The sequence below is a fragment of the Hirundo rustica genome, chromosome 2 (assembly GCF_015227805.2).
Source record: "Hirundo rustica isolate bHirRus1 chromosome 2, bHirRus1.pri.v3, whole genome shotgun sequence".
Classification (NCBI taxonomy): Eukaryota; Metazoa; Chordata; class Aves; order Passeriformes; family Hirundinidae; genus Hirundo; species Hirundo rustica.
Window position 1 is genome coordinate 41,267,284 of NC_053451.1, and position 131,446 is coordinate 41,398,729.

The 131,446-nt window shown below is 38.9% G+C and overlaps 2 protein-coding genes across 5 annotated transcripts; both read left to right on the top strand.

Annotated features, from left to right (window-relative positions):
• The first annotated feature begins 2,929 nt into the window (after window positions 1-2,929).
• On the top strand, window positions 2,930-22,430 carry CFAP300 (cilia and flagella associated protein 300). Its single transcript, XM_040055598.1, has 7 exons — window positions 2,930-3,073; window positions 3,562-3,643; window positions 5,297-5,369; window positions 10,639-10,805; window positions 13,000-13,172; window positions 16,995-17,061; window positions 22,052-22,430. Exons 1-7 carry the CDS (start codon window positions 2,964-2,966, stop codon window positions 22,181-22,183), a joined length of 804 nt encoding a protein of 267 aa, XP_039911532.1. The 5' UTR covers window positions 2,930-2,963; the 3' UTR covers window positions 22,184-22,430.
• Window positions 22,431-22,886: 456 nt separating this feature from the next.
• Window positions 22,887-117,712, top strand: YAP1 (Yes1 associated transcriptional regulator). Of its 4 annotated transcripts, none has more exons than XM_040054849.2 (9): window positions 22,888-23,513; window positions 26,437-26,684; window positions 78,674-78,789; window positions 87,134-87,247; window positions 99,428-99,621; window positions 101,138-101,185; window positions 108,321-108,451; window positions 112,434-112,546; window positions 113,165-117,712. In XM_040054849.2, exons 1-9 carry the CDS (start codon window positions 23,193-23,195, stop codon window positions 113,401-113,403), a joined length of 1,524 nt encoding a protein of 507 aa, XP_039910783.1. In that variant the 5' UTR covers window positions 22,888-23,192; the 3' UTR covers window positions 113,404-117,712. The 4 variants fall into 4 exon arrangements, with proteins under 4 accessions (XP_058275225.1, XP_039910783.1, XP_039910784.1 ...); XM_040054850.2 differs by having other exon boundaries at window positions 22,889-23,513; window positions 99,428-99,609; XM_040054853.1 differs by lacking the exon at window positions 101,138-101,185 and having other exon boundaries at window positions 22,890-23,513; window positions 99,428-99,609.
• Window positions 117,713-131,446: the final 13,734 nt, after the last annotated feature.

Here is a 131,446-nt window from a genome sequence, read left to right on the forward strand (position 1 = left end):
GTAGTTGTGACACTTGAGATGTAAAAGCTTTGAGCTTGGACTTCCTCAGGCTGAAGGATGGTAAAATCCTGATATTCCTCCTCCTGGGTGAGGCCTCCAGTCGATTGTCTTTTAAAAGAAAAAAGATGTCTGCAAGCAGAGTTGTTAATTTCTGCCCTCACCTGAGGATCCAGAGCCAGAATCTGGAGCAGACAATGACTCTTGCCTTACAATCTTGAATTACTGAAGAGTAACACTTGGGGGGTGGTGGTGGAGAAAGGGGGAAATTCAGATATACCACAGATTTCTATTCACTGATTTAGACATATTTTTATTTGGCTTCTAATTGGCCTCTGTCTCTCACAGACTTGATCCTGGAATCTTTTATCAGTGTGAGTAATTCTGTAGAATTGGACATTGATACGCCATAAATCTTCTGCAGAAGCTGAATTTCACTGTGATGTACAGTGTTTTCTATGCTGCGTGGTTCAAGTCCTCATTACAGGCTGGATGCAGGATCTAGAGTTTAATTCACTCTCCATCAGACTTATTCTACAGTATTTTAACAGTGGAAAGACTAATTTTTTCACAGATTAATATACAGACTGATAATTACCCCTTTCCTCCTCCATTTGGCTAATTCACATGGCTTAACTATCCCTCAGCGATGCTGAAGACTCCTGCAGGAGGGAGGGAGGTGCTGCCCTTCAGGTTCTTCACTACCACCCCAACTGGAACAGGCTGCTCCTCTGTCACCAGCTGACCTTTGCCTTAAAGACTGATGCATTTCACAGAGTTACAACAGGGCTGGTCCTCTGTAATTTGATTTTTGTTTGCCATGGAAAGGCTGGTTTGTTTGCTTTGCACTTAAGGCCCTCAGTTTATTTAGGACTGTAAAACTCTTCAAAATCACACATAAGTAAATAAGTGGAAAACAAACAATGCTGAAAATTTGTCTGCTTAAAAGGGAGTGACTACTATTGCTTAACAGTATATACTTACCAGACTTCATTTTACAGGAGAAAAATACATTTTTCACCCTCCAAATGTCTTCTGTGAGATCATAAAACCCTCAACATTTAAAAAAAACAAGTTCAGTGTCCGTGTTTAAAAGAGTACTGTGACTGACTTTCTTCTTCAGGCTGTTGTTCATGACATCAGAGGATACTGAGGTCAGTGTTTAAACTGAAAGTCCCAATTTAACTTTTATTATTGTACACTGCTTAAACTGGAACTACTGAATCATAAACTATGATAGGTAAATGGCACAACATTAAAGAAATTAATTCCACAGTTTAGAGTTTCCTGTCCTGATCCCCCTGGGCCAGTCCTGATGTCCTTGCTCATTTCCTTACTCCTGATTCATCAAAGTGTTTAAACACTCTAGATTTCTGTTGGGTTTTGAGCATATACTAGTTGATTCAACACTTTATTTAATCAGATAAAATCCTCACTAAAGTCAGTAGGATTTTTTTTTTCCCTAAAGACGTAAATTTTCAGTCTTTTGTTTGGTTGGGTTTTAAGTCCTGCATTTGAGTCCACACAACTTGAAATTAAGAATTTATGCATTTGGTAGCTGTTGCTATGCATCACTCCCTGCCCAAACCAGTTCTTTCACTTTGGCTATTTAATCACTGGCTAGTAATATTAGTGGAAAGAGGTATTTAACAGACGGGGTAGTGCTGGAGTAGGTGGAGACTTGTTGAGAAGAAGGTTATAATAATTTGTATCACATACTACCACTTTACACTGCATTTAAACACTGAGTAGAAAGGCACACTTTTTCTTTATCCCCTCTTGAACAACCATTAAAAATCTTTAACCATTTAAACACCTTGAAGTATACTGTAGCTTTATTTTCCCTCATTGCTTAGGTGTGAGCAAAATTTATTGGGGAAAAAAAAAATGGAAGTGTTTTACAAAATGCTTCGAGAAAACAGAATGGAGAAAACATAAGGGAATGGCTCCTTAAATCTCACATACATAGCTGCTACATAGCAACTTGGTCTGCAGAATTGAAGCCCACTGCAGAGTTAGAAAATTTAATGAGTATGTAGTGAGCAATGAATTCTACTGAAACTATGTTAACACAGGGCTTCTTAACAGGCTTATGATATCAGTTTCTTCTGAATTCCATTGGTACCAGCCTGTTTGATGTACGACTCACAAGTTAAATCTTTGGGAGCCTTTTAGAGGCCAATGAGGCCACGGGACGTGTGCCAACAGTTTTGACCTATAATCAAAGATGTGGATCAGATTAATCTTTAATTTTTTAATTAATTTTTAAAATTATTTTATTTTTTCATTAGAAACCAACAAAAGTAGCGCCGAACTTCTTGGACATGGGAATGCTATTAAGCCTGAGCAATAAATTAATGGGAAAATTACAGTTTTGGAAATTTGTGGCTAAGCAAGCACAGGCTTTGGAGGAGGTGGGCTGCTGAAGGATGTAGCACGAGATGTGCAGCAGCCTTAAATTCTCACTGCCTTCCCTGCAAAGGGCAGGAAATTCCTCAACCTGTGCAAGGTGTCCCTTGCTTTAGTAGACTTGAAGAAATAATTTCCTGAAGTAACAATGGTCTTTCCTTGAATTCCAACTAGGAAGAGTTAGAAAGCACAGCTTTGATATTCCCAAATGGCTCCGCATCCTGGGAAGCAAGCAGCGGCCCTGATTCACTAGAGAAGTTCATAATTCATAAGTTCGGCCTTTTCCTAGTTAGTTTTGGTGTTATGTCCGTGAGGTGGCCTTGGCAAAGGCAGCCCCTGCCTCAGCCTGCTGGGCAAGCCTCCGTTTTCCTGGTGCAAAGACCGGAAGGGAGGGGAGAGGGGAGAGGGTTGAATTCAGGGATTTCTTAGGCGAACAGTAAAGAAAAGGGACACAGCCGAGGCTGCCGGCCCTCACGGGCGGCGGAACGCTCATGAGCGGGGCCGGGCTCCGCGCCGGAGCGGCGCCGTCTCCACGGCAACCGCCGGGCCGCAGGAAGATGTCCGCCGAGGGCGGGCGAGGCGCGGCCCGCGTCGTGTTCCGAGCCCTGCCGCAGAAAACCTTCTCCTGCCTGAAGGACAGGGACATCGCGGACCGCCTCCTCAAATGGTGTGGGTGGGGGGACGCTCGCTGCGGGATGCGTCTGTCTAGGGGCGGCGGGGAAACAGGCGGGCGGGGCTGAGCGCTGGAGCCCTTACCGCGCCCGCAGGACGCCCGCTCCGGTGGCAGCGGGTCCGGATCTCTTTCCGTCTCCGTCTCCGCCCCCCCCCCCCCCCTTTTTTTTTTTTTAATAATAAATTTAATTTATTTTATTTTATTCCCCTCAAGCCCTTAATTTCAAGTCTCCTTGATTTTTGCAGGCAGGCCGTCCGCGCCTTGTGAGGTGTAAGGCGTGAGGCGTCGCTCGTCGCCTCCCACAGCGAGCCGAGATCTATTTCAGCTTCGCAGCGGGGCTCCAGCGCAGCTCGAGCCCTCCAACGAAGGGTTGGAGGCGCTTATAACTGAGAATGGGCGGGAGGGAAATAAAGTATTGTTGGTCAGAATAGGGCTTTATGTATGTCTTCAGAATATTTAATCCCATATTTTTTTCATTTCAGGTCCATGCAAGGCAGGATCACAGCACAAGCGTTCAGTTTTGACCAGCAGTTTAAGCCCTATCAAAAGGATGAGTTTCTTATGGTAGTTCTAAATCCTTTGTATTTCAAGTTGACTTCTTCCCCCCCCTCCATGCAACTAAAGCTACGGGAAAACTGCGTAACAGTGAACAGTGTAGCAGTGTTGAATGCTATTGGCCTGCTCGCGCTCTCCTTGAAAGGAGGTGATTTAGGTGTGGTGCTCAAGTCTCTGACTTTGTGGGTTAACTCTATTGTCCAGTAAAAATATTTTAGTTTTCACTAATGTTACTCTGCTTTAAGAGGGAACAATTTAGTCTTTCAGGATTCCCAAGAATGGAAATCTGAACTGGATGCTGATCTTGGCCACAGCATTTCGTGTTGGGAAGTCCACCTAGTGTGAGACTACAAACAGGGTCCACGCTCACGGCTATCAGTAAATTTCTCACAGTAAATTCACAGTGCAATTAGATGTGAATGTGCACCACATATCTGAAATTCTAGCTTTTGAAGTTTGTTGGATACCGCTGCTTTATACTAGAATTTTGAACTCCCAGCTTTTTGAGACTCAGATCTCTTGCTGATTTTGTGTCCTTCATTTCTGTCATCTGCAAAGTCAAATCTCTTCTGTCTGCAAGCAGAAAAAAACCGCAAACCTGTGGTTTTAAAAACAATGCGAATTTTACATCTCTTGTTTTAAAAACAACTCTTTAATATTCTGTATGCTTACTTTATATTGTTATTCTGGATAAAGAATTCAGCCTCTTTATATCTTAAAGAAATTCACACAGAAATGCACCAATATGTATTTAATCTTCCACTGATAAACATTTCAAATTATTGAAGTTTACAGAATACCAATTAACCCTCTCAATGCTTGTATCTTTTGAATTAAAAATGTAAAGGTATCGCTATGAAGTTATGAAATCTGAAGAGCTGTGAAGTAATTGGGGAAAAAAAAAGGACCATTACATGTAATGTCTGATCTCTGTATCCCAGAGGGGTGATAAAGAAATTTAGTGATGCAGAAATTGAAAGAGCCATCATTTAATTTTTTTAGCAGTTTCTTCTGTGATTATTCACTCTGTATGCATGTACATAAGTGTGGGTTTTCTTAGTTAGCTTATGCATCATGGAAATTTGCCAGCATAGTAGTGTTGGCCACTAATGCCAACATTACTATGCATGTCTCCTTCTTTTAATTGATAAATCAGTAAGACTGAATTCTTCAAATCTTACTGTGGAATATATCCTCCATCCCTTCAATAACTTATGAATCTCTTCTGTATCTGTTTAATAATTTTTGTATATCTCTACACTTCTCCAAGCTTCAAAATTTTTTAAAGAGTAAATTTTAAAATCTTATTTGGCATTTCATTTTTAACTTCAACAACATTGTATGCAGAGGTAGACCTGTTTCATCTCTTCCTCAGTTTTCTGTACCTCTATGAATTTCATACATTTTTGTGTGTTCTTGGACTAAAACTTTAATACTACATATATAAATATGCGCCTGCAGATATCTTCCATGTAGAAAAGACATTGAGTTACAAACTAATGGATTTTGTGGTGTGATATTTAGTATACAAACTGAAAGATCACATGGAATCTACTTACTAACTGGAGCCTTATAATTTGGATTGAAAGTATCCAAGGCACTATAATTGATGATTTTATGTTTTACATAATTAATTTATTTTCTCTTATTTGAATATTACAGGCATTTTTTAATGATCAAAGTGTGAACTCCAGTTTAAAGTTGCTGTCAGCTTCAGGACAATGGACTACATTGGGTAAATTTAGAATAAATGAATCCTAAATAAAAAAAATTGTGTTTTAACTATTTTGCTCTAATTTACCGTTTTCTAATAATCACAGTTCATATATGTGTGTTTTCGGCTAGCTGAAATATCTTAAAGAATTACTAATTTTACTGTGTAATAGGAAGATATTCTACGTCTAGAATAAGATAACTAAATTGTCACCTTTTATGCTTTTTTTTTTCTTTTGACCCTTGCATAATTCCATAAATCAAGCAGCTGAAGCTTTTTATAAATGGTTTGTGGCATCCAGTTGACCTGATCATGTATCCAGACATAAACAACTGCATTATTTGAGGAATTATAGTAGTACCTTATTCAGATAACATTTGGAGAAGGGCTTTCTTCTGTAGATGCACTGACCTGCCTTGGGACAGATGTGAGATATTTGCTTTATTACAGATTGAAGTTGGGAGCAGAGGATTGGTAGAGCACAACCTGAGCTGGTGTAAATCTGCTGTCTGTACAGCCGTGGTGATGGAGGCCCAGAAGAGCCCCATGGGACGGGTTGCTCCACTTGTAGCCCTGCCATGAGGGACACATCAACTCTGTTGCCATATCAGAAACTTCTTAACACTCTCCATTAGGTCTGGAGATGCAGATGAGACGCTAAAGCAGGAAGGCCAAAAGCAAACAGCAAATTTATGGCACCACTTTGAAACTGCGTTTTTTGTTATGTAAATGGCGCACAAAAATTCACGGCAATCGCATGTGATCATGTAATGGTGTTTTATGCGTAATGTGAACTCTGATTCTGCCAAAGTGATTTTCCATAAGAGGTATATCCTAAAAGAGGGTAGTGGAAATCCCTCGTTTCTTTTGGTTTGTCTGCAAATATTGCTATGTGTAAATATTTAATGGAGCTTTGGGAATTTTCTAACTTTTCCATTTCAGCTCTTTGGAATTGGCATAGGTTTTTCCCACTATATACAATGACACTAGACATTGCCACTTTTTTTGTCGGCAAAAATCCATTTTCCAAACACTTCACCCAACTGTTAAAACAATTGAAATGTATAAAATGCAGAAAATATCTCAAGTACCTCTTCAGGTGCTTCTTTCTCTGGCAAACAGAAAGAAAATAGATGTATTTTAAGCCAATAGTAAACCTTTTCTTGCTTTAGACAGGATTTTTTTTAGCCTATCTGTCTAGTCTACAACTTGACAGTCCCTGTAGTGGAGGTCAGTAGGTTACATACCTTGTGTTAAGACTGGAGGGTCTCTTGCCAAGTAACCCAGCTTAACTCTTGGTTCTGCTCAATCTTCTTCCGCACAGAAGTGAAGCATTTTGTCCCAAGGACTGGAAGGGTTCCCTTTCTAAATCCTGAACAGCTGGTATACCCTGTTTGCTCTTAAAATTTCATCTTCCCATTCTTTGCCTATTTTTGGTGAGGAATGTTAGCACATTTTTCTATACTTAGTCTTCATGTGTATTTTTTGAAAATATAGGAAGAATTACCTGTGAGTGGGAGGAGGTAAAAATCATCTTGTATTTTCTTCTTCAGGCGTGCTGATACATTAATCCAGATATACCATTTGCTTATCACTGTGGAGTAACTTTAAAACAACATTCCTGTTGTTAAAAAAATACTGGAAACCTGCTTATTTTGGTTTTTAGAAAATCTGAAGAAAATACATAGTCTATGTCGATTCAAATACCACATTTATTCTGTTGCAAACAAAAATATTAGTAATTTTTTTTTTTTTTTTATGGGGGAGATAGTTTGAATGCATAATATAGGTGGGGTTTAGATAGATCCATAGAAACCTCCCTTCTCCTGCCCTCCATAAGCTTGGGCAGAAAATATCTATGGACCCACAGAAAGATATTATCATTATAAAGGAAATTAATAAAACATTGCAGTAGTGTTTGTTTTCATAATATATATATATTTTAAGCCTGTGGTCGCCCCTCACCTTTTCACTTACGTTTTTTGTCCTGGTTGAATTCCACAATAATACATTATTTCAAGGACTCCAGCTTTAATACTGCTAGAGGTAAAACATTTTAGGTAAATGATACACAAGGATATTCTCTAGTCTCCTTGCTCTGATCAGAAAGATGCTTAATGACCTAGTCTCACACCAAACTTTTTGCCTGTTGTAGTAGGGATAGTTTTTTCTTTCCTTCTGGCTGCATGGCAGAATATCTGATATTTCTGTTGTGCTTTAATCCACCTATTCATCTGTTACTCTGATATTTCAAAAACAGAAGCAGCAAAAGGAACCAATTTGATGCATAGCCATTTATGCATTGAGTCTTGTGTTTTTTAAATAGCTGCAATGAGAACTAAATAGTCATTTTTCCCTGGATACATTGCTGGCCTTGCACCTGTCAGCAGTCTTAGGGAGGCAGGACTGTATCTGCTTAAGCTCAATTAACACTTGAAAATTTATCTTCAAAGGGGTAAAGTTACCATCTGTTTGTGTAAATAAAAAATTAGGATTTGCCTAAGAAAGGATTCTTGAGTTGCCACACGTGCTTGAAGCTTCAACAACTTCTGTCTTTAGAATGGGGTTTTAAAACTTGGAAGGTAATCTGAAATCACCAAGTTTTAAACTACTGTTATCATTTGCGAAGAATTTTAGATGTCATATGAACCCACAAATCATCAACCTACATCTTTTACTTTTGAAATACTTTACTTTTTTAATACTGAGCGCTGAACTTGCCTTATATATAAACTGTTTTGTAAATAGTAAGTTAGAAGATATTTTTCTGACATAAAACCTCCCTTAGATTTTGGAGGAATTCTAAATATACCTAATCCAGGGTTTATCTGCCCCCCACACTAGATATGCAATGTGTTAATTTTAAAGTATACTGGCAGCACTTTATAGATAGATATTCCAAAGTTGGCTGTTATAATAAGCTTAAACTCTTTCAGGATTTTTCAGCTATTTGTTTTCCACTTGTAGAGTTGTCAAGGCATTTCTTCTCCCTCTTTTACTGGTTACTTTTATAGTGCTATTAAAACACTATATAAAACACTAATTCAGGAAATTCTGAATTTCAAATCTCACCTCTCAAATTGAGAGTAGGACCTTCCAGTGTATTTAAACTTTTCCATGTGTATTTGGTTTTCTGAACTACTGAATAGATTACAAAGCTCTTGATATTTTTTTCATTATTAAAGTTTTCATGAAACATTTTTTCAGAGCAGAAGTCTCCTTCCCTTCCACCAATAAAATCCTTATAATTTAAGGCCTATAAATAGCTCAATTTCCTATACTTTTAGTTCAGTAACTGGATCTTTCAGTTTTCTCAAGTCATTTAGCATCTGATGTTTGTTAATTGAGTCAGGTTTTTATGTTAATTTTAAAATAATTTTTGTGATAAAAGCTGATTTGATTCATACTAAATCTCTTATAAAATAAAAATTCAATCTCTGTGAAAGGGAGCTGGAGAATTAGAAGTTAGAGGAAAATGGAAGTGAGGGGTTGGGAGGAAGTGCAAATAAATAAATATAAATCAGTTTGGGGTTTTTTCATAGGCTGAAATTCATGATTTTTCTGACTTGTTTTTGGTTATGTAATATGATTATTTTTATAGTCACTGTGTATGCCGGGAGAAGAATGTACTAAATCTTTTATTCTTTAATAAAAGGTACCCTTTTTCATAACCATTATCTGTAGACAGGCAGCCAAGCAATTAAATGTCGTGCTTTTCTTTTTAACAGATTTTCTTGACATCAAAATGGTCCAATAAATTAATTTTAAAATTTCCTGTCAGTATTTTAGCTTAAGTAGACATATTTTCAAGCTATCAACTTATAACTTTTTATTTTTTTCCCGGTATTGATTGGTTGGGTGGTACAGTTTACCCAGGTTTAGGTATTAAAATGCCGGCCCTACTTAACCTATGAATAAATAATCTCTATGTAAGAGTATATGGCAGAAATCCCAAGGCTCTCTGCAGGTGTGGGGGCAAGAGAAAATTCAGGTTAAGCTATGCTTACAAAGATTAGGATTGGAGGGAAATGATGGGTGCTCTTGGAAGTATCATGGTTCATGCATCCCTTTATGGTATGTTTCTGCTCCTGAAATACTGTTATATTTGGACATTTTCTAAATAGTAATGCGTAGTGATCCTTTAGGTCAGTTTGTCAGGACAGCACTGAATTTTATCTTTAATTGTATGGTAAAAAAGCCTTTAGATGCTGTGAGTGTCTCACTGGCCAGCCTCCCATCAAGGGAACCTACAGAGGAGAAGAGATATGAGTAAACTCATGGACAGCAGGAATGTTGGAATATTCTCCCTGCTGAGACACACTGCCCTTGTGCTGAATGCTCTCCTCCCCTCTCCTGTTCAGAAGCACTTTGATGGGTTTTCAGGCAGACCTGGAGATGGGTAGACAACATGTTGTAACACTTGGACTGCAGAGAGCAGACAGAACTGGGCTGAGTCCAAAGCTTCTTAAACATGGGGCTTAATGCTATTTGAGATGCCTTAAGTTATCCAACACCATGCAGACAGATTTGTAGATGTAACACTGTATATAGAGAAGAGATGTGCCCTTATGGACTGATATCTCTTTAAGGAAAATACTATAGGGCATCTCAAATGGCAGTGAGCAACAGGATACAGCCTTGGATAATTTGCCAGCAGAGGGGAAAAGAAATTACAGAAAAATATATTCTGTGTTTAATGCTTACAGAGCTAACTCTCCAGATTCATACAGGAAGTGCTGATAGTACCTTCTTCATCTTCTGAAATAGCTGGTTAATAAAGCTTACAGTGGCTACAAACGAACTTTTGTAAAAGTTCAATATAATACTTAACAAATCAAAAGTTCTTCGAGGCTCTGTTCATTTTGGGTTTTGCTTTGTGGGGTGCTATTAGCAGCTACTGAGCTTCCATACTTCATCATGCCAAATTTGGCATATGTCCTCAGATGCTTTAAAGCTGAAGCTGCGGAATACGATTTTCTAAGGGTGTGATCTAATGTGATGCTGGGTTCACACGGTCTTCGATCTATCCCTAGTTTCGGTTGATGGTGTTTACCAACAGGGGGAGCAGACACATGGGTCTGAATGGAAAGTAGGATTCAGATGAATTTAATGTTTTCTTTACACCTGCTTCCTTCTTAGCTTTCTTTGGAGCATTTTTGGTTCTTTGTGTGTGTGTGTGTGTGTGGTTGTTGTTGTTGTTTTTTAAAGGACTCTTTGATTGACTCATATTTACATGATGTGTTTTTTTCAAAAAACATGAAACATGCAACCAGCTTCCTATATCTTCTAGGTTCCAAAGTGACAAAAGTTGAAGCTACAGTGGTACCTTGTACACAGATTTCCATGTCATTTTTTGATCGGCTGTACTCTGAAGGAATTGTTAGAGAAACTGGAACTATTGTGAAATGTTATGATGACTATTATGATGATATTCTTATCTCTGATGAATTAAGGAAGGTCAGTATAGTCATGAAAAATTTATTATCATGTTTCCTACTCTATTAGGTACTATGAGGACACATTTTTCAGGTTGTTTTTTTTCTGACAGCGGTAAAAATGGGCATCAGTAGCCATGGTCTACAAACAACTGAGGCCCTGCAGTGCCTGAATATGTAAAAGCAATTACTTGTTTTCCAGGTGAGCCCTCTTTCGTTTTTAGGTGAGAGAAAAAGGTAGAGCTGCCTTCTACCCACCTGTGTCTCAGGCAGTCAGTGCTGGAGGGTGTGTGGGGAAATGCAGCTGCTTGTTTGCTTAGGAGGGGGAAACAACGGGTGCCAAAGAGAAGGTGCTGTGATACTCAGAGCTGTAGGTTCACCCAGCCTTCCAGGTAGTGGATGGAACTGAATGTATTCAATAGCTACATCCTGAAGCATTCCTGGGCAGGAATGCTGATCAAATCATATGTGAAGGCATTTAAAGAAAACCATCTAAATACATTTTCTTGAAAGCAAGAGGAAGTATGGAAGAGGAAATTATTTTTCAGTGTAATACTGGAAAATGACTAAATACAATTCCTGAACAGGTCTTCAATGTAAAACTGTTTGTTATTCTCTCATGTAGGTGTCAGAAAGCAGATTATCTGAAAAAGAATCACTAACAGTGGTATTCTTTTAATCAATGTATGTTTTTACTGTGTTTCGTTTGACTTCATAAGCTAAAACCATTTTTTTTTTTAACTTATGTTTGTGTAGCATTAGCAAAGCATAGTGTGGGAGAACTGGATTCTCTCTTCCTTGTATATATAATCAACATAAGTACTAAATAATTATAGAGTTGCACTCATTTGCACTTGGCAAATCCTTTGAAGGCAATGTATTTGAACCAGTGACACTGGTTACAGGATGTGGCCTGAAATACTGGTTTGTCTTGTAAAGTTCTGGGAAAAGGTGAGAACTCAAGCTCATGTTTGAATTTCAGATGTAGTTTGTAGCCTAGCAGTTCAAAATACTATGTATTTATTTATAAGTTGGGTACATGTGAATGTTTTCTGAAAATTAAATATATTGTGCGTAGGAAGGTCAGAGGCAACATTTAAAATTAGAAATTACTGGGGTTTCAGTGTCTTCCCAGTTTTCTTCCCATGGAAGTTATGTGTGTGTCAGCATTTGCAAGTTGAGGGTTTAACGTTGGTTTGAAACATAGGCGATTCCTACTTCTAAGACTTAGGAGAGCAGAAAGAATAAGTCAAAATCCAGGAATTACACCAAAACTTCAAATTAATTAGTCAGGGACTGTAGGGGGCACCAAACTGTTTCCTGGTGTCAGAGGGTGGCCCTTGGCTTCAAGGCTCCATGCTTCTTTCCCACTTCCCATGTCTTCTCTTGTTTCAGCCAAGGAGGTTGGGATATGTATGAGGTGGCCCTCCAGAACAGTTGCTGCCCTGACCCCTTTTTACTCAGGTTGTGTAGTTTTGTTATAAAGAGGGCCAGAGAGCCGTGGGCTCATGTCTAACTTTGTCCAGTTTGCCTGGGCTGGCATCTGCAGTTTAGCTGACATAACTCAAATGTCTTGTAGCCATTGTGAGTTACAATTCCTGTCCACATTTACACGAACCAGTGTTGACACTAATCTAGCAACTCCTCTGTGTTCACATAATATCTCAGCAAAAGGCATGGAGGCAGCTGGATGCATGTCTGGCTAATCCAGGCTACAGATCGGGGCTCACTGGAGTCTGCAAAAAAGAATGATGGGAGTTTGAGTGATCTCCTCTCGGAGATCCTCAGGATTCCTTTACAAATGTGAAATAACTGTTTCAATCTAAAAGAGAAAAAGCAAATATTACCAAAAACAGTTACAAAATTGATTAACAGCAATTGACATATCAAATATGAGTAGATTATTTTCAGATTGATTTTGTCATTAGCACTACAGATAACTGACCAGTGAAATAACAAGACTTGAAAAATATTCCTGTATGTCTTTTGGGCACAAATCTGACAGTGATTCTGCTTTATATGTAAGAATTTTGTACCTAATTGCATCATTGGAAGAAGGATTTTGAACGTAGGATGTATTTCTGTCCCTCCTCCATATATTTTATATGGACATAATTTCTGTGTACCATACAGCATATTAGTTGCATAATTTATAAACTGAATCTTAAATAATTTTTTATCAATTTGACTTCCTTGTTCTTTCCTTGTTCCACAAGGTCTTGCTTCTGGAGGATTCCGAACATTATGACTTATTCACTCAATTGGATCGTGAGGAATTTCTGTTCTGTCTTTTTAAGCATTTTTGCATTGGAGGAACTCTTTGCCAGTTTGAAGATGTAGTTGACCCGTACTTAGAAACTACAAAAGCTTTTTATAAAGACTTGGTGAGGTAAGTCTATCCTCTTTCTATCCTCCCAAGTTTTGAAGTGATGTAACTGATCTTCAGTATTTGTCTACCATGTGTCTCTGTGTTTCTGTGCCTGTAAATGTCTGCTGGTTTCTCACTGCCAGAGGAGCTGGTGTTAGCACTGGTTACCAGTTGAAAACAAAACTTACCATTTCACTGAAACTTTTAGCTTTCTCCTTTGGTGTTGAGTTCTTTGTCAGTCCCACGAGAAATGCTTTTGATCTTGGCATTTCAGACCTTTCCCCCCCTTTCAGAATCACGGTTATTTTGTTCTTGGTCTCATTTCCCCCTGCTCCCAGTTTATCCAAAATTATGCTTCTGTTTTATTTCCACTGTGTTAAGAGAGAAAAAGACAGTGACAGGCTCTGAATAGGGACACTAATGACAGTCTTGACTTAATTTCTAATTTTTGATCCATGCTGTGCAGTGTGTTACTTCATTCTTGCAAAAATTACACCAGAAAATAAAGCAAGTAAAATTATTTTCTTATAGCCTCTCATTTTCAGTAAAAGATTGCTAATGATAGTAGTAATCTCTTAAATTCTGTTTATCAAAAAGTTCACCCTCAAATTCCTATTGAACGCTAAGTTTTGATTAAATTCTTTTTTTGACTGCTATCCTCTGGCTGGTTTCATTGTATCTTGGAGTAAAGTTGCATTGGACACTTTCTACTTTTTGTAAAGTGATATTAAAAGCTTTTCATGGTATTAAACATTCTGTAAACTGTACTGTCCTTAAGGTTTAATTTTTATGTTTGAGGATCAGAAGGTTTGTTAAAGAACAAACGGATACTGCAATAATTATTAGCTGCTGGCTGATGATGTGCGTTGAAAAATTAGCTGCCCCAGATTAAGTCAGTTTAAAAACAGTGAATTAATGGATGTATAAACTACCACACTTTAGTCCTGTTACAGTATTCCTTATGGGCAAGAACCTTGACATGAAGAGTTCCACAGAAATGTCTTTACTGCTGGGAGCAGCAGACCTGTTAATGAGCTTTTCCCTACTTATCTTTATTACAGCTTTTTTTTCTGGTCATACCTGAGTTCTAACTCCAAGGCACTAGCATTCAAAATAGTGTCAAAAGTTTTGAGGTTTCATTTTATTAAAGCATTTCTATGTACATTTCTTTATTTGAGAGAATGCAATAATCTTTTTGAAATTAACAACTCAATATATTTTACAAGCTAGGGACTTCCAAATACAGCTACTAAATGGCAGACATTATTTTTCTTTACAAAAAGTGTGATATAGTCTTATTAAAAAATTAATGCACAACTTGTAGTCTGCTACTAACCCATTGGTAATTAGTGTGATCAGTTGAATCCATCCAAAATTCTAGCATTTAGTGTTGTATCCTGTGTAACCTAAATAATTTCAAATCCCTTGTAGTATTTCAATTTAAAGAATATATTTACATGACAAAAGCTTGTTAATTAAAATATAATCTATGAATCTCTGTTGATAAATCTCATCCTCTGTACTTAACCCCTGATTTTTCTGACAGTATCTCTCCATGGTGACAGCTGCCATAGCATCTTGTAGTGATTGTTTTCTTCTCCTTTCTTAATCTCCATCTCCATGCCCTTTCCCTCATAATGAATGAATGTATGTGAAAGTATTAAGCTGTTATTTTATTGTTTGAAAAGCTTAGTAAAATATTGCCAGCAAGGTCAGGATATAAATAAAGCCCAAAGTGAATAAAGAGACCATGAGGATGTTTTCTCTTCATAAAAAGAGAATAAATGCACATTAAAATGATGAACTACTATATCCAAAGAATAGTTTAGAATTTAACAATTTGAAAGAAGATGGGGCTATTAACATTATTTTTAAGGAAATACTATCCTCTTCAAAAGGACAAGATCGTTTTTTCCTAAAACCTTTTAGTGAAAAAAAAAAAAGAAATAGAGCAAATGAGCTTGTCAAAGGCAACCTCTTGGTTTTCTTTCAAGTCAGCAAAGGAAGAATCTCATCTGATTTTAAGAGACACAATTTTTTGCCTTAAAAAATAACTAAAGTACTGAAAATAAACATCTGAAAAATGACTTACAGGAAGCCAACCACAAGGGGAAAATTTCCCAATGTCATGGAATAAGTAGGAAGACTAATTCTTTGTCAACTCTTACTTTGGTATTCTAGATCTATATATAACATGAAAATTAAGAAACCAGAAATTGATAGCATAGTTTTCTGACAGAAGAATCTGAAACCAGAGTAACTTAAATACAATTGTTGCTTTTGCGAGTGGTGATATCTGGTAGAAGGCAATAATGCCACTAATCCTCTCTGTCTTGTTCTGAAAGTTGTCACTCTTTTTCCCCAGAGACGGCTGAAGAGTTTCTGAACTGCTGCAGTTACAGCCTGGCGTGTCAGCATGAAGTGACATCTGTGTTAGATTGGCTTAATGTGCCGGTCCATAAACTGCAGCGGTTCAGAAGCTGAGTCATGAGGTAGCTGAGCTGTCCTGCTGGGAAGACAATCATCTCTGGAGGGCTGGGAAGGCACACAACTGGGGTCAACACCGATTTCAGCAGTGCTCTCTTCATCCACTGTTGAGTATGTCAACATGTCAGATGTAACAAAAGTTCTGAGAAAGTCTCATTACTGACTGACCACAGGGAAGATCAGCTTCACAGTATAGGTTCAAACATGACCGTGTCATTACTCTACAGATGAAATCAGTTAATTGGAGAGTCAATCTCTTTTATTGGCTGCAGAGATTGAATCAACAAAGGTGCTTTTGGTTGATTTGGAGTTTGTTTGTTCTTATAAAAGTAAGCTTTGCCAAAGCACTGGTAACAAGGGACTGCTGTCACAGCTTGGACCTGGTGTGGTGTTCAACTGGGCTGTGTTTCACACATCCTCTTGTGACTTGTCTATACTCGGACCTTTCTTGGGAATGGAACCTATTTGTGACAAGGCAGGTTTTGAGCTATGCATTTCTAGGAAATGTGAAAGTATTGAAGTTTTAAGCTTCAGCTGTTCCACGGTGAGTTAATGTAAATAGGAATCTGCAAAATTAGATAAATTAATAGCAGCTGCATGACCTAATTTCTGAAGATATGTAAGCATCACTTAAAGCAGACTTGAGGAAAAATGATATATTAAAATACTTTAAATAGGTCAACGAGCGTGGGTTCTTTGCAATAATATTCAGTGTTATTAGTAAATGTGATGAAAGAAATGGCAATATTCACAACAAACACTCTAGAAATATAAAAGCTCAGAACTAATCCCATCCCAAGTTGCACAGCTGACTATCTATATAAAATTGCAAAGGAGAAAAAAAAAACCCCAACCTAAACTATAATTATATACTAATTAAAAATGAGATAAAGAATGTATGTCTTCACCAGTACTGCTGCTACTTCTTGTAGCCTGTATTAAGCTGCATTTCACTTTGCAGATTCTTTCTCAAAGAATATGTGAAAAGATTTTTATGAAATGTTTAGCTGCATATTTTTTCATATCCATCAAAATGAAAACTCTATTTTTGGAATCATCTAGGTCTGGGTAATATTGCTGTGATTTAGTAGCTGAGAACAGTGAAACCAAGTCAGATGACTAAATATATTCAATTTTTTTTCAGTAAAATGTCATAATAACTGTGTTACCTAACAATGGCCATATAGCTTTTCATGTTCAAGATGACATAAGTTGAATTTTAGCTATAAATTTGATCTTCATAAAATTTGAGCAAGGACACAGTATATATGTTTAAAATGTATTTAATTAATTAAAGAGTCTAATGATCAGTCTTTATGATATATATTAAGTATTAATTATACCACTGTATTTCAGTGTTCAAAAGAGCCCTGGAACAAAAGAAATACGTATTATTTCTACAGTCTTCAGAGTGTCTGCATATGTAAGTATTAATAATTTTTATATGGGATTTTACTGGCAGTAATATACATAGCATGAAAATAATGAATTGACTTTTACACAAAGAAAATATAAAATTCCATTGTAATGGGTTATTTTCCCATAGTTGTAATTTTTTTATTCATGAACTTTCCCTGATCTCATCCTGTTTCTCATTCTCTTTACTAACTCTTCATTAGTAAAGATCAACTGAAGTTTTATTTGGTAGCTCACTAAAAATAGTGATTACAGTGGATTACAGTGGAAGTCATACTAGTCATCCAGGAACTAGTTAATGAATAAAAAAGAGAAAAAAATCTGAGTAATTCTGGGTTTAGATAATAATAAAACTTGAGTTAACAGTAAGGATCAAGGATGCATTCTTGACTTCCTAGAGTTCTTTTTTTTGAAATGTTGCTAGAGCTTTGTGAATAGCTTGTATTGCATCTGTTTCTGTAAAGACTGCAAGGAAGTTTAGTATACAAAAAGGCTGGGGTGGTGAGATGACTGCTAACCTCTTTTCCCCTCCCTTGTCACTCTCATTCCTATGTTTCCCTTGCAAAATCATACATTTACCATCAAGATAAGTTTGAGAACTGGCTGCATGTTTACTAGATTCAGCATATCTGTCATTTAAGTGGTTACAGTAGGATGAACTACTCCAAATTCTTCTTGAGTAACCAGAATATGTGATAATTAAATGTCAGATAATGTACCCACTTTCAACAGCAGTAGCTGATGTCATTTCAGACTGCACAAACTTCCCTGTAGGTTGCCAATAGCCCAGTTGTTCATCTGTTGGTCATCATCTTTTAAGTACTATGTGTGATTCATAAAAGGCTTTTGAAAATAAACACTTTATGGGTGTATCAAAATTTATCTTTCTGCTAGGTTGCAGACTGTAATAAAAATAAAAAAGCAAAACCCTGGTAACTGGATGTTCTTCTGTTATTACTGTTCCTTTCCCACCTCTGAATCAAATGCATTGATGTAAACTTTGCAGATTTCTATATCTAGGTAGATGGATATTGAAGAGCTCCCCTAACTGTGTTGGCCATACATTAAATATCATCAGTACTACAAAGAAAAACAAACAAACAAAACCCCAACCAAACTTTAGCAACTTTTTGTAAACAAAATAGATGGCCAAAAGAAGATGCAGTGTTAATGCAGAGCAGGCTTTCCTCCTTGTAGCCTTGGAGGAAAATTGGGCATTACTGCACATTCTGAAAATTTGTGAGGTGAAGAAGGATTCTGAAATTACGGTTTCTATTAAAGAACATCCTGAAGAATTTTCTGTCAGAAAATGAAAAGGCTTAAACTGTATGTCTAGACTGTTTGATGGTTATGTGGATCAAAACTGTTCCACTCCACTTGGCATTTACAGGAAGGACACTTACTGGAGCACAAATGTCTTGTGTTTGTGATGAAAAGTTTCTCTCAAGGAGATAACTACATTTCTGCAGTGGATTTAGTTTTGGAGTTCACTTGATAAATAACTGTAGAGTGTTATTCTAGCCCTTATGTTGAGCTGACAATTTTTAAGCCAAGTTTTCTTGGTTTGTATCTAGAAAAAAAGAACATACCCTCCTAGCCTGATGTAAATAGATAAATAATTTTTTAAATAAATAAATTTTAACAAGCTCATCTCATATAAGTGACTTGTGCAGCTGAACACAATTTAAAAATGGTATCTAAAAAAGCACGCTATTAGAGATGTAAATATCTCAAGGTTTTAAGTTATAGTTCACAGAATCACAGAATATGCTGAGTTAAAAGGGACTCACAAAGATGCTCAAGTCCAACTCCGGGCCCTGCACAGCACCATCCCCGAGAGACACACCATGTGCCAGAGAGTGTTGTACAAACACTTGAACTCTTTCAGGCTGATGCTGTGACCACTTCCCTGGGGAGGCTTTTCAAGTGCTCAAACACCCTCTGGGTGAAGAACCTTTTCTTACAGCCTAACCTAAACCTCTCCTGACTCAGCTTCGTGCTATTGCCTCAGGTCCTGTCACTGGTCACCACAGAGCAGAGATCAGTGCCTGTCCCTTCTCTTCCCCTCACCAGGAAGCTGTAACTGCAGTGAGGTCTCCCCTCAGTCTCCTCCAGGCTGAACAGAGCAAGTGACCTCAGCTGTTCCTCATACGACTTCTGCTCAAGGCCCTTTACCATCATCACTGCTCTCCTTTGGACACTCTCCAGTAGTTCAATGTCTTTCTTACCTTGTGGCACCCAGAACTGCCCCCAGCACTGGAGGTGAGGCTGCCCCAGCTCAGAGCCGAGCAGGACAATCCCCTCCCTTGCCCGGCTGGCCATGCTGTGCCTGATGTCCCCAGGACAGGGCTGGCTCTCCTGGCTGCCAGGGCACTGCTGCCTCATGTTCAACTTGCTACAGGCCAGGACCCCCAGGACCCTTTGTGCAGCGCTGCTCTGCAGCACCTCATTCCCCAGTCTGTCTGTACATCCAGGGTTGCACCATCCCAGGTGCAGAATCCAGCAGTTTCTCCTGTTGCACTCCATATGGTTGGTGATTGTCCAGCCCTCTAATTTGTTGAGGTCTCTCTTACAAATGTCTGCAGAGCTCTTTAGCATCAAAACCTGATAGACCTGGACATCACAAGAGAAATAATTTTAGATCTTGGGACAAAGTACTGTGTTGAACTCCAAATAGCCTTGAGAGCTTTGGACCTTTGCATATAGTGAAACACTTTAACAGCTTACGTATTGGAATGCTCACTGATATTTTAGAACGTTCTTTACCTGAATCCAAACTGTGGCAGTGTTAGAAATCAGAATAATGCAAGGTTTATTCAAGAAGTATTTTTAAAAATTGCCAATTACATTATGCAGTTTTGCGAATGTTCAGCAGTATTTTTATTTCTGTTTTAAGTAATCAGCTGTGTTGCTACAAAGAAAAAATAAAATGATCCTACTCTAACATCAGTAAATCAATCATTACACCCCCTGCATGTGTGAACCAAAATCCACACTGCAGATGGAATTGGTATGATTCTTAACTTTTGTACATGCAAGAATGTAAATATCAGAGCTTTTATGTTCAAGCATTTTAGGGATTTTATGACCTCTTTTGCAAATTAAAATAAATTTAAGAACCCTTTTCATTTAATTGGGTTGAATTATTTTCCTGATACTAAGTTTGGTAGATTGTTTGAAATGCCTCATCACCAGAACTTACATTGTTTTTGTTCTTGAGTTGTTGAACAAATTTTTAGTGAGCTCACACTGCCTCTAAACAGTCAAAACCTCGACTGCCATCCATCAATTCCACAAAGACTACAAGAGTGGGATCCTCGACAGCAATGGGAAGGGAGTTTAACAAGCAATCACATCTTGATATTGATCTTGTCTTACTTATTTTTTTTCAGTTACATGCTTGAGCTTAGGTTATTTTTGGATCAGATTCCAAAGGCTTGTTGATGCTGAGCACTATGAAATCCTAAAATTTGCTCTCCTTACTGCGATTGAGAATCCAGTTTTTGTTACATATGTATCCTTAAAAAGCACCTGAAGAGAGCTAGGTATCCTACAACTGAGGTTACAGAGCTTGTATGCTGTGCCACTTAAAAATAGAATCCTATTTCTAGCTTGTGGCATTTGACTACCATTGGAAAATTCTGGGAATAAACATTGTCAAATCTCTACCTGTCTAAAACACTACTTTTATAGGTATTTAGCTTAATTTAAGATTTAGGGGTTTAAATAATTCCCCAAAGGAAGACAGCAGAACATCTAATAATGGATTAATTCTCTTTGAAATAGCAGGAGAAAATAGGGTGCCAGTAAGAGCTAAAGGATAAAATTAACAAATGGTCCTTGCTGCAGAAATGGGGGACCCAGCTCTTCTCCTTCTCAGCTGACTGACTTAACCATTGAGACAGGTTACAGTTTTCATGTTTCTTTGGTCCAAAAAAAAGACCGATTATTTTATGCAAAGGAAGGCAGCTTCCACAAAAGAATGTGAGAGATGTGGAATCCAGAATAGTCTGTAGTCAGTGAGTTTAAAATTTTCCTGGAGAAAATGAACAGTATATGCAATACAGCAATTTCCCTCAAGCACAAAAAGTATAAGAGAACCTGCATCTCTTCAACTGTTGTACAAAGGTGTTGTGGGGCAGGAGGAAACTGTTAGATGTTTTAAAAGAAAGGAGGTGTCAGCTACATATTTATTGATCATGTTCAATTACCACACTGACTAAATAAAAAATCCTCAACCTTTTAAAAATCCCTCCATCTAGTTTCTGGATCCCTACTGGATTTGAAGTGTGTCCAGCTGTGCTGCTCTGTCAACACTGAAGCTTTTATTGACACATGCATATGTAGGATGTTAACGTGAAGAGCCCAGTTCCCATGCTGAGTGTCAGCTGAATGTGTTTTTTCAGAACCAGGATTTTGCAGCTAGGTGTCTGTAACCCCTTCAAGCCCTTTCTGAGGACTGACACAAAAATGTTTTCAATAACAGTCCAAAGTTGTTAATGTGATCTGTAATGAGCGTTTTGCTTAAATGCAAATATTGGAACCCGAACAAATGCATTAGCAAATGTTAAGTGAAAAACAATTATGGATGGAACAGCTTTATGTATTAATATACATAAATACATAATATACAGTATGTGATTATTTTTTTTCCTCTTTCAAAGGAAACATGATGGGCTGTCGTATATTTAATCATTTGTATTTTTGGCTCTAATTGTGTAAACACATGCTTACATGTTTAACTTTACATTTTATATGAAAATTACATTTACCTCAAGGTTATTTGATACATCCAACCAGAATTACTGTGCATTTTGTAGTGTTGGGTTCCTCATGGGGACATGTTTAATTAAACTATGGCATATTTGTTCTATGTTGCTGTGCAATGAACAGTTAAAACTGAAACAAAGTTATTAACTTCAGCTTTTATTAACTCTCTTACAGATATCCCTATTCCGTTTCATTTTTGTTTGTTTGTTTGTTTTTCTTCCTGTCAGGATGCTAATGGCCTGTGTTACCCTTCAAGCAAAAGCCACCAACAGACCTTTGCCTACTTGATTGTAGATCCCTGCAAGCGACACGTGAATATTCTGTATCACTGTTTCGGTGGAAGCCTGTTTACAAACTAGTTATAAAGCTGGAGGTCCCCAGTTTTTTAATGGAGATTGCCTTCTTTCTATTGGGTTCAGGTAGACATTGCATAGTTTTCTGACGAGGAAAGCTCTACTCCTTGACGACACGCTCGGAAGTGCTTCCCGTTCTCACTATGTAGTTAGTGACAAAAGTTTTCCGGTATTTATAATTCTTGAAGCTGTTTCCTGGGCCGTTGCCCCCCTTCCCTCATCCGTTTTTTCTAATAAAAAGTACTTCTCTAGAGGTCTCGTCATTTTTATGAGCCAGATTTACAGACCGGCGACGCATAACTGCACGGGAGGCTCCGCAGTCGGTGAAAGCTCTGCGGAACCGGGAGAAAGCGCGGGAGGGGACCGGCGGGAGGGGTCCCGGGCCGACGGCCCCTCCGGGCAGGGGGGGGAAGCGCGGCCGCCCCTCCCCACGCCCTCGCGGAGCGGCCTCCTGGAAGTTGGGATAGAAGTTAAGGAGAAAAAAAAGTTCTGTTTGGCGGCAGCGCTCCGCGGCGGCCGCGGGCGGGCGGGCGCGAAGCGAGGGGAGGCGCCGGGCCGGGCCGGGCCGGGGCGCGGGCGGAGCGGGGTGCGGGGGCCGCAGCGCCCCCGGCGCTCCGGGCGGGAGGCGGTGCGGGCGGGCGCGCGCAGGAGCGCGGCGAGCACGGGCTCCCTCGGTCGGATACGGTGCGGGCGGGCTCAGGAGGGGCGGAGCCGGCGGCGGAGAGTGATTCGGGCGGGCGTAACTGCGAACTTTTGTTTGGTGTGTTGTGTGAGTTAGTTTCCGCCGCCGGGACAGAGGCGCCGGCCGGGCTGGGCCGGGCTCGGGGAAGCGCCGCACGGCCGGAGTTGTTTTGCCAGTTGCCGCGGCCGGGTCGGCTTTCCGACCGAGGGGCGAGAAGCACCGGCGACAGCAAGACGAGCCCGCGGCCCGGGGAGCGGGGCATGCGGGACTGGGAATCCGGGCTCTGAGCCGCCGAGCCCCGCCAGGGAAGCGCCGGGGGGTCCCGACGGAGCCATGGATCCTGGGCAGCCTCAAACGCAGCAGCCGCCGCAGGCAGCGCAGCCCCCGGCCTCGCAGCAGCAGCCGCCGCCGCAGCCCCCGGGCGCGGTGTCGGGGGCCCCGGCCGGCGCGGCGCAGCCCCCGGGTGCGGGGCCCCCTCCGGCGGGGCACCAAATCGTCCATGTGCGGGGCGACTCGGAGACCGACTTGGAGGCGCTGTTCAACGCCGTGATGAACCCCAAGGGCGCCAACGTGCCACACACGCTGCCCATGCGACTGCGGAAACTGCCCGACTCCTTCTTCAAGCCGCCCGAGCCCAAGGCCCACTCCCGCCAGGTGAGGGGGAGGGAAGGAAGGGGCCCGCGCCGCGGGCGGGCGGGGGGCGGCCCGGCCGGGCCGTGTTCCCCCTCCCCGCCGCCGAGCTCCTCCCGGGGGAGGCGTGTGGGGGAGGGGGCCGGGGCGGGAATCCGCGGGGCCGAGCGGGGCGGGGGGCGCCCGGCCGGGGCTGTCGGGGCGCTCTCTGCCGCCCCCACACCCCTTTATTTGTTCTTCCCCTGGGGCAGGGCCGCCTCCCGGCTCGCCGACGGGGCCGGGGCCGCGGCGGGAGGGCGGGCGAACGCTGGCCCCGTCCCGGTCTCCAGCGGGGCCTCGAATCTACATCCGCTCCTTGGCTATCTCGGCCTCACCGGGAGGGCGACAGTGGGGGCGAGCCCCTAAAACTTGGGTGAAAACGCCTCGCTCGGAATTTCGCTTTGCCTCCAATTCCCTGCCTTCAGTGGAAGGGGTCGATGAAGTGCTGCCAAACCTACACCCCCTCGCCCCGTCAGACAGTAAATATGGATGTGACTTCTCCACCATTTCAGCACGGCGCTGGGCTGAATAGGATTAACCCCCCACATACACACGCAGGCACATCCGAAGTTAATTCCCGAGACAGACGCCAGGTCTGACGGCGCCCAGGCTCTGCCGGGCGCAGCGCCCGCATCCAGGGCAGCGGCGGCAGCCTGGGACCGGGGCTCGGAGCCGTGGGGCCTCGGCCGTGCGGGCCCGGGGGAGGGAGGGATGCGGGGCAGGGCCGCGCAGGGAGCGGGGGAGGGATGCGGGGCAGGGCTGGAAGGGGCGGGGCAGGGCCGGGGGGAAGGGGCGATGCGTGTGGGCAGGGCTGGGGAGGAGCGGGGCGGGGGATGCGGGGCAGGGTCGTCACTCAGCCTCCGGGAGCGTTTGGTGTTTAAAGCAGAGGGACTTTTGTACCAAGGTCTTAAGTGCTGGTGTGAATACGAGTGAAAGCTAATGCTGTTACCAACTTTTTGGAAGGAGGCTGTGCCTACCTAGTCGAGTGTTTTTAAGTCATGAACTTTGTTGCTAAGCCATAAAATGGGTTTTATTATTGGCTGTTGTCACTTTATGTGTGTCGCCAGTAAGAGTGAAACTTTCGTTGTATGCTGGTGCTTGGTACCCGTGTTGTTAAGGGTCTGTCAACATTTCCATTATTAAACTTCTGTTTTGAACGATTCATAACTTGACTTCAGAAGTTCATTCCAGGCTGAACCTTGGCACGTACTCTCCCAGCCCAGGAGTTAATTCATTTTCCAAATACTCGAAAAAGTAGTCTGGCCTTCATATTGGAAGACTGAAAAGAAAATTGGAAGGGGTGGAGCTGATCTGCTTCTGTAGTTTTGCTAGCTTTTGAGTCGGAGGCCTTTAATAATGTACTGAAATCCAGCAAGGAATAAGGGGTTTATGTATAGTGTTCTCCCAACTTGTGCAGATCTCATTGCAGTTCCATTGTGTGCAGTTCCATTGCAGTTCCAAATCCGAATGGGTAGACCAACACTTGGTGCTGTTAAATACAGTAACTGCAGTTAAATAGCTGTCGTGTTTGAAATGGCGCTTACGGTGTGTGGTGGTCATACAACTTTTGGTTGTACTTCTAGGCTTAGCCTTATATTCCTTGTGAATGTTAATCATTGTCGGTAAAGTGTATTTAATTGGATCACTGTTCCTTGTACCACTCAGTGGTTCGTGAAACATAAGCTTGAAATCCAGCTAAAGCAAGAGAGAATAATTTGCTTCATTGTGGACTGTTTTCATTTTTCCTTTTTGTTTGGTTGTGTCACGTAAACATTCTGCTTAAAGAAAAGGTTTCTTTTCTGTAATTCTGTGATTCTCAGGAATTAAAATACTGCAAATCCACTTGATTTACTACTTTCTAATTTTGTCTGAACGTAAATGCAAATTGATTCATTTCCAGTTGAACACATGGAACTTGATGTGTGCATGGAGATGGAGTGAAGCAGAACTCTTAAGAGTGTGTAAGTGGGGCCTCATATGGTGCAATACTTTGTGTGGAGAGGTGTGACAGGGACTGCTACGTGTGTCTCATTATATGTGTCAATGTTGTTCTGGTCCATCTGTAAAACCAGTTAATTGGTAAATACATTTTTAAAAGCCATTTTTACTTAATCAAGTTTTCAGAGCTGCCTTTTCTGTTCTGTGTTGGACATGTATTTCCTGCTAGCAGGGACGTTCTGTGTAGTTACGAGTGGTGGCTCGGGTGAATGGGTTTGTGAGTCATTTCTGATTGACTGGCTCAGCCTTTTGCTGAAGCTTTGCTTTGTATAAAGCATGGACAGACTCTTTATACCATACAAAGTTTGAGTTATTAGGAAATGTTATGTTCAGTCTTCTTGTATAGGTTTTTTTTTATGGTTGAATTTGTGAGTCTTCTTCCATTGGAACCCACTGCTGCCATTTCACTATTGCTTTTCTCTTTGTGTGATCTTTTAAACCTCTGTAGGGGATGGTGATGTGTGCATGTACTTGAATCCTCACACTCCCACTTGAAAAGCAGAGTGGGAAATTAACTTCTCCAGCAGAAACTGGGTATGATGGTAATGAGTGGGTGCAGTCCAGTCACAAACCACTCAATGCACTGGATGAGATCTGCTGACTGCAGGCAGGTTTGTCCTTAACCCTGTGCTGAGGAGTAAGAACTCTGGTTTTCAAAATAAAACTAAGGGCTCTGTACATACAGAGTTAATATTTCTTGACTTGCACAAGGGCTTTTGTGATGCTAATTAACCAAACTACATGGAGGCTTGCTTGAACAGTAACAACTGGAAAATTAGCAGAACTTAAGAACAACTAAGCTATGATTTTTTTTTTTCCTGAAATGTTCATTTAAAGTGAAATGTCTTCTGACAACTGCATTTCTACTGAAATACAGGAATCTTAATGAAAATAATTTCACTCCTGGCAGGCCAGCACTGATGCCGGGACAGCAGGAGCCCTGACCCCGCAGCATGTCCGAGCTCATTCCTCTCCAGCATCACTGCAGCTGGGAGCTGTTTCTCCAGGGACGCTTACACCCTCTGGGGTAGTGACTGGACCTGGAGCTCCATCTTCTCAACACCTCCGCCAGTCTTCTTTTGAGATCCCTGATGATGTACCTTTGCCACCAGGTTGGGAGATGGCTAAGACACCATCTGGACAGAGATACTTTCTTAAGTAAGTAAAATTTCTTTACAATTAGCTGTATCTCTGTTTTGTTTTGTTGGTTTTTTTTGTTTTGGTTTGGTTTTTTCCCCTTGAGTTATACATTTTGTTTTTACAGTCTTAGAATTTCAGTAAATTTCATTTTGTTTAAGAGATGTATTTTTAGAAACATGCTCCTGATTTTAAGTTTGGCACACTACCACTTCAGTATTTCTCTCATATCAACGCTGCTGTTTCTGAAAACTCTGTGAATATTTGCCCTATCTTAATCTTAGCTAAAGAATGTTATCCATTATATTGTGTACTAAAAATCAGTGAAATGAGCATTGTAATTCTTGAAAAATGAGAATTCTGGATTTGCTAGATATTGTCAGAGTTGTTATGCAGGTCAAGATACATTTTATCTCATTTTATTAATACAGATGTAAAAATGCAGAGTTAACTTTAGGGACTGTTGTAGTGACAATATGTCAGGACTTCTTATGTTTTGATTAAGGACAATTGTTTAAGTACACAGCCAAAGTGTTTTTTGCCTACTCTCTCTTCCTGCGGTAATTAACATATGTGTTTGCGCTATTTATGTTTGTAACTTAACTCATCTACTTTCCTGGCAGTGAAAAGGAATTTCAGAATTTCTAACATTGTTTCATGTTCCTAGAGCTGTAACTTTTTCACCCAGTGAAATAAGTATCATCTTTTCTATAACTGAAGAAAAGTTACACATACAATCCATCTGACACCCAATCCATTGGGAAGCATTTTGTTTTATTCTGTGCAGTTTTCTGAAACAGCAGGGACTTGTCCTTCCTTCTGAAAGTGTGCCCACCAAGACCATAACTTGCCCTCATATTTCGACTATAATTTGAACTTTTTATTTAATAACAAGTCTCTAAATAATCCATTATGTCATTTGCAGGGTGGGGAGAGGTAACACCGTGTTATTTATGTAAAACTTATTTCACCCAAGAAGAATATATTTGTCCCTACATTCCTCACTCAAACATTGTGAATAGTATGTGCATCTGATTGAAGTAGTTGAGCTTGTGGCTTCAAAAACAAAACCAATTTTTTTCTGCAATGAAAATTGAACTTGCAGAACTTCTTAAAAATGTTTCTTGTTCATGTAGCTGTGGTATTTCCATACAGAGAATTAGCTTTTTTTTTTTTTTCCCCCAACTGGTAAGAGGTTGTAGTAGTTGTCTGAAGTTATTTTAACCTGAAGGTTCCCTTTTGCACATAATCATTCTCTATCAGAAATGTGAAAATAAGCATTATCTGTAGATCTTGAAGATGTGATATTTTCTTTGGTGAAGTTTAACATATCAGTGTGTTCTAGAATATGAGCTCTTCACTAGGCACAAATAGAAGGTTTTTTTTGAACTGTGTAAGTTTTTGCCATTTGAGAACTGTAGCTCATTGAATCTTGAGGAAAGAGCAGAATGAATTTTGAAATGAAAGGCAAACTTTTGTTTTGACTGTGTTAGTGAGAGCTCTTAAAGAGCAGCTTATGAAGCATGAAAAATAGATACTTGATTTTAAAGTTTCACTGCCAGAAGTGTTAGTTCTTGATAGCACCATCAATTTTACAGAAGATTAAACAGTTTAAGAGATGAAAAACGTTTTCCTGCTCTTCTAGTGGATTTTTTTAATTGTGGTCATTTGGGTGAAATCAGAACGAAAGATTTATTCTTGGAAAGCTTTTTCTGCAGTTTGATTATTACCACAAAAATCTTTCCTTTTTCTTCTGCAAGTTTTTTTGTCCTTTCTTGGTGTCCTAGTATCCATTTCAAAGGGTCATGTTTCAGCAAGAACAATAAAGAGCCTGAGACTGGAAAGTACACACAAGTCTGGCAAACTCATCTGCATGAGCAAGATCGTTTGTTCTCAAGCAGACATCCAAAGTAAATGATTGAAAGAGCTGCTAGCTGTGAAGGATGTGTCTTGAAGGGGAAAGGAGTGGAAACAAACCAGGTTGTTAGGAAAAAAAAATAAAGGCTGTACTTTCTGAACCTCTCCCTGCTGGGTCACATACTGACCTTGGGAGATTTTAAACAGTGTAATGGGCTGTTTCCTTTTTGCTTTCCTTGGGTGATGCTGTGGTATGGGAGAATCTAATGAGGACAGCTCTGTTCACACTTGAAGAACATTTGTTCATAAAATGTTGCTTAATACTATCTACAGGTGAGATCCACCAACTTCATTGGAGTTCATTAAGATTTATAAAAAGCATTTAAAGTACTAGTACATTGTTTGCTCAGTATGTGTAGGAAACCCAAAGAGATTTAAGACTAGTTTTGAGTAGCAAATTTGTATACTAAATGTTTTTAACAGTGATGAGGGGTAAGTTCTATCTCACACCTACAAGCCTGCTAAAACTCACATCTTGCCTGGTTATACCTTAAACATTTGCTTGAAGTGTGAGTACTAAGATTTCTGGTTCTAAATAGAACTAATGTGTTTCCTTCTACCATATATGCAGATTTTTGGTGTCTCTTCCAAGTATTCAGCTTTTTTTCTTGATTGGCTGCATTGTTCTTTGTTTCCACTTGCTCTGTTCTGTAACTGCTCCTTGAGCAGTCTGATAATCAGGCTCTAGAAAGATCTTTGCAGAATAGGTAACAATATTAGATTTTTTCCAGATGTCAGTAAGCCTTATGGTTATAGTTATCATAATATGCTACAGTGCAAAGAGAATAATACAAAATTGAGTACCACACTTAATATACTCTGGAATTACAGTCACTTTCACTAATGAGTGGGTCAAGCACTGCAAACATTGTAATTTGTGCAAATAAGTGAAAATACTGTACATGGGTGAGAAAATACTTAGTCATCTCTGTGTGTATGTATGTACAGAGATAGATGCACAGGATTATTTGGCCAGATATTTAATATACACACCCCATGTATCCACACATATTAAAAAAAGGTGAGAGCAGTACTTCAGGGTTTGAACCAGAACTACTCCTCTATATTAGCCTGTCATCTGAATAAATAAGACCCCCTTATGTCTGAATGCCCAACATATGATTTGCCAGAATTCCACTCATTAACATTCATCTCACTGCTATGAGTAGTACTGCTGAGTTTAATTTTCCCTTAGCGATGATTTTGAGCAGTGGGTTAAGGCCTGCTTACTGTACAGCTGGTAAAACTAGTTTTTACTGATACTGCTCCTTCAGTGGAGCTCATAAGCTAAGACTTGCCTGGTTAGTCAGTGGTCACATCTGAGTCATCTCTCGCTGGTGTGCGGTAGCTTTGGCCCATTCTAAACATACAGTGAGAGAGCGGAGCTTGGTTTGTGTGGTGATGTCAATTGCATTGCTTTTTAACCGCTTCCTGTTAGCCAGCTGCTGCTTGACATTTCGGTGAACTGTGCAGAAAGATAGGGGATCGCTCTTGAGGCAGAAGATAACGTGCAATGGGAGTAGCAGACTACAGCTTGCAGAAAGAAAAAACAAATTTTGCTCGGTTTTAGAACTACTCTTGTATCCCTTTAAATTAGAGTTACGCTTTTAATTCTTTCAGAGCTCGTGTAATACCTCGTCTCTTGTTGTAGTGTGAGGGAAAGTTAACTGATTGTCCAGCAAACAAGTCTTGTAATTATTTTTTCAACAGGAAGTAGTTCTTGCAAGCAGTTTATCAACAACTTCCTATTTTTTCTGTGAAGTATTGAATGACTTCCTGAAGGAGGCCAAGGTGGTTTTCATTAGTGTTTGTGGGTGTGTTTGAGGTGTTTATCCATCTGGCAGAAAAAAAGATTGCTGTTACACATTTCTCATGTACTCCATACGGAGGCATGGCTTTGGATGTTAAGAAACCAACTAGTTTTAAGACAACAGGGAAGTTTGTTGCTATGATTTTTGGTTTGGGGTTTTTTTTTAATTTCCTCATGTCACATAGGAAAAATATCCAGTGATGCTGTTAAATTTCTCTTGCATCCTGTTTTTGCCCCTGAGTGGTACTACCCACTGTGCCAGTATCCTCTACTCCCCTCAATCTCCCTACCCCACCAAAGCAGTCTTAGTTTTCAAGGACAAAAGATGTTCATTGGGAAAATGGCAGCCACAGCCACATATTTTATTGAAGACCTTAATTTAGTGTGGAAGTGCATATGTGGAGTCATCAATATGACTTCTTGTGTTTTTAATTTTATAGATCAGGCAAGCTGGTCAGTAAAATAGCAGTATTATTGGAAGCCAAAACTGTAGCCACTGCTTTTGATGTGCTCCTCCACTTTGGAAGACCTTTGGTTGCTGAGTTCTGTTTGTAATATGTCAAGCTAGTTGTTTTTTTATATTAATGATTTGACTGTTCAAGAAAATACTCAAAAGACCAAAGATCTCCCTAAAAAAAGCCATGAAAAAAATGGCACTGTGGACCCTGTCAGTTTCGGAACATAGCTGAAGGAAAAACATTAGCTAAAAAAACTTTGAAAGGAAAACTTGCTGTGGTGTGTCTTCGACAATTTAAGGGAAGACAGTCACAGTACTACTAAGTGCATATTTTTCCTTCTACCTCTTACTTTGAAGAGTCCTATGAAAGAACAATAACACAAGTTGTTTCGAATTTGCAATTCTACTGAAGATTTCAACATCTTTGAAAGGGCCGATGAGGAATAAGGGCAAGCATGCCTCATTTGTGTTAGCACTGAGACTGGGCAGCAGTGGAAGCAGTGGCACACGTTTTTCTGTGTTTGGTCAAACAACGATACCCATGCATTCAGTATTCTGCTGTACAAGTTGATTTTATAAGACTATTCCAAAAAGCAGTTTATATATGATTTCAGGTGAACCAAAAACATACCTCATGGTTTTCACTAATGTATTTTTTTTTATTTATGAGCATATTGACATTGATTATCTTCAGAAGAAAATAGAACTGGGGAAAATACAGCATCCATGGCACCTAGTTGGAAGTTAATAATTAAACTCTCTCTGGGGATTTTTTTAATTAGGTGTTGGTCTGAACCCTTCTTCTTCCCACGGTTTATGTCTTTCACATATCTCTCATTAAAAAAGTCTTTGTGCTTTATAGTGTCGGATTTTGGGTTTATGTGCTTTAGGTATCTCATACTGCTTTGTAGCACTGCTTTCTTATCTCCTGAACAAATTTGAGATCAGTTTTATCTTACTGGTGATCTGAAACTTTATTATGTTGAAAGTTGTAATTGTGACCAAGTCTTAACCAGTCTTATATAATTAAAAATACTGAAGTATCTCTGATTAGTAATAAGAAGGGTATTTGAATACGGGTTTTATCAGAATTTCATGTTTGAAAAAAGATGCTTCTGCAATTCTACTTATTAAGTATTTCATCTGGTAATATTTGAGTTAGAGTTGTAGCATTATGCTCTATGGGTGTAATTACGCTGCTGTGGAATTACTTCTGTTTTCTGAGGTCTTGACTTCTAAAGACAAACAAGAATTTGATATAAATCAAGATGAGTGTCTTCTCGATTTTTATCCTTTTTTTTTTTTTTCCCCCCTCTATGTGGAACATGGCAAGGAATTACAGTAGTGGGGGTTTTAGTAGTCATCTGGTTTGTACCATAGAGTAGTATTAACCCCTCAGTCACATGATGAAAATTCCTGCTTGGTAGAAAGTAGTAAAATAATAAAAAACTGTTAATTTGAAAATTCCCATGAACATAAGACTGAGCACTACTACATCATATTTTTGCAAGAAGCTTCTAATGGGTAAATGCTGTTGAAAACTAATCTGTGGCATGTTTGAGGAAAATCATACCAACTTTTACAAGATTCATCTCTTACTCTCGTATCTTTCTCCTTCTGGAAAGGAAAAAAAACAGTAGCTTTAAAATTCTAAATGTAAAGCCACCATTTATACTTTGCTCAATTTCCCTCTGCAGTTGTGGCACAACAGCTGCAAATTTTTAAAAGCTGACACAGCAAGCAAATTGGATTTTTCACTCTGTCTGGTTTTAGACTAAACCTTCAGGGAAAGTAACTTATTAGCGCTGGGAGTGCTGAAATGTTTAATGTCAGGACCTAAATTAAGTCACGTGTAAAATTAAAGCAGAGTTCCTGTTGCTCTCAAAGACACTTTTTCCCATATCGGACGTAAGCACTGGACGTAAGCGCTTAGGGGGTGATGCCCAGGAGGGCAAGAGGTGTTGCTCAGGGCTGAAGCAGAAGATTAACTGTTAAAACTAGTCTCAGTTACAAGCAGTCTTGATTAAGACTAGACACCTCTCCTCTGCAACCAACCAAAGGAAAAAAAAAAAACCAAAAATGAGGTAAACAGCAACAGAGATATGTCATCCAAAACTAGGGATGTTTGTCTTCTTTTTATATGTGGCCAGAGCACTGTATGTGTTTATCTTCATAGCTGGGAACAAATTCAGATGATGTAACTAGATTTAGTTTAACCTTCTAAAACTGATAGCTGCTCAGTTCTCGTATTAATTTGTGTTCTTGCATTTTTATACATTCCAACATACTTGCATTTATTGTTTGTATAGTTCTCATATACCTGTGCAGTAAAGATAATGGTGGATGGAACTTACTGTCTTTTGCTGTTTGAGTAAATGTTCCTTTTTATAAGGAGTGGTTTTTTCTTTTCTTTTTTTCTCTCCCTCTTGGCAGGGGAGAGTGATTATGTAAACACTGAAATTTACCTTACTCAGTTTCTCATGTAAATTCTAAAGAAAATTTCACTTGGTTGAGTGCAGGAAATTTACAGGAGATTTCTGTGAGTAGCAGTCCTCTGGTAGATGCCTCTAAGATATGGGCTAGGTACCAGGCCTAAGAGAACAACAGAATTGTGTGACCTGGGGAAATTTAGCAGTGTGGGGGTTAGCATGATGGGAAACAAATTCTTGGGGGGGATGTTGTATTGGAATGTTGAGATACAGATGCCATGTGCTGGCTGGACACTGTCCCCCAAGCAGTCTGCTAAACCTGATTTTGATGTCAGGCTCTGTTGGGAAATTTACCAGATGAACTGTATTTTTTGTTAAGCTTTTGAATAGGAATATACAATGTGGGGGAAATTGGTTTAAGTACGAAAACGGTATCTCATAGATGCTTTTTGCTAAATAAAACTGGAGTTTTATTTGGAGAACAAAAGTTTTTGTAAGGCGTGACTAAGCCGTGTTGCTGTTTCATGGCCTCCTAAAGTCCTTCTTGGAGTCTGTTTTCTGGGATTCACTCTGTTGCTGTTTTATTTGGCTTTTAACTAAGTTACTTCAGGCTGTGTTTCAGGCAAGCTTTCTAAATTGCTGGTTAAGTCAAAGTAATAATACAAAGCTGCCTTGTAAAGTAAGACTTTTACCAGTATACTGCCTGTCAATCATGTCAAGTTGCTAAGGAGACAAAGCTGTCTTGAAAACAGTCTTGGACTTTGCTTTAATTTTGCTAACGAGCATTTGCTTCCTCACAGTGAAAGACCAGAGCTCTTTTGTTGAGTCTCTGACATGCTATTTGGTAACTTAGATCAGTGTTAGACATTCAGTGTAGTTACTGATTATTACACTGAGGTTGTGAAGCCAGGTTTTTTCTGCTGAATTGTTTCATAGGAAAGTCAAATAAAGGTCATTTGCTATTGCTAGTTTATCTCCAGTGAGTTCTGATTTATTGAGAACTACGTTAGAAGTCTGTCCACTCTAGGCAGATTTGTTTAAGCAGTGTTACAACCTCAAGAATGGGTTTCCCTTTCTGATTCCCTTGTTGCAAGTAAAGTTTTTGTCTTTGCTGGATATGTTATCAAGTTAGATATCTATGGCTGAATAAAGCATCTGAAAGCAAAGAAGCGTAGGTTTATAGGCAAGATGGAATTCTTTGAATAAAGGAAACAAATGCAACTCACAGGTATATTCAGGATCTCACTGCTCAGTTATTTTTTCTAATTTGTTGTACTTATTTGAAAAGCTTGGTTGGCAAGGCCTCTGCATTTACTTTGGTTGCAACGTTTCATGTGTTCTCTTTAGAATGGTGAAAAATAGAGTAAAAGAGAAATGTCTTCGTGTGTTTGCTGACAATACTGGTGCTATAGTTAATATGGTTAATAGACCTAAATATCGAGTGAACACGTAATTCAGTAGCAATTTTTGTTTACAAGACTTCTGTCACTCTCAGAGCAGCCAGCTTTGCGTGAGTTGTATATATAATATATATGCTTAAAAGGTGTAATCTGATATATAAAAGGCTTTGACGAAGTCGCTTTGAAGTGTGTTCTATGCCATCTTTAGAGGCTGTTTTTGTTATATAAGAAAAAAAATAATACTGTGCTGTAACTGGAGTTTAGGTGTCCATTGACTTCAGTGATGGTCTGTGGGTCATGATGAATTGTACTCATTTAACAGTGAAATATTTTAAGTACTTACCAGTTTGCAGTGAAAACAATTAATAGCACATTGTGTGGTTACAGGGTTTTGTACACAAGAGCCTGAGTAAGCTAAAATTGCCTGTGTTTAAGTTCATGTATGGATAAATTTTTGAAAGCTTTTTGTTATGCTGCTGTTGACAGAGTTATGTTATCATCAGTGTGGACCTGTGTTTCATTTTTATACCTTTGGTCTCTAAACATATGTAGACTTAATTTCTGTCCATGTATATCACTTCTGGCCAGTGAATATAATATTTGACCTGAAGTAAGCATTCTGTTTCATAACTTGGATTTCAGATTTTCACTTTTTATGAGATTTTAATTCTAAAACTGAGCAGACCTAAGATTTTGTAACCAAATAATTAGCAGGTAACAGAGGGTAGGAACTTTCAGATTTGTAGTGTTATAACTGTTAATCTTTATGCTTGTGAGGGTTTGGCTTTGTCTTTTCATTCTTCCTGTAATGACTAATAACAGGAAAAAAAATCTATTGGATATTGGATATCCTAGTAATTTAGACATTGGTCAGGCATAAGGAAGAGAAAATGTGAAACTGACCTTAGCATAAACAGTTAAGAATTAACATTTTGGCATCCATGTTAGTAAGGTCAAAGGAAGTCTTAATTACATGCTTCTAAAAATTGTTTGCAAACTCAAAATTGTCCCCATTTTTTGTTGTGTTTTCAGATGGGTCCTGACATGATCAGCTTTGTGTTATGCAGATTTGTTGAGGAACTTGGGCAGTTCATTGTTTTCTTAATGAATTAAATTTCAGTTTCATGTGGTAATGTATCCAGGAAAAAAGAATCAGTCAATCACCTTCATCATTGTGGTACCCGTTTTCCAATTTTGTTTTAGTGTTGCGTTGGAGTGGGGAGTGTGGAAGCAAAAGGGGGGATGCTTTTATTTTTTTTTTCCTGGTGCAACTATTTGTGTTGCTAGTGCTGACAGCTACAGTTTGAATCCTGCTACAGTTTGAATCCTGTTTATGCTGTGATAGTGGGCAATTCAGAGATTGTGGATGAACTTTAACTGATTCCTTTGCTCTGCAGTCTTGTTGGAGTAGAATTGTAGGCTCCTGTTGGTGCCAAACTTTACCTTTCTAAAATGGCCTCAAATGCTTGCCCTCTGAAACCTAAGGGGGATGATTTTAAGTGTTTTCCAAACTAAGGTAACAACTGACTTATCAAATAGTTGAGGGAGTGGCAATAAAGTGAAAATTGCTGGCTTTTGTATTGGATAAAATTTATGTAAAACAGTTTATGGGAAGAAGTCCTTTATATTTGCAAGAAACAGCTGAGCTCTTGTTTTGTGCTCACAAACGTGCATGCATGTGTGTATGGAATTTATTTGAAATAGAGAAGATCCTGGTGTTGATGCTTTTTATATTGCCAAGATTTTTGCATAATTTGCCCATAACTTTGTAAAATTCTTTATGTGAAAGGTATAAGCAAACCTACAATTTTGCTAATGCATGGTGCTTTTACTTTTTAACTAGCTTATATAACTTCTTTCTGATTCCTCCTGATATATACATTTGATCATTATTGCTGTTACCTGCAGCTGGGACATGAACTTACCAGACCTTAGAATACTCTACTGGAGTATATAAAAACTGAATGTAACCATTCAGTTATGCACCCACCATTGATTAAAATTTTCTGGCCTCAGTTACCTTATGCAGGCATTTATGCACATGCTCTGTCTCTTCATCTAGTCAAACTAGAGAAATACACTTTAGATAAAAGATGTTCTTCCATTGTGTAGGATGCAGCTCAGTTCTTGACTTCCAGCTAAAAATCTTGTCTGTTCTGCAAGTTGCAGAAGGATAAAGAAGATGCAAATTCTTGTAAGCAAACTCTTAAAAAGTTATGTGAAATAAATATATACAGACTGCAGCGCAGTAGCAACTGCTGCTGTCATACTGTGCTTTTATATTGTACCAGAGTCTTTTAATTTGCACTTCATTAGGCCTAGTAGGTTTTCATTTAGGTTAGTATAAATCTTGCATACCATTTGAGGTAATATTTCTGTGGAAGAAAAAAACATTAAAAACATTTATTTGTCAAAGCTATTAGGCTGTTTGTCTCATGTTGATGCTCAGCATTTTGGATTAGTACTGGTGGATCCTACAGCAAGACTGAACTGCAGAATCAGACGATAGTGTTGTTTATCATTAAGGTATCTTTCTGAGTAACACATCTAAAGTATACTTAAAATCATCAGGTGAAGGAAAAAAATCAGCAGATGATATGTGATAGAAGTAGAGATAAAAACCAGCAATACTGACCGTAGGGATGCAGTAGAAGTAGCTATGCTGTTCTCCCTAAGTCTCTTCCTGCTGTTCTTGAGGTGTTTGAGATGTCCAAGATGTGCAGTTTTAAAACCTAGCAACTGCTGGGCCCTGCCAGCATTGCTTTTGTGAAAGAGCTTGTTAACAGCATCACTTGGAACTGCCCCCATTTATACAAACCGAGTCCGGGTGCCTGTCTAGGTAGCTGTCTTCTTGCTGGTAGTGGTCATGAGCAAATTTCTTGCAAAGACTAAGCACAGTAAGCATATACTCTTCAAGCAAATACTCTTCTCTGAGAACTCTGCTGCCTTCCAACTGTTCTCCAAGATTTGTGTTGTCTCTGCCTGAGGCCTCTTTCAGCACGGGCTGCATGCTTTGGCAAGGAGTCTGTCTCACTGGTTGTCTGTCCACTGCATGAAGAAACACCTTCCATCTCTGCTAAGCTTGGCTCCCATCAGCTGCATTCAGTGGTGTCCAGTTGTTACTTTAAATGTGACAATGAGCAGTCAGTACATTATTTGTTCTGTTCAAGACTGCTGTCTTTTCCTCTGGAAACTACTTCTTTTGAAATTTGAAGAGGATCTTCCTGGAATAGAAGCTTTTTTCAGTTATCCCTGGAGTCCATCTTTTTCATATCCTTAACTCATGTGTTTTCCAATTTTTGTTGTTTCTCAAGTGAAAAGTTAGGAATATTTTGCAGCATTCATCATTCTGAACCTTCCATCTAAAAAGTATTCAATTTATTCTTACTACCACTTGCCCTTTTATGCTATATATCATTTTTTTTCTTCCCAATTCTTTGCAGTTAGCAGTTGACCAAAAGGAAATTTGTGTCATTGGGGGATCTATGGTACTGCTGCTTTCTCTTGCATACGTTCCAGTGTATAGGCCCCTGTGGAAGTTTGCACGAGTCCCACCTCTGGTGCAAGAGCTGCTGATTCCTCCTTCTAGTGCTGCGTTTTTGCTTTATAGTTTCTTACTGGTAACTGTTTCTTTGTGTCGTATCAGGACATCCAGTAGCTGCCTTTTTGTTTGTTTTAATAAAAACCAACAATACTTGCTAGTTTTAGTTAGATCTTGCAGTCACCGGTTTCTGAAGCTTAATGCCTACTGTGATTGCTGGGTCTTCCGTATAAACATGGGATGCAAATACTTCTGTTGGTACGTTCACCTTGAAGGAGAAAGGTCATCTTCACTTGTGTCTGGTTTGTATTTGGGAGCTGCTTCAACCAAATGGAAGTATGCTGGTGTGATAAAATGATGTGTATGTGCTTTAAAATACCCAAGCAAGATTAATTTCTAGAACAAAATATTTTCTGGATGATGATACACATGTACGAAATGATCTACCAGATGTACTGAACCTACTCAATGTATGTAGGTCTTGAATTGAATGGAAATGTGATTAAAGTGAAGAGCGGCAGTGTGTTTGGAAGATGGTTTATGTTTCTTCATGTACTCAGTTTTAGTGATATTGAAATAATGTCCGTCTCAGCCATGCTTTGGAACTGTCATTTGATATTCTACTAATTTTTGCTGCAGAACTGCTTCTGTTTATACCATGCTTTACTTTGTAGTATCTGAATACCAGATGCTTACACCCTATTTTTCTGTGTCGTGCAGTATGTCTGCATAGCATGGCAGTTCAGTAATCAAAAGAGAAGCATTTGCCAGAGTTGTAATTTTTTTAAAGATTGTCAAGCATCTATAACTGATTTTGTGCTATTGAATATGTTGTTTCAAATGTAGCAATTAGTAAATAGATAATAAGGGACAGTTGTCTTGAGCCTGAAAAACACCTGAACAATTAGCTCAGTGGAAGCTTTCTTCTCACGCCAGTAAAGGTTGATTGATTCTGCACAGACAGTTCAGCATTGTTCGGGTCTTAAGTTGACGGGAAGTACAAAGAACAATGAATCAACAAGTGATCTAGACGTGATTTGGGTTTTTTTTCTCTGTTTTATCCCTGAAGTTCACAACCATAGTCATTAGTGTCATTAGTATTATCTATCCAACCTACTACTCAGTGGAGGTTGGTCATCCATCCAGCCTTCTGCTGAGAGCATACAAATGTTGCTAAAGCTTAATCAGGTCAGAAATGACCTGTTGAGCCAAGTCTGGAAAACATCCAAGGCTGGAGATACCACATCCTCCCTTCCTCCTCTTAAAGTGATCCTTCATAAGAAGATTTCTCTGCAGCACAGCAAAATATCTAATGTAGCTCCTGATGGACTACAGAGATTTTGTAAAGGGGCTGAAGTTTCTCTACTAGCCAAAAAATCCACCAAAATTATTCTTTAGGTGGTGTTTCCTTACCATTAAAAAAAAGAAGGCAGTTAAAGAAGTTGCTGTATTGGGTTTGTGTAGCAGGATTTTGGTAACGGGGGCCTATAGGGATGATTTCTTTGAGAAGTTACTAGAAGCTTCCTCCATGTCTCACAAAGCCAATGCCATCGGGCTCTAATAAGCTGGCAAAGACCGAGCCCATCAGTGACAGAAGTAGGTCTTCTGGAATAATGTATTTAAGAAGAAGGGGAAAAAGCTGCTGCAGAACAGCAGTAGCTGAAGAGAACAGTGAGAGTATGTGAGAGAAACAGCCCTGTAAGACCCTAAGGTCAGCACAGAGGGAGGGCAGGAGGTGCTCCAGCTGAGATTTCCGTGCAGCTCCTGCTGCAGCCCATGGTGAGGCAGCTGAGCCCCTCATGGGGCATGGAGGTCCATGGGGATGCAGAGATTCACCTGGGCCACCAGGGTCAGCCTACTACATTTCCACGGTCTGTTTCATGTATTTAAATTAGTCCTGTGTTGTGATATTCCATGACCATCTTACATTGAGTTCTCCCAGTGACGGTGCTGTACTCTACAGTGTAGTGTGACTTCAGTAATTCATCCAGGGATCTGCCTTACTGGATACCTGGTTAACGTATATCAGTTTTCTTGGTTGTTGCTTACAGTTGTGATCATATTTATGCCTTTTTTTTTTTTTTTTTTTTAAATTTCATGAAGCTCTAACAGGTTTCTAGATGTGTAATACAGTAATTGCATTTCAGTCAGCATATGACATGGTTTCTTAAATGTATATGTTGAGTGCTAAGTCATAATAGCAGGGAATCCTATTCAAAATAGAAGAAATTGCTCCTTGTCTATGAAATCATCCTCTATATTTGTACTCTCAGTATACTATAATTATGGGTTTCTGAACAGGCTAGAACGGAGAAGAGGAAACTAGACAGAACAGAGAGAAGCCTAATTCCATTGGGAAAGCATGTCTTAAAATGTAGTTTGATTTTTGGAAAGAAGTCTTACAGCGCTGACTTCTCATCTGATTGCAGAGTGTGGCTGTAATGTGAGCTCATCACACTGGTGCATGGGGATGGTCTTTTGTCAGCAGTGGTACTGTACTCCCTGATTCCTGGTGCTACAGTCAGTCTTAATTTTTCTCTTTTGGTTGCTGAACTTGTCATGGCAGATGGGCTGTGAACACGTAAAGTCATGGGAAGACAGCAGAGCCTAACGAGATCGAAGATGTTAGAAGAGGTTGAGTTTGAAGAGCCAAAGCAAGCTTTGTTTATAGATTGTGTTTGAGGCAGCCTCTCTGGGTTTTGTAGCTGAAGCTGTGCATAGTTATCATGTAGTTGTTATGAGCCAGATATCAGCTTTTTCTATGATTATATTTTTTCAAATAAACTCATTCTCTGATCCAGCTCAGAGGAGGGAAGTAAGGTAGATGCTTCCTGAGAGTTAATTAAGCCTCAAATCAGTGATGGTACTAAAGAGAGATGCATGTGGAATCATTCCATCTGACATGAAAATCTAGTTTTACTTTTTTTCTCAAGCCTCTATTCCATAAAGTATTTCATTTGCACTTGGGATGTACTGAATGGAATTGGGGGTTTAGAGGAGGAGCTTGTTGGTGGTGTGGTGAATTACGGATTTTGGTTTGGGGTTTTTGAGGCGTTTTCTTGTTTTATAGTTTGCTTATTTTTTACATTCGCTGTCAATACTATTCTCTGCAATTCAGAATCACATGCTTACCATTTCCTGTGGACAAATTAGTGAATTCTATATTGTCTTGTTCTGGGCAGCTTTAGTGGGTATTTGATCCATATGTTTTGTCTGCAATAAATATATTTTAGGTTTAACTGATGCTGGTTTTACTCTCTTACTCTGTGATGCAGTCTAACAATATTTTAATGAACTTCATAGTGACTGAACATAAACCTATATCTACAGGAGAAACAACAATTTTTTTAAGGCTTTATTGAAATGTTACATCTGAATTCTTGACTAAAGCTTCTAAGCAATGTTCTTTTAATACTCTTCTTTCACTGTGGATATTAAACACAGTCATTGCAAGAGTTATTGAGTAATAAGACATGATGTTTATACTTGTCTGTCTTGAATCCAGATTCTGTTATGAACATCCAGAAAAGGAGCCCTTTGGGTTTTTCTGTTAATCTTTATGCACATCAAATCGGCTATGCTAATGCTCAACAAATATAACAATCCTTAATATAAAATTCAGAGAGTTGATTGACTGCAGTCCTGAAGTTAGTTTAAAAAGTGTTCAAAATTTCACTTCTTAAATTGTATTTTGAGATATTTGGTTCAAAACACACTCACACACAAAAAGCAACCCCCCTTGTGTAGGCTTCTGTAAGTATGTGATCATAAGCTCCTGTTTGTGGAATTTGCATTCTTGTGCTGTTTTTAGAAGCACAGGTCCCACTGAATGGAGTAGCGTGAAACATGGTGTAAGATGGTCTGCTTTGGTGTGTAACTGAAAATGTAAGTCTTCTGGTCCACATATGTGGTTCATCAGTGGGGGATGAAGAAAATAGTATGGAAAAATTTAATAATTCTTTAGGTTAGATGGGGGTTTGGGGCGGTCATTCTTGGTGGTTTTGATTTCTTTTTAGTAAATAAACCCATGCATTAATTTGTAGCTTAATATGAACATCACAAACAGAAAAAAATTAAAGAAAAGGAGTTTTTAGTGAGCCATATGGAGGAAAAAAAAATCAAAAAGCAGTCATACTTGTCTAGTTTGTAAACTACTTCAAGTTTTATTGCAGCCATCTGTGTGGAGTTACCACCTTTGTTCTTCACAGAAACTAGATTAGGGTGAGACAATGATTCTTCCAATCTCATCAATATTTAAGTTACTTAGGCCAGGCAAGGAAAAATAAAAGGACAATCCAGAAAAAAAGGGATACTTAAATGCTTGATAAGTAGTATACTTTGCTGTGATCCTGTATGTGTTCTGTAGCTAATTCACTGAGGTCTGAGCTTTGCTATATTCTAACAATATGCACGAACTTGGCTTTGCTGCAGTTAGAGATTTGATGGGTGAACTAAATTCAGCTGAAATCAGCAAGGGGTATGTGGTAGTTTTGTGGTTGGAATTTTTTTTTTTGTTGTTGTTGTTGTTGTTGTTGTTGTTGTTGTTGTTGTTGTTGTTGTTGTTTTGAGGATTTTGGTACTTTTTAAAAAATTTAGTTAAAAAACTTGAATATTGAATTGAGCTGTTAGCTCACATGATGTGTGCTATCAAAGATGATGTGCTTGTAAAGCAGAAATAAAATTGTGTTGCCACTGTATAGAATCCTTTGTTTCCTTGTAATTTATCAGAGTCCAAAACTTCTAGCTTAACTGGAAGATCTGAAATAACGTGGGTTTTTGGAGGAGTGATGGGAGGAAGGCAACTTGGATTTTTGTCACTGTCTGTAAGTGTTGATTTTTGAGCCTACAAATGCTCAACAGAACTTCATCCTGTTCAAGCCAATAACAGGATCTAAAATCTGCACAAAATGAATAATGTTACTGTAGTTAACTTTTATTGAGGGAACAGAATAATAATTTTAACTTTTCAACAGTGTAAATTTTGTGCACCTGGTATTAGAAAGTTACTGTAGAAAGAAACTTATTGAATAATGACTGATCTACAAGTGTCTTTTAATCCTGGAATCATTTAAGTTGGAAAGGACTTCTTTGGGTCCTTGGAACCCAGCTGCTAACCTGACACCACTGTGTTCACCATCCCAAAGTGCCATGTGTACATGTCTTTTAAGTATTTCCAGGGATGGTGACTCCACCACTTCCCTGGACAGCCTGTTCAAATGTTTGACAACCCTTTCAGGGAATAATTTTTTTCCTGATACTTAACAGAAACCTCCCTAGACCAACTTGAGGCCATTTCATCTTGTCCTGTCACTTGTTACCTGGGAGAAGAGACTCACCTCCCCTGGCTACACCCTGCTTTCAGGCAGCTGTAGAGAGTGATAAGCTCCTCCCTGAGCTGCCTTTTCTCCCTCTTCCCTCAGCTACTCCTCACAGGATTGCTGTTAAGGATCCTTCTCCAGCTCCGCTGCTCTTCTCTGGACACGCTCCAGCCCCTCAATGTCTTTCTTGCAGTGAGGGGCCCAGAACTGAGCACAGGATTTGAGGTGTGGCCTCAGCAGTGCCCAGGGCAGGGGGACGGTCACTGCCCTGCTCCTGCTGGCCACACCACGGCTGATCCAGGCCAGGATGGCATCGGCCTTCTTGGCCACCTGGGCACAGCTGGATCATGTTCAGCTGCTGCTGACCAGCACCCCGAGGTCATTTTCCACCAGGCAGTTTTCCAGCCACTGCCACCAGTCTGCCACCATTTCTGGGGGTTGCTGTGAGCCAGGTGCAGGACCCAGCACTGGGCCTTGTTGAACCTCTTACACTTGGCCTTGACCAACTGTATCATTGATCCAGCCTTTCCAGATTGCCCTGAGGAGCTACCAGCAGATCAACACTCCCACTCAGCTTGGTGTCACCTGCTAACTTGCTGAGTGGACACTTGATCTTCTAATCCACGTCTTCAGAAAAGACATTAAACAGGACTGGCCCAAATACTGAGCCCTTAGGAGCCCCACTTGTGACTGAGTGCCAGCTGTATGTGACTCCATTCACAACTCCTGTCTGGACTCAGACATCCCGACAGTTTTTAATCCAGTGAATGATGTGTCCCTGCAAGCCACGAGCAGCCAGCTTCTCCAGGAGAATGCTGTGGGAAATGGTGCCAAAAGCTTTGCTGAAGTCCAGGTAGATGAAATCCACAGCCTTTCTGTCATCCCCTGAGGGGTTCACCTGGTCACATAAAGAGACCAGGTTGGACAAGCAGGATATGCTTTTCATAAACCTGTGCTGGCTGGGCCTGATCCCCTGGTTGTCCTGCATGTGCTGAGTGCTGGCATTCAAGATGATCTGTTCCATGACCTTCCCAGCACTGAGATTAGCCTGACACAGGCCTGTACTCCCACAGCTCTTCTGTCTCTGCTCATAAATGGGAATCACATTTGCTGACCTTTTCATCAACTAGAACTTCACTAGTTCCCAGGGCTGCTGGTAAATGATGGAAAGTGGCTTGGTGGGTGTTGCCACCACCTCCCTCAGGACTCTTGATTGGATCCCATTTGACCGCATGGATATGTGTCTCTGTGGTGTAGCAGCTCGCTGACTGTTTCTTCTTGAATTATGGGAGTTTCATTCTGCTTCCCGTCTCAGTCTTCTACCTTAGGGGGTTGAGTGCTCTGAGAACAACTGGTCTTACTGTTAAGAGGAGCTGAAGCAATGAAGGCATTAAGTACCTCAGCCTTTTTATCATCCTTTGTCACTATACTTCTCCCTGTTTCCAGTAAAGGATGGAGATTCTCCTTAGCTCTCCTTTTGTTGCTAATGCATTCATAGAAACATTTTTTTAATTGTCTTTAGCAGCAGTAATCAATTTAAGTTCTAGCTGTGCTTTGGTCGTAATTTTCTCCTTGCATAACCTGTGACATCTTTATAGTCCTCATGAGTTGCCTGCCACTTCTCCCAAAGATCACAAACTCTTCTTTTTATCGTTACTCCTGGCCAGATCTGTCTATTCAGCCAGGCCAGTCTTCCTCAACAGCTTGTCTTTTTGCCACATGGAGATGGCCTGTACCCATAGCTTTCATTTTTTCTTCCTGAAGAACGTCCAGCCTTCCTGCATTGCTTTACCCTTTAGGATGGCCTCCCAAGTGACTTTCTCAGTCAGGCTCCTAAACAGGCCAGAATTTGCCTTCTGTAAGTCCATGGTGGCAGTTCTGCTGATGTCCCTTGTTATTTTGAGAATTGAAAACTGTAATTTTGTGAGTGCTGTGACCAAGCAGGACTCTGATCACCCACCAGTCCTTCTCTGCTCACAAACAGCTGGTCGAGGGGGCACCTTCCCTAGCTGGCTCCCTCACCAGTTCTGTAAGGGAAGTCTCTTGCGCAGACTCCAGGAATATCCTGGACTGTTTCCTCTCTGCTGTGCTGTACTTCCAGCAGACGTCTACTAAATCAAAGTTCCTCATAAGAATAAGGGCCGGAGATGGTGAGACTTCTCCCAGCTGCTTACAGAATATTTAATCTGCATCTTCATCCTGGTTGGGTGGTCTATGACAGACTCCCACCAGAATATCTGCCATGTTGGCACAAAACTACTCAGTAATAATTTGATCAAAGCATGCTAAAAAAAAATGGAGGGAAGGGAAAAAAAGACCCAAAAGCCAAGTGGTTGAGATCTAAAATGAGTTATTGATAAATACTGTGAGTTGTACTAGATCTAAGTGGGATATTTAACACTGTAACTATTGTACTTAGCAGCATAACTTTTAAGTAGATCTGTTGCAACTCTGGCTGCTCCTGGTCCAGGTAAAATCAGAACAAGTACTTTCTGTTCTCAAAAGCTTTTTGTTGTAAATACACCTGTGCAAGCAAAAGTCTCAGATGTTCTGAAGGTCTGTGTCAGTGGAATAAATCACAGAAAGAAAGCTTTATTAAGAAGGTAACTGCATAAATTTGTTCATAAGTGTACCCACACCGCAATCTTGTTTCTTGGTTGGATTTTTTGTTGCTGAACATGTTGGGGGTTTTTTTGTTGCTTGAACATGTTGCAAGTTCTTGAAGCATACTTACCAGCAAAATTGAAATGTTGAGCAAGGTTCAAATTCATAATGTGAGGGAGGGTTTAGAGGAAGACTGAAATAGAAAGGAACTGAAAAATAATGCAGTATTGGCATTTCTTCTTCTGTTTTCTTGTTTTAAAGAAATGTTGTTGAACAGGAGCTATAAAAGAGGCAATGATTTAGCTCACTTCTAAGTAGTAATGACAGTTTGAAATTACAATTGCATGCTTATACAGTTCAATCTGTTATGCTTTTTAGTGACAAAATTAGCATGCTACTGCTTTATGTCCTATAGTAAAAATAGGCTTGATATGGAAGTCTAAGAGGAGGGCTGGGCTTGGGTTTTTGCTGCAGTTTTTTTTAGCAGAAAATACATGTGGCTGTTTTGTTCACCACAGGCTAAACAGGGTGATGAAGAACACTGAGTGTCAGACCAACAGGAATTTATATGGGGAAACAAGAAAACAAACATGTACATACGGGTCTGCTACTAAAGGAATTTGTCATGGTTTGTTCTTGGAAGAACTGATGCTAGCAAAGAATTCAAGCCTGTACCATTGTCTTCAGATATTTTACTAAACATTTAAAAGTGTAAACAGTAGTAAGAGTAAACAGTAGTATTTTATAAATTTTCTAAAGTTCAATGCTTTTCTAAAATCTTTTGTTCCTTATGTAAATAGTTACTGCAGTTGCAGTTCATCTCAAACAACAGAATAAAAAATTACCTTGTTCCTTGCTACACATGGCTCCTTTTTGATTTATGACTTGTTCTTCCAGTTGACCAGCTTGGTTTAACTGCTGTGCCATGTAAAAGTAAAGTAAACTTGGAATGCTTTAATTAACTGTCGTACTATATGAGGATAGAGCAAATAGTTTCAGTGTATGTTTCATTACAGAAAGATGTATTCACCTGTGAACCTTTTATTCTCCCATATGTGTATAATCAGATACACAGATCAAAATGCATACAATTTGATTTTAGGCAGAAGTCAGACTTGTAACACAAAAGCATGTTTTAAGAAGTGCCATTGAAATTCTCAGTGCTTGGTACAGAACTTCAATGGCTGATGCATCCTTGGAACAAAAAAGCACAGCACTGTTAAATCTTTTGTGTAAATTCAGTCAAGGACTTTGTATAGCATGAATTTTCTCTCAAAGCAGAAATTATCAGATGTGCCTGAGATTAAAAATGATCATTCTGATTCTGGAAATTTTCGTATTTGAAGTAATTTCGTGTGGTTTTTAATAGTCTTTGCACAGTAACTATACAACTTAGCTAGTGTGACAAAATCAGAAAGAAAGAAATCTCAGTTCTTAGTTATGCACTCTTTTTACACTTTGGTTGTAAGCTATTTTTTGTTTCTAGTAGCACTAGATATGCCATTGATGGTAATGTCACCCAGTAATTACAGGAGAGAGACGGTAATTACTTTGATTTCCTTTTTTAATATTTCTCTGTTTCATAATACAAGCTTTTCAATTGTAGGGTTCATTGAAGCCGATCTTCAGGTTTCTAGAGGTTGGATACTGCCTTCTTTAGTGAATGATTTGGTATTAATAGTATTAAGATTGATTACCAGAAGTCTAATATTTCAGCTCTTTATTCAATCTGCTTCTGTTTGGTGAATCCATTTTAATTCCAAGATTTTGTTTTGCTTTATTATGAGAAAGGTTGGGAACGGAGTAATGCAGTACAACTTCCTCTGAAGGAAAAGGGGAAGGGTCAAAAGGATAATTTCTTAAATCGATGCTTATAGCCTGCTGTTCAGAGGCAACCAGCGGATCTCTACTGATTGGGGCAATTCAGCCATTTATAAAGAAAGCCTCTGTTTATTATTGGTTTGGATATGACCTCTGATTGAGTCCATCAGTAGCTACTTTCTGGGCAAATATATCAGCAGTGTAAGAGAAATTGGCAGTTAAGATTGCAAAAGCTCAACATTGTGGTAGGTTTGAGTTTAAAAATAGCTATGTAATCACAATTCCATTTTTTTGTTTCTGTGTGTGAGTGGTTTTGTGTCTGTTGAATAGAGTTCATACAAATAACTTCATTTTTTGTTGCATTGAAAGCCTTGGAACTCTTACTGGTTGCTTTTGCAAATCACAATCACAAAACTTGTTGGTTTGACTAGTTCATCAGATTTTAGACTATACACACAAATCCAACCTGACAAAAATTCAAGTGATGCCCTTCTAGATAGACGCACTTTCCAGCTAGAGCCAGGGAATTTGGAAACACTAGAGACATCTGTCACCTAGTTTGACCTTCTTGATAAAGGTCATATGATGTAATCCATCAGCTTTGCTGTTGACAATATGTACATTTATTCTTAACAAATAGTGGTCTATTTAAATGTTGACTTCCAGTGAAGTCATGTGAAGACCAGGCAGGGTAAACTGTTTTTGCCTGAAATGGGAACAGGACTCTGAAATTAATTTCGGTTTTGAGAGATCAGGCAGGATATTGGATTTGTTTTATTAGAGAAATAAAAAAGTAAGGGAAAATAATTGGAAATAATCTTTGTAATTCTGTTTGTAATTGTAACACTAATTCTTCCCTCTGCTGAAGGTATAAATGTACTATTGCTTTTAGTGCTTGAACTTGGGAGAAGTGACCCTACTAAAATACAGAGACGGCTTTAATTAAGGAAAGAAAAGGCACAAAGTTTGAATATTTCAATGGAAGTGAGATTTAATATTTTAATTTATTTTCTTGAAAATGGTCAGAGAACATGTGAAAGATAAAAATGAGTCCCTGCAGTATGTTTATTGACTTTACAAGTTAATGTAATCTATCAAAACACCTTGTAAAGCAAACTTTAATTGGCGTATAGGAATTTGTTTGAAACTTCCCACCTTCTTGTGAATTGTAGTCATGTTTTATTAATTAGTAACATTTAAATCAAAACCAAGTTAGTTACTTCACAGCTGTTTATGGTAGAAAGAGGCAGTGAGTGGATTAAATCTGAGGCCTAGTTTTCTTGACAGGGATTTCATGATATTTCCCACCCATTACTGTACTTATCTCAAGCTTCAGAGAAATGTGTGTCTGTAGTTCCACGGCTTCAGTAATGGCCTGTTTGCTGAAACTCTGGTTTGGAATAACTTCACAAATTCGAGAGGTGGGTTATACATTGGATTGTAAGAAGAAAAGCTGTGCTTGTACTGTTTTACCCAGGTTTAGTGATTAGTAAATGGAGTTGAAGATCAGCATCTTATGACACTTTGGCAATGGTTGCAATTCTTTAAAATGTACGTTAAAAGCAGGAATCAACTACTTGAAAAGAAGAAAGATGTGTATGCTGTTTCCTGTAAGTGAGACTGGGACTGATGTTTATAAGGAAATTTGGTTCTCTTGTGGTTGTGCCAGTCAGATAGGCATGTAATGTTTCTTCCGGAGGGAAACAGAGGAAAACAATTGTGCGAAGACATGTTTTAGCAGTGTCTAGCTCAGCATGGCAGTGGTTAGCCATGTTTTGAAGCCTTCTGGGAAGCAAGGGCCTGGGCATTATCCATGAGGCCAAATGATGAGAAATTTTGAGTAAATGGTGTGGGGAAATACATACTACATACTGAAATTATTATAAAAGTTATTACTGCCTGAGGGAACGCTTCACAACAAAGGCATTAATTAAAAGCAGTATTATCCTGGCAAGACATGGAGAACAAGGTCTGTTCTTATAACAGAAACATAATTGCAGTCTTGTCAAAATACCATTAGATCCTGTGGCGATTTAAAGAGCGTCTTTGCGACATGGTTTGACTTCTTGGAGTCCATTTTTATGCTTTAAGTAATTTAGCAGTTTTCTATCTACACCTTTTTCTTTCAATTTTTACAGTCGGGTTGCATAATGGTATTTTTGTGACGATAAGAAAAAAATGAAACAAGTGGGATCAGATGTCCTTCAGCCTAAAAACCCCTTCAGATTAAAGGGAATCGTACATTGTTTTTGCAAAGCCGTTTTATCCTTCTACACTATAAACCTGATGGCTTGTTGGTCTGGGAAAATTAGGAGATGCATTGTAGAGGAAAGCCATGATGGTTGTTAGTTTAACCCTCCAAAGGTTTAGAAGGCTGTTTTCAGCTTGAGTCAAGGAAACATGAAATATGGGAGATTATCTAAAACAGATTTTATCAGCAGTGCTCAGCATGTCATTCCTGCTGTCATGTTATTCGAAAAACATTGCATGTATGTAAATATATCCTTTTGGAGGCTGTCTTTATGGTGAAGCATTGTTGTTTAAAGAAGATGATTGTTTTGGTTGTATTGTGTATTGTATCGTGTTGAGACACTAGCAAAAAAAGAGGGAGTTCAAATACAAATCTTCATTATATTAGCTATAAAAATTACAAAGGTAAACTCATTAAACAGCAAGTCTGTACAGAAAAATATAAGTACATCTGTAAACTGAAGCCTTTTAATGTTTATCTTATAGTCTCTGTATTTTGGTAACTGTTAGGTGTGTGTAGTTGTGGTTTATAGGCATTTAGAGCAGCCAGTCACAATTGACTTAACTCAAGTGCTCTTGTCAGAGTTGCTTGGTGATGTTATGAAGACTTCAGTTCTGCTTATCGCTTGCATCTGGCAGTAGTTTGAGAAGACATAGTTTAATTATTTTTCGTCTTTATTTGTTATTTTTTCCTAAAGCTACTCTAGAAATTTTGAGTATTATTCATGAAGTTGTTTCTTTTCATCTGTTTCAGGCTGGAGTGGAGTCAGAAGGAATATTTTAAAATTAAAATAACTTGATGGATCCTAAGATATCAAAATTCAGCTTTCTGAGGCTGGTTATAAAAGTGATTGAACCAATTTGCTGTTTCAAATTAATAGTAATTGAATCACTTAAATTCCTAAAATTCAGCAATTATTTTGATAGTTGGTATGCAGATGTTTAAAAACTTGAGTTTCTTTTCATGGCTGAATTACTTCATGAAACTTGTTTACTGTGCAAGACTAAGGTAGTCTGCAATCCAGTCTGTCTGCAGCATTCAGGATAGTTTTTGTTTAAATTGGTTTTTAATTGTGAACTTGTCAGACTTTAAATTAATTTGAAGTTCCCAAAAACTTACTCTTGGGAAGTAACTTGAAACAAATATTTTATAAGGTGATGTAGTCAAAATCTAGTGTGACGTGAGAGCTGCTGCTCCATGCTGACATGAACACACTCCCAGGCTTTTTCTTCCTTAGTCTCTTTCATCTTGGATGTCTAAAATAGCAACTTTAAGAACCCCCTGGCTGGCTCCTGTGTTCTTTAAAATACTTGGACTTTCTGATTTCTCAGCTTGCATATGGATATGTGAATTTTAGTGGTAGTCAGTATCACACTGTGTGTGTCTGTATGTGCATGTGTATTTTGAAGTTTTCTGATTTCAGAACTGCTGAAAAAATTAAATGTGTGAAAGCTTTCATGGTTTGGAAACTGTAGCCTGTAGGAAGAGATTAGTCTTAACAATGCACCATTGTCTATTGAGTCAATTAAGCATGTAGGTTTAGCTAGCTTGGGAACAAGTTTCAGCATGTGACATTATAAATAGCACTCTCTCATAACAAATGGAAGCTTAGTAAGTGGGCCATAATTTCCCCTGCCACTTTATTAGGGTTTTTTAGGCAACTGTACTCACAGAGAATTTCAGCCTTTCTGGTGACTGTCTTGGGGTGCTGATACTGTGTGCCATGGGAATGTTGGATCAACATAAGGCTGATTTTCTCAAAGTGTTGTCTGTCTTCCTGACTTTCCTGGGCACATGATTTTTATTTGTTTTTTTTGTTTGTTTGGGTTTTTTTGTTTTGTTTTGTTTTTGTTTTGTTGTTTTGTTTTTTTTTTCTCCTGTTTATCCATATATAGAAATGGAACTTTGTGGCCCAGTGGCTCAGAAATCACTAAGAGTATTGCTAAACCTGTCCCTTTTCTCAATAGCTTGAATACGCCACGTAATTGTTTGATCTAGCAAAAAGTAATAGCATTTAGAAGAAATAAGTATTTCTGTAAATTATCATAGCTGTTTTCTTAATAGAATTTCATCCGTCAAGCTAAAATCGGAGACCTCTGAAGTAATAGGTTTTGGGAGGTGATCAGTCACTCTCTGGTCACCTTTAGATGTTGAATTGATGTTAAAATAATGAAATAAAGGGTTTCTTGTATGCAGCAAGCAGCAAACAGAGGAACTGTTGTCTTTGTAGTGGATGATACCTTCTGCATCAGGTCTGGTTTCATTGCAGCATTTGATTTTGTTTTGTCTTCTGGATTTGGACTCTGCTTTGTACTAGAATCTTTCTTTCCTTCTTTCACTCTCCCAATCCTGTTGTTTTTGGTGGAGAATTAATTCAGAGTGAATCTCCTTCAGCATGTACCTCAGATCAGATTTCTCTTTGCATTTATGAGAACAGGCAACAGAAATAGCAGTAGCTTTCAGTGTAGACTTTTAATTTCAGGTAATATTTGTTATGTGCCTAAATGGGTTCCCCAGTTGGAAAGGTGGAGCGATGTAACCTCTTACGAAATAGTATTTTGCACTGTTCAATGCTGCCAACGTTGTCTTGTCTTCTCCCTACACTTCTAGAAGTCTCAAAAACCTTTGGTAGAATGTAACAAAATTGATCCCTGTTAAAAATAGAAGCCTGGTACAGTCAAAACATGTATGATTTTAGCCTTGATTTAAAGTATAGCTCTCATCAGCCTTTCCAATAGTTGTTCAGCTCACATTTAAAAGACCAAGTTCTGAAACCGAGTGCATTTCAGAAGGAAGACGTTCATCTTTTGGACAGTATAAGCTGGCGGTCTCTAACATGGGGTATGTATAACCCAAGTGCTGTGAAAGAAAGTCCAGTAGGGTGAGGAAAATGTATTTTATACATTAATAAATAAAAATTAAGAAGTAAAATACTGCTTACTTCATCTTTAGCACATCCTTTTTTCTTCCTGTATCTGTATATGTTTTATAACGTACGTCATGTATTACATGCATATTATTTATAAATGTATGTATATTGTGGATGCATGCTCAAAATTTGTTTTACAGATAAGGGTTTGTGATAAACGAGTTCGGAGGCCGCTGGTCTAAGCTACCTTGTAGCAAATATTTTGGCATGTGTATTTTTGTTGTGTTTTTTGTCCTGCTTCCCTTTGCTATTGGAAAACCTCTTCATTCTTTTATAACTTTGTATTTAAAATATCAGGAACCAAAGGGGTTTTCATTTTTTAGTAGATCAGATTTACCTCTGTGGGTATATGTGAAGTTGTCTGGAATTGTAGTAAAGATTGCTTTGGTTCAGTTGCTGTATTATGAAAGTCTTGGAAGTTGCACTTTTGTATTATGTCATAATTTACATTTCCAAGAAATACTGCAGACTTTTAACAAAGTAGTATTGGGTTTACTGGTGTTTATAGGCTAAATCAAAAAATAAGGCCTGTCACAGTTTAACCTAAAAAGCTAACTTTGGAGTTGCATGTCATACTGATGAGTTGAGACATCCATATTACTCAAGTGGAAAGCGTAAAACTGAATTATTTTGATCTTCATCCCAATTTTCATCTTTATTCTTTTCCTTTCATGTTTTATGTCAATTTATGGGGGATTTTTTGTTAATTTGGAAGTTATTAACTTATTGACCTCTTGGTTGTATCATAAGTCATAAAATTAAATGAAACTGAGGTGCAATAAGACATTGTGCTGGCTTGAAGGCAAAACCAGCGAGAGACTCCAAGTCAGAAAAAAACAATTTAATAGGAGAGGAAAAAAAAAAAAAAAAAAAAAGTAAAATAAAAACACATGCAATGGTACAAAAGATCACTGACAGAGTCAGAATACAACCTGAAACCGTGGTGGTGGCAGTCCAGATGAAGTGGTCTTGTTGAAGCAGTGTTCTTGCAGAAAGGTCTGGTAGCTCTTGTCCTCTGGGAGTCCAGTGGGTAAGGCTGCCTGTGCTGTCCCAAGGCCCCGATTATATCCAGGTGGGAATGCTTGGCTCCTCCCCCTGGGTGGAGCATCTCACAATGGACTGATATCATTTTATCAGTTTTGCAATGGGTCCTTGATTGCCTATTAAACAGAGATAGCTCCTGGGGAGAGTTATCTATGAGTCATGCAGGACGGTATTGATGGGCCATTAACAGAAGATAGTCTGGAGGGAGGGGGCACGGGAAACAGTGGTGCACAACAACATTTCATGTAGATGGTGATAGAATACATACTTTGGGCACATTTTACATTGTAACCTAGGACATAATCCACCCCTTATTCTATGACCATCTACATTATACCTAAATTAATACATTCTTACAGCTAGATAGATAAATATACACATATACAGAATGAAACCCTACACTCAGTTCTCACTTAAAATTAGGTCTCCCTGTGGTACACAACGGGTTTCCCCATCTTTCTGCATTACCCACCAAGTGGAACCAGGTCCTTGAGCAAAAACAATCCCACGGATGGGTCTGCCTTTGCTTGATGTGGGATTAATCCAAACAGTTTTTCCTAAGATGCCTTTCATGTGTACCACAGGGACTTTATCTCCATCCACTGTGTGCAAGGGTTCAGACTGGGCAGGACCAGCTCGATTGATTGACCCTCGAGTGTTGACCATCCAGGTGGCCTTTGCTAAGTTCAGTTCCCAATTTTTGAAAGTCCCCCCACCGAGCGCCTTCAGGGTAGTCTTAAGTAACCCATTGCACCGTTCAACTTTCCCGGCAGCTGGTGCATGATAAGGGATGTGATATATCCATTCAATGCCATGTTCTCTAGCCCAGGTGTTTATAAGGCCGTTCTTGAAATGGGTCCCATTGTCTGATTCGATTCTCTCAGGAGTGCCATGTCTCCACAAGACCTGCTTTTCAAGGCCTAAGATAGTATTCCGAGCAGTAGCATGAGGTACAGGGTAGGTCTCTAACCATCCAGTGGTGGCTTCCACCATAGTTAGCACATAGCGCTTGCCTTGGCGGGTTTGGGGAAGGGTGATGTAGTCAATCTGCCAGGCCTCCCCATACCTGTACTTCAACCATCGTCCACCGTACCACAGAGGCTTTACCCGCTTGGCCTGTTTGATTGCAGCGCAGGTCTCACAGTTGTGGATGACCTGTGAGATGTTGTCCATAGTAAGGTCCACCCCTCGGTCACGGGCCCATCGGTATGTTGCATCTCTCCCCTGATGACCAGACGCATCATGGGCCCAACGGGCTAAGAATACTTCTCCCTTGTGTTGCCAGTCTAGATCCACCTGTGATACTTTCACCTTGGCGGCTTTGTCCACCTGCTCGTTGTTGTGATGCTCTTCATTAGCCTGACTCTTGGACACATGTGCGTCCACGTGTCGAACCTTAACGGTCAGCTTCTCTACTCGGGCGGCGATGTCTTGCCAAATCTCAGCAGCCCAGATGGGTTTCCCTCTGCGCTGCCAATTGGCCTTTTTCCAGCGGTTCAGCCATCCCCACAGAGCATTAGCTACCATCCACGAGTCGGTGTAGAGATAGAGTCTTGGCCACTTCTCTCGTTCGGCAATATCTAAAGCTAGCTGGATGGCTTTAAGTTCTGCAATTTGACTTGATCCACCTTGTCCTTCAGTAGCTTGTGCAACTCGTCGTGTGGGGCTCCATACTGCAGCCTTCCATTTCCGGTTAGCGCCTACAATTCGGCAGGAACCGTCAGTGAAAAGGGCATATTGTCTTTCAGTCTCCGGTAGCTCGTTATACGGTGGGGCTTCCTCGGCACGTGTCACTTGTTCTTCCTCTTCTTCAAAAGATAATCCAAAAGTCTCACCTTCAGGCCAGTTAGTTATAATTTCTAGAATCCCAGGGCGATTCGGGTTTCCAATACGGGCGCGCTGTGTGATGAGGGCAATCCATTTGCTCCATGTGGTGTCAGTGGCATGATGCGTGGAAGGAACCTTTCCCTTGAACATCCATCCCAGCACTGGTAGTCGAGGTGCCAAAAGCAGCTGCGTTTCAGTGCCAATTACTTCTGAGGCAGCTTGAAGTCCTTCATAGGCGGCTAAGATTTCCTTCTCTGTGGGAGTGTAGTTGGCTTCAGATCCTCTGTAGCTTCGGCTCCAGAATCCCAGTGGTCGGCCCCGAGTCTCCCCAGGCGCCTTCTGCCAAAGACTCCAAGACAGGCCATTGTTCCCGGCTGCTGAGTAGAGCACGTTCTTCACCTCTGGTCCCGTCCTCACTGGGCCAAGGGCTACCGCATGAGCGATCTCCTGCTTGATCTGGGCAAAGGCTTGCTGCTGTTCAGGGCCCCAGTGGAAATCGTTCTTCTTGCGGGTGACCAGGTAGAGAGGGCTCACAATCTGGCTGTACTCAGGAATGTGCATCCTCCAGAAACCTATGGCGCCTAGGAAAGCTTGTGTTTCCTTCTTGCTGGTCGGTGGGGACATGGCGATGATCTTATTGATGACCTCAGTGGGAATCTGCCGCCGTCCATCTTGCCACTTTACTCCCAGGAACTGGATTTCTTGGGCCGGTCCCTTCACTTTACTTCGCTTAATGGCAAAACCAGCTTTCAGCAGAATCTGGATGATCTTTTCTCCTTTCTCAAAGACTTCCCCTGCTGTGTTCCCCCATACAATGATGTCATCAATGTACTGTAAATGTTCAGGAGCCTCACCTTTTTCCAGTGCAGTCTGGATCAGTCCATGGCAGATGGTGGGGCTGTGTTTCCACCCCTGGGGCAGTCGGTTCCAGGTGTACTGTATGCCCTTCCAGGTGAAGGCAAACTGGGCCCTGCACTCTGCTGCCAAAGGAATGGAGAAGAAGGCATTGGCAATATCAATGGTCGCATACCACTTTGCTGCCTTGGACTCTAGCTCGTACTGAAGCTCCAACATGTCTGGCACAGCAGCACTTAGTGGTGGGGTGACTTCATTCAGAGCACGGTAATCCACAGTCAGTCTCCATTCTCCACTGGACTTACGCACTGGCCATATAGGGCTGTTGAAAGGTGAACGAGCCTTGCTGACCACCCCTTGGCTCTCCAGTTTCCGAATCATCTCATGGATAGGAGTCACAGAGTCTCTGTCGGTGCGGTATTGCCGTCGGTGTACTGTTGTTGTGGCGATTGGTACCTGTTGTTCTTCAACTCTTAGTAGTCCCACAGCACAGGAGTCATCTGAGAGACCAGGCAAGGTACTCAGTTGTCTGATGTCTTCTGTCTCTACAGCAGCTATCCCAAAAGCCCAGCGATATCCTTTTGGATCTTTGAAGTATCCATTTCTGAGGTAGTCTATGCCAAGGATGCATGGGGCCTCTGGGCCAGTCACGATGGGGTGTTTTTGCCATCCATTCCCGGTTAAACTCACTTCGGCCTCCAATACAGTCAGCTGCTGGGACCCTCCTGTCACTCCAGAAATAGAAATGGATTCTGTTCCTACATACCTTGATGGCATCAGGGTACATTGGGCACCAGTGTCAACCAAAGCCGTATATTTTTGTGGGTCAGATGTGCCAGGCCATCGGATCCACACAGTCCAATAGATCCGATTGTCCCTTTCCTCTACCTGGCTAGAGGCAGGGCCCCCCTATTCCTGGTCATGGTACACGTTGCTTTCTTCCTGTAAATATGTTCCTGAGGTCCCTTCAAGTGGATCAGTTATATCATTCTTCTTATACTGTCTGGGGTTCTGTGCCTTTGAGACTGGAGCAATGTTGGCTCTAGATGAGCTCTTCGTGGTAGGTGTCTCTCTCTTCAGTTCACGTACCCGGGCTGCTAAGGAGGAGGTGGGTTTTCCATCCCAATTCCTCATGTCTTCTCCATGTTCCCGAAGAAAAGACCAGAGGTTACCCCGTGGAGTGTATGCTCTCTCCCTGGCTGGTGGGTACCTGCTCCTAATGGCAGAGACTCTTGTTGGTTCTGGCGAGATGTGGTAAATTTCTTCCTTAAGTTCCTTTTTTAGTTTCTGATGGCCCTCTTCAATCAAGCTCCGGACTTGCTCAGCCAGCCTTGTTTCCACGGATGAGACATGGGTACGAAATGGGGCGGTGACAGTATCCTCGTAAATTCTTAGTTTATTGACCAAGACACCCACCTTGTCCTCACCTTCCCTCCATTGCAGCGTTGCCAGGTAACGGGAGTACATCTCTGGTCCAAGCCGTGCAAATCTCAACCACATCTGTGATGTGCACTGGACATCATCTGGGCTTTTAGGAAATCTCTCGTCTTCTGAGAAAATGATCTCCAGCACAGCCAATTCCCTCAGGCATCGGGTACCTTGTTCCATTGTGCTCCATTTTCCTTGGTGCACCTGGAGGTCTTCTTTACAAAGGTATCTGTCCCTCACACTTGTTAGCAGTCGCCGCCAGAGGCTGAGAGTTTGTTGGGTTCTCCCGATCCCCTGGTCAATGACCACATCCCGAGACAGCGATCCCAGTTGCCTGGCCTCACTTCCATCCAGAATGGTGTCATTGGCTGCAGCGTCCCAGATGCGGAGCAGCCAGGTTAGGATGGACTCGTTTGTCTGGCGGGTGAATTCCCTCCGCAGGTCACGCAGTTCACCCAGGGATAGAGAGCGGGTGATGATCTCTGGCTCTGTCTCTTCTGCTGGGTGCGAAGGTCCTGCCACATCCTCATCAGTCATTATGCGGACTGATTTGCTCTTTGATTTCTTCTTCTGAACAGGGGCAACTGCCACTGGTTTAGGTTGTTCTGCTTCGGTGACAGTTTGTGTGGAGATGCTGATGGCACTTTTGGTTTCTTTCTCCTCTGTGACAGCTTGTGTAGACACTGACACTGTTGCTTTGTTTTTGGTTCCTTTCTCCTCTGTGATGGTCTGAGTAGATGCAGGAACTGTTGCTTTGTTTTTGGTTCCTTTCTCTTCTGTGATGGTCTGAGTAGATGCAGAAACTGTTGCCTTGCTTTTGGTTCTTTTCTCTTCTGTGACAGTCTGCATAGATGCGGTTCCTGTTTCCTCTATGACAGTTTGTGTAGACACGGATGCCGTTGTTTTGCATTTGTTTCTTTTTCCCTCCTCCTCAAGGAGACGCTGCACCACCCCATGTAGTGTTTGATTTCTAAACATGGTGCAGGCCGTGCAGAGAAGGCAAAGCAGAACTAACAACAATATTATGCTGTCCTTGGCACCTAGAGAGAACTCAATACTTTTGAAAACTGCTGTGCCATACCTAAAAGACTGGAAAAAATCATTCTTTACCCCTCCCCACAGGGGCTGGGTGCGATTATTGAGAGCCCAGATGTAGCATTCTGGACCAGGACAAGAACACAAAATAGAGTATATATTCCGAATGATGCTCATTGCCTCAGAGGTTATCATACAATAAACATAATAGACCAATACAGCAATTTTGGTACCATACCCTGGTCTACACATGAGCATTAAGACCGGCAAATACTGCCCCATGTGTGGGAAAATGTAGAGAGCTAGGTATAAGATATATGAAAGCATGTTGAGCATCATAGCGGACAGCTGTTTCTTTTTTCCTCACTACAAAATTGTAATTCTGACTTTTCTCAGTACCTCCTGCCCCACGTTGGGCGCCAAAATATATGTGCTGGCTTGAAGGCAAAACCAGCGAGAGACTCCAAGTCAGAAAAAAACAATTTAATAGGAGAGGAAAAAAAAAAAAAAAAAAAAAGTAAAATAAAAACACATGCAATGGTACAAAAGATCACTGACAGAGTCAGAATACAACCTGAAACCGTGGTGGTGGCAGTCCAGATGAAGTGGTCTTGTTGAAGCAGTGTTCTTGCAGAAAGGTCTGGTAGCTCTTGTCCTCTGGGAGTCCAGTGGGTAAGGCTGCCTGTGCTGTCCCAAATCCCAGATAATATCCAGGTGGGAATGCTTGGCTCCTCCCCCTGGGTGGAGCATCTCACAATGGACTGATATCATTTTATCAGTTTTGCAATGGGTCCTTGATTGCCTATTAAACAGAGATAGCTCCTGGGGAGAGTTATCTATGAGTCATGCAGGACGGTATTGATGGGCCATTAACAGAAGATAGTCTGGAGGGAGGGGGCACGGGAAACAGTGGTGCACAACAACATTTCATGTAGATGGTGATAGAATACATACTTTGGGCACATTTTACATTGTAACCTAGGACAGACATTTAAGCTTTTTGCCATACAAGAAGCTCTTTTCAATTCAAATTTTAAGAAAGATAGGTGTTCAGGCTGGTTTTAGTAATTTTTCTGTAACTTGTTCAAGAAAAGGCAATTGGTCTGAACGTATTTCTTCTGTACAGTTGCAGGATTGGTGTAGGACACTTGGTCCTACAACCACTCCAAGGATTCTTACAGTGCTTGAGTCTTGTATCAGGGAATTACTCAGCGTTTTTGTTTGTTTTTGAAGGGGGTTGCTTTCCAAAATAGTCTTAGATGTCCTTTCTGTATTACATACAGCAGAAAGAGGCTGGTTACAGTGCATCTATTCCTTGGCCCAGTTGTGTCATTATTAAAACATTACAGCAATCTGAACCTTTAACATAGATACTTACAAAACTGTAGTCCTAAACTTTAGCCTTTTCTCATGTTACAGATTTGAGTGGTGTCTTGGTCTTACTGCTCCTTACAAAGGGGGGTTTTTAGACTTTTTTTTTTTTTTTTTTCTTTTGGATATTTTAGATATTTTGGACCAAAGCTTTTTCTCTCCTCTTAACTGTGGGGACTGTAAGAGCACAGCAGCTGCAATAAGCTGATGTTGCTCCACATCTTTCAGATAATATATTTAATTCCTAAGATAGGAATGGGTTAATACAGTTAGGAAGTAAATACTTGTCAGAAAATGTGATGACATCAGCAGAGCCCCCTAGTGTGGTTTGGGTAGGTGGTGACATAAGAAAGGGGTTTTGCCCTGTATTGCCTGAATAACAAAAGCAGGAGAAATGCCTTAGTGTTATCACAGCATATACCATGGAAGCCTTCTTATCTGCATAGCAACATCAGCCAGAAGGATAAGAACTTCTGTTCTGTACTGAAGGGGTCAGAAATGTGTCTGGTAGTAAAATAGCACGTTACTGACTCTTGACCTAATACTTTCTCCTCTGGGGTTTTATTGTCATGGCAAGTTCCAAAGTTAAGTGATGTGTCGGTGTTGCAGATGTCTCAGTGATCTGGTGTCTGTGCTTTCTGCTGGCCATCACGTTGTGTACCCAGCATTTGTATGAGAGTGCAGGAAGGCTTGGGTTTGGTAGGTGTTAGGTGTACTGACCTTGGTGGCCCACCCCTAAAGAGGCTTGAGAAGTTTGATAAAGCTTTTTGTGGGAAGTGCTATGCCTTATTATACCAGCTAACAAAAAAATGGCAAGTGTTGGTGATAAAAGCTCTCCTGCAAAAGAGGAGAAAACGAATTTGGTATTGTGGTTTTGTATCTCTCTGAAAGTTTCTCCAGTAAATATTAATGGTGATCAGATGCAGCTCTTTCATACTATACTTTTTGCTTTTTATTACAATATGGCTACTGTATGGATTTCTCCTTGCATCTACATCTAAACTTGTTGAAGTAGTTCTGGAGACCGTGTGAGGTGTCTCTACTTTCGTTACATCTTTTTGCAGATGAACAAATCCAAGTAACTGGGTCAAAATTCCACTCACGCTTCTGTGCTTTTATAGTAACTATAATGTTCCTTCTTTAATTTGTGTTTTGCTGTTTTCAGCTTAGGATTCTGGCATTCTCAGTATTTTGTTGCTGTGTCCCAATAGAGAGGGTTTGTTTTCCTTAATGTTTTGTGAACAGAGGCAACTGGTTAAGAAGAGGAAGCCTGTTGATTCCACCTAGGAAGATAAAGCAGTACTATGAGCCTCTCTTGTACTAGGTATTGTTAAATCTTGAGAGTACTTAAACAGCATGAAATACCTAGTTGTTAGGGCTGTACATCTTCACTGTTCTGGAAGTACTTTTGACTCCTTGTAACATAATGAAGTCAGAACAGCTGCAGAGGTAACTCCAGCATCAAACACACTGGCTGAATTTTAATTGACTTCATCTGTCTAAACATATGGGTGCTGGCACTGGAGACAGAACTCGACACCTAGAGTTATATAGAGAGGAAAGAGCCTGGTTTGACTTTAAGGGTGGTAAGAAAGCTTCTTGAGCAATGCTGAGAATAAGTTTTATTTATGAAATTGTGTCTCCAAAATATGAAGCCTCAGAAAGTTCATTCTTGAAAATTTATACTACTTTCCCCTACCTGGACCAATACTGAATCCGTTTTCTAGGACTGAAGTGGCTTAGAGCTTTCAATGTACACACTATGGGTTAATTTTATAAGAAAAACCTGAATAATGGCGGCTACCTGTGGATTGGTAGGTTTGAATTTATAGAAAATGGGGAGTGTATTTAATCAGCCATCTAAAACACAATGACTGTTTTGCTGGGTATCTCAAGGTGTCTTCAGTACTTAACTTTCGGACCTAAAAGTAAAAAAGTGTCTTTGGTGTGATACTGCTGTGGAGCTGGAAAGTGCTACCAATCAGAAGCCTGATTAGTTTTCATTTTAGTCTTTATTAAGATGGGTTCCACTTGTTTAAGTCCAGAGATGGGGCAAGTAAACATCAACTTTTTCCAGACCAGGGTAGACTAGTATCTATGTATTTGTATGCCAAAAGAAAACAAACTTTGTGGGTTTTCCTTTGAAAATGGAGAGGCTTGCAGGCTGAAATTTTTGAGTTTTCCAGAAAGAAATCAAATGTTTTAGAATGCTAGGTTTCTAGGCTGCTCAAACAAGTAGAACTTGTGAGTGTTTTAGAATGTGTCTCCATAGAAATTCTTTCCTCCCCCACCAAGTTCTTTCATATTTAGTTTCCATAACCAGTGTACTATTGTGAAGGAGGGGAAATGCAGGGTAACTGCAGGGAAGCCAGCCAATCACTCCAGCATCAGAGCAGACTCCAGGGCTTGTGGAGCTAACCTTTGTGACCTTCACAAGGGGCCTCTCTGAGGAGAGCCATTTTTCCTGCCTTGTAATGGTAAAGAAAAAACTTGGCAACTCCTTTGATCAGCAAAGCAAAAACAAGGAGAGCAAGGAGCAAATGGGCAGCTTTGTGCACAAAACTGCTAAGTCAGTACTGGCGTTCTCTGTGCTGAGAACAGTGTTACCACCTTACATAGAGTAGGTGCACATTTCTGTAGGGCACTGGGTTATTTGTTGAATATTTAGAAAACCCTGCAGTTCAAAACTAGGGACACATCTTGGTTGTTACCAGTTATGGTGGAGTAAAAAGCATTTGTTCTAATAATCTGGAATTTGAGAGTGAAAAAGGTTTTTTTATTTCTTTGAGGTGAAGATTTTCAAAATATTTGCACAATGCTAAAAAAATAATTCTAGCATTGGGAGGTGATAGTTTCTTGTATGCATCTGGCATATATTTTTTTACTGTAAAACTTACTGCTTTGCAGCTTTTGATGATTTTTTTTTTCCGTTTCTCAATTGATGCTTATAGGGAATTTGAGATGTGTGCTTAAAGAAATAACTGTGGTTTTACTTTGCAATTATGTAAAGTTTTGTTTTGGCTCATACAGATTGAAAATCAAACTCGTTCTTAACATTGGTAAAATTTTATATCAGCTTTTAGCTTCTCTTCTCCATTATGTTCTTTCACTGTTCTTCTGCCACTGATACACAAATGCCTCTGTGTCCTTCTGTTACTGTTGGTATTCTGATAAGTTTTGTTGTTCATCTCTGGTAGTTTTCTGCTCAACAAATTGGGTTCATTCTCCTACCTGAGCTGAAGTGCTCTGTGTTCTTTCTCTGCCTGAGAGTAGGAGAGGGTTCGTAATGTTTTTATTCAGTACTTTCTTCCACTCTGCTAAGAGTCTGCCTCCCAGTTTAATCTCCCAGACCAGTATATTTCTATCTAGTGGATTCAACAGTTCGTTCATTCTTGGCAAGAATTCTTCCTGTGGTTTGTAAATTTTCAGATTTTGACCTCCTTCCTTGGCTACTTCAGCAGATTCATGCAGATTGTCTCCTTGGGAGAAGCTGGTATTACAAGATTGCCAGATCCCTCTGCAAGATGGATCTTTCTTCTTTTATGCTTACAGTATTCACTTCTTTTTGTTGTTTCATCCTTTCCTCTTCCACTCCCTAATTAATCACCCCCAGTACTATGCTGAAGTGATTCACAGTGATTTTCCTTTTTTACATGGCTGTAAATAAATAAATAAGTAAATAGCAGTTACAGAGTCAGAAACCCTGTTTTAACATCTGCCGTTTTGAAGTGTAGAGCCCTTCAGTGTTATGAAAGCACAGAAATTGAGTGCCATTATCTCACAAAATAGCTACAGGTGTTCAGTAATTAAATAGTTTATTAGATCTTTGCACAGTTTTGGATAGGATGCAAATTAATTTCTAACGGAGGTGATTTATCTTAGTGCAAACTGCTCTTCTGCAGCTTTCACCTGCAGGACATTTTTTACTCTTAACATATACAGTGATTTTCAGATAGGGTGCTAGATAACTTAGCAGTTGATGAAGATATTCAGGAAATTGATTTGTTTGAAATCCCTCGTCACAGATGATTCTTCTAAGTATATTGTAGCAGCATGAGTCTGTCAGCAGATTTGTCTTGTGTGTACTGACACTGATATGGTCTCAGTGCAGTTACTGTATTCACGGGGCAAATCCCCTACTGATTGCATCCACAGAATCAGCAAAGAGCAGTTTGGCTGCTCTGTGAGCAGGACAAGGGTGCCCCAGGCCCTGCTCCTCCCGCGTGTGGGAGCAGCGTTGGCAGCAGCTGCTTCCAGCCAGCAGCAGCTTCCAGCTTCCAGCTCGGTGCATGCTCTAGCACAGAAGGTGGTATTTGGCTGCTTGGATGATGCTGGCTGTCCAGGCAGCTGTTCCATGTAGTAGAGTAGGAGAGTTACTAGACAGACTGCAAGATTACAGGACTACTGCAAATTACTTAGTAAGATTGTAATCCTGACAAGCTCAGCATATGTGAGTAGTCAAGTCAGAGGTGAGGAGAAATGTAGCATGAAGAAGTGGGACTCTGAAATACAGCCAGTCAGCTCCAGGGCCTGGTTGACTTTTTTTCATACTTCATCTGCAATATATTCTTTGCTCTTGGTATACTCTTAAATTTTGTTCTTGATATACATGAAAATGTAAGTAGGTTTCTTGTAAAGAAGCACGTAACATCAGACATTTAACAGCCCTTTTCTTCTTATTTGAAAATAAATGTTTTGTAACAATTTTCTGAAGGAATAGATTTCTTTTAAGTGTATATAGAGGATAGCAAGATACCAGAGAAGAGTGACCAGAATGTTTAATGTCCCAGTTTATGCAAGTAGAATCACAGTATCTAGGAATAGATTTATTTCTTTTTTATGTACAGTTTACTTTTAAAAGTTTTGAGATAAAGTTTAAAATTATGACCTATGTAGTGATAATGAAGTGATTGCAAATTAAATTTTAAGATAACACTAAACAGTGAGTGTTTGCTACTGAACTTTGAGTGATAAATTCTGGAAGGAAGTTGCTGTGTAATTACCTGGTACTATAAAGTGTTAAACCACAGCTTAGAAAGCATTAGCCAAGTAAATGTTTACTTTTTAGTTTATTCAAGCATCTTAGTTCAAAACTAAGAAACTTGGAGCTGAAGAGCAGAGCAATTTGATTCCTTCTTACATAATTCTGAATGCAAAAATTATGTGGAAAAAAAATCTATTACAATAAGCTTTCTTTACATGGTGACTAGAAGTAATCTATTCACATTGATAAATACAGTTCAGACATTTTACAGGAATATCAAAGATTACTGGAACAGCCCAGACCAAAAGGATTATATTAGCTCAGTGTTCAGTTTTAGCAAGCTAAATGTGGATGACTATGAAGTATGATGAATTTAAAAAGTATATCTGGAGTTTCAGTCTCCTCTTGATATATCCATCTTTCGCCTTCAGATACGGTTTACATCCTCTGATCTGAAGATTACAATCTAGAGTACTGAGTTTAAAGGGCAGGAGTGGATATTTTCTGAAGTTTGCAGTGACAGTGAGTCACTGAGTGTTGTAACTGTTCACGTGAAGTTTAAGTGCCTTGCCCCAGCAGGTGTGTATCAGGTAACCTTTATACAGGCTTGCTTCCTGAGACCTTGGCATAGAACTGGGGTCAGTACAGTTCCATTAACTGTGTTCTGTGATCTACTGCTTAAATTTCAGAAAAGCTGTGTCTTATTACTCAGCTGTTGAAATTACTGATACGTGATAGTGCACATTGGCTCTTCTGACATCAAGAGCATTATATTTTCCAAACATGGGTTATGAAACAAATGTTTTGTCTTTGGAATTTTATGTGCTAACTACTGAATGAGCTAAACCCAAGCAAATAGACAAAACCTAGGCAACCTCCAGAGCTTGTACCTAGAATTTTGTTTGAATTGAAAGTTTCAAAACAATTTTGGCTGCCTAGTTGATGGCCAAAAGTGGTTCCATAGGATGGTGATAAGACTTTTGGCCATAAGAAGTCTATCCAGAAACTCAGTTTGTCCAGGAGTTCAAAGTCATAATACTTGCAGAAAAAAGCTGCTTCACCCTCCAGGGGATTTCTAAAATAGTTTGTGAATTTGCAGGCAAAAATCCCAAAAAACTGGAAGCCAGTAATGACAGCTTTTGGAACTGAAAGGGAGTGGAGGAAAGGGATGGGTCATAGGGAAGTGCTGACTAATGGTGAGCAAACACTGTAGGCAGGTTCTTGAAGTAAGAACTGATCTCACTTCCTAAAGGAAAGTAAACTGTATACTATCCAAGCGTAAAATTTCGACTGGGGCAGTCTCTAAACTGGACTGTTAGAAAGTGGGGAGGGACGAGACTAGAAGGAAAGATTGATTGTAATAATGTTAGCCATTAAAAAATCCCACACAATTGTCTTCTGAGACTGAAGTTAGTAGTAATCAGTAGTGTGTGACCTGTAGTCTGATCTCTCGTGTGGGTACAATGTATTCATATCTTTAGAGAGGTCTGTTACTAGTAAGCATGATTTTAAATGCTAGACATATATTTGGTGAGTACGTGGTTTTTAAAAATGTTTGACAATAAGTAAATACAGTGGTTTTCCCCCTCTCATGGCAGCAGCACAATCCCTTCACCATACCCCTCTTCCAATGGCAAATGCTGATTTTCATAACTATTAGATGAAGACTGCTGTGATTATAAATTTGGTATTAATTTACACCAAGTTAAAGTGATAACTTTCAGTTATTTAGGATTTTTTTTTTTTTTTTTTAACTTCAATGCTTAGAAATATGCTGAAATTTAGTGAAATTAGGAGATCTGTGATTTTTGCTTTGTGGTCTGTTTTGCATCTAAGGGTAGGGTTGAACAATTTCTAAATAAGTACTTCACTGTGTTTATTGATAAAGCATGGTAGTTGCTAATTTTGGCACAGATTGAACTGCTAGTACTTTTAAGAACTGTTAGTAATTTAAGTGATATGCTTTTAAATAAAATCATGTGCTTGGCACATTTTGTCACCCCTATGTGTAAATTCTCTCTGTACCAAAAGATACTCAGCAAATAAAATTACTGCAAGTCAAATACGTAAATGCTGAGGTATTGGTATTTATGATGATGATTTAATGAAATAAATTCAAACTTTAATTGTTTCTAGAAAGCTAGGGTTTGTTTTGTTGATGATGATTTTACCATCAAACTTTTAGTTTCTGTTTGATCCTGGACTTTGCTATTGCTCTGTTACTTGCTTGAGCAGGGAGGTTGGACTGGATGACCTCCAATAATCCCTTCAACCTTTCAGTTTCTGTGACTACCCAAATTCTTAATAATAAACCAAAAAGTAAATTAATATTTCCAGAAGATAACTTCTGAAACATGAAGTGAAATTTGAGTTCAAGATTAGTTTTAATTTCCTTTGCTTATTTTACAATGGGCCTTTGAATACTGTTTAAACTGATGCTCCTTAAACTCTGTGAATGGTGAAGAGAAATGTAGAACATGAAACTTTAAAATCCTCAGGTTGAAAACATTTTTAGGTCACTTGTAAAGATAAATATAATAGCTAATATATTTAAGTGTACTGTACATTTAAATGATAACTATAATAATGGAAATTGTACACTAAGTAGTTTAGTCTTCTCGGGCTTTTGCTCTGTATTTTCTTTGCCACTTTAGGTTAAATGGGTAAATAAAAAATAACTTTTCAAAGCATAGCCTGCAGACAATATGATGTATCTGGGATCAAGAAATCTGTTGCCTCTGGTGGATTGCAACTTGTGAAATCTGTCTTCAGGGGGTTGAAGGGTAGGGGAGGAAAAAAATAATCTGCTGGCGAAAAACAGTATACGAGACTGCCATTGCCTAGGGTTGACTAAACAGATATCTTTCAAGTACTGATTCAGGCAGCAACTTGCTGTTGGAAGATTCTCTTCTTTGTTTTACTTAGCAATCTGAGTCTTTAGGAACAGGAATAATTGCCTCCTACCTCAGCAGCACGTGGTGGTTGTCTGAATTGTAAAAATAAAAATCTCTCCCTGGATCAGTGTCATAAAAAGGAAACAGATGACTTGGGTTTTTTTGTGAAATAAAGTGCAGCCCTCAAATGAGGGGAAAAAATAGTCCCTAAGATGATTTTTTGGACTAAAATCAAGGATATCTGAACAGATGATCAACTTAAGGTATGAAGCATGAGAAACATAAATTAAAAAGCATGTCAGTATCAGTGATTTTAATGGCAAGGAAAACAGGTTCACTTTGTAACAGAAAGCTGTGCCTTCATTTCCAGTAGGTCTTACCTAATGGTTCCCTAAGTCAGCTCATCCTGCCAAGGCCATCAGGGAGTGAGCATTGTCTGAACACTCTAGCAACCAGTGGGAACTGCCCTCTGAGACTTCCTACTTAGAGCAATAAGGAAACAACCTAAAGAATCTTTTTATCTTCATATTTTGTTTTCCTTCGTGGTGGTTAGCCTGAGGGTTAATCGACAGGATTGCTAGCAAGAGCCCCCTTTGGATACTAAGACAGCTGGCTGTAGCAGCTTTTATTGCAGCATGCTTAGGCAAGCCTCTCTGACTTGAAACCTTCAGGCAACAAAAAGAGGGTGTTTTGAGAGGGGCGTAAAATTGCCCAGCTTCTCTTCATGCAAAGAAGCACTTAATTTCCCTCTTGCTTTCTTTGTCTCCTTTTAAGAGAGAGAAATGAGATAGAATCTCAGAGATAAAAGGACAAGAAAGTGATAAAGTATTTGATGGCCCATCACTTCTGAAAATCATCTGCCTTCCCTTAATAAATGTGAAAGCTAGTGTTTGTGTAATCTTGTCTTTAGTGTTACAGAAGGCAAGATGGTTACATCTTGAGGAGGTCTTCTGCATTTGCTAAGCAAGAGTGTAGGAGTAGTATATAAGTCAAACAAATATAGTAATTTCACTTGAAATAGCACCAGAGACAGTTCTTCCTTTAGACTTGCCTTCCTTGGTGGTATATCTTTATCTCTTTCCTTGAAAATTAAGGAGAGAAAAAAGATGAATTCTGTATATGCTGAATGACTTAGCCAGGGGAAACAAACTTCTTAACTTCGGGGATAGGGTAGAAAGAAAGGGAGGTTTCCTTTTTTTCTGCTGTGGAACTGAAAAGTTAAAATTAATCTGGTGACACAGAATGTGATCACAGCACTTAGTCCTTTATAGACTTTAGAAAATAATTTGACTGGTAAAAAGACTGTAAAACAAGGACTTTTCTTTTTAGTGTCTATAATACTGCTATGTCTTATAGTTCTCAAAGTAATGGAAAAAGCTCTGGAAATGAAAATGTCCGTGTACTCCTTATTTGTTCCTGAAACTCAGAAAATTATTTTATTTGAGAAATCCACAGAGGAATCTGAGAATACTACTTTTGAGAATGAATTTAAAAACTTGGAAGCGTTGTAACATACCAGCCCTGCTTTTCTAAGTGAGGTCCTTAAGTGCAGGGCAAGAAAAAGGGGCAGGAGGAAAAAGAGTAATAAATGCAAAAATAAGCATGTTATTGCTTCCATTTTTGCTTTGATAAAAGGTAGTTGTTTCAAGAGCACATAATCATAAAAGTGATGCTACCTTGGCAAACCTTTGAAAATCTTATCGCACATTCATCTCTGTGTGTTAATTATGCATATGTGGTCAGACTACCTACTGCCCACACATCCACTTTAGCATTACACACTCTGAAGTGAGCACCTTTCTGAGAGTGCCTTCCTAAGAAGTGCAGTGCTGTTCTGCAGCTTCAAAACAGCGTGGTGTTTATATTCAGAACAGGAACCTTAGTTTTGAAGTCTTTGGTGTATGTATTGTGCACTGTCTGCAGGCAGGCCAGTGCTGATGAAGGCTGCCTTTAGATAACTTAATACTAAATACTGTGTTTTGTGTATCTGTAAAAGCTCTTTATTTCGTGTATCAGTGTCCCCAGCTTCATGAGCCATGCTTTTTGGAATTTCTGGTACCTCTTAGTATCTTGAAATATTCAACCACCTTAGGAATAAATTCCAGAGGGATTAGTAGAAGAACTTGTCTGACTAGTAATGACTGTGTGCAGAATCTGTTTCTTGACAAGTTAGACTTTTGTCAAATGCATTTATGTTTCCCTTACTGCATTATTCTAGTTCAAATTCAAGCCATTAATTTCCTGGAAGAATTTCTGTCATTTCATAGGATAGCATACGTGGTTTTATTTCATACTTAGGTTAAGGAAATTCAGCCCTGACAGGCTCTCTTCCCACCTGGTCAACAACAGGATGCTTGTGCCCACCATTCTCTTATTTTTTGCTTTTGTTCTATTTCAAAGTTAATGAAATCACATCTGTGGCACCACAGGATTGCACACTGAACACTTGCGTGGTAATTTTAAGGCATGCTTTTACAAGCTGATTGAAGGTTAGAACTGTCTGTTGTCATTTCACTGGTGTGCTCTCTGGCATCATCGTATGCCTGTGGTGCAGTTTGGTGAGAATGTGATCATGGTGTAGATGGAAAAGTCCAACACAAGCTTTGTTTAGTTGATTCATTAAGGCTGCCAAGCAGAAGGAAGAATAAGAAAAAATTTAAAATACAGCCTTTTTATGTATTGTGAGAATATTCAGAATATAGTATCAATGTTTCTGTTTCTTTCTTCAGTTAGACCATGCCTGGAGACATTATCATCCTTAAGAGATAAACTGTTAAAAATTTTAGGGTCTTTTTCTGATGCTTTTGGGAAGCAGTGAGATTAGGAAGTTCTGAATTTTACTGCCATGTGCTTTTATATAAATTAGGCTGTAACAGTCCTGAAATCTTAGGAAATACTGCAAGTAAATGGACAACACAAGTGGAGAAACAGTGCTTTCCCCAGCAATGGGTGGAATATAATGTCTCAGCAGATGAGATTTTCATTGCTCTGTAACCAGCCTTTTCTTTTGCTGGATTTTGTTAGATTTTTTCCTTTACAAAGCCAGTTGGAAAATCCTTAAAGGGTTTTGGGCCACTTAAAGTGTGTATCCATTTCTAAGAATGGTGCAAATTCAGGAAAATGTTTATGAAGAACTGAACTAAGGATAGAGGTAATTGCTAACTTCCCTTCAGGCTTTTCTCTGTATTGCTGCTGCTTGGAGTTGAAATAATCTCAAAAAATGTATTTAATGTATAAATCTGTAGTTTTGTTACAGCACCTGTAAAGTCAGCTATGCTAATTAAAAATGGCCCATATATCTGAAGACTTAGATTCATGTTTTAATCCTTTCCAATTCTCAGAATCCCCTGAACTGGATAGAAAAGGATGCATGCACAAAGAATGTGAAGCCTTCTATCCTCAGCCAAAGCTGAATCCACTCCGTTGTATGTAAATATCCTAAGATCAGCAGCAGCCATAACCCCGAAGTCTTTCCATGCTACACTCTAGTTTTGGGAGTGGTAATTAGACCAGTTCTTGTTGAGGCTCCTTATACCTCTAAACCTTCTTTTTCATACCATTTCTAAATGCAACTATGGAAGATTCACCTGTGGGAATCCCCCGAGCTCATCAGCCCTGGCAAACTGATCTCTGCCTTCTAGCTATTGCCACTTTCTTAGGAATATGCATCCAGCTCTATTCTTGAATTGGTGGATACTGCCACTTTCACAGCTGTCCTATGGTCAGACCACCACGTTCTGCTGTAGAGATCAGGCCCCTGTCGGAGTAGATATTCGGATTTCTTCTCTGCCTGCTAAAATGATAGCTAAGTGGGTATCTTGGAGGTACCGTATCTACACTGCCTGTGCACAGGACAGGTCTGTGTAAGATTTGTTAAAGAGGTTAGTTGATTATTTTTTTGACAATTTATGGTAGTTTCAAGAGCAGAAATGCAATTTCTCCTGGTATCACCAGGAAAGCTAACTTTCAGTATATACATCAAGACCTGGCGTGCTGAAATGTACTGGTGAGCGCTCTAAAATAATTCTGGCATTTATGAGACACCTTCTCTTTACTAGTCCTTAAAGTTAATAGACAAATATAAATAAAAAGAAAATCTTTCAGAAAGTGATGCATTATGTGGATTAAAGAAACTAGCTGGTTAGGAAGATAAAGGAAAAATAAAAGAGTATAATCTATCTCATTCATTTAATGTAAAACAGAATCATAGGTGACATACTTGTCATTGGAGCAGCTGACATTTGGGATTTAATGAAAAGTTTAAATTTAACACCAAAAATAGAACATAATTAGGTTTAGCTTCATTTGTGCACTTGCTTATGTTATGCAAAGACTTAGCTATCCCCAGAACAAAAAATACTCAATGCCACATCAACAGCCTTGGGAGGTCTGTCATGATGTGGTCAGTGGTATGTGTTTGTGTTTTGCTTTTCCTAAAATGTGATTTCCAGTGAATTCTTAACAGTCCCAAAAATCTGAAAACCTAAATCCAAAGTTAGTCATCTCAAGTTCACTAGAGACTAAAAATAATTTTCCCACAGACATAAAATATAAGTCTTGTCTAGATTGTTAAAACACATGCATTACTTATGGAGATATGCCTGCACAGTTTTTTACAGTGATGCTTTTATACTTGGAAACAACTTGTCTTTCTGTGTGTTTGAGACTAAATTGTTGAAATGTCCTTTTATGAAGAGTAACGTCCAAATGTACTGAGAAGTGACAGATTATTTTTCTTTTATGTGTAGATTGGACCTCTTATTTTTTTCATGTTGCAGAAATTTTATACAGTGTGTTCATCTGGTACTGAGGATTAAAATATCTGTTCATTCGCTTTTGCTTTTCTTCCGAACATTACATTTCTGTTGCACACTTCAGTAAAAAAATCTTGCGTTTCTGACCTGCTGATGTTAATAATTGTCTGCCCTAAGAAGATCTGGTTTTGCGAAAGGGAAGCTGTAATTAAAATGATGGAGCGTATATAAGGTGACTCTATGCTAATAAAGGCAAAAAGGCTGAGAAAGACATGATTTTGTAATGACTGGGAATTCTGTTACACCAATGTACCTCCCAGTAGGGACACGGTAGTTGTAATACATAGTAGAGAATATCAAAACTGAAGGCCTCTTAGGTAAGCCTTTCTTGAAGCATTTAAGTAATTCTTTGAGTGCCTTTTTGTGTTAGTTCGTTTCTGACATTGTTTTTAACAAAACAGTACATGTCTTTGCAGTGCAGCAATGGGAGAATGAATGGGAAGGTATATTACACTTTGTACAAGGGCAGATGAATTCTTTGTTTTTCAAATGGTGTTATTAGTCTATTAGCATCCAAAATAAAAAAAAGTATTTTTTTTCTTTTTTTGGTCTAGATCTCCTGCTTCTTTTCCAATGTACCTTAAAAAAAACCTACACAAAAAAAAACCCTCAAATCAAAATCTTCAACAACCTCAAAAAAGGGAAAAAAAAAAAAAAAAACCAAAAAAAACCAAACCTACACATGAAAAACCAAACCAAACAAAAAAAACCCAAAAAAAACCCTCACAAAAAAACCCAAACCAAAACAACAACAACAAAAACAAACAAAAGAACCCCACACGCCACCACGACAAACCCAAACCTTAAACTCTAAAATTAGGTTAGAATTTGAATCTGACAAATCTTCAGGCATGTGATAGTGTTAAATACCAGTAATACCAGTAAAGATTTCTTTCAGTTGGAAATCCTCATTCTTAGTAACTGCAGAAACGCTCTTTGTGTACATAAAATAACATTTTTCTTTTCTTTAAGGTGGTTCTTGTCAAAATGCCAATAATTTGTATTTGACTGTAGAGCTTGAGGGTGGGTGAGGAGATACAGGTTGTTCCTTTGCTAATGCACAGCACTTTGAAAGTCCTTTTTGGTGGAGGATGGTGGGTGATGTGTCTTGGAACAATCACTCTTCTTGATACTAGAATTGATGTAAGTTTGCTAACAAATGCTTAGCATGTGGTGGGTGGTTTAGCTTTGTTTTTCTAAGGCCTGTTACCACAGTCCTACATTTATGGTACAGTCTGAATTAATTCCCTTAGTATATACTATGTTTGTCCAGTTTAACAGAGTTTTGCTTCTATGCAACATAGGTGAACAATAATAAATAGTGCCAGATAGATAGATGTTAGATTTGAGAATTTATTCTGTGAAATAAATTGTCTTACATTGCCTGATTATCCTAGAGATGTTGATTTAATTTTCAGGAATTTCTAGGAACGCTTCGTTCTGTTCACACAATACACAGCTGTGTTTCTCATTCCTGAGTAGGTAGAATTTTAAGTTTTGATTTAATAATACATATTACATATAGTGGCTGATTTATAGGTTACATTGATTTCATTTCATTCACTAATGTTTTTTAATCTTTTATTTTGTGTTGACACTAGTTCCTTGTTGAGATATGGTGAAGCTCGTGAGATAGAAGATCTTGAATGTAAGGATTGGGGCAGCTGTCATGTCATTCAATGACGATGAGAAAAACATCTATTTAATGCAGGGAAAGATAATGTAGTGTTGATGTCAGTTTTTGTTATGTCCATTGAGACCTTTTCTGCGCTGCTGTTCAAAACAGAGGGAAAGATCTTTTTTTGTGGAGAATGTCCTGTTTCAGTGCTAAACTTGATAATTAGAAATACACGGTGATTATAGTAGGTTACCGTGGTCCACATGCTGCAGATAGGAACAAAATGAAGTCCTGTATTCCTCCATGTATAGGTTTTATTTAAACATTTCATCTGTGTAAGTGGGGGCCTGTCTACTTGCTGTTCCATCAGTTGCTGGGCATTTGGGATTTGTAGGAAAGAACTGATCTGTTGTGATGTGTTTTGGGTGATTTCTTAGTATATAGCATTCAAACACTCAGGATATATGGAGCAGGTAAGATACATATGAGGACTGTGATTTGATGGAGGTTGAGGAGAAAGGTTTTGAGGGAAGGTGTAGAGGAAATGGACATCTAGGTCATGAAGCACTGAGCTCTGGGAGGGGGAAGAAGTTTGCCTTATTGAACCAGTCACATGGTCATTATGATATTAATATAATCAGCTTGCTTATTTTGAGGCTTTTCCTCCATGGCTCTTGGCTCTAAGACTTCTGATTGTTGGTCACATAAGGAACATGCTGACTTTTTCTGAAGTGAAACTGAGCTAGGGAAAAGCTGGAAGCTGCTGCTGCTGCCTAAAATAGCTATCCTTGTTAACAACTCCGTATGAACATTAACTGTAATTTGCATGGTATGCTTAAGCTGTCTCGAGGAATTGCTAATGCTGTCCTTGTGCTCAGAATCGGAGGTACATCTAAAACTGCTTCATCTGTAATCCATTCATTTGCTCCACGTTCAGATATACTTTGAAAAATTGACGACTGTTGTTGTTTCAGTGCGTTTCTACAGTTAACTGTAAAAATGGTTCTGTAATGCAGGGAGAAAACCTTTTTCCTTCTATTTCTTACTCTGTACTCAAATAGCATATAAAAACAAAGGCTATAAAGTATGTGCCTTATATTTTATTAGTTTATAGTGTTACATGGATTTTTACAAGAGTTAAATGAAAATAGATGAATGTGTTATTATGGGTATAGTGGTGTTTTCCCAGTTTCCACTATTGCCAGAACTGAATTGAGCAAATAAAACAAATCAGAAATGTAGGGGAGGAGTAGTACATGCTGGTACAGTAATTTAAACACACAGTCTGTGAAGCATTACAGTGCAGTGTTTTTACATCTGTATTATCTTTACCTGTTTTTGTTGCTTTGCAAAACTGACCAGCAGAAAAGTGAAAAATCGTTCTCCAGCATGAAGGTTTATGTATAGTCCAGTATACAGGGCAGTCTTTACTACATTGCACCATGTTTTATAAATAAACAGACTTAAAAAAGAAATAATGAAGTCTTGCTGTGTGTGGCATATTTCTCAGTGAAGCTGAATATTTGAAAACCTATGCAACCAAAGATGCAGTGTGCTTAATACTACCTTGTTGAGGTTTAACCCTGGCCATCAAACAGTTTAATTTATTGATGTGTTGATCAAAGGGAAGTCAAGTTCATCCAAAGCATAGCCCAGTATTAGGCATGGTGAAGAAAACAACCTCTACCCCAGACAAAACCAGCACATACTGTATTAATTGAGCTGTATTGTGACCCTACTTTGGTGTGTCTGTAACTGTGATCTGGAATTGCTTGCATGCATGTTTTGGGAGGTTAAATATACGTGTCTTAAAACTCTTTTAAAAGCCAATTTGTGGTATGTCTACCTTTGTGCTGGCTTGAAAGAAAAACCAGTGAGAGACTCCAAATCAGAAAAAAACCAATTTAATAGGAGAGAAAAAAAAGTAAGGTAAAATAAAATAAAACACATACAATAGTACAAAAGATCACTCACAGAGTCAGAATACAACCTGAATCCATGGTGGTAGCAGTCCAGATGGAGTGGTCTTGTTGAAGCAGTGTTCCTGCAGAAAGGTCTGGTAGCTCTTGTCCTCTGGGAATCCAGTGGGTAAGGCTGCCTGTGCTGTCCCAAATCCCAGATAATATCCAGGTGGGAATGCTTGGCTCCTCCCCCTGGGCAGAGCATCTCACAGTGGGCTGATATCATTTTATGAGTCTTCCAATGGGTCCTTGATTGCCCATTAAACAGAGATAGCTCCTGGAAGGAGTTGTCTATGAGTCATGTAGCAGGGCATTGATGGGCCATTAACAGAAGATAGTCTGGAGGGAGGGGGCAAGGGAAACAGTGCCCAACCTTGTTTCAACAGCTCATGTAGATGGTGATAGGATACATACTTTGGGCACATCTTACATTGTTACCTAGGACAACCTTGTAACAGAAGGTTAGATTAGAATGTGATAAATAATTTGACATAAGTAATTATTTTGGTGACTACTGCCTCGTTTTATGTTGTTCTGAATTTGTTACTTGTTGTAGTTTTGCTGAAGTATATGAAAATGAGCATTCCATATAATCCAGAAAAGCATAATTTTAAGGATAATTTATTTAAGGAAGGAATTGTACCAAGTTAATAATGCATTGGTTTCTAATTTGTAACAGTGTTGTCTGAATATGATTTTCAATTGATACCAATTCTAAATGATTGGATAGCAGATTTTTTTGTCAGTGTTCATGTGCATTTGGAGTTGTATTTTGTCCCCATGTGCTTCTCAGAGCAGTGTTGCTTAATGACATCAAAATAATGTTTATGCTTGTTATGAATAGTCTGCATTTGTTGCTCATTAGCAAAACATGCTAATCACATACTCCAGAAGTAAAATAATGATTCATTACACTTTTGTATTTTCATTGAATTGAATACTTCCATGAATGGCTTGTCATTTTTAATTTTTTTTTCAAACCAGAGAAATCTAAGCTTCCAAAGTTTTGCAGCAGGCTGGGTGGGTTACTTGACAGTCCCACTGTCCTCATCTTTTCACATGAAGCTGAAAGGCAGCTGCACATCCCTTTCACGTTACTGCTTTAGTGTGACTGGTTACTTCAGCCGCTGCCAAAAGATTGTTCAGGTGTCAGTGGTGAGGAGAGTAGTCTGTCCCATAATCTGAGCATGTGGGTTATGCACAGAAAGTTTGGGAAGACTAATGTTTTCATACTAGCCAGTTTATTACTGCTCCTTAGGCCCTGCATATGAACTCATCATGCCGAGGTGCTGGACTATGCTTGAGATTCCAGACATAACTGGCTTGGTTTGAAAATCTGTGAAGTCACATTTAAAAATGGCAAATAACTGATCAAAAAGAGAAGGAAACAAATGTTTAGTTCAAGGGTCCAACATCTAGTTATGGTACAACAGTTTAGATTATGGTATTCGTGATGAACCTTATCTCACTGTTGCTCTAGCTCTGATTGCTGCAGCTGTTGATGGGGAAAGTGGCGGTGGCCAGGGCAAGGGGTTGAGAATCCGACATACAGTGATGCTTGGAGAGAATCCAAACAGTTCTTGTTTGGTTTTGAATGTGGCTGTTGTTGGCAGGCTTAACCTTTTGTTGTTAAACTTTCTGTTAGAGCAGGTCATTGTTGTGAATGCATGACTGTCCTAACTCTTGCTTTGTTTTGTCTTAGTCACATTGATCAAACAACAACATGGCAAGATCCTAGGAAGGCCATGCTTTCCCAGATGAATGTTACAGCTCCCACCAGTCCGTCGGTGCAGCAGAACATCATGAACTCGGCATCAGGTAAGCAAAATTTGTATTTATGAAAGAGATAGTACAAGTAAACCACAAGCTATTGTAATGGGGGGGGGGGGGTGGGGGCAGGGTGAAGGGAGTCCAAATTTAATAAATGTTGTTCTAGTTATCCTGGTTTGAAACTTTTTATTTATTGATGCCTGATTCATCAAGTAAGGGGCTGATAGTTGAAGTAAGAGAATTTGTATAATATTTATGTTGTCAATAGAAAGTACACTGTAGTCCTTTGATTTGTGTTTTTATTTTTTCAAATGAATGGTTCAGACTTCTAAGGAAGCAAAATTCTTGTCTATTTTGTTCTTACTAAAAAATGCTGTTAAATTGATGAAGACCAGAATTTCCATTCAATTAGTATCAATTTACATTAAAGCTTTTGTGCTTCACAGTGTTCTTCTGCCTCCATTTTTTTACTGACTTGACATGGTATACTGCAGTTTGTTTATGTTTCCTACATTTAAAATGAACATAAAATTTTTTCCTGTCCTCCCTAAATGGATCAGGCATATACTTGGAAAATCTTTTTTAGAAGCATAGATGTTTTGGTTTTCCTCTTGTATTTCTATTACTTCCAAAATCCAGTATCGTGGTCATTATTGCTCTAGCTGGGGAAGTCTGATGTATTTTCCTGGAATATGGAATCATTTTTCAGCTGGCCTGGGGAGGGGAGGGGCATGGCTGTCGCTAGACAGCAGTAAAATGTTCTTGTTCTTGCTATAGAATCTACTCTGTGTTTTCAGAGTTCTCTCATCTGATTATGCAGAGAGCAAGCAGATAAATCTGGTGTCATGCTAGTTTGAGTGCTTGGTCTTCCCCTTGCTTTGTCACCTCCTGTCTGTCACTGAGGTTCATGTTGTATTTATTTTCTCACAGTCTGGCTGTATTTTGTGTGTGTCTGCTGTTCCTGTACTTCCCAAGGGTTATTCTCTGGTGCTGCTTTTTGTGGTCTGTTTAGACAGCTTTGTTTCATGCTGCAATTCATGTGCTGCAGACAATACCGAAAGATTAACCGGCGTGACCAAACTGTGCTGTTCATGACTGGGTGTTAGAGGGGAAGTTAATCAAACTTTGTGCTGGCTAGGCCAGGAGGCTGGATTATCCTGGAACAAATGAGTCCTGTTCAAGTTCAGGAAGTCGTGATTCACAGCAATTAAGGTCTCAGGCTCTGATGTGAAAATAAAATAGCGTGATTATTTTTTCTGTAAATTTATCCCAGGAAACCTGCAGCAAAAGAGGTGGCGAGTTTTTTGAAGGGACACTTCTAAAGGAGGGAGAATAGGAGAAAGGAAACAATTCCCTTGGTCTCTCCTGCCTTTTCACTTATTTGTGCTAAAACTAGATGACTGCTGTTTCAATATTGACATAAATTCTGTATTTCAAGATAACTCCTCAAACCTTCCATTGTACGAAGAATTGACAGGAAAAAATACTGATAGTAAAGTAGGAAACTCTTTATGTACTTTGAAATAAATGAAGGGTCCTTAGCAAAAAAAACCTGTACTGTTAAATTGTAACAGGGTGGTAACAAACTGGAAAAGAAGCTAGCAATCTGGGCACCAGGATTATTTTTAAAATGTAATTTCCTGATGTATGTGAGAGGGTGATGCTGCATAGATATTGTTCATGCAATAGAGAACAGTTGAAATGTGGAAGTGGGTTGTCTTGTGATTTGAGAAAGTACTTCCTTGGATACAAGTTCATTGAACATTTATTTTTAATTTCACAGATGATACTGTATTGAATATCAACTGACAATCCCATAAAGTTTTGGGGGTTTTTTGTTGGGTTTTTTTTTTTGTTTGTTTTTTTGTTGGTTGGTTGGTTGGTTTTTTGTGTTTTTTTTTCCCCAGTGCTCTGAATCTGATAAAGTGCATGAAGGACTCAGAACTCCTGTGTGTACTGAATTCCACCGCATATGTGGTGTTAGGGTTTTTTAAGCTTAAGTCAGATGAGGTAGTATGGCCTGGAACTGGCTCTTTGGATGCACTTGCTTACTCTTACTTGCTATTAACAAAAGTCTGCTTTGAATTAAATAATGCCAAACCTGCATTTATTGAGTGCGATTCTGTTTCTGATACTTGATTTGGCAGACGTTTATGTGCTGACTTTAAATTATGACTGTATATTTGTTTTTACTGAAGTCTCTTATACCTGAGACTCTTATACTCTTATATTCCTATACTCTTATACCAAAGGTTTTGTTACTTTTTATTACTCAATAGCTTATGCTTCCTGGGTAGCCTCTTGAAAAATCTTTGAGAGAAATGGAAAAGTCGAGTAACTATGTACCACTTCATCACAGTGGAACTTACAGTCATGATGTTGGCACTCAGATTTAAGACTACTTAATGTTCTAATTTGGGTATTGATGCTCAAGAACTGGGAAATCAAGTTGAGACCTTTAAGACAGAAGTTTCCTGTTATGAAATATTGCTGGCAGTGAAACATATCTTAGTGCATTAAAGCCTTTCATGAAAGATACTGGGAAAGAATGAGTGTAAGTATTGTGACAGCTGGAGATCACTGACTTGCAAAAAAGTGTCTGAAATGCCTTAAAGGAGAATATTTTCCTTTCTGTATAGACCTTGTATGGTGCTCGTTAATTTTAGCCCTTAAAGTTACTGTCCAAGTTCTAGTGTACTGCTGCAGGAGCCTGTAAGTCGAGTGAGTGTGCTGAAACATAAGAGATATTTCTGGGAGCTGTCTTGAGAGCCTTTAGAAGCTTTAACCATTTAGCCAGAGTTAGAGTTCTTGACATTAGCTAGAATTAAGAACAGGAAAACAAACTGAAGATTCAGAGAGAGAGGAGAACTCTGAAAGCTGTTATGTGCATATTGGAGATAAACCTGTTGCCTTTTTGGATAAATAGGGGAAGAAGACCTCAGAAAAGATGTGATAAGGGCAAGTCAGAAGATTGTTAAAATATAAACATGGGAAAGATGTAGTTTAGCAGGAAACTACAGATTGAAATCTGTAGGTTATCTGTTTTAGGAAAGTCCATCTCTTGAGGCACTTAAGACTGGATGAGAACCCAGGTATCTTGCTACAAATTACATTTCTTCAAGGAAGGTAATGGTCATCTGAACCAGTTGTATCTGTTCCAGGCACGATTATTTGTGAATGAGTTTTTCTTGTGTGTTAGTTAGCTACATCCTTTATAGGAAGTCATCGGTATGTGAAAAGTGAGGGGGGTTTTGTCTCAGTCTTTCTTAACTTAGCTTGTTACATGTAATCAAATTAAATAGTTCGGGTCATATGTGTGCAGAGAAGCAGCGTGCTCTTTTAGATGGCATTTGTTGGTTAATTTATGAAACAGAATTGCATCTTCACTTCAGTAGTGAAGTGGAAAGAAAAAGGAAACAAGCCTATTTGTAAATATACCGCATGTGTATAAAAATTCCTTGTGACTGTTCTGATTTTTTTTTTGGTTACATTTCTAACCATTTTTCCCTAAAGGAAAACAGAAAGAACAGAGAAAAAAAAAGTAGTTTCTTCTGTCTTGATTTAAAACAAACAAACAAAAATGTAGTAATAATGGTACGTTATTCTTCTTAGGACCATGTCCTATACATTTCCTACTGAGGTGAAGTTATACATTTATAAATAAACAGTGGCTGTTTCGTATGCAATTACAGTTGATACAGCAGAGATGGGATAATTGTATTTATATACTTCTGTTCTTCAGATACTTTTACTTCCTGAATCATGCTTGAATCATGCTTGACAGCACTGCATACTGTAGCCTCTTCTGCTTGCACATAGACCTTAGATAATTAGCTTTGGAGCAGATTATGTGTCTTTGTCCTCTTTTGTCTTTGTTCTTATGTGGCAGTTTTGAATTGAGTTTCCCAGTGAAGGTTTGTAGACCTAGTGCAATTCCTCTTAAGCTAAGGCTGTAGTGCCACGCTGAGTGTTGGTAAGAAAATGGACACTTGAACTGGTAATTCTCAGGGAGCAGGAGGGTTATGCCAATAACTAAAACAAGTTCTAGCTCTTTTCTTAGATCCTTGCTCACTTCAGTTGCAGATAGCTCCTATGTAGCCAGTCATACTACGAAATTCTGATTGTGTACAGTCAACACCATGATCTGTTGTGAAACTCAAGTTTCTAAGTGTCTGCATGACAGTAATGTTAATTTCTTTCTTTATCTGCAAAAACCGCCCCTTTTAAAATAGTGTCCTTTTATACTAATTTGACAGGATAAAGGTGTATTTTAAGTAAATTTTGTAGATTTTGAAATAATATTTGGAAGTTTTAGAGCTGTAGTGACTGAAGGGGAAAAGTTAGGTCTTGGAGATCAGTGTTTCTATTAGGTAAAGGTGATTCCTGTTGTTGAACATAGGTATTCTAGTTCCTAGGTTGTCCGTGCATATTTAGTTGGTAGATAGATACGGATGCCCTCTTATATGCATTGACCTATTGATAAAATATGGCTTTGTTTACATTTGTTTTAAAATTAAGTGTTAGGAACTGTAGAGTCTTGCTAGATTCACTTCTTATCCCAGCATAGGTTGAATCTCTACTATATTTTTGCTTTTGTTTCTCTTCCAGTTCCTTTCTATCTGCCAACAGCAAGTCTGCTTTGCATTCCAGATTCCATGGCATATGAGAAGGTTAAAAAAAACCCAAAATCTCATCTAAAAAATGGAGACATGCACCAAAGAGACATGGCTTTTAAAATTACATGTTATTGATATGGAGTTACACCATTATATAATATTTAGTTAGAGGTATGGCTTATCAGTAGTTCTGTAAGGATGGTTCGCATTTGGAAATTAGAATTTAGTTTTTTAGTAACTTTGTTCTTAAAAGTACCATAGTGCAGGCTGCATTCCCTACCTAGAAGGGTTATGTCTCCCTGTGCAAATTATTTCATAGAATTCTAAACTTACAGTTGTGATAGTGTTCAGTTGTCATAGGAGGCACCAAACAGAACTAGTAGGAGATCATGTCACAGAGATATTGTTTGTGCTAAATATTTACAAAATCTGGAAAGGAGACTGGAGAAGTACTTGAAAAAGAGATATTTTGTCACGTAGTAAGCAGACAGAAACTGGCCCAAGGAATAGCTTGGGGTAGAATCACAGAATATCCTGCTTTGGAAGGGACCCACAAAGATCACTGAGTGCAATTCCTGGCTCTGCGCTGGACATCCCCAATAGTCGACCCTGTGCCTGAGCATTGCCCAAACGCCAGGACTGGGGTCACGTCCCTGGGGAGCCTGTTCCCATGCCCAGCATACTTGGAGGCCAAGTAAATAATCATAGCCTCTTTACCTTTCAGGTCTCTGTATGTATTTGGTGCTTTATTTAAACGTTTATACAGTGTGACAGTCACTAAATGGGTTACTTTCAGCAACCAACAATACCTGTCCATCACCCCAGGCTAGATGCATGGACAAAATGGACTTTTGGTTAGACCCAGTATTGCTGTTACTGTGCAACATGAGCTACAGTAACTATGGAAATTTTAGTGAAGAAGGTCTGAATAGCAGCAATATAGGACTTAGCTTTTGTGACCTGGGTTATCTAATGCTGGAAATTCTGTTCCTCTAGAGCCTTTTTGGGGGAAAATGGGCATGGAATTGCAAATGTATTTTCCTAGGTGCCCTGGGTGAATGTGTCTCCTGTTGCTCAGCTATTGGTTTAGTTCTTTCCTCTGGTACTCGCCTCTAATACAGAGTTTGTCAGGTGAGCATTTAGAAAATCAGACCTGTCTTCTAGTTTCACATTTACTCACAAAACCAGAAAGGAATTACAGGAGGCACTATTTTCCATTTTTGAGCTGCCTTTTAAATATGTAAGGATGACAGCAGAAACATGAAAGCAGTTTGTTGTCTAAGGAAGAAAGCTATGTTATTAATGCCAAAAGTTTCTAGAGATAAAAGCTGTGTTTCCACAGTCATTTTTGGCACTTAGCAAGGAAGGTTTGCTGCTGTGACAGCCAGGTGAGTCGATGGACCTTTCTGTCCTGTTCCACAGTTGTGCATTTAGAAAGGGAACCTTGCCCTGGTTTGTCTCAAGTGGTAAGCTTATACTCATCAGATCACTGAATCTCATAAGTAGCATTATTCCACCAGGTGGATGGACTGATCAGCTCCTGGCAGCCTTCTTCAAAGGCATTTTATGTTCTTACTTGCTACAAAGGAACATGCTGGACCAGTACAGACTTCAGTGTTCAGCAGGACTGACACCCCAAGGCTGGTTTTGTTTTTCCTAAAGCCAAAGAGGGTTTTTCTGGCTTTGCAGTTCAGAAAGAATTGTGTGGCTTGGCAGGATTCTGAGAAGACTGGTAGTGAGGTCTGCCTGCATGGCTAGTGTATTGGCTCAGCAGTAAAGGAATGGGTTTGGTTCTTCATTGGCTTCTACACTTGGATGATGGGGAGCATGTCTCTGTGCTTCTGTGCCCCAGTCTTATAAAAAAGCATCTCACTGATAAGCTGCCTGGTCTTTGGGTATTGTAACAAAATACAGTGTTCTTTGCACTGGAGCTTTCATTTCTCCATCAAAGTTCTTTTGTGTAGTGAATGTGTTAGAGTTCAAGAATTACTTGCAGCATTGTCACTCTTTCTTGCATGTTCTGTTCACTGGCTTCTGATAAAAGTCGAGGTACTTGTTGGCAACATTTAAAGCTTATGAGCATTAGAGGTGGGAAGAAAATGTCTAGTGTTCTCTGGTCTTCCTCACTTGAAAACCTGTAGCTCTAATGATGAAGTAGTGAAGTTGTTAGAGAAGAGCTTTGTTTTCTGAGCCAAAATGAAAGTTTAAATTAGAATGTAGTTTGCAAGGGATCTTCAAAGACCACAGTAAGAAATTCTTGTCCTGGTTATGCCTTGGGATGTTACTGGAATGCAACTGAATTTTTATTCTTTTTTTTTTTACTCTTTTTGACATTTCTCCAAGAACATCTTTTGAGATTAAGCAAAGAAATCTATCCTCCCCACCTCTGCTCCCAGCTTTAAACTGGATTCTTCAGCAGGAGCATGACTTCAGGTCAAAATTAGTCAAGAGCTAATGTAGTTTGAAGATGGATACAGTAGACATTCATCAGATATACATATTTTTGGGTACATCTGAATTTCATGTGTGAAATAATGATGTTTGTGTATACTTAGGGTATCTTATATTATACAGAATAATCTGTGAGTCCAAGTCTAACAGCCAGGTGGCTTCTGCTGCTTTATTACTGTATTACACTAAGGATTAGAAGGACCTGAAATAAAATGGCTTGCTGCTACAGCAGGTTTTGTCTTATTTTCTTTTACATTCTTAACAGGTGTAGTGAATCTTTTGTTGTATAGTTTGAGGATTGTACTTAAATCTAAAATACAATGGAAGATCTTCCTGTATCTAATTTTGATATTTTTTAAAGTCTGTATCAGTGTGAATATAAATTCCAGAATGATGTATTTGTAAGGCACCTGCCAGGTCAGATAAGATAAATATAACTTTTTAAAATAGTTTTCAGTCTAAGCAAAGTGCAGGTGAATGTACATGATCATATAGAAATGGGAATGAGGTGTTAAGAATTGTATAGGAATTAAAAGTGGTTTCTTGAAAGCTGCTGATGGGAACATATGGGAACCACTCCTCAGGCTCTGTGTTCAGACATCAGCTGTGGACTCCACAACATCATTATGTACCTCCCTTTGACCATTTTCCAGAAGTAGTTTTTCCTGTGTGTGCCTGTCTGCTTGTAGAGGCGTTGCACTGCTGTCCATAGCACTGTCTTTGTGGCTGCTCATGGTGTTTTCTTGGCTTTGCTTTGTCATTGTTTGTTTGCCTGCCTTGTTCTTCAGGTTTGTAATTTTTTCTGCTTAAGCCTTGAATGTTCTCACTGAAACTTAGGGTATGAGGTAAAGGGGAAATTAGTTTTGTCACTTCCTTTTTTAATTGTTTATGAAAGACAGGAATATTCAGGATCTCCTCAGTGTTAGCTTGTTGCTGTGTCTTGTTCACTAGATGAACTTTCCTATGAGAGACAGAATTATTCTATGCTTCTTTTTCCTGGTGCTCATGCTGGTTTCATTCTGGCAGGCTTGACTTATTGCTGGTTTTATACTAGAATGCTATAGCAAAATTATGTGTCAAAAGCATATGAAAGGATGCAAGCAAGTTTGAAAATTAAAGTCCAAATCCTAAATAAAAATGATAGAAGTGTTTCCTGGTTCTTGGTTTTCCCACCCAGCATTTCTTTGCCCTTAATCCCAGAAATGAGCTTGAAACTCTTCTGTTTCATGTACTGTTATATATGTAAAATGTTAAAATTTTTTTTAGATCAATTTCAGCTGGAGCAAACAAGAGCCCGCCATCAACTCCTTCCTTCTATATTGCAGGCCCACTCCCCGATGGATGGGAACAAGCTATGACCCAGGATGGAGAAATTTACTACATAAACCATAAGAACAAGACCACATCTTGGCTAGACCCAAGGCTTGACCCACGCTTTGGTAAAAGTTCATCTCAATTCAGAATTCTTGATTTGCTTCAGTTCACTCAGCTTTAATTTTGCAGGCATATTTTCAAAACTTTTTATAGTACTATAAAAATATATTTTGAGTTATAGAGGCCTTATTTAAATAATTATTTTTTTTTTTTAGATAAAAACTACTAGCTTATATCCTTCAGGACTGTATGTTACCCAAGTTTCTAATGCTACGAGTTGGTATTTTGCCATATGATCCATACAGTTCCCCAAAGTGGTGCCATTCAGAAATTACTTACTGAGACAGTTTCAGTCAAGCTCACTCATCCCTTTAAATTAGCAAAACTTTACCACAGAAGAATCTTTTAATTCCTAAACAAATATTTGCTTTCCTTTGTGCTATCTTAAGAGGGCATTGTCAAATAATAGTTCACGCTGTTTAAATACACGTGAAACATATACCAGCTTATACTTCCAGCTTGTCACAGTGAATATCATGACAAAACTTTTTGTTTTAAACAATATGATGAAGAATTATTAGTTTTGCTACTTCTACTTTAATAACCTTTTTTTAGAGTAAAGACTATGTAGTATTGGAAATAGAAATAGTAACTTAATGATCACAAAGTCTTGATGGAGAAATTCAACAAAACAGAACTTATATGTATTTTTTTTTCAGTAATGTTTTTGGTCTGTATGAAGAGCAGGACTGCAAACTTTTTGATAAAATATTGGCACTGATGACTATGAATAGAAATCACATATAATGTGAAGACTCTAAACTACTTCCTTAGGTTGTCCAAGTGATGTATTTAATATGGCATTACAATTTCTGGTTTTTTTGTAAATCCATGATCTGTGTGTGTCAGCCTTATTAGCTTGCCCTTGATTTGTTTTCCCAATAACTTACTATTTTCAACTCCTTTGGATTATAGTTATTTTTCCAGAGCCATGGAAAAACAGTAGGAGTGAAAAAAAAAAAAAAAAAAAAAGATCATTGTGGTTTTCAGGCTTTACTTTTGGACTCAGTGCAGCTAAATGAAAACAGTGTGCAGATCGCTGAGTAGGTCAGGCTGAGGGGATGCAAAACCTTTGAAGCTTTACAGGGGTTGACCTAACAGCAACTGTGGGCCCCTTTTGGGCGAGGCATTAACTCCGTGAATGCCGTGTAAATACAGAACTACAAAACTCAACAGTCACTGTTCTGTTCTGTTTTCTGAAATGTCTGTTAGAAATTTTGCATTTTCAGTTTGTATGCTTGAGTGCTTACTTACACCATCCATTTACTCTTACGGAGAAGACCAGATTGTCACACTTTGTTTATAAACTGCTCACCGGTTCGTAGACAGGTTGAACCACTCTGCAACTTGAGCCCAAAGGTGGGGTGTCAGCTTTGGCAAGTGTCCACGCTGGCTTTAACACCAGTCAGAGCTACAGACCTGTTTGCATGTTGTAAGAGGAGTGTGTGGGTAATTTGCAACCTCACAATTACTTAGTTTGTGAATAAGGCTGAAAAGGAAGCAGTCATTTTGAAAATTAGTGTTGCCTTTTGCAATTACATTTACTTAGGTAGTCTTGCAGGGTATCTTTTTCTTTACATGCATTACTTTATAGTTATCAAAAATGAACTGGAATTAAAAAGGGGCGTGGAAAATGCCTTTATGGACAGAGGTTGTGAGTGAGGTGAATCTTGCATTTCGCTACTATTTTGTATTCCTGTAAATAGAGTGGTCCAACTGTAAGGGCAAAAACTGCTTGTCTTGTGCATGCTGAAACTCCATCAAATGCTAAGGCTGTGCAGTTAAACTGAAAGAAGTTAGAAATGTCCAAAAGACTGATTAAGGGTTTCTTGCTGCATAGCTTCCCTTTTTGGGCCCACTGTGTATGTGTATCCCAGACAGGCTTGAGTACATGCCAAGGCTCTTTATTTTGTGGTCGGACTTTTAATCTGTTCCAGACCTTTTCAGTCAAAGAGCTCAAGTGTAACTGAAAGGGGCAGGAAAGGAAAAAAAAGCATGTGGGCTCTTCTGATCTAGAGTGATGGCAAATAGAGACAAGCTGCTAGCTGCTGTTGAGCTTGAAGGAGTTTTCCTTGAAAACCTAAGTTGTACACGGTATATTGTGGTTTATGTTTTTGTCATTTGAGCCAAGAAAATACAAAATTCTATTCCTGTTGCTTTCTTACTTGTGACCTCCTTAATTCACTCCAGTCAAGAAGAAAAAAAAAAAAAAAATCTGTTTGACAGATAAATTACTGAGCCTCGCATTTATTTATCATGTGGAGATCCTTGACAAATATGTGCTGTGACCCTAAATAGCATGTGAATGACTCAGAAGTTTACCTTTCTGTGCTTAATATAGGTTGAAACTTCTGTTGGTATTTTTTCCCCCTGAGGATGACCATACCCTATTTTCTTATCACTGTGTTTTAATAAAAGGGCTTGGTTTTCAATATTTTTGACTACTGATACTTCCAGAAGCAGGATGAATTCATTTTTGTCTTGTTGAAGCTTTTGGTTATTACAGTGATGATAATGGTGATTGAAAATGAAGGCAGAATTAACTCCCCTCTCTGCCACTTTCACCAATCTTAAGAATCATTGAAGAAAACAAAGCTGTTGAGTGGTATGTGCAAACATACTCCTCTGTTCCAGTATTCAGAAGCAGAAGGTATGAAGAGTCTTTGCCCTTACTGCTTCTGAATTCCCAGCTTCCAGGGAGACAGCCTTTATGTCTCTGTGTGTTCCTCATCAGATGGAAGCTTTGCATTCATCTTTGTTTTCTCTAGTAGGTGTGGATATAGCTGTTTTTTAAATAGTGCTTGGAATTTTCCATTATTGTGGCTAGAAAAGAGAGAGGGGAAGGAGAATCAGTTGGAAAAAATTATTTTAGGCATGGGGTGTTTTGGTATAGCATTCATCTTTTAAACAGAAAATAAAAGAATGTAGTTAGTATGTATTCTTTCTTGGAGCAGGCTTTTAGAAATAATGCATCAGAAAAGAGCCTCTGTCAGAATAGCTGTGGGGCAGGCTGGGTCTAAAACCTGAGTGCTCCAACTTGAAGATAAGAACTTTGTTCCAAGACTCAAGTGTATCGTCTTTGAAATGGGTTTGAGGTCTTTGGCTACACCACTTAAGTGTCAGTGAAGACCTGTGGCTCGGACTTTTGTCCTCCAAGTCTACAAATACAGTTTAGAACAGTATCTTGTTAGAGCAATTCACAAACTTTAATATCTAGGAAAGAGCTAAGTGTGGAAGGAGGGTCTTCTTATGCCAAGCACAGGCAGTCATAAAAGATGACATGGGATCAAAGGAGTTAGGGATGGGAGGGGGTTGGTCCTTGGGCCTGTGTCAGCAGGATTCTTGTCGAGTGAAGCATCTGGTAAAAACATGCTGTCCTACCTTCTCGGTGCCTTTACAGGCCTCATAGTGAGAGGCTTCAAATTGCCTCTTTTTATTTTTATTTAGAAGAGGGTTTTTCCCCTTGAGGGAATTGGACTGTCAGGTTGAACTTGTCTTTTCTACTGGTTTGTCTTTTCTGCTGTTGTTCATTGGTCATTCTTCACAGATCCTACTGGATTTTTAAGCCTTTCAGATAACATAATACATTTTCCTTAAACTCAAAAAAACATCTGGGTAGGAAACAGGTCAGCTATGCATTCTGAATGGCTGGCGTTGGTAAAGTAGAAGAACATCTGCTTTTCCTATGAAGTCAAATTTCCTAGAACCAGTTGAAGTTTAAAATTACTCAGCTTTTTTGCCGTAAGTTTCCAAGAATTGACTTTTGTATCAAATACCATTAAAGGGATTTTAACTGTTATTTAAGTTTCCCAGTGATAAGCCTTGGTTTTGAAATGCAGCCTTAATTTGCCCTTTGAGGGTGCTTAATATATTAAATTCAAAGATGAAGTTGAAGTGGAAAAATACTGGAAACTGGCAGTTGATTTCCGTGTCTCTGCTGGTTTAAGTTTGGTGTGGAGACCTTACTACTCCAGTAGAGTAGTCAGACAAGTGTCTGTAGGGATTGGAGTAAAACAAGAAATTGTTTCAGTTTCCTTGTAATTTTAGTCTAAACTTGGGTTTCAAAGGCTTGTAACTAGTGGTCATACCAGTGTTGCACACTCCCAGTCGCTTTCCTTCTGGTCTTTCAATTCTTGGAGCCGTGATAATGGGGTATGAAGCAAAATATGTGACCTCAGGTTGAAATGGCTGCCACGACATTATCACTCCCACAACTTTATCACTCCCACTTAGAGATAATGTTAATGTTCTTTGAAGTTCTGCATGAATTTCGGATGAGGGGGAAGGTAAGGCAAGACAGTGTTTAATATCATTATGGAAAGTGCCATAGGGGCTCTGTGTAGAGTAGCTGCTTGACTACATAATTAGGAAATGAAATAAAACTGATTATGACAGTGTGATTACAGAGAATGCACGCCAGGTTTTTCTGCTTCCTTTTTTTTCTACTATAAAAACATTGCATGTTTGAAAAAGTGGAAAGAGCTTGTTGAGAAACACTGTAGTAAAATGACATATTTATCATTTCTGTAAATTCAATTAAAAGCTTAAGCTTCAGAGCATCTGGTAATTTTTAAGTATCAGAAATTAAAAGGAGGTATTCCATAGTGTTGCTTTCCTATTCCTTACCTGTCTAGCACTTTGTTTAATATATGTTCCTTCAAATTAGTAGGAGCCTTTCAAGATGCAGATTTTTGGACAAGATAAAACTGGAGTTCTAGATTGGAAAACTGGGGTTTGGCTTTTGTCTAGCCAAAAAAAAAAAAACAAAGAAACAAACCCACAACACCAGACCTTGTGTCTGATTGTAGTAGCATTTTAGACTTCTTAAGTTCCAGCTCTGCCTTCAGTTTTTTGCATAAAAAGCAGAGCATGAGCCACAAACGGTTTCGATCTGCAAATGCAGTGGCATATCCTCTTTACGTACTCTGTAAAACAAAAGAGGATTTGACTCATCTAGAAAGGTCTAGTGATACTAGATTTTTCATTTTCCTGAGTCTGTTTTTCCAGAACAGTTTCAGGAGATCACTTAGAATAGAGTAAAGACTTCTGTATTTTGGTGTGTGTGTCAGAAATGTGTACAGATGAAGCAGCATCAGTTTTTAGTGAACCGTGACTTCTGTCAACGCCTGCTGCGAATCTGCAGAGGCAGATGAAATTTCACTGGTAAGCAACCCTGTTTAAAAAGGCAGGTGCTACCTTATGGTAATGACGATAAATAATTACTTGTTGTGTATGATTATATCAGAAAGTGAAATCTTGGTTTGTTTGGAAGCAGGATGTATTTATTCCTCTTAACTGAACTGAGTTCACTGAAGAAATCACCAAATCTCTCCACAAGTATTGTGTCAGGATGCAGCTATCTACTTTAGATAGAATATTTCTAGACTATTAGAGAGAAACCCACATTTTTCTTAAGATTTATCAGGACACTAAGGTTTATGTAAGTTTATACCTGTTTGGGGGTTTGTTCTCTTTTCAGAGTAGTTTAATCCTGTTTGAGAAAGCAGATTTTTTGCTAATGATGTGTGGGTGCCAGTAAAAATAATGCATGCTTGCAGTGTTGTGCTAAGCAGCTGTGATAGTGAAAGGAAACTGCACTCTTAAACAGGGACATTTTTTCCACCATATCCTTCTAACACAGCAGTTTGCACTTCCCTGTTAATGAGCATACTGTGTTAAAAGTTGAAGGTGGATCATTTTGAACATCATTCATTATCTGTAATCTAAATATATATATACACACACAGTAATTATATAGTCTATATCTAATCATATATGATCTTAAATTCAAAGACATCAGGTTTTTTTGTCTTTGAATTCAATCATGTTGAAACATGATGGTTTCTTATATATAGAAGTGTTTCTTGACAGAATACTGTTTGGTTTTTTTATGGTAGCTTTTACTGGATTTTGTAATTTCTGTTTTATCATTTCTAATGGGCTTATGACAGAAATTAAAATAAAGATGAAGATGTGCAGATGCATATATACAGGGTTTGTTCCACTCAGATAAATTAAAGGAAACCTGTATTTAAAAAGTTATCACATTATTTTATAAAAAATTGTAACAAAGCTTGTCTTTCGATTAGTTAACCCAGGAACTATTATGTGGTGATTAAACAGTGAAACTCTTCACAGCCAGTAGCCTTATGTAGACTCTTCTCTGATTAAAACTTTGGTCTAACATGTAAACTAGCTTTCATTAAATATATTTTGCCAGAGAGTCAGTGGGCAGGCATATGGGGCCTTGGTGAGCTCAGATTCTTTCACTTACTATAGTTTTCAGTGTCTCATACATAGAATTTAAATAACATTAGTTCAGGTTTCTTCTCATAATTTGTCCAATACAGTGTGTCTTAACATAGTTCTGAAGTACTAATACTTATGTCAGTTGCATTCTGTAATTTAAAACTTGTTTAGCCTTCCAAAATTAAAATTTATTTCTTTTTAAAAATTGAAAAAGAGTTATGTAAAGAGTTTGAAGAGAGTTTTAGTAAGAGCCCATTATTTACAGAGTTTTGTTTTATATGTGTGCACTGAGCAGAAGTTCTTAAAAGCTACTTACTTTACTGCTGAATATCATTTATATTTGCTTTTCTGGCTGGCCAGAATGTTTTAGTTCTTCGGAAACTGACATACATTGAGTGAAAGTGCTTTACAAATATGCTGTTTACTGCTATGGGGGGAAAGAACTGACATTTTACTCCAGTTTAGTTACCAGTGATTCAAGAGTCTGTCTGTACATGCTCTAGAGTCTTAATGGTGCTCAAGTCAGTCTGGCTATTGCACATCTACATTCGACGGTACAGAAAGACTTCAAAAACAATGGCAGATTTATCAAAGAAAAGGGAATATAATTTATATTGTTTTAACCAGCAGGTGCAATAGTGGTAGTAAAATAAAAAGAAGAATACTAATTTAATTTGAATGAAACTAGTTGATAAATGCAGTGTATCCAATCTGTAGTTTGGACATGATTTTATAGGAGTATTTTTATTGGATATATCTTGATTTAACCAAAAGTTCAGCTCAGGGATCTGTGATTATTTCTGTTTGCCTAAGACACTTAAGAATTGTTCGTACCCAAAATGAGCCAGAGAACCATCTATTTGTGTTTTCCCCCATACTCCAAGATCCAGGATTATTCAGAGACTGAAAGCAATAGAATATTTTATTGTGCTAATTTTTAGGTTGCTTTATAACAGCAGCATTATGAAACTCTAAGGAAATCCCAGACAGAGTCACATAGCAATACATTATAAAGAATACAGTCCAGAAACATGACTTACATCCTGATTAAACAACAAATTGTTGTACCAAGCCTTTCTTTAAAGGCCCCTTTTTTTGCTTTTATTATTTCCGAGGCTCTTTCAAATCCGAGTGATTTTTTTTTTCTTCAGAGCTCTTTTTTTGCCTTTGTTGAACTGTTGCAAACCAGCACCAGGTGAAAACCTGACTGTAGCCAAAAATGATGCACAATAGCTGTCTAGTTTCAAAATGAAGTTGAAGGAGACAAGTCCTTTTTTTTTTTGGTTCCCCCAATGAAGACCTTGATTCTTATTAATAAGGACAGTCAGCTATAGTGTGCTCACATCCTGAGCTTTTTTGTTGTTGTTTGTTCAACTAAATATTGTCTTTGAATTTGCAGATTAAAATTAGGTTTAGCTTTGAAGGGTGAAATTATAAGTAGGAAAGAAACAGTGTCAAGCATTCAGCTGTGTCTACCAGTCATTAAGGGTGCAATCTCTGCTTGTAATTCTGCATAGGGGAGAGGTGCTGTCTTCCTGTCACTGCCCTGGGGACTTGGGATTTTCAACTGACAGAGGATCTTGGGAGAGAAATTAGCCTTTTATGTTTGAGTTGTTAAAAATTTATTGGCCTTTTCTCTCTAGCACCATTGCCTGGTAATTGTTTCTCTCTCTTGGTTTTGTTTTTTGGGTTTTGGTTGTTTGGTTTTTGTCATGTATGTAGACAGCAGTCTAAACTTTTTCAGGAATTGCCAGGTATTGTCTGGTACAGTACAGAAGAGGCATTTCTGCTGTTGACAGTAGAACATTTAATGTGTAGCATTTGAAACCCAGTAATTTTCTCAAAAACATATTGCAGCAATTGCAGTTGACTATATTCTGCAGATTGTGAAGCCATATTTTAGGATGAGATCTTTTTTATTGTCTTAGGTTGCCCATGTTTTTTAACTTGTCTGCCCCTCCTCCTCCCTCAAATCCCCCTCTTCTAGAAACAAAGACTTGTTTGTTCCTGCTCTGCCTGTGAGGTCTTTGCAGCCTCCACTGTGTGGGTGCAGAGCCCCTTATTTAAATGCTTTCCATAGCCATGGAAGGTAAGGAACGATGCATTAGAAACTGATGAGCCCTAGCTAACAGATAAAATTAAGCTCTTTGCCTTTAAATTCAAAGTACTTGAAAAGAACCGTGCATGTCAGGATCATTACAAATGCATGGTGTAGAAAAAATAAAATCTGCCATCTGAGATCACATTAATAAGCATGTTCTTTGGAGTGCAGATTTCTGCAGTTGTGTTCTGTTGAGTAATGGGGAATTGGAATGTAAAAAGGAAAAAAAAAACCTCACACACAAAACAAGCAAGCAAAAAAACCTCAACCCCAACGCAACAACAAAAAGCTTTAAAACCCTCTGTTTTTTCTTGTCACTTGAAACAAGATATGTTTCCCCCCCTCTTTTCACTAAATACTGTGTTGGAAATTATAATGACATTCTTCTTTGAGTTTCCCTTGAAGATAACATACTTGTGTAGTCACCAAGGTGTATGAAGATCATTGATACTATTGTGGTTTTTTCACTGGTTCTTCACTTGGGTATGTTAAGTCAGTGATATTCAGTTGGCAGCATCTTCTTCTAATACCCGAACTTTTAGTTTAATTTCACAATTAAAAAGAATTTATTCATATTAAAAAAATCTATGATTTGTTCTGAGTTTTAAAATCTTACAAATTTGAAATCTTTTACACTTTCATTATTGAAAAAATAAAATGTTCAGAAACATCCTTTCAATGGCTGTGTGAATAATAATAGTAATAAATGGAATAATAATAATTAATAATAATAATAGTTTAGAAACTGGAATTTTAGATTCAGTTTCTAAATAGTTACCAAATTATATCATTAAGTAATCCCCTAATATTTGAATTTTAAGTATAACCAAAGTCTCAATATCTTATGATATTCCTGCTTTAGATATGCTTTTAGCTAGAAATATTCCTTTCAAAATGGATGTTAGAAGACATTTTGGGGATCTAGGATGCGGGAATAAAATGAAAAACAGCAGGGAAACATAATTTCTTTCTTAAAGTTAAAATTGCAAAGTCAGTAGATGAGAAGAATGAAGCAAACAGTGGTCACAGAGAACAGGAATAATACAAGGAGCTGTCAGAAAGACACATACATATAAAAAGAGCAGAAAGTGGCATGAGCAGGAAATACAAAGCTGCCTATTTGTGGAAAAGAGACACCTGTATCGTGTAAGCAGGAAAAACAAATTCATAACATGTTGGAGGAATGTTAGTGATACTGCACTGAAGTGTTTAACTAAGGTTAGACACTGTTAAATTTTTATGAGGTTATCTATAACATGAGTTTGCTGTGAACTGCAGTGAGGTAGGACTCTGAAACCATGATTATATAATTGGGGACTAGACTATAAAGGGAGCCTTCTTAACCAAAAGAAAATTGACATTTTTCATCTTTGAGTACTCAAATTTTACAAGCTAGTTTGCTTTTATCTTAGATGGGCTCATTTCAGTGATTGAAATTTTCTCATTTTTCTCCCTCTTGACTTTACACTGTAATTGACCTTCCATCTTGTTTAATAGCAGAGTTTGGATCCTGGAACTTCTGAGAAGTAGCACAGAATTTGGATAGGGTAGCAGAATTAACTAACAGCAGGAGAAGGCTGTTTTCTGTTGTCCCCTACTAGCCTCTTCATTTCTGCTTATAAAGCGAAAGAGAGTAAGATATAGAGAGCACAAGACATGGTCCTGCTTCCAGATTTGAAGAGAAAGAAAGGAGGAGATCCATTCCCCACTCTAGCAGTGTCACGTCTAGCTTGTCTAAAACAGCTAGATGGGCTGCCTTGCTTTTTGCATTGCTTTCTCTAGCTCCACCTTTGCTTCAGCTTTGATGAATGAAGATTGTCTAATTGCTGACAACCTTCCAGCAGATATTGCCCAGTGGAGCTCATGGTGCTTGTAGTTAAATGTTCACTGCCCACATCTTTACAGGACTGTTGTTGATGCTGTTAGAACTTCTGCTTAACAGTTTCTAGTGTCTTGGGGTCAATCTTCCTGTCACTGGCCCAGAGAGCACAGCTCGTGTGGCAAAGCTGGTTAATTGGCTCACTCTGGTCACCTTCTGTCCTGAAGTTCAGTTCTGAGGGTGAAGTGTAGTGCTGGATGTCTCGTAACATCACTGGCTTTGTTTTAGGCTTTGATCCACAGGAATGTCATTTTCCCACTATTTTTTTTCATGCTGGGTCAGGATGAGACTTGTAGGTTGGAGCTGAGCTGCAGCCTTAGTTGTTTCTGCTTGATACCAGGATCCAGTTTCTATTCCTACTTCACAGGTTCACTTACCTTACAGGAAGTTTTATCATATGAGCAATCACATGTATGAAGCTCTTTAACAAGTAATTGCATGAAATACTGTTTCAAATCACTTTAAACTATTTGACAGCATTTTATGTTGACTGGACTCATGAAAATATGACCCCTCTGTCCATTAGACTGTTGAGTCTGTGCTGTGGATTAGTTGAAAGGGTTGACTGCAGAGTTAAGTGGTTTAGTATTATGTGATAAATATATGTTGGCTTTCTTGGAACAGAAGACCAACACTACTGTACCTTAAATTGAACACTCAAAAGACAGTATAGACTGAAGGGCTTTCCAGTGAAAAGATGATATAGATTTTTTTATTAGAGAATTCTCCTTTCTTATGGTAGTTAGAAATACTAGTATTCCAGGAATCCTCTATATGATGAAAATGTTAATTCAAACTAATTCTACAGATTTTTTTTTTCCCCCACTTCACCCTGTCATCCTAAAAGAAGCTCTCTCTTTTTCTTTTCTTAGTTTATGTAAACCATTTTCCTCATTCCCAGAAAAAAAAAATCCCTGCCATTCTCCCATCACTGCTTCAGCATTCTGCAGAATAATACTGTGACTGTTAACAGACTCAGTCCCTTACAGAGAACACGATGGAGAGCTTATTCCAAACTGAAAGCCCCTGAAAATAGTGTCCTTGCAATACAGTCAGCCTTTCCCACCCTTTCTCGCACTCTGGGAACTCTAGTGCCTCTGTTGACTTCAGCCATATTGGTGTCATGTGAGGGAGACATCAGGCCTGTCAAATAGATGCATCCCAGTCATGTGTTATTTTATAAAATAAAATTGTCTTAGGCCTTGCTTTTATAATGGAAGAGGAGTTCTCATTGTGCATTATACTTAAAAGGTTACATTTTTTGTTCTGTACTCCCCAGGAAAAATGCAATGCATAGTTCTGAGGGGTAAAAGAAAATGAAGCACTAGCAAAATGTTTCCTATGTTGATGTCATTATTTATGGCTGTATAATTTATCTGCCATTTCTGTACCAACTCTAATTTTGCCTGTCAAGAAGCTGTAAATGAAGTCTCTAACACTAAAGTCTTGATGTGACAAGGATGTGAATGCTGGTTGCATGCACTGCAACGGGTACCTTTAGTTGTTTTCAATAAAAGTGAAATTATCCATTTTGTCATTCTGTGTGTTCTCAAGTTAAATGAACCTAAGATTTCACATGAATCAAACAAGTTATTTACTATTTGTGTCTGCAGTTAGAAGAGTTTATTAGAAAGAAGAGAGATTCTTCTAATTCAACTTGAAATATTTTACTACCACTTTTGAATTTTTCAACAGTTAGCACATTAAACTGTTTTCAGAAGCTTTTAGACCACATATGTAGTCTTAACCGTGAGACCGTTGCATTTATTTTACACAAATCGATTGCTCACACGTGAGCATACATTTCACACTCTGAACATCAGTGTAAGTGCATGTTTTTGTACTGTTGTGCCTTGTAATTTTGTAGATTTTTTAATATATGCTTTTCACGGATATATACCTTGCATGTATTTGTTTGAATTTATTTTTTAAATGTTTATTGTTTTGGTTCCTTAGCCATGAATCAGCGAATCAGCCAAAGTGCTCCAGTCAAACAGCCACCTCCTCTGGCTCCTCAGAGTCCCCAGGGTGGTGTGATGGGAGGGAGTAGCTCCAATCAGCAACAACAGATGAGACTTCAGCAGCTACAGATGGAGAAAGAAAGGCTGAGACTGAAGCATCAAGAACTGCTTCGGCAGGTGAGGCCACAGGTTAGACACCTACTTCCACTATTTCTTTTGTATGTTATGTTTTAATTTTTCTAAGTTGTTGTTTCAGTGAGTCTTGAAGACCAGTGACTGTACAAAAAGCTTTGAGATCTAAAAGGTCTGAATTAATTCTCTTACTGATAACAGCTTGGTGCTGAAACTGTCTGATTTTTTTAGACTGAAGGATTTGGCTCATTCCTCCCTCTAACAAAACTCTTTAAGAGCAAGCTTCATAAACTATAAGGATGACAAGATGGACTGTTGATGTGATTGGATATTCCTTCTGAGAATATATTTCATATTCATTGAGTTCCAAGTCATGCGAAAAGTTATTTCCCACAGCTACTTTAGTTCTCCCTTTTAAGTTGAGGAAAGTCTTCAGTTTTAGAACTTGTTACAATCTGTAGGATTTTGGAGGTATTTTTTATGAAGTTTATATAAGATACATTGAGGAGATGCCTTATTGTCAAAATCTTAACTGTTCAACAGTGGAGTGAGCATGGAACAACTGAATAACTTGTGCTGCATTTTGAACCTGTGGTTTTCTTATATTGAAGAATTTCAAACTTCATAAGACTTCAAATATGCCTTTCGGTATTTCCTACTGTATGGATATGGCTGTATTATCCACTGTATGGATGTGGTTGTAGCAAATATTAAAGTGTAGGGCTGAACTTTGCAAACTCTGGATTGGATTTCGGGCTTGATCTCCTTTTGACTCTAAGTCTTCTGCTTCGATTGTTCAATCTGAATGTTTTTAAGAGCTACTGCCATCTGTGCTAGATACTTAAGATATTTCTTCGGGTTTTTGACACTGCCAGAAAAAGCACTAATCTTTCCTTTGAGGAAAACCTTCTAAAAATCTTTCCCTTTTCACTTTGGGTGATGGGCCTTGTATCAGAAGAGGATAATATCTTAATGTCCTCAAAGACAGCTTTTCTCTTTCTTCATCACCTGCAGTATTCTGTCCTGGAATCTGACTCCCGTTATCCCCTTTGTAGTCAAGGACTGTTTTGTAGGAATCTTCAGCATCTCTTGGTGTAAGATGGGTCATCTTTACAGCCATTACTTTTTATAGTACTCTAGGTAAGAATACATTGCAAAGGTGGCATCAGGACTTTCTCTCCGCTTAAGCACCTGGGCTTCTGCTGTTCCTGCTTTGCAATTAATCCACAAACAGACATTTTACCCTCTGCTAGCATGCTTCTAGGTAGGCCTTCTAATTGTCTTCTTGCCTCAGTTGTCATTGAGAACCTGACTAACTTTGGAGCAGGTGACAACCACTTCTCTTCATGTTGTTCTCCTTAGTCATTAAGCTTACCTGTCAAATACGCATCCTTGGTAAATCTGTGAGTTTTGTTTCACTGTGTCATGATTTTCACAGTTTCTTAACTCCCTTATCCTGTCTCATCTGGCCTGTCTTGGGGGCTTGATACTACAAGATGGTGTTTATAAGACAGCCTGCATAGGTAAACCATGCAGCTAAAGTAATTTTTATCCATCTTATTTTTACTCTTAGGCATTGCGGAATATCAATCCCAGCACAGCAAATTCTCCAAAACATCAGGTAGGCTCTTAACTGATGTTTCAGCATAATTAGAAAAATGAAAGCATTAAATTAGGCTAGCAGGGAATTTTTTGATACATGGAAACATTCTAAAAAAGAAAAAGTAAAGGAAAAAGAAAAAAAAAAAGAGGAAGAAGAAGGAAAAAACAAGCTCTGCCATACACATTTTTGAATCACTTTTCTGGTCACAGCCCTTACCCTGCTTTTAGGAGTCCTGCCTTACCACAACTTTATATCAATGTTTAAGAGCAAATGAGGAATTCACTGCACATTTTTTTACTTTGAAAACAACCTTCTTGTTTAGCATTCTTGAAGATACTGCTGTTCCAGCCCTGATGTCATCAAGATGTTTATTTAAAGCAAACTGTCTAAGGTGGTAGTTGGTGACTTTTGAATACTGTTCGTATGAATGTTCTTATCAGTTTGTTTAAGCAGGTATGATCTTAGAGAAGGATATCTGTTATCACTTAATGAAAAGTCACTTGAAATAGTTACAATTTTTAAGCATGCATAGTATAACAATTATTTAATAGATTAGACTAATAAAATAATTGCTATGCAGATAGAATTTTTCCATTTTGATGTTTAACTGGCTCTTGCACTGATACATTTTCTGTGTAGGAAACAACAGTTAGGAAAAGCCTTTCAAGCTCAGACCAAAATAAAATTGTTCAAAATGCGAAGCGTAGTAAACAATTTAGTGTTGTCTTCTTTTAGTGACTAAAAATGTTGATTTTAGAATGGATCTCTGGAAGCGTGGATTTATAGATATATTCAGAGAACTTCATGTTTACTATTGCTAACAGTGTTTTAATCTACCGGTTCTTAGTACAATATTTATATTGGCTTGTTCTGTACTTTGTTTTTTTAAAAAAAACCTCTATATGCGTTAGGCAAGGAAAACAGAATAATAGGAAGTATTGTCTCTTTGGAAGCCATGAGTACTGGTGTTTTGTTGGCTTCTGAAGAGTACCACAAAATTTTGTATGTTACTAGTTCTGAGAAACAGTAACTTCAGACCTTAGTGCTGACACCCTGGAAAAAAATCTTTTTTGATTGGCAATACCAGAGCAGCTCTTAAACAGAAGCATTTTAACTGAGGTGTAGTAATTGGATTAATTTGCTAAGCATTGGCCACATAATGATTTTATCAATCAATATTAGATCCTATTCTGGAGGAGAAAAAAAAGTCGTCAGTATTTAAGGGAATAAATAAAGGAGGACTCCTCCACATCAGTTGAAAACACCTTATCTTCTGTCATAATTAGGTCATTCATAGGCTATGTTTCTCTTGCTGAATGCCAGAAGCGTATTCTATGTTTTCTTCTATGCCTGAAACCCTGCCATACCATTGTTCACTCTTCCACTAATTTCTTCCTGTTGCCAGCTCAAAAAAATACAGGAAATGGAGAAGTTTTTTAATCAGTTTCATACTTAATTCTGTAAGAAGAGGTTTTTGGAACCTCTTGAAATTATGGCTTTAAATCCTAAAAACATGCAAAAACTCCAAGGGATTATACCAATAATTCATTAAATATATGTGTAGTGGTCATTCTGCTTTATTTGGAGTAGGAACTGATGAAAGGATTCATACGAAAACTAGGATTCCATTTATATTTAAACTTGCTTCCTACCAAACCTCCTGCCTGGGATCAGTTTTATTAGTCTGCACTTGCTAATGAGTCAAGGTGTGTGGGGGTGATCTGTTGGGTAGAAGAACGGGCAATCATGTTGCCTTTAAAGTTCTATAATAGTAGACTATTTGTGTTGCACCATTTAAATGTATTTTTTGTGTTTTCATATCACCTCAGTAATGTAATGAGCAGTCAGCCACAGTTGGAAGAAACTGCTTAGAGAACTGCTTCTGGGTTCTGGTTTTCTAAATGCTTCTTGCCACCTTGTACTGTAGAGGCAGATGTAGTCTGCCTTCTCTGATGATGCTGCTGTTGAAGTCCTAATCTGTACATCTGGTCAGATCACAGCGGAGCTAGTGAATCTGGAAAATGTATAGAAGGAATAAAAATTTCTTTGTTCAACTCTTTCTTTCTGACAGGTCTTTCTTTCTTTTTGAATAAAATTAATGAAGTTTGGAGGAATTATCTGCTTTCCTGATGATAAAGCTGTGCTTGGTGGCAGAGTAATTGCTTCTCTTGCTAAATTTTAGATGTTCTTTTAAAGAATACCAAAAATTAAATCTTCCTATGTTCAGTGTTCTTAGTTCTAGGAAGCTAAGTCTGTTTTAGAGAGGGATTGACAAGGTCTTTCGTTTGTGGAGAAATTGTGTAACACCGGCATTCTTGAGGCTTGCCTGTAATGAAATATCTTGTATAGATGGATTAAAAACATCTGAGAAATGTTCCTTAACTTTTAAGTGGATCTTGAGCTTTTCATGTCACACAAAATCACTAGGTTAGAAGGGACTGGTAGAGGTCATCTAGCCCAGCATCCTCATCCTTCTTGACATTTTTCCCCCTGTAGCCTGGATACAGTACCGTGGTTGTGTGGATATCTACAGTCAGGTGTTTTTGGTACTGGGGTAACTGGTGTGCCTGACAGGTTTTTGTCTCTCTACCGTGATACTGTAGTATCTTGTGGTGACACTAACATTCGAAGTGTTATGTATGGAAGCCTTAGCACCATCTGGAAAGAGTAAATAATTGCTCAACTTCATTTTTTATAGCAAGCACTGCAAGAGACTCTTCTTGCTTGAATGAAGATGTATTTTACTGAAATTCTAAAAATGTCAAAGGTACCTGTAGCAAAATTTATAATGTTCGGACTTGAATGATACTGTGTATCAGCAAGAACTCTTGATACATCTAGGAAATTTAAAAACCAGGCATCCATTTAGTTACTTGTGCTCATCATCAGTTATTTGTGTAACCTTAAAGATGCCTATCTGTCTTAGTAAAGAGATTGAATGACTTGACTTTCACTCCATCCCCACTACCTCTCTTTCCATTTTCCTGCAGTTAGCATCTGGTTGTCAAAAATTTCTAATGTAGAGCAGATGTCAATCAAGTTGTGTCTATGTCACAAAATTGAACAGATGTTAAGTAACAGATTTCTTCCCTTACAGTGTGCTGTGGAAAGAAATAGAGGCAAATAATGTCGAGGTACTGATGGCATTATTCTTGGATGTTGTGCAGACTATTTTCTTGTGCTGAGAATGGAAGATTCTTATTTATCTGCTGCTAATATTAGAGTATTTGCTAGTAAGATCAGCATACTACACATTCATGAGGCAAGTTCCTCTGTATGTGCTTGCTCATTCTGTATCTGCTGCTTGTTTCTAAGCTTTACAGATCAACAAAATAATTGTATTGCTTGCTCGTGTCTGTAGATCTTTATGGATAAATACCTTGTTTAACAGTCTGTGTAGTTCACTGGCTGTGCTGTTGTCCTGATTGGCGCAGTGAATGGTGCATTTCCCGCTCAGTCCTCACAAATTGCCCAACTCCTCTTTGCTGAGTTCATTTGTCCTCCCTGATTCTTTTGTATACGTGCTGTAACTTCGTGGCCCTCACAAGAACGCAAACACAATCGGAAGAAGCAGCTGGTGCTGTGTGTCTGCCCATGAGTGTTGTGGTCTTCTCCTTCCCCTAAAAACTTCTCTCCCGTCCCAGGAAAGCCTGTGGATCATTTGAAAGTCCACACGGTTGGATGGTTGGGGGCAGAAATACTACAATTGGCACTTTTAAAGTAAATTTGCAAAACCAGTTATTGGGATATATTGAGTCAAATTGAGTAGCATGTAGGTTTAATACAGTAAGAATATAATGAGTGAGTTGCACAAGTCATCTGCCTTTCCTCAAAAGCCAGTGAAGATAGAAATGCTCTGAAAAGCTAGTTTTATAAAGTTAATTTGAACATGGTGTGAATGTAAATGTAACTTCATGTAAAACTTAATCTGTATGGAATTAGGAAAAAAAAAAAGTGGATGAGGTCTGCCAAATAAATTGCACAGTGCTGACCTTATTTTTTAAATTATTTAAGGAGATGACAGATCATTTTGGTTTCTATGTAATAACCAAAATTCAGGTTTTGTGCTGATAAGAGGGAGCACTAAGCTTTTCTTTTCCCAGAGGTACTTAAAGCAAGTTTGACATACTTAAAAAATAGGATGAGATCAATTCATAGAAATCTAAGCCAGGATTTTGTCATAGTTTTATTTTTGCCTCCAGACTTTGAGTTCTTCTGGTTAAGCATGTATTTTAAAGCATGAATTGAAAGCCTAGAGTTCACATTGCTCCGTTTGGAGCTGGGAGAGACGTGGACACTCCCATACATTTTTTTAAGTATGGAAAATATATATATATATTTTAAATGCAAACCAGGTTTATAAGGAAGGAGAAATGAAAAGACTGTTCTTCAGGGAGCACAACTTCAGCTTCCATTTTATACACCTTTTGGGAAAATAGTCTTAACATACTCTTTAGGCCTTTAGGAAACTTTGCTTATCTTGCAGAATGATTAAAAATCGCCCTGTATTTGTTTCTCAATAACTTGTCTTTTTTGGTAATTCCTTTCTCTTTCAGACTCCCAGAATGACATAAATGTATTACTTAGATGAGTAATAACATTCTTTTGAGGGGAAAGTGCTTCTGACTCCTGAAAAAGTAGCAGTAATGCTACTTATAAATAGTTAAAAATAGTTCCAGTTTTGCATTTTTTAGCAATGTTGTCGAAACAAAGATAAAAGTAGTACTACTTCTAAAAATACTAGTTTTACTACGTAGTACATGCCAAAGAATAGGCAAAATATAGTTCTCTCTCCTGGTTTAATACATCTCTTCAGTGGGCCTTTAGAGAAATTAGATATTTTTAAGTTTTAGCTGGCTAGTGTCTTGAGCTACATTTATTTTTACCATACCATTTAAGTTCATGTATTGATGAAACTTCAACCTCTCCTGCACTCTGAGGGTTCAGAAAAATGCAAAGGTAACTTCCCTGCTTTTCCAAATTTCTTTCTCTTTTGTACTGACTTTTTTTCTTAAGGTAACAGAAGAAAAAATTTGGGGTTTTTTTTCATTCCTGGTGTCAGTAGCTCTTGAAAAGGGGACATATATGGATTTCTTATCTTCCTCACAACTATTGAATCAAGAGTCCTCATTGGAAAGCCCACACAAAGGAGATAAAATGTCACTTTAGTTCATATACACAGATGATTCCATGTAGTTTTGCTTTGTTACCACTCTTTGTGGCACTGGTGTGTGATTAAGCTGCTTCTGCAGTCTGCTGGCACTTTTGGCTCCTCCTCTTCATCCAAATCAGGGACTGCAACCCAAGGAAATAAAGATGTAATGTGCAGATGAAACCAAGAGGGAAAGGGAAAAGGACAGAGCACGTGAGTGAGCAGTTCTTGAGCCATCTCTGGGATAGCTGCTCTAAGACCTTCTGCCTTCTTCAAATAACTGTTGGGAAACATTGCAAGAAAGAATGCTTTTTTCTTTCTTTTTTTTCAAATGGACGAGTAGGCCTGTATGTCAGGTAACTTGTGACTGATACAAGGTTGTAAATTTAGCTGTGAAGTAGGATGTCATTATGTGGGCTTTACACTTGGTTTTGTTACATAAGCAAATGAAAATCATATGGGTAAGCCTTTAGAAATTATTAAAAGATGCTTAACATCCTGTGGTCTGAAAAATGGGGATGGAGTATTATTATTGATTGTTAGAACAATTGCCAAATAAGTGGTGATGAGCAGGGGGCTGGGTTTACTTGAAGTAGTAATTGGGTGTGATGAACACAAAAACCAATGGTATGTTTGTACACTTTCTGGAGAGATCTAATCAACTGTAGTGAGAAAATTTTCTAGTGCAAGACGTAAAACTTTAAGGAATATGTAAAATAATAATCCATAGGAATGGGAATAAAGCATATGCAGATTAGAAAAGAAAATAATATCAAGCAATTGGGAAACTTCAGTACAGTCTGCTGGAAATAAAATAAAATAAAATAACCTTGGGATTTCCTAAAAAGAAATTACTTTGAAGAAGAATTGGGGAAGAGTTAATTTACCTACTAAAAGACTACAGTATAGTAGTCCTTAAGCTTGTAATTGAAAATGGATGAAGACCTCTCATTTTACAAGTGAGAAATAATGAGTATTGTCAAGACTGACAGGATTGGTTTTGCCTGAGATTATCTTCCCAGGCACAGCCTGGAAGTCACATCCTACCAGTAATGGTGACAAGATAGTCAATGGATTTACCAGTCTCTGCATTAACAAGGTTCAGTCTTGGTGAGACACTGGTGATGTTTGAATAGAGTTGCTTGAAGAAAATGACGGTATTTTCACATGTGTAGCTCATGGATTACTTGTTTAAAAAGGGGAGAGAGGTCACTGGCAATTACATAAAATATTGCTTATTTCCATCCACCTTTAATATAATGCATTTTATGTCAATACTCACTTTCATTAATTAGGAATTACAAGCTTAATGAATGGTTTGATTCAAGCTGGTGAACATTCAGATGTGTAAAAAATTATATGCAATTTTGGTTTGTAACTTCAGAAGTGCAGTGTCTTGGTCTTAGTAAGAAATTACTCAGAATTTGAAGAGCTTTGAAATTTACTTAGGGAACTAATCACCGATTTTATCAGTCAGAAATTTCAAATGCATGCCTCAAACAGGAGGAGTGAATGGAAACTTTTAGGGAAAGACTTGAAAGTTTGCTGGTTTGCTAACTGAAACAAGAAAAGTACAAAGGAAGCCAGGAACTAAATCAGAATTTTAAAAGTAATGGGGATAAAATGCTGTTTAACAGAGCTAAACAGGTTTTATTTGGGGTCAGAAAGTATTAACAATTCATGTTTTCATTTAGATATAGACTTAACAGAAAGATACTGACGTGAACTAGAAAATGTTTGTGTAAACATAAATATTTTTATCCCTAAATACATTTACGGTGTAGTCTCTGTAATGTTGGGCATGGCTGCTGGAACTTGCATTTTCATTGAAGCCAGTACAGATTCTTGCTTTGTCCTCAGAAACTTAGGTTTAATTTCATTTAACTCTTGTAACTGGAAGCAGTAAAAGCAACAATTATCTATAAAGTCATGTGTTTACGTATCCAAAAAACGCATTCAAATGCCTGACATGATCTCTTTTTCCCTCTCCTGCTGTTCTAGGAATTGGCTCTCCGTAGCCAGCTTCCAACAATGGAACAAGACGGTGGATCTCAAAACCCTGTTTCATCTCCTGGAATGTCTCAGGAACTGAGAACAATGACTACAAATAGTTCTGATCCCTTTCTTAACAGGTTTGTAGAAACAGCTACTAGAGGGAAGAAATTTGATTTAAAATTCTGTTTGGTACATGTAATAGTTTATTTTGAACATCTGTCTGTGCCAAGAGCCACAGCTGTAAATGAATCTTTCCTTAAATGGCAAGTCTAGTAAAAGTTGAAGATTAAAAGCTGTCTCCTGTGGGAGGAAGTAGTCTGTTCAGACTTGTAGGAAGGTTTTTATTCAAAGTCATAACATGTTTGCCTCTGCATAATCTGTTGACTAACAGTCATTTCAAATTACTGACTCAAAGAATTTGTGAATCGCTCACTGTGAGATCAAATGAACTGTGAGGCACATTTAGGATTACAGCTTGAGGTTCATTTTAAGGTTTCTCCATTCACCCCTCCCCTCTGCTTCAGGTATTTGGCAGTATTTTTACTCTGCTAATGTTAGGTCTACAAATAGTGGCATGTTTCATTTTAAATGCTGTATTATTTTGAAGTGGGTATTTTCATTCGAGATTTAGAATCTTACAGTATAGACTAGTCTTTCATAAAACTTCTTCCTAAATCCCTCTTTCTTGAAGTGTTTATTTTTTTGGAAATACTGTTCAAATCTCAGCTTGCAAATGTTTCATACCAGACTTTGCAACTTTAGAGACACTGCTGCAGTTTGAGATAAGTGATACATGTATTTTGGGTAATCCCTTTGGGAAGATTTACCTCCTAAACAAACAATTAGGATTAGAAAACTTGATGGGTTTTAGAGGGATTATCCTACATGGAATTCATCCTGTAGGGTGTTCTTGCATGAGCCTCAACTGTCTGGTTTTGCCCTGAGAAATAAAAGATTTTGACAAGACAATTTAAACCTGACTTGCTCTCTTATGGGAAGCATCTGTAGATAGGTGATGGTCTTGATGTGGTATGGTAACATTCTAGCTTGATCTTCTTGAAGATGGCTCTTGCCGTCATACATCATACAGGTCCTCACATCTTCAAAACTTGTCTTCTGACCTAAAGGAAATGCATCTTTAGGTTTCAAATGGCCACTGCAGTGGACTGATACATTTTATCCATTGTGAGTCTTCACATATAAAATAAAAAGTGATGGATCTTTGCCATTAACTAGAAAAGGGGAAAAAGCTAAAAAGGGCAGGTTTATGTTTTGTAATTTTATGTCAGGTTGATATTTACTGCAAAGTGCAAAAAGATACTGCTTATATCCTAGTTGTATATATATTTAACCGGGCTTTTTTTAAATACAGCCCTTACCCCATGCAAAAACATTGAAAATCTGTATTTGACTTGAGTTCAGATTATCCTAATTTGCATTTTGGTCTGAACATTTGTCTCCTTCTAGGCCGGTGTATATGTGACGCCACACTTAATTCTGTCATACGGATGTGGGAAAGGGATTTTTAAGAAAGGACATTTGTGAATATGCATTACTGTCTCAAAAAGTAGTCCAGTGGTTTTGACCTAAAGATCTTCTTGATATTCCTTATGTTAAAGTTCAGACTTGGAGAAATGCTCATTTCTATCTTTATAGGGTGTATATAAAGTTCCCGGTGAGACAGTACTGAATTTAGGCTCCAAAGTTATATATTCAGAGTTAAGGTTGTGTAATGTTTTCTGATGCCTATATAATAGAAGCATAAAAAAAATCTCAGGAAATCACTACATTGGATCAACTTGAGATAATGTTCAGTAGTGGTTTAAAATGCATAATCAGATCTGTCTTCTATCTTCAGTACTTACTGTCAATTATCGTATATTTGATTTTTTTTTTGAATGGGATATTCATATTAGACTATTTCACCTTTTGATTTGCTACACTTGTTTATATGTTTTTGTGGGTTAGATTTATGTTGGTAGTGATGGTAGTTCTCTGTTTAACTCCTAAATTGGTATTTCTTCTTTTGTATACACATATTTTAACAATGATTAGCTGAAGAAGAATCCACTCTATTTTGGGTAATGCTGTTTAGTTGCATGTGGTAGTTTTGGGTGGTGTGAATACTAAATGGACAAATCCTTGTTGAAGAAAGAGGAAATGTGTGTTGAGGAGTGGTTTGAAGAGAAGTGCTGGACATTCCAAGTGTGAGAGCAACAGCCAAAAAGCCTTCTCCACTGGAGTGAGTTAGTTCAACATAGTCTCAGTTCTGTTTTTAGTATTTTGTCCTATAAAGTAAACCAACATTTGTTCACAGAAGTTCTAAATAGTTTAATTGCTAGGCTTGTATCGAATGTGTGGTGATTCTGTTTCTAAATCAATCTAAAAAAAGAGAAATATTTATAATTTATCTATGAAGAAATGTTAGGTTCCTTTCTTATATGGCAAAGATGTCCTCATGGAATCAAATATATATATATTTTATATATATTTATATACATGGCTGAAAGCATGTTCATGTTGAATTAGCTGTTTATCTTTTTTTGGTTTTTCATACTTGACAAAAAGGCACATACTGTATACTTCACAAGTTCATCAGGAGGAGGATCAGTATGTCTTCAAATGATAATTTGAACAGTAAATCAAGTTGATGTTCATTTAGGATGCAGAATGGAAAATCAGTATGGATTCTCAGTGAATGCTACCGTAACCTGAAGAAATTCAGATTTTTAAAGTATTTTGTGAATTTTGAAAATATTTTGTGAAGACTGAATATTGGGAGATGCAGGGGGGAAGGAGGTAATGGTGGCCTTCAAGAGCCGCTCCTGCCAGCAAAGCTGCTCCAGCATGGGCTCCTCTTTCTGTGGGGCCACAGGTCCTGTTAACCTGCTCCACAGGCTTCCAGTTGGGTCACAGCCTTCTTCAGGCATTCAGCTGCTCTGGCATGGGTCCTCCAGAGGCTGCAGGTGAATCTCTGCTCCCCCTTGAATCTCCGGGGGCTGCAGGGGCACAGCTGCCTCACCATGAGCTGTGCACCATGGGCTGTGGGGGAATCTCTACTCTGGCACCTGGAGCACCTCCAGCCCCTCCTTCTTCACTGACCTGGGCATCTGCAGGGCTGTTCCTCTCACATATTCTCACTTCTCTCTCCCATCTGCTGTTCAGCATTTTCCCCCTCTTCTTAAATACGTTGTGACAAAGGTACCACCACTGTCACTGATGGGCTCAGCTTTGGGTGGTTGGACCACTTTGGAGACTGTTGGAAGCAGCTGCCTGACATGAGATCAGCTCCTCCTGTTGTGTCACACTGTGGTCCCTGCAGTCCCCTGCTACCAAAACCATGCTATAAAACCTCGACACACTGGCCTACTTCCCCTCCCCATCCCACATTTTCCACTGTGACTCTCTTGGTCTTGCTTGCTGCGCTGGCAGGAGATGGCAGTAAGAAAGTGAAGGCATGTAAGGCCCCATGCCATCAGTTTGGTTAACTGTTCTGTCAGCAAGATCATTCTGAGCAGGGTTTGTTTATAGGATGGCTTCTGTACCAGTATTTGATTTATATTTGGGTGCTCTCTTGCCTTGACATGTGTGACTGAACAAGTAGTAATGCAGCAGTGGGAAGCAATTGAAGAATTGCTAAAGGAGTTCCAACTATTTATAACAGCAGTGACCTAAAAATACACTTCAGTGGTTGATTAAACATGGGAAAGTAAGTTAGAAGTACTTTTTTTATCCTTACAGAAGCATAAAAGGGTGCACCATAATTATTATTTTTATAATCGTTATGGATTATCTGATATGCTTCCAAAGGTTTTAGCTGTGGGTGGGTGTGAAAAGATTAAAATTACGCACAGCACAAGTAGGCAGTTTCTTAAAGCCGCTTAGGTGTATTCTCATCAAGTTAAATTGAATCTAAATAATATAGTTTTAATTGGAAAAGGTCTGCATAAAATAAAACTTAGGTGTCTCACATAAACAAATGCCTGTTTTTTATTAGAATGGGGGATTTCTAATGGTAGCAGTGTTTTAAAAGCCCATAAATTAGTTCAAAATAAGCATCTATTTTATTTTCTTCAGTCCTCTACCCTCAATTTTTTTCTACCTTTTCTTCTGTTACAGCGGAACATATCACTCCAGAGATGAAAGCACAGATAGTGGACTTAGCATGAGCAGTTACAGTGTACCCAGAACCCCAGATGACTTCCTGAACAGTGTTGATGAGATGGATACAGGTCTGATTTTGTGTACATTTTTAATGCATGTTTTCCAAATACACTTGTATCCATTTGCAGTGAAAACAAGCAACTCTGAACAGCTGTGATACTTTTTGCATTGGTTTTCTACCTTTTCCTATTTCCCCTACTTCTCTGATAGAAACGTTATGGTTACATTTGTGAAAAAATATGTTTGTAATCAAGTGTATTGGGAGGATGGGGAAATTGCATGTAACTAGTATCACTCCCGTTTTTATAAGGAATTCGAGTGTGTTTGCTTTTTGAAGTAATGTTGTTCAGAGCTAAGAATAGTACCTCATACAGTGTTGTTAATACTACTCCAAAACTATATTTGACTCAGTATTGTCTTTTTCCTTCAAGTGTAAAAATCAAATTATGCTAAATGACATCAAAGATCTGTAAGATTTGGGTCAGTAGGTGAAAGTTGGAAACAAAAACATGTTCTTTGTACATCTGCATGCAGTCAAGTTACTTTTGGGGTTTGTGATGGATTTCTATGAGTCACACTGCTTGTATGATGCAAGAGGTATTTGATTAACCTTTAACCAGTTGTCCTGATATTTGTAGGTTTGGTGCTTCCAGTATACTTAATATCCATCTTTGTGTTACAACTAGGTGACAGTATCGGCCAAAGTAACATACCATCCCATCAGAACCGTTTCCCAGACTACCTTGAAGCCATTCCAGGGACAAATGTGGACCTTGGGACACTGGAAGGAGATGGAATGAATATAGAAGGAGAAGAACTGATGCCAAGTCTGCAAGAGGCTTTGAGCTCTGACATCCTTAATGACATGGAATCTGTCTTGGCAGCCACCAAGCTAGATAAAGAGAGTTTTCTTACTTGGTTATAGAGGCCTCAGGGAGACTGAATTCTAAATCTGTGAAGGATCTAAGGAGATTAGGACATCTGTATCTGAAGTTCAGAACAAGCCAGTGTGGTGCACTTTGGCTTGTGTTCAGAAAAAGTAAATGAACAAATACTCAACAAGATTCTTTGGGTTTGCTCTTCCTTGTCCATCGCTGCTGTTATATATTGCTGACTTTTTTCCACAGTTGACTCTGAAGAACAGACATCTTCTTGATCTTTTTCTATTGCTGTTGCAACTACTGTTCAAGGGGGGTTGGGGAGGGATGATGAGCCTATTTGGATGACGAATGCCATTCCTTTTGTCCTAGTGTGCGCTTGCATATCATTTTATCTAAGTACTCAGATTTGAGAGTTAATTTCTGCATGTCACTGCTTGTAGTTTGCTCAGCTAGTTGTCTCCTGCTGTCTGTGGCAAGTGGTAAAACATGACATACCGGGGTGACAAGCCAAAAATGATGTATCTGGTCAAAAGAAGTCAATACTGATTTGGAGATACGACGTAAAGGAGGGCTGAAGACTGGCATTAAGTGTTCCTATTAGTAGCTCTTGCATTAGCCACAAAGTGCTCTTGTTCGTATTCTATATTATAGTAAATCATGAGTCATTTTACATAGAAACATATATGAACTTTGATTGTTGCCACATACTCTAGCCTAACTTCCATTTGTCAAAAATACTTTGATTATTTTTTGTTAGTTGGTTTAACTGTAGCCGTAGGATGGGAAGTAATTATAGGTGTTCTGGGTTTTTTTAAATAGTGAAATCTAAGGGTTTTTTTCTGATTTCACACAGTCTTATTTAAATCTGAATTGTCTGCTTTTTTTTATACTTAAACCATGCCTATTGTAGCCTGATAAGCTAGTGAGTACATAAACCAGTATGTTTTGCCTGTAACTTTTTTATTTTTTTTAAAGGCTAGCTTTGAATGTAATCGTTAGATTTCATGACCAGTGGCTTATTTTTCATGTATATTTGTGAGACTTTGAATTAGAATCTGATTACAGCAATGTAAAAGTTAGTCCTTTGTCATGTGTACCAATTTTAAATACATTTTAAAGTAGCAGAACCATTTTAAAATTGTATCTAATCTCTCTTCTGGTTTTCAGTTTTGGTCTCTAAGTGAGTTCAGATTTTAAAATCCTTACTGGGAAAAAAATCTATAAAAAGTTTCTCTTAAGTTAACACGCACAAAAATTCTGAACTATTAATATCACCGTGCGTTGCAATGAAAAGGCTAGAACACCAAAAAACTTCTCAATAAAAACTTCTAAATGTAATAGTTACCAAGTTCTGTTTGGTGAAAAATAAGCCCTGGACACTATATGTAGAAGAATGTAAAGATATGTGTTAGATGGTGACATGAGCAGGTAATGAAGTGTATATTAGGAGTAGAGCTTAGCATGGGGTAGAGGTGAATATGAATTATTTTTATTTTAACAGGAAAAGATGTATCACTAAGTTGTCTGCAAGAGTTCACACAAGTTTCCAAAGAGTATTTTTAACTGAACAAAATGAGCATGAATCAAACTTTCAATATAAGCTATGATTTTTTGTGGGGCTTTTGGTTTTTTTTTCTGGAAAAATAGTGTCACCAGTTAACACCTGTATAATTAAGGGCCTGTCACCTTTCTCAACATTGAGCCTTTATTTTCAAGGGTGTATAACATGACTATAAAGATACTGTAAGCGTGAAACTTAGTTTTGGGAAAAAAAACTCTCAGTTAGCAGGGACTTCTCCTGAGGAGAGATTTTTTGGGTTTTACTGTTTTGCATTTTTTTAAAGACACTGATTATTTTTTAAGCTAGGAACAAATCAGCAAAACAAACTAAAAAACCCATCCTATTACTATTGCCATTTGGATTTCTTTTATGCTTCAGAAATAATTGTGGTTTAGGATGATGTAAAGAATGAAAACTCTTAACCAAATCCCATTTTAAAAACTGAAGCAGCAGAGGCAGAGATTTGAAATTTACTACTATATATGTACATTTACTAGTTTACATAAACATGTTAGTGTTTGAAAAACACTAAATTTTGTGGCTTGTTACGGGATACAGGCAAGTTCTAAAATACCAATTTTTAAAACACATTCACAATGATATATATTCTGCTACACCAGTAATTCAGCGATTAATAGGCCACTTATATTGTGCAATGACACAGTAGCTCCTAAAGCAGTGTATTGTGTCCAAGATAGGGATTTTAGTAGCATTTTTGCAATTTCATTATGAATTCCTCTCTCTCCTTTCCTTCAGGAAAAGAAAAAGACACTAAGTTTTCATAACTTGAATGATCTGACATAAAACCACAACAGCAAGGAAATTCAGAGTTGATTCTATTTCAGTTGTCTTCCACAGTTGTATCCAGGTATCATAGCACATAGAGAGTCACAGAATAAGCTGAGTTGGAAGGGACCCATCAAGGATCATCAAGTCCAACTCTTGGCCCTGCACAGGACACCCCAAGCTTCACACCATGTGCCTGAGAGTGTTGTCCAAACGCTTCTTGAACTCTGCCAGGCTGGTGCTGGGACCACTGCCCTGGGGAGCCTGTTCCTGTGCCCAAACACCCTCTGGGTTAAAAACCCTTTCCTGATACCCAGCCTGAACCTCCCCTGACTCAGCTTCAGGCCATTCCCTCAGGTTCTGTCACTGGTCTTGAGAGTGAAGAGATCTTACCTGTCCCTCCTCTTCCCCTCAGGAGGATGTTGTAGACTGCAATGAGGTCTTCTCCTCCTCCAGGCTGAACAGACCAAGTGACCTCAGCCATGAGGAGTGGCTTCCCCTCAAGACCCTTCACTACCTTCATTGCCCTCCTTTGGACACTCTCCAGCAGCTTAATATCCCTCTCATATTGTGGCACCCAGAACTGCCCCCAGCACTGGAGGTGAGGCTGCCCCAGCTCAGAGCAGAGCAGGACAATCCCCTCCCTTGCCTGGCTGGCCATGCTGTGCCTGATGCCCCCAGGACAGGGTTGGCTCTCCTGGCTGCCAGGGCACTGCTGCATCATGTTCAATTGGCCACAGGCCAGGACCCCCAGGACCCTTTGTGCAGCGCTGCCCTGCAGCACCTCATTCCCCAGTCCATGCACACAACCAGGTATGATGCACTGAGTGCAAACTCCTGACATGCTGTACCTTGCTACAACAGAAATGAGTACAGAACAAATTACCTTTCCTTGCTTTTGTGTGTTTGTCACAGCTTTAATATTTGAATGTTTTATTCTCATTGTAGAAACACTAAATGGCTTATACTGTATTTGGGTAGCACTGCTTAGGGTAGATACTGACAAACTGGGAATCCTTGAACTGCTCTAACATGAATTATGTTTTGTGATACTTATTTTAATTAAGACATTTCCGTTCTCTCACTTACTAGGAAACATACCATAGAGATGCTGTACTGTTGGCAATCAATTTTAATTTGGATTTTTTTTTTTTTTTAATTCTGCAAATGCATTGCTTGATGAAGTGGTTAAAATTGTTTGAAATGCAAAAGTGTTTTGGGTAGTATTTTATACTGATGTATATATTGAAACAGAAATCATTGTAATAATTGTAATAGCTGTTAGTTTTAAATACACTACATGCAGACAGATGGGGCTGTACAGAACTGTACTGTTAACACCTGGGCAGGGCTACTGCTTGGGAACAGGTTGCAGTGTCAGTGAACCATATGGATCAAATATTGTACCATTCAGTGTTGGCGCTCACCAATGCAAAAGGAGAAGAGACAATTTCAACATGATTAACACTACGTGGTAAATTAGTACTACAGTACCTTTTCACTTACAAGCATGTTTTTTATACAGATTAGCAGGTGTGCCTGTATAAAATAATTTGTGTTCTTGTATCATGGAAAAAGTACTCTCCACATTTAGAATCACAGAATCATGTTGTATGTTAGAAAATTATGTCCAAAATTATATATATTACTTAACAATGTTATTTTTAGATATGAGCATGACTGTAAGCTAGGTACTTAAGTACATTCTGTTACATTATTTTTCTTTATGTAATACTTTTTCAGTTGTTTTATTTGGTATAAATATATACTTTGTGCTTAAACTTCTTTGTTTGTTTTTAACATTCAGTAGTATGTAAAGATGTGATTTCCTTCAGTAAGATAGATGCATTGAATTGTCAGAATGCCTATTGTAGTGCATCTGTTCTTGTCCCCCTTGTCATTGCTTTTGTAGTCGTAAACTCCAGTTCTGCAAATATGGTGTGCAACCTCACCTGAGAGACAAATGAGTTCCACTGGCTTCAGTAAAGGCTTAACATTAAAGTGTGCATCTCTGTGTGCTTGCAGTAATGAAGAGACAGTGACTCTGGTGAATATCATGCAGCTTGTGTAAAACAATACTTTAATTGCAAATGGCACAATAGTGAGACCTGGTAACGGAACACCTGGGTATCTACTAGAAGAACGCATCCACTTTTTGCAGACAATGCTTGCCATGTTCGGATGGCAGATACATTTTTGGCTAACTCTTAAGTTTATGCATTAATTTGTGGCAGACTATCAATAAAGACACACTATTTTCATTTCCAAGTTTTGACTTATGCATTGTGAAATATGTAATGACATACCTTGAAAGTGCCTGAAGATTTGAGTTTAAAATATCTTGACAGGTTTCATTAATTTTGACCTTCTGTATAACAGTCTAAAAGATGGGTTGGTTGTTTTTTTTTTTAATGTAGTGCAATTTGGAAAGTCCAAAGTCATACACTGTTTGCATTTTAGCAGTTCCAGAGTTGTTACTATTCAGCACCAAGTGCCCCGACCCTGTGGAATTTAGCACATTTGTGTGTTTTCGTAGTTACAGAAGTTAGTATGGATTTGTCAGTTTGTCTTGTACTTCTGAGTTCATAGCCAGCTTTAGTCACCCAGATCCTTTAAATTTAAATGTAACATCACACCTTCCACCTTGGGAGTAGGCAGCCAGTGTCAGGGAATGATAAGGCACCAATTTTGTTTGCTGATGTCACTCTCATTTATAAGGTGGTGACATATTGCAGTAGTTGAAGTGTGAGTGACCTTCTGAGGCAGCCCTAAATAGACTGTATTACTACAAAACAGGATATTTGGTACAGGTATTACAGGCTCACTTGGCAATTCTCTTTGAAATATTTTCAACACTTAGTTAAAAATAAAAAAAGTATTTGTTTCAGTGAGCCAGAAATAATATGCTTCCAAGGAAGCGAGTGCAAGTTATCAGCCAAAGAAAGCATTTTTCATCTTGGATCGTCAACAGAATAATTATTTGAGATCAGGTTATGATCTGTATAGCACCTCCTGTTTTGGAGTTCATTCAGACATAAACTAGGGCCACTGATTTTATTTACAGTATCAGCATCCAGAGTTTATATGTTCTTCCTGAACAGCAAAAGTGTGCTTTTTGACCTTTGTTGTCACCACTTCTTATTGCCAACAGGGATAACTCTGCACCCTCTAAACTTAGGTGTCATCAAAATTGGAAGGTGTCAGTACAGGATGAGAGATCTTGGTTGATGTGAAATGGTGGATCCAGCTCTTAAATAAAGGATCAAATTGTCTTTAGAACAGAGGGTAAAGTTTTGTACCAACTACCATATCCAGTACTGAATGACTCTTAAATATAACAGCCAATGTGTTTTTCTCTAGGCAGTGAGGGAGCATGTTGAGTAAGAAATGTATAAATACTGACACATCTGACAAAGCTGCCTAGTGGATTTTGTAGAAAACTCATGGTTTTTACTTTTCCAGACATACTCTGTCTTTAATGCAGAGGTTGTAGCAGTAATGTTACAGATCTAGGCTATCACAGACTGGTTTTATTTTCTCTATGTGTGAATGTAGTTGGTCACTCTGATGATAGAATTTTTCTATATTAAATTGGCTTGGTTTAGAACATGAGAGGCAAAGTCATTTTGGGGGATTTTCCTGTCTATTACTTGGGAGGAGGGGGTTGTTTGGTTTGGTTTTCTAAGGGGAAGAAGGGTCAGCAGCCAGAGAGGCTTTTTTTTCAATGTCCTGTAACAAACAAGAGCTCCATAAAAATGGTACATTCAAGCTCACATGAAATGCTCTTTCTCCTCCTTCCATATATGTCAATTCTGAGCTTCTCTAGTGTGTTTAAATTTTTTTTTGCCTTTACCATCTGTGAGTTTGGCTTTTCTAACACCTAAAGACTGGACTGTAATACTAGGTGCTGTTTGTCCCCAGAGGAGAGCAGAGTTCTTCTGCTCTTAAATACAGCTACCATTGTGTTTGAAATCTGTCATATAACACAGACTTACAGTCTGACTCCAAATGTGCTGCTGCCCAACTTCTGGTACAGGATGGTTATGGGCAAGCATGATTTTTTTGAACAACGGTGGATTCCTGTTCTTGTTTGAGACTGGAAAAGTTTGGCTGTGTCATTGCTTTGATATCTGCAGCCAGCTGTCCTAGCCATAGTGCCTGTTGGAGGACTCCTACCTAGCACTTAACCTGGTGATAGCCATGATGGGGTTTTTTTAAGCTGACAGAGTAATTCAGTCTTTCTCTCATAGTTTCATTGTTGGGCATGCAAATATGATTGTTTCAGCTCTCTTAACTGCCAAGGGGCCCTTTTCGGACTTTGCCAAAGGATGTAATCCTTCCATACCGATCCTCTGCTGTTGAAGTGTGACCCGGAGGCCTCTGGGAGATTGAGCTGCAATCCTGGACTGTCAAAGTCTACAGTCAAAATGAGGTAACTGGTTATATTTGTGTATGACAAAATCCCAAACCCACTGTGCTAAGAAATAGTGTGGCTTAGGTGGTGATACCTCCCAGCAAGTGGTAGTAACTGTGAGGTACCTTCTGGTTAGGTCAGTGGGGTTCGGCCTGAAGGTGGTTACCAATGGCTGTGTAGTCCCAAGAAGTTGCTGGCAAAAGCAAAGCCTGTGGGGCAGCCTGACTCTTGCCATACAGGAGAGATTCAGGCTGTGGTTGAGAAAAGTGTCAGTGCTACAGAAGGTGACAGCTGCTGGGCTGATTAAATCTCCCCTGTCAATGCAGCCTTTTCCTGTCACCCCCTTCATCCCTGCCCACAGGTGAGTCAAGAAACTGCTCTAAAGCCCTGGGGTTTAGATTTGTATTTGCCAGGGTGTAAAACCATGACTCCCTTTAATTTTCAAATGTTTGTTTTTCACTTAAAACATTACTCTCCTTTTAAAGGTCTTTGTTCCTCTGAACGGCCTGTCAGGATCTGGTAATCTTTCTGTGGATATAGATTTTTCTAATTAATATGAATGTAATAAGCACCAACAGATCACTGAGAAATAGAAATTTCTCTTTTCAGCTTAGTGGCAAGAATGCTAGAAAAATCTGTCACCCAAACAGTAGTATCAGCATCCAAGTTCCTGTCATCCATATACTAGCCATGGTTTGGAAAACAGGCTGGTTTTACATGAAAATCCATGACTGCAGTAAGACTCAGGTTCTTCACAACGGTCATCTCTGCTATTGCAATATGTGGATTTTGCTTTCTCATCACCTCAAAAAAGAAGCAATGAAGCCTGGTGAGGTTCATAAAAATAGGAAGGAAGCAGATGTGTTCTACAGCCTGAGGACTGTGTTTCTTAGCTCCTCTTGGAAATGTCTCACTTTGAAGACATCTGATGGTCTTGGCACTTCATGTTTGCTTGCATTTAATTTTCAATGTCACTAACATCTAACAGATGACCACATTATGGAAGTGATTGCACTGGCAACATCTGAAATGGGATAAAGATGTTTTTTAAAATGTAGTCAGGTACAACCTATATGGGTACACGTTGCCCTGGAAAAAGACAGTTCCCACCTTGTAATGGCATATCTGACTTCCTGCTGAGCCTTTGAGTGAGGCATTTTACCATTTCCCAGGAAAGCTGTGTGCATGGTTTTACTTGTGTCCTGGGAGCACTGAATGTTAATGTTTGCAAAATGCTTTGAGGGTTAAGCATTAAGTGCTTCCTATTCATTCATTCTCAAGCTGTGCTATTCTGGGGCTTCTACTCAGTGAGGTCACCACATATGAATGTAATCTATGCAATGTAGTATAAGGTATGCATCTGATTCTGCAAGTTTAAACTCACAAATGCATTACAGGAAGGTCATATATTGGTGCATACCAAATGATGGTTTTCACTGGCATTTGAACACTCAGTAGGAAGGGTGAACTGACTCGAGTTAGTCCTGCTGTGCTGCTCACCAGTTAGCTTCAGTTTCCTTCTGTTTGGTAGAAAAGAGTGCACTGTTACCACTGACAGATCAACATGCACCAATTGTTCCATCCTCAAAACTTTTGTGCCTATGTCCTCAAGTTTTTCATTATTTTTTAGATTGAGCTTTCTTGTTGAGCTGCTTCTGGGAAACCAGAGTGACCCTTTAGATGTAGAAGTGCATTGAATGATCATGAATGTGAGGGGGGAGAAATCTTTGCATCATGACACATATATACCGGCATAGAGTATTGTTGCATGCATTTGTGTGTGTGTCTGTCTATATATAGACACTCTATATATAAAACACCAATTTCCTGCCTAAAGACAACTCAGTTTCTCAGGAGCATTATATTTGTTCTAGGCTTCACAAGGAAAAACAAAAAAAACCCAAAACAGTAAAAGTGTCATCCCAGATACAAAGTCTGCATGGTTGTTGCTTATTTTTAAATATTTAAGGTTTTGGGTGTGATGTAGAATCATTTCAATCAGAAAATCAGAATGAATAATGAGAGAATATGAACACATGTTATTCGATTGTGCTGCCCCTCAATAAACCAGTCTTGACTAGGGAGATTTTGGGGACTTAAAGGCCCCTTGCATGCAAAAAATCCAAACACAAAGAGCTGGGGTAAGAGTAGTAGAGTTGCCTGTTTCTGCCCCCTGTGAGAGAGCATGTTCTGCTTTTAAGCTGGGACCAAAGGGGAAGCTGGCTGCAGGCCAGATATGTCTACACTGACATTAACCTTCACATTTAATGCATTGCCCATGCTTTGCACCTTAGTGTGTGTGCGTTCTGTCACTGCGCAGTCACAAGGAGAGATGTGTGTGTGGCTATTGAGACATGAACTAGTACATTATAGAGCAAAGAGTTTACTCCTAACGAGGATTAACCCCTAATGGGTGCCTAATACAACAGAGTGCCATGTTCCACTGATACACAGCACATACTGTGCTACTTGCTTGAGCTATTCTCTTTAAACAGAGATTAAGATGGTTTTTTGGATTACTTCCCTATCCCAAACTTCCCTTGACGGTTGCTGAGGTTTCTTTTGGTTTTAAAGATCTAAGATGCCTCCGTGGGTGGGCCTAGACTGTTTTTAAGTGTGTTAACATGGATTTACTCTGCAATTCAGTGTAACTACTTCTGTGCTTTGACTTTGTTGTTAGGTTCATCTGTTAGAGCAGCAGCACTGGAAGATAAGATTACAAGTAGATGTCCAGGCATTTGAAGCAGATTCAGGATGCTTTTGAAAGCCAGGAGTCTGGGAAGCATAGAATTAGGAAAGGCAAGTCCTGCTTGATCAACCTGATCTCCTTTTATGACCAGGTGAGCTGCCTGTGGATGAGGGAAAGGCTGTGGATGTTATGTGCCTGGACTCCAGTAAAGTCTTTGAACCATGTCCCACAAGATTCTCCTGGAGAAGCTGGCTGCTCATGGCTTGGACAGCTGCACTGCTTGCTGGGTGCTGAAGAACTGACTGGATGGCCAAGCCCAGAGAGGGTTGGTGACTGGAGTTACATCCAGTTGGGGGCCAGTCACAAGTGGGATTGCCCAGGGCTCAGTGCTAGGTGGGACCAGACCTGTTTAATGTCTATTGATGATTTGGATGAGGGGATGGAGTACCCCCTCAGCACCCCAGAGAAGTGGGGTGTTCTAGAAACGACTGGAAATGGCCCTCAGTGCCATGGTCTGGGTGACAAGGGAGTGCTCGGTCAAAGGTTGGACTCAGTGATCTTTGAGGTCTTTTCCAGCTATAACGGTTCTATGATTAGGTGACCTTAGATCTTGAATCAGCCCTTTGGATTCCATGCTGTGCTTGCACTGGACCTAGCCTGCTACTGAAACAAAGAAGAGATTTTTATATCCCATAATAGTCAAACAGTACTCTGGCTGCTTCTAGAACTGACTCCAGGGGCTACTATCTTAGGCTTTCATTTTGTTTTTCTTTTTCTCCTTGTGTCATCTGTGAAAATGGATGATACACTTTCTGTGTTATCCAAATACTCAGATCTCAGACAAGATGTTTACATTTCATGCATTTATATGAACTAATACTTTGCACATATTTGTGGACTGTATTTAGAAACAGGCACACAAAATTCGGAGGGGCTTCAAGTGTGCTATAGGACAAGATCAGGCAATGAAGAGTTTGGAGAAAAAAATGGAGACAAACCAATTGAGACATACACAAGAATGTACTAAGTAGTCAGCTACAGGAATCATAGATTAGGACCTTCTAGCTCAGTAGATAAAATTACAATTGACTTACCTGTTATTTAACTGAGGAATAAATGTATATGCTCTCATGGGATGTACAAATGCAAATAGAACAGGCACAAAGGAATCCTGTGCTGGTTGGTATCAGTGAGCAGCTGGAGTGCTGGTCAGACTTTTGGGTACAGCATTTGATGAAAGGCACTGAACATGGTCCAGAGGCAAGCAGTGATGATGAGGAAACTGAGAGAGAGGAAGATTAAAGTAGCTGGGCTGTTTCTCTACAGAAAAGCTGACTAAATGGGGAAAGATGATCTTCGAGTAGAAGGCAGATGCTACTATGAATCTTTAGTCCGTGGAGTAAAGAGTGAGAACTTACATTGGAGTAAAGTAAACTTTAGGTTAGGAAAACCTTCTTTTACTCTTCTGGCTGTTTGGTTGTGGTACCTGAGGAGGCTGTAGTAGCTCTGTTGTGGCAGCATTCAAAGAACAAGTTTGATGAGCATCTCCCAGAAACTGGATGGAGTTGACCTGGCCTCAGGGTGGCTGAAAGATTGAGCAGACCTCTGAGGTCCACTCCTGAGCACCAAGTCAAAGAACTGGGGCCACTGCTGGAGCTCAAGGACTAGGTTAGAAAATGCAGGTTCCTAGGGTTTCAGATCAATGGACCCCTTTCTTATATCAGCTGTTATACCCCTGTTACTCCTGCAATTTGTTGTTAGCCAAGGGAAACATCTCAGAAAGGTGCAGTTCTGACCCTGCAAATTTATCTGGTAACTCCTTACACTGGACAACCATACTGATGGCATAAAAATGCAAAAAAATTAAATCCGAAAAAACTTGCTGGTTTCATTTGTCCAGCTTTGATTATTTCTCTCCTTAAGATTTCATTTGGTACCTCCTATTTTCTTCTATTGAAAATATTTGCATGTTTTAAATAATGTCAACTGCTTTAATAAACTGGACAAAATATTTCCACTGTGGTAAGGGGTGCTTTATTGCTATCTGTCTTCTAACTAAATGTATTGCATGTGTGCAATTTGTCTGTGATTAACCCAGTGAGTCGAGTTCGAGTGTGGCCAAGATACAATAGATTGAGCACAGCTCCCACTTAGTAGGAGAAAAACCTCCTGCAGAGAAGAAAAATCATCCTGAAAACCATCCAGCCTTTGTGGAAAAGATGTATTTTTGGCTGAAACTCTAGGGGAGAAGTACTGATGAGCTTGAAGCTAAGCCCAGATACCAGTGTTGGCAAAAACAAAAGCATCAAACTGGGTAAGAGGGGAAAAAATCCAGCCAAAGAAGTGTGTGGTCTTTTCTAATGGAACAGTCTTTTGCACGTTCTCTGGTGTAGAGCAGTGTGGTAAAAATGATGGCCTGCAGACTTACACATCATTTGTTTACTGGTATGTATTTCCCTTAAGGGAGTGGCATATTTCCCACCCCCTTCACCTCAAAACTTTCTCTCTACAACTTTTTTTTCCTTTTTTTCCCTGCTGAGGAAGGTCTCCCTTGTAGCTGACTTTCTGCTGTTAGCACTTCTGCCCTTGAATAAATAAGCTTCAGAAGACTTAAAAGAGAATTTTGTGGAATATAAACATGTTTGGGAGGAATTTCAGTAAGTTAAGATGAAATGCTCTGTGTTTGGCTCAGGGTCGTTAAATAACTCACTGTAGTTATTGTCAAGCGAGGACTGTTTCATACACTATTTTCCTGGCTAAATTCCAACCTGGCTATTTCATGTGCCCACCTAAATTCCTCCTGTGTGTTTGAATAGAGATGATCATCTTCACTTGCCTCTTTAACATGCTTGTGCCCCATCTGGCCCATGCAGCCTCCCCTGCCTTCCACAGTGCCTGCTCATGGGTGGGTAGGTGATAACTCCTATTATGTAAAATACTGCAGGCTCTCTCAGGATGAAAGGTCCTAAATGTATGCAAGTCATTTATTATTTTGCTCAGAGCCTGAGTGAAGACATGCACAACCTGTTCTGACTTCTCCAGAACAGGTTTTAATGTGCACTAAACGCATTTGCCAGCACTGCTGCGTTGCCTTTTGTTTCTAAATTTACCCTGTTGCACAGCTGATTAGGGAGACAGGAAGCAATATATCTTGAAGCTTTCAGGAGACAGCCCCTCCCTGGAGATGTACTTCAGTGACCTAAATGTACAGCGAACAACATGTGAGAGGTGGGGTTTCAGGCTCGGGCATGCTGACTTAGGTGATACCATCAGAGAGTCTGTCACTTCCTTCAGGAGTCCACTAACATTTTTTCCCCCCTCAAATTATTTTATTTCAAAATGCAGGCAAGATAATGTTTCTTGCTGCCCCACACAGGTGGGATGGGACTTCCGAGGGTTCAGGATCAGCAGCGTCAGCACTGGAATAGGTAAAGCAGCATTCTGGTGAGCTTAAAGTATTGCTGGGAGTGGTTTTTGTTCATCTCCCTTATCTTTTTGGCAAATGCTTTAAGGAGTATCGTCTCTCTCTTTTCTATTTTTGGAAAGAGAGTTGGGAACACTTTGTTCTCTTCAAGCAGTGTTTGAGTCCAGTTAGCAGAGACCTCCTTAGCACTGTAATGTCCATCTTGAACAAAAGACAACACACCATCTTTCTGAGATTATTAACTGCAGCTGATGCCAGCAATCAGGATGGCTGATCTACAAAATGCAGTAATTCTCTTGAATCCCTGATATGGAAAATAAGATATTAATAACAAAGCCATTTTGTACAAGCAAGTTCTTCCAGCTTGCTTTGCACGGAAAGGCAAAGTAAAACCAGTCATTTGATACTTCTGACAAGCGAAGTAGTCACTGTGAGTGGATGGGCAGGGGTATTACACAGGATCACAAACCAAACCCTGAGCTGTCACAGAGCACAGAATCCTGGCAAACCTGCTGCCCTCACATGTATTAATGGGTGAAATGGGTATAGTGAATTTACCACTGTGAAAGTAACTTGCTTTATCAAGCCATTCCAAGGTTTTTTTCATGTTACAAGCTAACAAATCATACTTCAAAGACATTCACAAAAATATATATATAGGGTTAAGAACTCCCCAAATTTTTTCTAAAAGTGCAAGTGCCTTCTCTGGGAGCCTAGCTCATTGACAGTGTCACCTCGTTGGACTTGGCAATGCTTATACCTGCCATGAAACTCTGGGATGCCAGAAAACTGCCCTGGCCAGGCTGGTGTCCCTTGTTTGTACCAGAGGGTTCATGAACTCTGTGATGTTTTAGGAGCTGCATAGGTTTTTCTATGAAAAGCAAGATCAAATTGCTACCAAGTCAAAAAACAGGTGTAGAAACTAGTTGCCACAGGTAGTACAGACCCTGGAAAATTCTCCCTGGGATGTTCTTCAACTGCATTCACTGATTGATACAAACCTGTAAATGCCATTCTGCCTGGCTAGCAGAGGAGAACAGGAACCTGTAGTCAGTCTCAGGACTGAAAAAAGCGGTTGCAAAGGTGCCAGTAATGATGTAATCATAGCCAGTGCAATTGACTCAGATGAGAGCACGTTTGCCATTCATCTGTTATTTCCCATGAAGTTTACAAATCCTCTAAAGCTATCTTAAAGTGGTTTTGATGAAAGGTGAATTGCTTGATTCATCCATTCAGTAGGTATGCGGAGTCTCTCCATCATTTACCAAAAAATCATGATGTCACCTTTGCTGTGTTTTTTTAGTGGAGGGTGTGATAGCCAGGTGTCAGAAATGTATCCCATTCCCAGGGTGTAGTTCAATTATCAAAGCATGACCACAGTTAAAACTTAAGAAACACTGAATTAAGTGCATCATTCCAGAATGTGGACAGATAAAAGTAAACAGAGCCAGTAATCCAGCATCCTTTTGGACAGCTGTGCTATGCCATAAATTGCAAGTTAATAATGGGATTGTTGGTTTAGGTCCTATCTTATTTTTCTGTCTGAGGAAGGGGGAAAAAAAAAAAAAAAAAAAAAATTTGAAACACAGCTGACAGAGCAGTAGGAGACACAGCCCCTAAAAGAGATTCTTCCATTTAGCTGGAATATTTTCTCAAATTATAATAGTAATTCTTTAAAATCTACTACCTTCAAATTGCTCCTTTTTGGCTTTTAATAAAGCAAGGGAAAAACTACAGTTGATACCAGCAGAGCCTACTCTTAGCAGACCTTGAGCTGTCCTTGGGCTGTCCCCCTTCTAGTACAGGCCACGGGTTTTCATGTGTCTGAGTGAATCACCCTGGTCCTAAACACACAAATCATACTTGTCTGCTACAACTTTAAATAAGCTCGGAGCTCTGCACAACATAATTAAGAGCTGTGACAGGGAACTCTAAACTTGCTTCCAGCCTACAGTAAATCACAGATCTGTGTGCAGGACCTTCAACAACAACTGAATCCAGCTTTCCTTGATGAATACTTCCATGATTTTAACCTTCCCTTCACAGGGTAATTTCCACCTTTGCTTTAAAAGATCCAGGAGGAAATGAAAAGTGATCCAAATGCTAAATGGCCAATCTGTTTTGAACCATCTGTGTTCCTACCAGGGTGTCAGATGCTCCAACAGCCCCTTCTGTGCACTGTGCTCCTCTCAGCACAGATCCCCCCCCCAACCAAAGGAAACAATACATAAAAGACTGGACTCTCCAGTGATTTGGTGATTCAGCCACCAGCATCCTTTCCTGAGCAAGTCCTCCAAAGTCCACACATCCACAAAAAATCCTGTGATGATGGGATTAACCCATTAAATTCACTAACAACAGGGATCCCCTTTAAAAGCTGGGCTTCTGTGGCAATGCTATATCTGAGCAAGGGAATTTTTTAAGCTATCCATATAGCTTTAGGAAGTGTGTGCTGAGAGGTTTGACTCGACTGGCTCGGAGAAGCCACCAAGCAACTCCAGCAGGTGAGATGATCATTGTGAAACTCATGCTGTTGAAACTGCCTGAGGGCTGTTGCCCGTCAGCTGAAGCTGACTTTCTGTATTTTGTGGCATTTATGTGATTAGCTTGTGGATGTCTGGGAGAGAGAGCTCATAAACATCAAACTTGGGGTGAATTTTGCTGTGTTACCAGCTGGGAGAATCTTAGTTTTTCACTGACAGACACAAAAAGCTAGGACTTCATCTCTTCTTCTCCTTCATAATAAATGAGCAGTCTACAATTTGTAACTGATTTTTTTAAATTTGATTTTTGCCCTTCTCAATTTTTCTTCTGGTCTAATTCTGCTGCTTTTTCCAACCCAAAGGAATTTGATACAGCCAGTCCTATCTGAAGCAGTAGTCATTCTCCTCCTTCTCCCAAAGAGAATGGCAATCTCAATCCAGATTTTTGAAAAATTGAGATAAATAAAAACTATCTCCCAGTAAAGAAGAAAATACTTGGCAACTGATTTTTAAAGAGATGGACTTTGCACCAGCTGCTTACATAAAAAAAGAGAAAGAGAAAGAAAAAGGAAATGTATCCTACATAGTGTTACCTAATTCAGAAGCTTTGAGGCTTTATGGAGAAGTGTTGGTAGGAACCACACTCATTTTAAAAAGGTAATATAAAAGCATGGACTCCAAATATACAACCTGAATATCAGTTTGCTGATGTTTGGAAAATCAGAAGAGATTCTTACCATAGATTAAATTAGTGATGCAACTGAATGATGTTTTTATGAAGTGTGAAGGAAATGGCAGTATATGTCCTTGGTTTTCTTGAAAAATGTTATTAATCAACCAAAATATGCGGAGCAATGCTTAACTTCTGAAATGGTTAAGTCTTAAACTGAAGAATTTCCTTTGTCCTCAATCCTTTGCCTCCTGAAAAATACTCTAGACATAATAGTCAATTGGGAATGTCGATTTCTAAATGCTAAATTTCTTCTTGAATGCCCAATGCTAAACATTTGTAAAGGTCAGAATCTCAAACAGAGGAAAATATATAGATGAAACCTCAAAAAATCCCAGCCTGGTAAAAATCTGAATAGTGTTTATGATCCTGAAATAACTTTTTAGAGTCAGAGCAAAGTGGGGTTATTTTAGTGTAACATTTCCTGGATCTTAAATATATTTGATTTCTGTTAAATTTAGCTTCATATTTTTTTAGGTTGTGTTTGGTTTGGAACGATTCTAGCATCCTAAACTATTTTTAAGTTGTTCACAGTGCATGCTTACAAATTTAGTGTGGTTACTTTAGCTTTTTTTGTTAATTGTTAAAACTTTCATGCCACCGATGTTGAAACAGCTAAAGGATGTGTCATTTGCAGTGATACAAAGAAAAGCATCAGCCTTCTAGGTCGATTGATTTTTTTTTTTTTTTTTATGATAGATTAACTAAATCCTTGTCAATTGTATTCTGCTTTGCAGCCATAAATAACGAAGAAATCTCTCTGGCAGCTTTAACTGGATCTTCATCTGCTTCATCCTCAGACGCAGACTCAGTTTCCTCCTTCATTCCCCCTTTCATTTGTATGCGAGGAAGAAGGAGGGAACAAGCTGGAGAGAGGAGAGCGTTAGGAGATTTGCTTTCCTGCCACCCCAGGCAAACCACTGCCTGCCCCTTTATAAAGGGAGAAGAAGCCTTTGCAGGCCCCTTGGAAAGTGGGTGACGCGCATTAAGGATACTATTGCTCCATGACTGTGGGCTGCTGCTGAGATGCCATGAAGAGTTTCCCTACTCTGTGTTGCTTGGTGTTGCTGCAGAGGCAGTTGAGGGAAACCTGCAGAGCCTTTGCTTTCAGGTGATGCTTTTGCACAGGGATCTCGTGGCAGGACAAGAGGAAATGGCTTCAGGGGAGGTCTAGATTGGACATTAGGTAAAAATTCTTCACCAAGGGTTTGGAACAGGCTGCCTGGAGAAATGGTAGAGTCACCATCACTGAAAACATTCTAAAGGAACATGCAACTCTTGCTGGGCACCATGTCGCCTACTAAACCACCAGAAAAGAGGAAAAAAGATACAAACCTCAAGAGATTGTAAGGTTCTCTGTCAGACTCCAGAAAAGCTGTGACTGGATGTGACTCAGAGCACCTCAACAACCTTATCTTGTGCAGAAACTTTCAGGAGACCTTGAAAAGTTTCAATAGTTTTTGATATCTTTGTAAAAGAGCATTGCCCCAGTCATCACTGGAGATTTGACAGCTCCATTTTAAACTAAATAAAGAAGATTTTTCAGTATGAAAAATCATATTGACTGAAACTCTGGCATTCTGACAGCTCTTGAGACCTGAATGGAATTTAAAAAAAAAAATAATATATTCAGTACTGTGTAGGCAAAGAAAGCCTTACCTTGAGATTATTTGCCTTATAACTTGTCCCACACAAATTGACAAGTTAGCAGTCAAAGGAATGACAGATTGAAGGCTACCAGGCTATTCTGTCTTGCCTTCTCATATACATTATTTATGCTTATTCATTGTAATATAGTCTTCAAGTAAATATGGCTGCAAATTAACTTTCCTACAGAAGCATTTAATGAAAACACTCAATGAATGAGCAACCAGCCTATGCTATGCAGAAGAAGCTTGGAGCTGAGACTAATTTTTGAAAGACAATGTTACTTCAGATTTTCTTGTTTCAATACATAAACAAAAACCCCATAATTTTTTATTGTAAAACTTTAAAAACAA

Bases quoted from the DNA above. Each gene is read 5' to 3' on its own strand.
- CFAP300 (XM_040055598.1), top strand. From the start codon at position 2,964: ATGTCCGCCGAGGGCGGGCGAGGCGCGGCCCGCGTCGTGTTCCGAGCC. The intron at 3,074-3,561 runs GTGTGGGTGGGG...TTTTCATTTCAG, and splicing joins GCGGACCGCCTCCTCAAATG to GTCCATGCAAGGCAGGATCA. The intron at 17,062-22,051 runs GTAAGTATTAAT...TCTTCCTGTCAG, and splicing joins TCTTCAGAGTGTCTGCATAT to GATGCTAATGGCCTGTGTTA.
- YAP1 (XM_040054849.2), top strand. From the start codon at position 23,193: ATGGATCCTGGGCAGCCTCAAACGCAGCAGCCGCCGCAGGCAGCGCAG. The intron at 26,685-78,673 runs GTAAGTAAAATT...GTTTTGTCTTAG, and splicing joins GGACAGAGATACTTTCTTAA to TCACATTGATCAAACAACAA. The intron at 78,790-87,133 runs GTAAGCAAAATT...TCTATATTGCAG, and splicing joins CATCATGAACTCGGCATCAG to GCCCACTCCCCGATGGATGG.